The following is a 144179-nucleotide window of genomic DNA, read 5'->3' on the forward strand; positions in this document are numbered from 1 at the left end:
CCCCCAGGGCCTCCTGGGAACCAGAACCTCAACCATAGCAAAGCTCCGATGGAATTCTCTCTATGCTCTGAGCGATCCCAAAGACCAAGAGAAGCTGAAGGATGAATGTAACAACTAAACAGGTGCAGTGACCTATGGACGTCTGAGGCCATGCTGGCACTGGGAGGGAAAACGAGGAGTTCTGCAGATCCAGGCTGCAGTGGGCGGGGCTATTGAGATCTTGGAGCCGGTGTGTGAGACCTGGGAGGCAAGGCTGTGACTGGGCAAGGACAACATATGCCTCAAAGGGAGATGTTGAAAGGGGCTCAGACAGGGACAAGCTGGCATCACAGATTGGACCCCTGGGAACTGCCTTGCATTGGAGAGACGAAAAGAGAGGGGAGCAGCATGCCTTGTCCCCAATCCAATAATACTACTAGTAATGGGAGGAATAGGTGAAGATCTCAGGATTCCTGGCCCTTTGCATTGCTGCCAAATGGGAGCAGAGATGCTGTAGACTCCAGGCAGCCAAGATGCACCAAGTCACATCTGGACTTGTAATCAGAGACATGCCCAAGAGGCGAGCAGCTCAGAGGTCATTGCTCAGGTTCTTGAGGATCCTGAAGAAAAAGGTTCCAGGTGCCCCAGGGTCAGGGAGGAACAAAGGTGAAATGCAAGTTATTTCTTCCATAAGTTGAATCCTACCTTGATTTATTGTTCAGTCTCTTAAGGGAGCTTCCATTGAAATTGATCTCTTACTGCTTCTGTATGGTTGACAATAAATAGTTGTCACAAATTTTGACCATGAAAACATACATTGTTCTTTAATGTTATCTGTATAAGGACTCTTTGAGTTGTAAGAGACACATACAACTTGGATTAAGGAGGGAAAAAGTCAATTATTGGCCAATGATGTAGCTTGACCAGGTTATCATCCTACCTGCTGGCCTCAGAAATATCTCTTTTGTAATTGCCCCAAAATTTTATTTTCTTTAGTCCTGGCTTTTCTTTTTTTCCTTTTTTTCTTTTTTTTCTATGACTCAAAATGACCTCATCCAGCGCCCTGTTAGACCAACCTCCCTCTCCCTTGCTTAATCATTAAGCCCTCAGGACAGTGAGGTTCTGGCCAGCATCCAGGAGTCTTAGGAACAAGGTCCTGGGTCTATTGACTATTGAGGCAATTTTCAATCAAACTAAACATAATGTCTTGGCCTCTGTTGTGTCTTAGCTCCAGACCCAGGAAACAAACCCACAGAACAAACCTTTCGGAAGTTGGACAGAACAACTCCATGGCTGACAGCTTCAATGATCAGTTACCCACTATTCTAGCACCAACCAATCAGGAGAGACCATGACCCTAACTCTATTAGTCACATGATTACAAATATTTTTTCTATATAATCCATCCCTTGGGAGCCATCAGGGAGTCAGGTCTTTGAGCACGAGCTACCTGTGACTCTGGGCATGGTGCCATCTCCTTAATAAATCCTTAGTCTCTTGGCTGCAAACTCCTGTTCATGTCTTACTGGGCTTTGATGCATGCAGGCAAATGGACCCCTTCAGTCTGGTAACAGTTTTGGTGCCCAAATGTGGGGCCTCCTTTTTGCCTGTGGATTCAGGGAACCCTGGCCCAGAGCTTGCCACCAGGCCCCCTCCTAGCAGCTGCCCAGACCTGTTGTCTTGGAGGCAGAGGCTGGACAGCGGCCCATCACTGGGTGCCCATGACCTATGGCACTTTTATTTGCAGCATAAAGAAACAAGGGATTGAAAGGCCTAAATTTGGATTCGCTCTGGTTTGGGAAATTGAAGCCATCTTCTGTAAGTTTTCACAATGACGACCCTGGAAACCACCCTCTTCTAAGGCTCGGGGGAAACCCTGTGGGAACAGGGAGGGGACCAGTTTCTGAGACACCTTAGCTTGTCTGGCCTCCCTCTCCCGGACTCAGAGAAACGCCGGGGGAACCTAGAGGGGGAAATCTTGTTTGTCAGTCTGCTTGAGGCTGTATTTGTTACCTGTTAAAGTCTGTGCTTCATCTCATGGGAAGGGGGCCAATTCTGTCTGCATTTCAGCTGGCCGTGAAGGGGCGGGCCCTGGAAGCTCCTCGGGCCTCACTCCAGGCAGCCATTGGCCTCACCTGGACCGCACTCAGCAGTGGGAGGCACGGCGGGAGGGGTGAGCCACCCAGCACCCTCCACTGCAGCGGTTCTCAACCTGTGGGTTGCAACCCCTTTGGGGGTCGCCTAAGACCATCGGAAAACACATATATAATTACATATTGTTTTTGTGATTCATCACTATGCTTTAATTATGTTCAATTTGTAACAATGAAACTGGGGGTCACCACAACATGAGGAACTGTATTAAAGGGTCGGTGCATCAGGAAGGTTGAGTGAGAACCACTGCTCTACTGTCTTATCCGTTGCGTCTGACTCATTACTGGCCAAATGTTAGCAAGAAATAAGGGTTATTGAATTGTTAGATCTTACACGGTTTGTTCCCGGGTTATTCTTTAATGGAAACTGTCTAATCCTAGGACTTATTTAACATCACTTGAGCTAAAAATAAGTAATTACTTTGACTGATAAAGACCTTAGTAACATGAGTAATTCCGTCTCTGTTCCCTAATGCAGCTCTCTGGGCTGTAGCTTACAGAACCGGAGTACATTTAGCTAAGAACTGTGGAAGAGAAAATGGACTAAATTAAGCAGACATTAATGGGGTTAAAACAAAGGTTTTAGTATAGCACTACCAAAGGCTAAATGGGGCCAAATCAATCCCCAAATCATCCCCCCTAAGATTAAAGGGTCCCTAACAAGTCTTCTCTATTTGTAGAAAAATGTAAAAGACTGGAAGAAAAAATTACAATGAGAAACCTGACCAGCAATTGCTTGGGGCAATAGTCAGGCTTAAATCTACTTAAAGTTTAATAACAGGGCCAGGGTCCCTTGGCTTGGTCACTCCTAGGAAACTCAAAGCCTCTTTATTCAAGAGTGGGTGAAATGGCCAAGGGCTAGAGAGGAAAGCTTCCAGGACTCCTTGATGTAGTAATGTCTGAACTGTAATAACAAAACCCTTTGGTGAAACCCTGACTTAGATTACAATTAAAGACTATGGATTGATAAGATCAGGACAATGGGATCATTTAAACAGGCTTTATGTTAAAGCTATGTCAACTTCAATCGATTGCATCTCTTTTGCTTGACTGTATTGTAGAAATAAATAGAGTGCCTCATTGGGAAATAGGGACATGAAGACTGTTGGTTTTCCCTTTTACCAGTAGCTGTCAGAGGAAAGGACTAGAAGTTCTTTGCACCCTCTTGGATCCATGGAATCCTATATAATAAAGAGATAATATTCAAATTAACCCTCATGCCTCACAAGATGGCTGTTTACAACCAGGCCGGCAGGGGGGTTAGTGAGGGACGACCAAATGACTGAACAACCAGGCTGCGTGGGTGACCAGGCCGGCAGGGGGTAGGGGGGGCGGGGGGCCATGAGGGGTGACCAGGCCAGCAAGGGGAGCAGTTGGGGGTGACCAGGCCAGCAGGGGTGGGACAGTTAGGGGCAACCAGGCAGGCAGGCAGGTGAGCGATTAGGAGCCAGCGGTCCAGGATTGTGAGAGGGATGTCCGACTGCCGATTAAACAAGCAGTTGGACATCCCCCGAGTGGTCCTGGATTGGAGAGGGTGCAGGCTGGGCTGAGAGGACCCCCCACCCCCGTGCACGAATTTTTGTGTGAGCCTCTAGTTGTTTAATCCAGAAATATTTATTGTCTGTCCTAACTGAACCCTGACAAGATATTCAAAAGGATTGACTAGCTTTTTGATCAGAAATTTAGCCAAATTGAAAACTCATATCAGAGCCTGATAGAAATTTCTATTTTGAGTCCCTTCCTTAACCTAAAGTAAACCTATATGCCTAGCAGGAAAGAAACAAATCAAAGATTACTACTTAGACAGGTAGGTCAACCTATGATGTTACTTAAGTTTCAACCAAAATTTTAAGAGCAGTTTTCCATATCTTACAAATCTTTATGAACCCAGTAATGCAGCCCAGAAGAAATTTAAGCTCACCTATTTTTATCTTCCTCAAACTGCAACTGAGGAGGGGGGTGGAGGGGGAGTGGGGGGAGACTAGGGTGTTTTCTGAAAGCACAAACTGTTCCCATGGCTCCAAGACATCCTTACAAGGACAATTTTAGATGCCTTCTCCACCAATATTAGTAGCAAACAAACACACAAGACATCTGAACAGATCCATTTAAATTATTTCAGCTGTTCCTTTCTAAACAAGTGAGTTTTGCTTTATGGTACCTGTCTCGTGGCTAAAAGATTTCTATGTCCATCTGCTTATGTGTGTTGTGGTATTTTCTGCCTCCAGACAACATTGTTAATAAAAAATAAAAAAGAGCACCATTAAATTGGCTTAAATAAACAAGTGCGTATATAAGAATTCTCAAAAATATAACAGAAACTAACCCAAGTGCTCCTCAGAATCACATGCTCTGGGAAAGTATTTTATATTAAAGCCATTTTGAGTCTGGTTTGGCTAAATATGCATGCTTTTAAAATCATCAGCATTAAACAATATGTTTATTCTGCCTTGGTTTATATAACAAAAATAAATTTATGTTATCTCTTGCAAAATTGTCAGCAAGAAAAATAACAATATAGTAAAATCTTTGTAAGTAATCTAAACTTAATTATTAGGAGCAAATAAATTAAACAAATGTAAATGGGATAAAATGTTTATTTTTGATTAATTCTTTAGCAATGATTATAGGGTACTAAATGATTTTATAAATCGTTTTGGTAACTTAAAACTTTAAAGTTTTTAAAGTCATTAAATGTCTAGACCATTACTTAGCATAGGGTGATCTACTGTCTGTCTGCTTATTATAGAGAAACTAACAATATTTGGGCCCATTAGTAAACATGACTTATGCCACATTAAAAAAATTGTGCTATGAGAAAATATATTTTTAGAAATTATTAAATGCTAAATATATTAAATGTATTACTCTAAATAACACTAATTTCTTACTTTTTAGTTGTCACTAGAAATTGAGGTTCCTAAGAGTTAAGATTTCTAATTAAGATGGAAGAAAACTATATTTTTAGTGAATATATATATATATATATATATATATATATATATATGATATGGAAATACATTTTTTGGAAGGAATTCGAAGAATGAGGTTGGTCCTAGAATAAGGTTGGTTATTTCAGAATGAATAAGAAGGGACAAACTAAGAGGGACTAAGAAAGTTGTAGAAGGTCTACAAAGAGAAATCTTGAGGAGATTTTATACGTAATTAAGCTGAATAAGATTGGAATACACATAAGTAAATAAATTTAAATATCAAAAGTAAGCTAATGTGCCAGGCTGGTGTGCTCAGTGGTTGAGCTTCAACCTATGAACCAGGCGGTCAAGAACTAAAGTTTTGCTAACTGCATTTTTATTTTATACCTTTTTATCGTCACTTTGATAAATAAATAATTTAATACTGTTTCATAATAATATATGACCGTTTTGTGTATGATGAACTTCCAGGGTTCAGCTTTTAGCAGGAGACATTTTCTTAACCCAGAAATGGTTCAGGGTTGTTCCTATGGGCCCCTGGATTTTTTTTTCCTCCTTGCAAGGGAGAGGGTTTGAACTAATTAGGCCCATTTGATATATTTGAATTGCAGGGGAAGCTTTGTTAACTAAGGAAATAGTTGTGCGGTCTCTGTGTTTATATATTCTTATTATTAAATGGATAGTACACATTGGGATTTCATTAAAATCTGCAGGAGTCTACAAAGTCCTGATACAATATTCATTTGTAATTCTTGTTATCTAAAATGTTATGTTGGAGAAAACAGAGTTCTTTGTCAGTGAAGTATTATCAGATCCATGTCATTTTAAGGTGTGCTTTTTTATCATTTATAGACATTCATTGTTTTACTCCAATGCTTTTGCAAGTATGTTTCATCTTCAGAAAGACCCATTTAAAAAACTCTGACTTATTCTAAAACAGTTTTCTAAAAGACAAACTTTAAGATTACATCTTTAAACTAGATAAAGGTTTATAAAACTCTGAGGAATAACTGGATTCATTAACTGCTGGTAAAAAATCAAGATAGACAAAAATTACTTATATGGGACTGAATGAACTGAGAATTATAATTTTTATATCTTTTTGTTAAAAGTATTGCTAATTTTTAACCTTTCATTTTTCAGATATAAGGGAACTTGTCTTCTTTTAAACTACCTATGACTTAAAACAATTTGGTAAATTATACCTTTGTAAGAAATAATGAAACATTTATATTTTTCTCCCTATCTTATCCCTGTAGAAGTTTGGAGACTCTGAATGAGTATTATTATTTTCCTGGCAATATGGTTGGTTGCATAAATTAGATAGATACATGTTATTTTTATAACAGGACACAATTAGAAATGGGTTTATTATCAAGATTTGGATAGAAATATCAAGTTTGAGAGAGACATGCATAGTCTCTGGATGTCACCAGGAAGCTTTAAGAAATTAAGATTGACTTTGGAAGCTGATAAAAGCCCCTTGGAGAAATGGCCTGATAATGTACTTTCATGTCACAGCAGTCTTTCCAGGTACAGAACAAAGATTGCTTTCTTGGGAGATGGCAAAGGAAGAATCTCAGACATTCTGGGGAACCTTGAGAACTTGAGGAATACTCACGGCAAATACTGATGGCAAGTATGTGGCTTGGCTTCTTAGCCCTGAGATGCTAATTACATTTCAATCTGGAGATTCTCTATAAAACTCCAACAAAGCAGATTTAAAAGAGCCTATGTGATCAATTACTATTCTTGTCATACATACAAATAACAGGCCAATTTATGGAAACTAGGTTTTATATAATAAATGAATCTTAATTTGACCATCTTTGATAAAATGAGGGTAATTTTAGAAAAAAAAATTGTTTCCATCAAAATTGCAATGCCCAATCCTATATAAGAAAGAGCTAATATGCTAATTAGCCCAGACAGCAGAATGACCTTCCAGAACGACCTTCTGGAATGACCTTCCGGAATGACCAGCGGGCAGGGGCGGGGGCGGGGCCGTGGGGCACAAGGCAGCAGGGGCCATGAGGCAGTCAGGTCTGTGAGGGCTGAGCCTCTTGCATGAATTCTGTGCATCTGGCCTCTAGTTATAGATATCAGGTTCTAGATCGGTTGTCTTTAAAATCTTATATTTCACCTGTGGACTAAACCGGATCCTGAATTTTTCTAATGAAAGTGCTTGGCTGCAGCCCTCTAAACTAGTGTTCTCTTTTTCTCCCATCCTTTGCCTTGGAATCATTGAGAACTGAACATTTTTTTGAGCCTTACCATTGTAGACCCCAGTGAGACGGTATAATGTAAACTTCAGAGAAGTCATCACAACAGCTCATCCTTAGAAGGTTCTGGTGACTGATGCTGTGTAAGCCACACAGAGAGATGGCTTGAGCTGGTGTCAGGACATTCATCAGGGACAGCTGGACTGCAGACCAGGGGAGTCTGCCAGATTGTCACTGCCTGCCTTTATTCCAGCAAAAATGAAGCTCTGAGCCTTTCATCTGGATGTTTTCTTGACTAGCAGTCTTACAGTTGACCCTGTTATTACTTAGGGTACAGGTATCCTGGCCTACTCCTTCTTCTGCCTTTACTGCAGTTCCTGTTTGGAAATTAAACACCTAGAATGCCCCCTAAGGCTCAGGGACCATCAAGGAAGAGGTGGGTGTATGAGATTGTAAGCGCCAGATAAAAGGGGCATGACGGGCAAACAAAGCTGACTCCATTTATAAGCTAATCCTCCCTCATGATTGAACCTGGACCCAGTTGCTCTATATTTCTCCAGATTTAGGAATAATCAAAAGAAAGGGGAGAATTGTAAACACTCAGAAACCTTATTTTCTTTCATCTGGCGTCTTCTTTTCTTTTTTTCTCCTTGGACTCAAACTGGCCTCACCTAACACCCTGACAGACCAACCTCCCTCTCCCTTGCTTAATTATCAGTCCTCAGGACAATGAGGTTCTGGCCGGCATCCAGGAGTCTTAGGAACAGGGTCCTGGGTCTATTGACTATTAAGATGAAGTTTTAAATCCTACTAAACATAATAGCTTGGCCTCAGTTGTGTTTTAGCTCCAAACCCAGGAAAGCAAAATAAATCCTTAAAAAATTGGACAGAACAACTCCAGGGCTGACATCAGGATCAGATACAATGATCAATTTCCCCCCTACCCTAGCACCAACTCATCAGTAGAGACTACAACCCTAACTCTATGAGTCACATGACTAATGATTGCCCCCCTTATATAATCCACCCCCTGGAACTCACTGAGGAGCCAAGTCTTTGAGCACCAGATGCCTGTGATTCCAGTAATGGCACCATCTCCTTACTATATCTTTACTTTCTTGGTTACACATTCCTGTTTGTAACTTATTGGGCTTTGATACGTGCAGGCAAACGGACCCCGTTAGTCCAGTCTCTCTCGCCCTCTCCTTTCTCTCTCCCCTCTGCTTTCCTTTGTTTTTTCTGTATTCTCATGAAGCTGACTCTTCTCATGCAGTGACCTCATAAGTGCTGAAGGACAAGACACTCATTTGAACAACCTCACCCCACCAGCAGGAGGACATCTGCTCTTCCCTCATAGTCCAGAAAACATGATTGCCTTTCTTTAGACTGACCTTGGTCATCTGTCCATCCCAAGCCAACAACTATGGCCAGACAATGCAGTGCAGGTTGACCGGCAACTCATACCCTGAGCTAGGGGTTGAGGCCCCAGTTTCCCTGGAATGACAAGGACTGAAAACAGCAGAGAACTGAGTCCTAAATAAAATAAGGAGGTCCGTCCCAGAGGCAGGAAGGATGGGTAAGCAAGCAGAAACGACCGTTCACTCCATGGAACTAGTTTGGGAAATACTGTTGTGCATCTTGCTTTCTCCCAAGGCAGCCATTAGTTACCGCTATTAAGCAGCTAGTTAGTTCAACTCAGTGAGTTTTTTGTTGGGTCTGAAAAGGTTGAACCCAAACAAAACACCAACATCCACTCCCTTATTCCTCCTTTGTGCTCTGTGGTGGTTTAAAAAAAAAGTGACTTTCCTTGGTGCCTATCCAAGTATCTGCACCCTGGGAATATGATTCCCATGATTTTAGAAGGAGATGCAGGTCCTATACCGACTACAGAAGTCAACCGAGATCTTTAGAGCCTGCAAGTTGCTTGTAAAATACACTTCGTTCAAATTAAAAGTCTCTGCTTACCTAACTGTTTACAAAAAGCCTCACAAATGAGATTAAGATTTCCAAAAAAAAGAAAAGACAAGATAATTAAGTCTGACTGCTTGGGAGCAGGTTGGTGACAGCCTTGGAAACGTGCCAGAACTAATTGACTGGTGATATTTCCCATGCAGTTAATTGCAAATGGTCATTGAAAGCCCTTGACATGCTCTCAGGGCCCCTCAACTGAAGTGTGGAGAAGGGAGTTAGAAGTGTGAAGGAGACAGGAGCATGGAAAGGGCAGCCACCAGAGATGTCTGGTCTTTCCTGTCCCAGAGTGCTATTTGACTAATGTTGTCAAATCTTGTCACCCCTCTGGACCTGGGTCTTCTGGTCTGTAAAATGTCTGTGGGCAGCGAGGGTGGAGAGGTTTGCCCGAGTGGAGGGACCTTCTGAGATCTCCATCTTTGATTAAACTTTGCTCATGTGCAAGGCCTGTGCTGGTGATGGCAGGGGCACCATGATACCTGGGTCTTCAAGTCCCTTGAGCAGACCTGCAATGGGTAACATGAGAAGCCGAGGGCTGTCGCTAGCAGGATGCTGGCTCTGAGGGAAAGATGGATTAACCAGACAGGGAGGAAGAGCAGGAAAATCCAGGAAGACTTACTTGGGAAGATTCTGGAAGTGTTATCTTGAAGGGGAAGATTTAGGTGTGTACCAGAGAGGAGGTGAGCAGAGAAACAGACCTCGTGGTGTGCTAAGAGAAGCCTCAATATGCTGGTGAGGCTGGAGTGTTCTGTTCATTAAGAGAGTTTTACTCTTTGGTTCCAAGGAACAGATGCACTGCATCGCTGTTTGCTGGCAGGACTCACATGGAACAAGGAACGGTACAGGGCCAGGGCTCCCAGGCACAGGAGGCAGACTCCTGTCTCAGGGTGTGAAGCAGACATTAGTGATGTCTCCTGATCTCCAGCCCCAGTGCTTGGCTGTTAGTGGGACTCAGTTCCCCTCTGTCCCTGCAACCTCCTCTGTAAGGATGAGTTGCTGCTAATTAACCATCATTTCTCAATTTCGTTGATAAACCATGACCCTCAAGTTCAGCTCACCCATGGCTCCTGCTTCCTCCCCACTGCTGCTTCCTCATATCTTCTGCTCATGAAAGCTGCCCGTGGCCCCTCTCTCTGCCTTTTTTGTTTATACTTTGGCTCCCATGATGAATGATTTCCTACCTACCTATCCAGTTAAAGTCCTCACAAGATGAACCTGATTAGCCTTAATGATACCTATCCCTTGCTGACCAGATTTCGGATCACATGTCCAGTGCTGGTCAGACACACGTGGTAAAGAACATGGACCCCAGCCAGTAGCTCTCTGGAATTTGCCTCCACAAGCAGCTGTGGAACAGGACTTCTCAGAAGGCATTTCGGGGTCAGGCTGATCGGCTTGTCTAATGTAAAAAGACTAGAGGCCCAGTGCACAAAATTCGTGCACAGGTAGGGTCCCTAGCAGCTGCTGGCTGGGGCCTTCCTTCACTCCACACAACCCCCTGGTGGTCAGCGCATGTCATAGCGAACGATTGAACTCCTGGTCAGTTGAACCCCTGAGGCGACACTTTGCATATTAGGCTTTTATATATAGACTAGAGGCCCGGTGCACAAAAATTTGTGCACTCGGGGGTAGGAGGTCCCTCAGCCCAGCCTGTGCCCTTTCGCAGTCTGGGACCCCTTGGGGGTGACCACTTGCTGGCTTAGGCCTGCTCCCCAGGGGATTGGGCCAGGATGGCAATCAGACATCCCTCTGGCAGCCCGGCAGCCCTCGGGGGATGTCCACTTGCCAGCGGGGAACAGACCTAAGCTGCAGTCAGACATCCTTAGCGCTGCTGAGGAGGCAGGAGAGGCTCCCACCAGCACCGCTGTACTGGCAGCCTTCAGCTTGGCTTGTGGCTGAGCAGAGCTCCTCCATGTGAGAGCTCACTGACTACCAGAGGGCAGCTCCTGCATTGAGCGTCTGCCCCCTGGTGGTCAGTGTGTGTCATAGTGACCAGTCATTCCCAGTCCTTCTGCTGTTAGGGTCAGTTTGCATATTACCCTTTTACTATACAGGATAGAGGCCTGGTGCATGGGTGGGGGCCAGCTTGTTTGCCCTGAATGGTGTCCCGGATCAGGGTGGGGGTCCCGCTTGGGTGCCTGGCCAGCCTGGATGAGGGGATGATGGCTGTTTGCAGCTGGTCACACCCCTTCAGGGTGGGGGTCCCCACTGGGGTGCCTGGCCAGTCTAGGTGAGAGGCTGAGGGCCGTTTTCAGGCTGGCGGGCAACTGAAGCTCCCAGCCTCTCCTTTTTTTCTTTTTTTTTATTCTGGGATTTATGTACCTTCTATAGCTGTCACTGGAGCTGAGAACTGGCTCCAGCTCTGAGGCCTGGCTCCAGCTCTGAGGCTGCGGCTGGCTGAAAGCAGGTATCTGGATTTGTTTACCTTCTATAATTGAAACATTGTTGCCACCACTGCCGTTCTAAGCTCTGAAGCCGAAGCTGGCTGAAAGCAGGTATCTGGAGCTTGTTTAGCTTCTATAATTGCAACTTTGTTGCTTAGAGTGTAGCTTAGAGCAGGGAGAGGCAGGCGGGGAACGTTGGCTTCCTCTGTCACTGGAGCAAGCAAGCCTCATGCTCGCTTTAGCTGCTGGCTGCCGGTCGCCATCTTGGTTGGCAGTTAATTTGCATATCTCACTGATTAGCCAATGGGAAGGGTAGCGAAGTTACGGTTAATTACCATGTTTCTCTATTATTAGATAGGATAGACAACAATTGTCTTAGAGGAAAACTGGCGTAGAGTAAGTGCATGGAAGAACGATTCTAGACTCATGATTCTCAAACTTGAACATGTATGAGGTTCACTGGGAGGGCTCCTGTTTCTGATGCAGCAGGTCTGGGAGGCCCTGAGATATCTTCCTTTCTGACAGGTTCCCACGCAATACTGACGCTGCTTGTCCAGCGACCATGCTCTAAAAACCACTGCCTTCTGCTGACTGAGACCACCCCCTCCCTCCCCAGGGCCTGTCTGCCCTGCTGCCTCTTTGCATACGGCCCGTGAACTAAAAATGGTTTTCACATTTTTAAATGGTTGGGGGGAAAACACCCAAATACTAACATCCTGTGACATGGATATTATATAAAATATAAATTTCAGTTTCCATCAATAAAGTTGCATCGGCACAGTCATGCTCATTTGTTTCCATGTTGTCTAGGGCTGTTTTCATGATCGATGGCAGAATTAAGAAGTTACAACACAGACCGGAGGGCCCACAAAATATTTACTGTCTGGATTTTTACAGATGAGGTTTGCCAGCTCCTGTTATTATTTTAAATGTGCCGGAGATTTACCTGAAGAGAAGAGATGCACATAATTCTAGATATTCTCTGGAGGAATTCTTTCACTCACAACATGGCCTGGGGCTGGAGCCTCTGCTCCCTGAGCTGGAGAGAGTGTCCACTCTCCCAGGACCATGTCAGGGAACTACAGCACCCAGAACAGGGTCTGCCTCTTGGGAGCTGAAATGGGGACCTGGATTGCTGGACGGTCAGCAGAAATGATCCTCACAAACTACAGCTGCTCCTCAGGGTAACCGTTTAATAGATCCTCATCCATTTCCTGCTTAAAATAATGAGTGCGACTGAGGCCTGCTCTCCCCGACCCCACGGGAGGGAACAGATGAGACCCAAGGCCCTCCTGCCACCCTGGCCACGTTGCCCTGCTTCCCAGTGTGAACTTCTTGGACCTGCTGGCTTTTGCCCTCTGGCAGCCTGTCATCCATGAACTGACTTCAGAGCTGCATGCAGACAGTGGCTCTTTCTATCCTTCCCCTGCCATCCTCTCCATTTACCGCACACTGGCCTCCCACTCCTCCTCCTGCTTCTTCACGCTTATTCCCTCCTTAGCGTATTCAACTGAGCCCAATGATATTAATTATCCTTTAGTAAATGCTCATTGTGACAGGTACTGTTGTCAGCCTTGTATATGGATTGACACAATTAGTCCTCACAAGAAAACCATGAGGAAGGCAGAATTGTTGTCCCTAAGACACTGAGACACAGTGAGGTCAAGCAACAGCCCAAAGTCAAGCAGCTGGCAATTGGAAGATTCTGGCAGATTGATTCTAGATCCTTACTTCTACTGTGGGGTATTGCCCCTCAGCCATGTTTCACTTTAGATTTACTGGGCCTGGAAAAATTGTCTCTAAAGATGAAAAGATATTACTCTAATATCTATTTGAAATGTGAAAGGTAAAACTTAACAAAAGCTTTTAAAGGAAAAGATGTTTTGTGACCTCGAATAGACAAAGATTTCTTAAACAGAACACAAAAGAACTAATCATAAAGACCCCCCAAAAAAGGCCAAATTGGTCAACATTAAAGTTAAGAATTTCTATTTGTCAAAAGACATCATTAAGAGAGTGAAAAAATAACCTTTTTTTTTTTTTTAATGGACAGAAAATTTGAACAGACTCTTTGTAGCAAAGGACATCCACCTAGCTGTTAAACATACATTAAGTGCTCAACTTGATTAGCCGGCAGGAAAATATAATTTAAAACAGAGATGTGATACACTACTTCTCCACCCAATGAAAAGCAAAGGTAAGCTTGAACAAAGATGTGGAGCAAGCAGGACACTCACAAACTGCTGGAGGGGATGGCAACTGACCATCACTTTGGATAACTGGCAGCATCTACTAGAGCTTAACACAGGCACACCTTATGTCCCAGCAGTTCTATTCCTGGGTATATATATCCCAAAGAAATGTGTGAGTATGTTTAGCAAAATGTATCAGAAATGTATGTGAAATCTCATAGCAGCACTATCGGTAATAACCCCAAAATGTATACCAATAGTATAATAGATAGAACGATGTGCACCCAATGGGATACTATGCAGAAATAATACAGCACACTATACCAATACAGTTACTCACAATGGGGATGAGTTAATTTTACAAACAATGCTGAGCAAAAGAAACCAGATGCAATGTGTATACGAAGAAGGATGATCTATGCTTTAGAAGTCAAGATGGTGGTCACCCTGCTAGGGTTGAGGGAGGGGAATGAATAACTGGAAGGGGGACTTACAGGACTCTCAAAGTGCTGGTCACCTTCCTTCCTGATTTGGGGACTGGTTGTACAGGTATGTTCAGTTTGGGAAAATTAACTGTATGATTTCTCATGTGTACTTTCCTATGTGTAGATCATGTGCACATTTTCTGTATGTGCATTGATAAAACATGTATAAAATATCTCAATTGAACATACAAACACAGTAGAGTTTGTACCCGATCCAACTGTCCTATAATCATAACATGAATTTCAGGTGTATATGTGGATAAGGGAACCCATTTGTGGATTTCTTATTTAGTGAGCAGTTAAGCTTAGAAAAAATTCCCAGTCACCCATCTTGGAGTAACAAAGACATCTTGAAGGTGATTTCTAAGCATAATCTTAGCTAAAACTCTCAAACATTTTATCTTACTCTGGTTACCTGGAAAGAGCCTTCTACAGTCTGATCATGGACTATATCCTGTCAGCAAGCTTCTGTTCCTTTTTTTTTTTTTTTTTTAGTTAATCCTCACCCGAGGATAATTTTTCCATTGATTTTAGAGAGAGAAGGAGGGAGGGAGGGGGGTGGGAGGGAGGGAGGGGAAAGAGAGAAACAGCTATGTGAAATACATTGAACACATTGATTGGTTGCCTCCTGAACCTGCAACCCACATACATGCCTGTGACCAGGAATCAAACCCTTTGGTATGTGGGCTGATTCTCTAACCACTGAGCCACACAGACCAGGCTCTCTCTCTCCGCTGACAGGGGAAGTATTTTCTGAACCGTGGCTCTGCATTGTGACATCCAAACAGATTTGCGCACTAAAATCACATTCCAGTCCTGGCTTCCATAAAAACTAAAGGCCAATAAGAAGCAGGTGTATCTGCCTTGGAAACTTGTCTTGTTGGGCCACATGGTATTTATTCTATTTTAAAATCTGAAGTCATTGCCCACACTTAAAAATAAGATTCCACCTAAAACCCTAGGCTTCTGGCTTCTCTAGAAAAATCAGGTGCCATCTAGCTTCCTGGGGCCCACCAGCCCGTTCCCCTCAGCCACACCAGCTCCTTGGCCCTGTAGACATGGACTTGCAGCTCCCAGCCTAGAAAGTTGCAAAACCACAAGAAAAGTTCATCTTCTTCATCAATTAAGCCTACCAATATTAATGGGTCAGGCCCTGTGTTAGGTGCTCAGTCAGTAATATAAATATGTGGGCCTTAGTTTAATCATCTTTAAAATAAAAAAATTGAACTCAAGGTTTTATACAGTCTCCTCTAGCTTTAAATTTTGATTCATCTCTGATTTCATTGGACTCCAGAGCAGTGTGATGTGACTCTGTTTCATGAGTAGGCCAGTCAACCCAAAATAACATGCAAGAATCCATAATCACAGCCAGCCCCAGTCATGGTCCCGGTGTCCTGCATAGACTTTCTCTTTCTTTTTTTAAAATATTTTTAAAATTGATTTCAGAGAGGAAAGGAGAGAGAGAAAGAGATAGAAACATCAATGATGAGAGAGAATTATTGATAGGCTGTCTTCTGTACGCCCCCTACTGGGGATTGAGCCCACAACCCAGGCATGTGCCCTTGGCCAGAATCGAACCTGGGACCTTTCAGTCCAAAGGCCAATGCTCTATCCACTAAGCCAAACCAGCTAGGGCTAGGCTTTCTCTTTGAGGATTTGCATTTAGTAGCCTGTTAGTTGCCCCAGGAAAGGAGACCACCTGAGAAAACACGTATCCCCCAGATTTAAGGAAGGCAAGAATGGTTTTCTTCTCAAGGCCTCGCCAAATTTTCCCATTTTTTACAGCAACATCTGAAAATCCCCAGCTGCCCACTCTGCAGACCTACTGATTCAAAGTTTGCATTTTAACAAGATTCTGGGTGATTTTGATGGCATCCATGTTCCAAACGTGCCGCCTCAGGGGGCCCCTTGGTTAGATGTTCTAACCCTCGGTTCCTTCTGAAGACGCATGGCACCCAGCTTCACCTCTGCCTGTCCCAGCCGTCAGCGAGGAGAGGAGGCAGGGCAGCCAGCAGTCCTGGTCTCAGTCTTCCTTCCCCGGCAACAGGCACCCTGGGCGACATTTCCATCACACCCACCTCCCCAGGGACAAGCCCCCAGTGTGCTAGCCCCGCTCCTGATGGCTCCTTTTTCTCTCCTACTCATAAAAGCACTGGAATTCTAAGGAGCGGCAATGACTGCTTCAATTTACTATACATTCCTAAAGGCAAATCTTGCACATGCTTTCCTCCATCACCTCCATCGAACAGCAGGTTACCCAGACCCTCTTTGCCACTGCTCATGACACACCAGTGGACCCATTCGCCCCCCTGAGAACTGCGGGAGTGGGGCCTGGGAGGAGAGGAGCGTCTGGGAGGAGGAAGCGTGAGCCTGCCTGGTCCCCTTTCCAGGCAGATGCTAATGAGCCTGGCCAGCCCTTAACCTCCCTGCCAGAGGAGCAAGCTGGCGATGTGATGAGCTGTCACTGTTCATTACAGGGACAGCAGTGGATCCAGAGATGTCCAGGAGCACAGACTGGCCTGTGGGAGCAGCATAAGAGGGGGGGCTATGCTCGGGGGCAGAGGGCCTGAGGAAGGGGGTCAGGGGACAAAGAAGAGCCCATCCGGTCAGCTCCTGCCCTCCTGTCCCCTGGGCAGCTCCTCCTCACACAGGCTGTGAGGAAGGCTGAGCAGTAAGGGGCTTGCTTCCTTCGCACTGCGGCTGGCATTGCAGGGCCGGCACACTGGCCAACCAGAAAAATGGCCCTGGGGGTGTCTCCAACTGCCCAGCAGCTCCAGGGCAGGGGCTACTGGGGAGAAGAGAAAATAAAGTGAGAAAATGGACTGGGAGGGTGGGTCAAGCTTTTCTGCTGGGCCTCATTAGAATTCCACTTTTCTCCAGGTAAATCAGACCCCTGCCCACCCCATATCCCAGGTGGGTCACCGAGCCTTCGGTCGGAAAGCAGGAAGCCACCATAGATGTGGTCTGTTCCAGGTCCCCATTCAGGAATAGAATCAGTATCCCCCTGTCACAGAGGAGGCCACCAAGGCCCCAAATGGTCCAAGGACACTCCCAAGGCCATTGGGCCAAGACTAAAAAGGGAGGAACTAGAACTCTGTTTGCATTTCTGCCACCTGATGTTGGATGTTCCACAGCCCAGAAGTTGATGAGGGCGGCGGCCTTGGGGCAGGAGGCAGGAGGGTGATCTGTATGCACAGCTCCCTGAGTCTGCAGCCTCTTCCTCTCGGGCCTGCATTCCCCCTCCCTACATCCAAGCCAAGCCTCTTCCCCGATAAGCCTGCCTGGACCCCACTCACCCCATGGCACCCCTGGATGTCCTACAAGCAACCTTTCGGAAGTCAGCCCGTCAACTTGTTGCAATTAACATTCTATTCGCTGTCACGCACACTGTCTCCCGCTAGATTGAAAGTTCTCAGGGGCAAGGACTTTGCATAAATTCTCTCCCTCTAGTAGAGTCCAATGTCTATTTTAAGTTCTCAGTAAATGTCTACTGACAGCTAATCGGTCAGAGGTTACCCTAGGATTTTTAAATAAAAAGTATCCAAGCAAGGGAAGCAATTCTTGAGCTGCCAAAGAGAAAGGGGAGGTGGGGGGAGGCAGGGGAAGGGGTAATTTCTGATGGAGAAGCACCTTGGGGCAGGTTGCTATCTTTATACTCCTGATCCCCTCCCTTCAGCTCCCAGGTCAGCGTAATTCCTGGCACATGGTAGGTGCTCAGTGAGTGCTCATCGAATGAATGCTGAGGAAAGAGAGAAAAGTAAAAGAAGGGTCAAGAGAATGCGGGACTGAGGTGGGAGGAGGAGAAGGGTGTGGCCACTTTGTCCGCCTGGCTCAGCGCCATTCAGGCCTCTCACACTCCGCTCTGTCCCACAGTGGTAGAGGGGGTGGCGGTGAGAGTGGCCAATCCTGCGGGTCCAGGAGTGGCCTGGCTCCAGCCTCAGGCTGCTGTTGCCTCCCGGGCTGGCCTCCTGCTGCTCTCGCAGTGCATGAGGGATTCCTTTGAGCTGCAGGAACAGCCTCAGCAGTGACAGCCACCCCTGTGCTCCCGGTCTGGGACCTCCAGCCCCAGGGGGCAATATGAGCTTCCTGCTGTTTCTAATCTTTCCTGCGGGTTCTAAGGTTCTAATCTCGGGTGGCTCGCCTTCCCATGCAGCCCTCCCCATGCTTTTGTAACATGTTTCACCTACCAGTTCCCCATGTTTGAAATGTTTAGTGTGATTTCTGTCTTTCTAGTTGGACTTTGACTGATTCAGAAAAAGAATCCAGAAAAGAGAACAAAAGGGAGGGGAGAGGTGAAGGAAAGAGAGAACGTGTGGTGTGAGCAGAAGCAACGATCAGTTCCGACCGCGCATGTACATCAATTCAGGAGGCGCGTGTGTCCGATCGCAGGACCCCCGCACCCAGAGCGCTGTTTGCAGGAAGCAAGCCCATCCTTTGAATGACGCCTTGGGGGTGGACCTTCCATCCCGCCACCCTTCCTCGGTGATCCTGTAATCTCACAGCCGGGCAATCGGCCTTCTCAGGCGCCACCTCACAGGCTTGCACCTGGTCCGGCTGGAAGGGAGTGTTCAGCAACCACCGTGAGCTTATTCAACGCTGAAGCCTGACCTTTAATGCGGGAATCTGTGTCACTTGAGGCATCAGGAACTCCTCGGAGACTTCCTTGCCTCGTTACAGTTTTTGTCATTTTCTCCTCCATATAAAAACGAATGAAGACACAGTGTGTCTTTAATGTGCCAGTTCCAACTTCCCTGGGAAAAGTCTCCTCCATTTCCAACCAAAACCTGGAGTTATGGGAGCATGTAGGCAGTGGGTGGGGGACGAGCAGGGTGGCTGGTGAAGGCTCCCAGGGGCCAAGGCAGGCAGCTGCTGAACTGTCCTGAACAGGCCGCCTGGCACTCCCCAGGCCCCTCAGCTCCATTGGGCTCCACCTGGGGAGGGTCGTGAGGAGTTAGGTCCCAGTCCCTGGAGGGGCTCAGTGGGAGAAGGAAGCTATTTCGTGCCCTAAGATGGGGAAGATCATGCTTACCCACCTCCATCCTGCCCAACCCTAACCCTCAGCCTGACCCATTCCCTCACTGCGTTCTTTCTTGACTCTTTCCTGCTTCCCTTCTCCTTCCTTTCCCCTCCGCCCCACTCAAGATGACTTCGTTTTTGCAAAGGAGGGCGTGAGGTCATCAGCTAGAATGTGCAGGTGGGAATGAAGGCAGTGGCTTGAGGAGTGTGGAGCCAGACCCCACTGCATGGCGAAGGGGAGCCTGGATGAGTATCAGTGAAGCCTCATTGAGATTCAGTAGCAAAGACCTCCGGGGGTCTGCCAGGATGGCTGCATACCCCTCTCTAAGAGACCCTGGGGACAAGGAGTAGGGAGACAAGACAGTGCCGTTTGTCCAGGGCAGGGGCGCAGCAAAGCAAATGGTCAAGAAGGTGAAGATTTCTATGGAGTTTCACAGTCAGTGTTGTAGTCACCATGACGGTAAGGCTCTGTAAGAGAACAAATTGACCACAGCCAACAACTTCTGGGAACTCCCCTTCCCTGCCCCCACCCCACATCTTCCTGATTCAGTCCTAAGCTAAGAGTTGATTTCCTTCCCATGATTTGCCCCAGTTTGGTTGTATCCAGTAAAAAGTAAACAAAACAAACAAAAAACGTCTCTTTAGGCCTTAGGTTTGGGCCAGTTCTTAACTTGGCTTTAATATGGAACATTGCACCGATTCCTAAGTCTCAGCGGACTGTCTGTGGAAGAGGGATGGTCCCCTCCCTCCTCCCGCAGCCAGACCCTCAGTCCCAGAGGAGGAGTCTGCTGGTTTTCTGCCCTGCGTCTCGTGGGCCCGCTCACTGATCTGTCCTGAACAGGACGCCTGGCGCTCCCCGTGCCCTTCAGCTCCACTTGGCTCCACCTGGGGAGGGTCGTAAGGAGTTAGGTCCCAGTCCCTGCGGGGGCTCCGTGGGAGAAGGAAGCTTGTGTCTGGATTCAGGTGGAAGCCTGGGTCCTCGGGCCGCCTGGCCAGAGTGGGACAGGCCTTGCTGGGAGGAGCAGCACAGAGACAGGAGTCCAGAGGAGCAGAGCACTGCAAACACTGAGGCTGCCGTCTGCATACAAGAAGGTGAATTTCCAATGCACCTGGGGGCCTGGAAGACTCCAGAATGAAAGGCAGACACACCACAAGGGTCAGCTGGGATGGGACATGCCCACTGGACACCATGTGCCTGGGCAGGCAGGGCAGGCAGGGGCCCCCTGGGTGGGACCACTGAGGCAGGGGAGTCAGGGGTGTCATGGGTAGGACCACGGAGACAGGGGAGTCAGGGGTGTCATGGGTAGGACCACGGAGGCAGGGGAGTCAGGGGTGTCATGGGTAGGACCACGGAGGCAGAGGAGTCAGGGGTGTCATGGGTAGGACCACTGAGGCAGGGGAGTCAGGGGCACCATGGGTAGGACCACGGAGGCAGAGGAGTCAGGGGCACCATGGGTAGGACCACTGAGACAGAGGAGTCAGGGGTGTCATGGGTAGGACCACTGAGGCAGGGGAGTCAGGGGTGTCATGGGTAGGACCACTGAGGCAGAGAAGTCAGGGGCACCATGGGTAGGACCACTGAGACAGAGGAGTCAGAGGCACCATGGGTAGGACCACTGAGACAGAGGAGTCAGGGGCACCATGGGTAGGACCACGGAGGCAGAGGAGTCAGGGGCACCATGGGTAGGACCACTGAGGCAGAGAAGTCAGGGGCACCATGGGTAGGACCACTGAGACAGAGGAGTCAGGGGCACCATGGGTAGGACCACGGAGACAGAGGAGTCAGGGGCACCATGGGTAGGACCACGGAGGCAGAGAAGTCAGGGGCACCATGGGTAGGACCACGGAGGCAGAGGAGTCAGGGGCACCATGGGTAGGACCACGGAGGCAGAGGAGTCAGGGGCGCCATGGGTAGGACCATGGAGGCAGGGGAGTCAGGGGCACCATGGGTGGGACCACGGAGGCAGAGGAGTCAGGGGCACCATGGGTAGGACCACAGAGGCAGAGTCAAAGCCATGGCTCTTTTCTCCTTGGGCTTGAGGAAGGCAGGAAGGCAGGAACCATCTCTGGCTGAGTAACGCAGTCCAGGTTCCTCAGCATCTGCAGCCCTGAGACCGGGGGTGGCGGTGGGGGGAACTGCATCTGAGAAAGTGAGATGAGGAAGCCAGGAAAACAGTGAGATGGACTGACCAGAGAAAGCAGCATTTCTAGTTTAAAAGTCAGGGCACACAGTTTGGGCCGATGGGGTGGTAGTGAAGAACAAAGTAGGGTGTAAAAGGGAAGAGTCTAATGTTTTGTTTGCGATGAAACAAAATACAGGGTGGGGCAAAAGTGGGTTTACAGTTGTTCATATGGGAAAGAATACAATAATCCTATATAATAAAAGCCCAGCGACCGAAACGGCAGAAAGACCAGAACGACCAGGGACCAGAAGGACCACGGTCCCTCACCCGGCTGGCCCTGCCCCCCAGCAGGGACCCCCACCCTGATCTGGTGCTCCCATCAGGGCAGGCGGGCTGGCCCCCACCAGTGCACCTAGCTTCTATCCTATAAAAATAAAAGGACAATATGCAAATTGACCCTAATGGCAGAATGACCACTTGACCAGTCACTATGAGGTGCACTGACCACCTCTCAGTCCCTTTCCCCAGCCTGCAGGCTCCAATTGCCCAATGGCAAATGGGGAACGGGGGGTGGTGGGTGGTGGGGGACATGGGTGGTGCCAGGCCAAGGCCCCTAACCCGCCGGTTGCCGCCCCCCCCCCCGCCCCCACAGAGGGTGACCCATGGCGGGGGCAGGGCCAGCGAGCGGGTGGGAATGGCCGACCTCGCGGTCCCTTCCTCTGGCCATCAGGCTCCAATCTCCTGATGGCAAATGGGGAGCCAGGGGTGGGTGGCGGTGGGGGGCAGGGCCAGCTGCAGGCAGCAGGGGAAGATGGCCCTGATCACAGGCCAGCCCTAGGGACCGTACCTGCGCAAGAATTTTGTGCACCGGGCCTCTAGTTAATAAATAATAATACAAGAATAAACTCTGTGTTTCAGGTACTCACAACTATAAACCTACTTTTGCCACCCTGCATAAAGTTCAGTGTGTGAAGTACTCAACCAGCCTGGCGTTAAAGAGCCTTATTGGGATGAAGTCAGAAATTAAGTCAGAAAAGGGCCTAGAATATACTGGCCCTGATTTCTATTATTTTTTAAAAGAAATATATATTTTTATTGATTTCAGAGAGAAAGGGGGAGGGAGAGAGGGATAGTAAAAACAATGATGAGAGAGAATATCCTTGATTGGCTGCCTCCTGCACAACCCCCTCTCCCCTTCCTCTGCACCCCCCAGCACCCCCTCCCTGCCCCTCAGAGATCAAGCCTGCAACCCAGGCATGTGCCCTGACCAGGAATCAAACTGTGACTTCCTGGTTCATAGGTCGATGCTCAACCACTGCACCACACCAGCTGGGCCCTGATTTCTTCATGGAGCTTTGAAATTGACCTACGTGGACAGCGCACACAGCAAGGCAGTCTGAAGACTGTTCTCGAAGCACTCTGGTTGACAGGGTAGGAGGAAGGAGTTTGGCTAGAGTAGCACAAAGATAAATGAGTATAAATTACATGTTGGGTAGTTTATCAGTTTGAATGGGAGAATTAATCTGTGATGTGTGTGTCTCTGGATGTGTGTGGATATATAATTCAGAAATGGCAGTGAGGCCACATTAAGGTTGAGAAATGGTGCAATTAAAAGAGTCAAGAAGCACCTCTGTGAAGCCTCCGGCATCATCATTAATTCAGCCACATTACCTTCCACAAACACTGCACAAGGTCCCCTGGCCGCCTCCACACTCCCAGAGCAGCTCCAGAAGCCAGCACATCCCTGGGGCTCCCTGGGGAAATGAGGGGTTTTCCTACTTGACCAGCCTCGAAGTTAACCAACTCCTGCCCAACTCTGTAACTGTCTATATACGATACGCCTGGATGAGTGGGGGCGGGGGGGCGGGGGGCGGGGACAGTGAGAAGGCGATTAGCCTTCTGTGTGGCCATGGCTTCTGTTCCATGGGTCTGGAGCGGGGCCTGGGATTCAACTGTTATAAAGGCTCCCAGGCAATGCTGGCCCTGCTGGTCCCAAGACCACCTTTGAGCAGCAGGATCCAGAGGCTACTCATCAGCAACATTGGCATCACCTGGAAGCATGCAGCTCTCCAGGCGCCTCCAGGCGGCCCGGACATGTCTGCGTTTGAACAGGATCCCCTGGACGAGTTCCAGGCTTGGGCATGTTTGAGAAGGGCTGTTTTAGAGACTCTCCTTGGTTTCCTTACAAAGACCCTGACACCCCCCCGCCCCCCAAATAATATGCAAATAGCATGTGTGCATTTATGAGTGCTTAGGGCACAGAGGGCATTTCTGCCTTTGAAGCCTGCCTCTCATTTCTCCTTTCTTCTAGGTTCTCAGCCGAAGGAGAGACCATCAAGGGAAAATCTCCAAACAGGAAACTCAGCACAGAATAACAAGCTGTGAACCAGAACCTCAGAGCCAGCTCTGATGCCTCCAAGCGCACAAGCCCAGGGCCCAGGCCGTCTTCCTCTTACAGCAACGCCTGGTTCTGTGGGCAAGCAAAGCCCTCTTGTCCCACTGGCAGGTGAGTAAGGATGGCGGGCGCCTCATCCTCCCCGGGGCAGCTGGAGATGCAGGGACAAAGGTGCAAGGCCTGGCCAGCCAGGGGAAGCCGGTGGGGCTCACACATGCTCAACTCACAGGGACAGGGTTGGGAGTGAGGGTGGGAGAGGAACTTTACCTTGACCTTGTTCCCTGTCCTTACAGACATCGAACACAGCCAGAGAATGAGGGCTGTCAGATGAGCAGCCCCTCTGGCCTTGGGGAGAAGCCTGTAAGTGGGATTGGCAGAGACGAAGCTCCATAGCCCAGGCCTCCCTAAGACAGATAGAGGAAAGAGAAGTCTACAATCCCCATGGGCTAAAAAAAATACTGGGAGAAGCGTCCACTGTACAAATGGGGAAAGAGTCTAAGTTCCCAAGTCCCCGATGGGATCCCTCAGTGTGTGACCAGCTCTGGGCGGCAGCCTCCACCACAGCTCCCTCCCCACAGCCCACTGGCATTCCACCCCACTGCTGCTCTCCCCACTCCCCCAGCAGATCCCCTTGAAGCTTAAGTTTCAGAGCCTTGGGGACCCAGCAGTGCTGGGATCAGTGGGAACTTGGGGTTGTTCCAGGAATGGTGGGGACACCGGCTGATGATCAGAAAGTGTTCTATTCATTCAGGCTGCATTTGTGTTGGTTTTGGAAATTGTCTTAAGAGATTTTAAAAGAAAGATAGCTGAGTTCCCAAGGCTAAATTTGTTTTGACTGTCTTTTCCTTCTAAGTAAACATTTGTTCTCCTACCAGTTAAATATTTTTTTCTTTTTGAGAAACCAAAGCCCAGTTTCTTCGTTCATGCCTCGCGTTTGAAGTACTCCTCCATGACACCCTTGGCCTGAGACTCTGCCATAGTCCGTAACCACCACACACTGCAGCCAACCGCCTTCCCCTCCATCGGTTTTACAGAAGCCCACGTTCCCCAGGCTCTTGTCTTCAACCTTAGTAGGTGGACATGGTGTTGGGCAAAAAGGGCCTCCGCCAACCTGACACACAGGCTAGGCACAGTTGGATGCCAGCTCAGAGGTGGGCTGGCGTTTGCCTAAGGGCTTGGCAGCTGCGCAAATTCTGTGTTAGACCATCATGGACAAGGGTCTCCCGCACGTCTTGTAAAGCAGTAGGAATGTCCACTGCACCTCCCACAGCAGGGCCTCCTCTGCATCCGCAGCGCAGTGGGTCAGGGGTGGGCTATGGATGTGGCCGAGCCTGACCGCACCTGAGCCTCACCTGCGGGGACTCAGGAACAAGGTGGGAGCCCGGCGAGCCCTGCAGATCACCCGTCTCCACTCGTGTGAGCCCTGGGGGAACTCCATCGCTGCTCCCCACTGTGATGCCCAGCAGGGGCCCACGATTATCTGATGACCATCCTGCAGAAGGGACACCTGCAAGGCCTGATACATAGTGTTTGGCAGCCCCAACTTACTCCCCATGGAAAGCCCTTCTGTGAACATCACAAGACATTTCAGACACACTGACTCAGAGGATGGGGCACGGACATGCCAAAGAGATTGGTAGGACACGGAAAGGCATGCGCGGCACCTGTGCCTCAGTCAGACCTCACAGAACAGTTTGAGCGCTTCCTTGGGGCAAATGAAATGGTACAAGAACCACCATCTCACTGCATTGGGAAGAGGAATCAGAGACCCCTACCCCAAAGAATGGAGTCCTGGAGAAATATAAAACCCTAGGGCAGGAATGCAGGAATTGTCCTTATAACCGTAACGGAAGTGAGTATGACTGATGCCTGCTCACTGTATCTTTATGAAGGATGGAGGAGAAGTTTTTCATCCTTTTCCCCCAGACATATAGCATATGGCATATGCTGCAACCACTTCTGATCCCATCCATTCTCAACACCTCTATTCTACCACTAACAACTCTTTTCAAAATAGATCTATCTTGGAGGTAGAGTTGACAGAACTTGCTGATGGATTGCAGAGAGAAGGGGAGGGAAAGGCAGGAGCCAAGAATGACTTCAAGCATTTTGGCCTCAGCGACTAGCAAATGGTGATGACAAAGGTCTCTTTGGAGATAAGAGGGGAGGGACCTGAAGTCCACTAACATTTAGAGATCTAGGGAAGAATGAGGAGTCAGCAAAGGAGTTCGCGGTCATGTGGGAAGTAAATGGAGAGGCAGTACTGTCTCAGGAACCAGGAGAGTCAAGGAGGAGGGCTTCAAGGAGGAGGAATCACACAACTGGGTCAAATTCTACTGAAAAGATGCCCGAGGTAGGTATTGTTCCGCTGCCTCCCACGGAATCACCAGCTCGCTGAGGGCCAGGCTTTGACTGTGGTATCATACTATGTCCCAGACAGTGCCACCCCTGCCCTGCTGGGATCAGGAGCCCCAGGGAGGCAGATGTACAAAGTACGGAGTGCCCCACCAGGGAAACGTGAGGGACCAGCAGGGCCTCTTCCCTGCTGGTGACACTGGCCACCTTTGACTGAGAGTCATGCCATCTTGGCACTGTGCTAGGCAAATAACAAGTTATATCCTATTTAGTAGTCACAAAACTCTATATGCTACTTGTATTATGTCCATTTTACACATTTCCCACTAATGCTAGAGACCAGTGTGCTAGAGACCAGTCTGCCCGGTATGCCCAGTGCGCTGGTTAAGAAGGTAAACTGGGGGTTTAGATAGGCCTGGATTGCCTGGTGCTGCTACTGACTGACAACATGCCCTCATTTTCCTGGGTGCCAGTTTCCTTACCTATAAAAGGCTCCAATGGGGTTAGAAAAATCATCATCATTCCTTTCAATACCACATCCTGTGATCGTGGGTTTCATCCTTTCAGGGTGCAGAAGGAGAGGTGACTGTCTGGGGAGTTCACCCCGTGCATGACAATCAGTCCATACCCAAAGGTGTATCCTGTCAGTCACCAAATTGCCTGTCACAAATCGTCTTCCCAAAGGCGGCTGGAAGACAGGTGGCCTGTTGTTGCTGCTGCCACGCCTGGCTCAGGGGACCATGCAGCCCGAAGGTTACTCCTCACCCAGGGGTGCCAGGCAGTGCACAAGCAGCTGCAGGGAGGAGAGAGCATTTCATATCCACCGGCCTAATGCAGGGTCATGGAAGGGGAGGCCCAAGGAGCAACAATCAAGGGTTGTCTGCCTTTTTCTGGAAAGAATCCGAGGTACATGCACTTGCTTGTTAAGAATAATGACCAGGAACTCTTCTTATACCATTTAAGGGACACAGCGGCGTTCAGTCTCGAGTGCAGTGCAGCCAAGGGGGGGGGGGGGGGGCAAGTGCTGCTTTCCGAGTATACCCGTGCTTCTAATCACTCCCAGGTCGCAGAAAAACATCCTGCTCCACGTTCTCGCCAAGCTGCAGAGCTGTGACATGGCAGGGGGGTTGTCCTCTCTTTCTCTCTCTCTCTCTCTCTCTCTCTCTCTCTCTCTCTCTCTCTCTCTCTCTCTTTAATTTCAGAGAGAAAGGAGGAGGGAGAGATAGAAACATCAATGATGAGAATCATTGATCGGCTGCCTCCTGCACGCCCCCTACTGGGGATCGAGCCTGCAACCCCGGGAATGTGCCCCTGACTGAAACTGAACCTGGGGACCCTTTAGTCCACAGGCCCACGCTCTATCCACTGAGTCAAACGGGCTGGGGCAAGGTTGTCCTCTCTTTCTTCAGAGAATGAACGAGGACCAATGAGCAGAAGTTACAGGGAAGGTTAGTTTCAGCTTAGCATAATGGACAATAGCAGAGTAGCTGCGTGTGTGAGCTTAGGAGTCAACCAGCCGTGTGATCATTGGCATGTAATTTGACTGTCTGTACCTCAATTTTCTCATTTATAAAATGGGATGATAAAGTGTTGGTGTTCAGCATTGTGTCTAAGCCATATTATCTTTGGCTTCGTTAGGGTTAGAAAGCGCATTTTAACTGAGTGCTCTGACTGCGGGCAAGGCAGCCAGGTCAGGGGTCAGCCTCTGGGACCGGGACAGGGAAGGTTTGGTACATGATCATCTGACAAGGAAGAAAGGTCTCAGGACAGAGATGGGGCCTGTCTGACCCCAGCCGGGGCAATGCTGCTCTGCACAGCTCAGCAACTGCAGGTCCCCTCTGGCGTTTGTTTCTCAAACAGAGGTCTGGTTTGGTTTTGCTTTGCTCTGCTCTGTTTCCCAGAAAAGGGCAAAAGAGCAAGAACATGTACTAGAAATTCTTCTACATGGATCCTCAGAGCAGCCGTTTCTCTACGCAGAGGCCTCTACGCAGGAAAAGAAAAGAGCAGAACGCACTGTGTCCAGCAGCATAGCTGCTTTAGGCTGAGCACAGAGGGGCCTCTGGTGCAGTCGCCTATGCTATTGAACAGCTCCTGACTGTCTCTATGGCAACCATGGCTGAGAAGCCCTGGCGGCGGCCAGATCACAGATGGACATAATTAACCTCTCCCTCACGGAGGCCAGAAGACCCAGGTGCTCTCATGGATGCAAAACTTTGGTCTCCACTCCTTCTGAGCTGAAATATCTGAGGAGAAACCGCAGCCTGCCCAGATAATTTTTGTTATAGCAGCAGAACTTGTGCTTCGTATGCTGAAGCACATAAAATAGAGTAAATTATCTTAGCTGCTTTGGCAAGGACAGGGTGGGGAGACTGCAGATTTTGCCTTCTCTGATGAGTCACAAGGTATTTCTAGGGGCAGAAGGGCTCCAGGATGCCACAATGAATCATGTTGGAAATCCCACTGGTCTAGACTAAATGCTACAGAAGATGGAAGGCGCAAAAAAATCTCTGAAGACTGGAGAAGTCAAGGAAGGCTTCAGGGAAGAAGTGGGGTCTGATTTAACCCTTGAAGGATAGATAGAAGGTGGTTGGCCAAAAGGTTTCCAAGGCATGGAGGGCTACTTACTCTGGACTTCTGCACCTGCTTTCTGTGTCCAGATCATTCACATTTCCCCTTGGCTGCCCTCTCTATCCTGTCCAGGCTGACACTGTTCCGAGCTTCTGTGACCACAAAGGAGAAGAAAGTCTCCATCTAAATAATTCATTCAGTTAATACATGGAGGACCGTCTGTGCGTGAGAAAGGCCGAAAGCAAACCCCGGGCCTTCAAGAACTGTCAGCCAATCAAACAGCCCACTTAGGCCAGCAGGTGTAAGAGAAACAGCAAGTGCAACTCTGTTAAAAATAACACTTCTGTCTCTATAAGGAAAACATATATTTATTGTGAACAAATGGTGCCCAACTGGAGTGACTCAGTTGGTTGAATCACTATGTTGACTCATATGTTGTCCTATGCACCAAAAGGCTGCTGCTTTGATTCTAGTCAGGGCACATGCCTGGGTTTTGGGTTTGATCCCCAGTTGGGTCATGTATGGGAGGCAAGTAATCGATGTTTCTCTCTCATGTGAATATTTCTTTCTCTCTCTCTCTCTCTCTCTCTCTCTCTCTCTCTCTCTCTTTCTCTCTCTCTCTCTCCCTTCCTCTCTCTAAGCATGTCCTCGGGTGAGGATTTTTTTTAAATGGTAAAATGATGAATAAAGTACTCTTACTATTTAAAAATTATATACATTATTTATAAATAAAATATATTTTATCTGTATATATTTCTAATTTATATATAAATGTATATTAAAAACATCAACATCTTGGTGACTTAACCCAACGAAAACATCTATTTATTGTTCATGCTGCAAGCCCCACTGGCTTGGCAAGGGCCCTGCTCCCGTGACCACTCCATGCCATCTTATTACACCTCTATCTTAACATAATGCTTCAGGTGTTCTGACAGGGGAAGAAAGGAATGGAAAGTTGACCACTGACAATTAAATGCTTTGTGCAAGTCACATCAACTTGCATTTCCTAGGCCAAAGTAGTCACATGGCCAGACATAACACCAAGATTGGAAGGGTGACATAGTGTTTTTATATGCCTAAAAGGGAATGAGGACCCATTATTGGTGAACAGCCTGCCATGCAGTATTCCAGTATGTGAATGCATCATATTTGTCCTAACAATTCCTTGCTGTCGAAAGAGGTGACATGGAGCTGACAATATGGGCCAACCCTTCAGACAGAGATTGTGCTAGAGGCCAACAAAAGTCTGAAATGCCAGAGTTGACACCCATGTCCATCACTGAGAATGGGAACGCTGAAGACTGTGACTAGAGAACCAGAGCTCTCAGCTGCATCAGTGTCCTGGTAGCTCTGTGGGTAAGTGCATTGCAGCAAGGAAGTCACTTCGCCATCAGATGACCATGAGCTCACACAGAGATGGTTCAAACATACTTACCTATTGTGTCTCACATCAGTCCCTAGAGTCTTCACTGAGAGGCTGTCCCTTTCCTCTCTGATCTCCCTAGCCATATCTTCTTTCCTCCCCCCATGATGCCCTATTTTTCCATTTATACATGTGAATGGGGTCACCTGATGGAAAAGGATAGGCAATAATCAAACAATCACTCAATCATGCAATCCTCCCTTTTCCTCTCACACCTCCTGTGGAAGGATTGTTGAGTGAACGCAGAGCCCACATCCTCAGACCAGGACTGACAGTTTCTCCTCACTCCCACACACCTGAATGCACTCATCCTTGCTATGTGAGAAGGGCTAAGACCCCAGGACTTAGATTCTGGCTTTTTTAGGAGATAGAGCACATTTGGGGGCTCAAGGTAAGTTTTATAACCCCATTCTACCCTTTCAGAGAGTTCTGCATGGGGGTGTTGGGTACAAAGGGGTTCTTTGCTTCCCATAAAGATTCTTGTTGTGTACGCCTCTTTTGGGGAAGTACTGATGGATCACAAGATCACAATTTGGGCGGTGCAGAGACCCTTTGCCATAACCACATCAAAACCTACTCTTGACTTAAAAATGTGCTATTCAGAGATGGGTAAAAACATCACAGAGCAGGTGGCATTGGAGCTGCATCTTGAAGAATGAATAGGAATCTTACAGGCAGCTGTGGGTACTGATTCCTCAGGCTCCCTGAGAGGTGGGGAGAGGAGCACTTGGGACAAGGTTGCCCAGAAGCAGGGAGCTTTTCTATGGCTACAAGGGTGGACTCTGCTTCTTTGATGTTCTCACCATCTAATTTGAGTTGTCTAAGTGATAGATGGGCTGGGAGGGCAGTTCTCCGTGGGTAAGAGATTCTGAGTCTGCTGGGTTGGCACGTTTTTGGCAGGCTGTCTGTCTTGATTTGTTGCTTTGAAGGGCCATTGCTCAGAAAGTCTTTGTTATTAGCAGAGCCTGGGGCTACTGGATCACCTCTGTTTCTAGGTTCTAGCAGGCATGCTACATGCAGTTCAAAGCTTTCTTATCTTTATTATCCAGCCTTTAGTAACTCCAACCTTAGAAGAGGGATGAGTCTAGCTGATGGCTGAGAAATGGCTGGGGATTCTGAGATGGGTTGGAATCTTTAGGTTCATTTCTGGGGACTTGATGAGCAGTCTGTGGACTAAGGTGGAGAATGAGATATCTGATACAGACAAGATTGCCATCTATTGTATTACATCCACGCATGCAATTACTAATGCAGCAAATGCTTACTGAGCTTCTATGTAGTTTCGGGTGCTGGGCACAGATAAGAATGGCACCTACTTTCCCCAGGAATAAACCAATGAACACAGTAGTGTGTGGACATGCCATGCCCCAGGGAAGCCCAGGGGACCTTTGGAACATGGAGCTCAGGATATGGTTTAGTATGAGGGAAACAGAGAAGACTCAGCCCCTCAGCAATTAACACACCAGATAGGATTGGTGTGTTAGGACCCAAGGACTCGGTCAAGGATGCATAAACACTATGCAAACAGGAAAGCAAAAGAAAAGAGCAGAATTCTTTCTATTGTTACTCTCCGGCTACTCAACACAAGAGTCCTTCAAGCAACTGTGGTGCCTAAAGATTTGATTCCATTACCTGTGCCTCCTAACCTCAGTACTTGGCATTTCCCCTCATCGTTTCACCTTTCTATAATGCCTTTCCCGCAAACCTTCTTCCTTACCAATCCGCAAATCACATTTTCCTCAATAGCAGCCTTGATCTAGTTTTATATAGGAACTTTTTGGCTACACTGAGTATAAAGACCCCTCCTCATTCCCACACTGGATTCCAAGTGAGTCCACCTTTCAACCACACTCCCAGGACTGGCGCGCTGGGAGGGAGCGGATCTGCTTTCATTTCTTCTGGTCTCAAGCCCCGGACAGTTCAACTAACATGACTTTCAAGTGTTCCTAGTGTTGTCCTTAGTTTGTTTCATGAATGGAAATCTCATCTTTCCCACTCTATTGTAAGCCATTCGAGGGCAGGCCCAACGCCCCTGGAGGCCTTCCTTTGCTCTCTATTGGCTGGCAATGTGAGAAACACTTGACTGTTTTTCATCACTTTATCAGCGAAGCTGATGGAAATGAGACTGTTAATTTCATCTTTGGGACTTCATTTGCAATTAAATGGATGGCGATGCCTTGGTTATGGCTTAATTAATAAATTCAGTAAACATGAATTAAGAATCTATGATGAGTCAGACACTGTGCTGAGCACTGACTCCACAGAGATGAATGGCAGGTCTCGGCTCTCAAAAAGTTTCACAGTCCAGTAAGAGATGAGCATGTGCAAATAGATATTTATAACACCGGGGATAATTGCTGGAGAATAGGTTTGTTTAAGGGACTGTGAAAACCCAAAGAACAGCGCAAGAACTGTGCATGCTGACATGATGGATCATCTAGGTTTTGAAGGGTGCAAACATATCTTCAAAAAGGCAAGGAAAAGCATTCCAGGTGGAAGTAGAAGGGAGTGCGAAGACAGGGGTGTGATGAGGCAGGACGCCATATCTGAGGAATCTGAGCATCTCAATGTGTCTAGGTCCTAGACTCTAGGACAGGGGTCCTCAAACTACAGCCCATGGTCCACATGCAAATACCAATATTGTATTTGTTCCCGTTTTGTTTTTTTACTTCAAAATAAGATATGTGCAGTGTGCATAGGAATTTGTTCATAGTGTTTTTTTAAACTATAGTCCGGCCCTCCAACGGTCTGAGGAACAGTAAACTGGCCCCCTGATTAAAAAGTTTGAGGACCCCTGCTCTTGGACATGGCTACGTGATGGGGATGGTGTCAGAGTGCAAAGACCCTTCTGCACCAGATCAAGAGTGTGAATATGTAGAACCCACAGAGAGTCAAAGGAGATTTTTAACACTTGGGGGTGGCATGATCCTATCTGCTCTCTAAGAAAATACCCTTTGGAGTATTTCTGCCTGAGTGCCAGGAAGGGGCAAGCAGAGGCCAAGAGAGGCTTGAGGATCCAGTGGCCTGAGGAGGAGCCGCTGGTGACAGAGAGCAGCTTGGAAAGCAGCTCGGGACATGAACCTCCTCTGCAGCGAAGGGTGACTACCAGAGCAGGGATGGAGGAAACAGGGAGCCCTTAACAAAGAAAGGGGGATGCTTCTACTGACTTTTCAAAAAGACCTTTTCTATAAAAACAAAAAATGCATTTTAAATATCTAGATATGAATAATAATTAGATTGCTTACGGAAACAAACAAAAAACAGCTTAGAGAATAAATGGATAGGTACGACTTAATGCCTTTTCCACTATTGTGCAACTGGAATAATAGGACAGTGCCCAATTTAACCTGCTCTTCTCCTAGGCCTGTGCAGGATTAATCCAGATCAAAACGTTCTTGTACCGAACCTGAGGTTTGCTCCAAGTTCTTCAATTGCGAACCAAGTCCTACTGGGAAACTTCCCTTCCCCGATGGACGCCTCTCCATGGCAGCGGCCATGTGCCCGCTGGTCCTCCGCTGTGGCCGGAGGTGGGGTACATGGAGTCGGAGGTATCAGGCATGCTGAGAGCCTTCTCGGGTGGCGGTACCCCATTTACGTCACCAGGATCCAAAATCTCACCCTCAGCTTTGCAGATCCCCAAATCCAATTTCCTAGGTGTTCCGAAGTTAATTGAGTTCAGAAACGCTGAGCTAACAAAGTGCTGCCAATTCATTAATTTACCCGAAGAACCAGAACTGCTGTAGGGAACAGTTGCTCATGTCCTCCAGCGCAGCTAGCGCTTCTCCTTATCTTGACATTCCCCCGAGCGAGCAGCCAAATTACACTCGGAAGCTGTATGGCGAGCAAGGAGTCCCCGCGATGGGAGATAGATGCGCGCTCAAGTAATTGACGCCACCGGGCACAGTGGTCGGTGCCTCCTACCCCTCGAAGGAATGTTCTGCCCAGGTACTCGGGCAGCACCAATCCCTTGGTGGCAGTCCACCCACTTGTTGACAAAACGTTTAGGAGACAATATTACCATATTACCATAGAAACTGAAAAGTAATAGGCAGTATCAAGCCTCAGAATTAAATCTGATGAAATTGGTCTATGGTTTCAAAGGAAATTGTTTCACCGACAGGTTCATTAAACAATTAGCCGACATATGCCTGGCGTGTTCGCAGTGCCAGACATGATGCTGCATCAATGAACAAGATCGGACTGCGGGCCGCAGGCTGGGCTCTCAGGCCCGGCGCCCTGGAGGAGCAGCCACACTGGCTCCCAGTGACAGTGCAGGGCGTCGGCGGGAATGGAGGTCCGTTAGAGGCACGAGCAGGCAAAGGGCCCCAGTCCCGTCTTGCGGGGCGGGGAGGGGGCGGTGGTTTGAGAAGAGCAGCACACAGGCCAAGGAGCTTAAGCTGATCCTACTTCACAATTTAAAAAATGCACTTTTCTGACTATATATCACCAGTCACACAATACATACAGAACTGCTATGACCTGGGCAATGTTTCTTTTAAGTTTTACGTGAAGATTGGTGTGTATAAATTTGGACTCGTACAGTGTCATGCTACTCTCACTGAGTGTGATAACGTGACTCATTCCCATGCAATGTAATAAAAGTACACTTTTTAAAAAGTGACTGCTTGGTGCCCTGGCCAGTGTGGCTCAGGTGGTTGGAGCATCACCCATGCACTGGAAGGTCTTGGGTTCTATGCCTGGTCAGGGCACATACCCAGATTTCGGGTTTGATCCCAGGTCAAGGTGCATGTGGGAGGCAACCAATCCATGTTTCTCTCTCACATTGATGTTTCTCTCTCTCTCTCTCTCTCTCTCTCTCTCTCTCTCTCTCTCTCTCCAATTACTGCTTGGTTAGTCCATCATCTGAATATATGATAATTTATTTAACCAAACCCTGCTGTTAAATTATTAGATTATTTTTAATTATTCAGTATATTAAATAAAGCCATAACTGACAAGATCTTATAAGGTATGTGGTAATATTCTCTTGCTTTGCAAATGAGGGACTTGGTTTCCAGTGAATCTATGTGATTTTCCCCATCATGTAGACAGTTTCTTTCAGAGCTCTCCTGATGTAGTGCATTTTAGAAAGAAGGAAGAAGTGGGTTATCTGAGATTTGATAAAAACAAAAGATGCTGGTAAAATGCTGAGGGCTCCGACATGGAGAGAAAAGTAGAGTGACAGGTTTGCTGGTGCCTGTGCTCCCGGGTGAAACCCTGCCATTCCAGGAGGCCCATGATAGCCTCTCAGCAGGCAGGGGTGTGACCTGGGGCCCTCCCAGACAGCGTGACATCAGCAGGCAGGGGTGTGACCAGGCAGCCCTCCCAGACAGCGTGACATCAGCAGGCACCCCTGCCTGCTGATGTCACACCCCTGTGACCAGGAAGGCCTCCCAGACAGTGTGACATCAGCAGGCAGGGGTGTGACCAGGCGGTCCTCCCAGACAGTGTGACATCAGCAGGCAGGGGTGTGACCAGAAGGCCCTCCCAGACAGCGTGACATCAGCAGGCAGGGGTGTGACCAGGGGGCCCTCCCAGACAATGTGACATCAGCAGGCAGGGGTGTGACCAGAAGGCCCTCCTAGACAGTGTGACATCAGCAGGCAGGGGTGTGACCAGAAAGCCCTCCCAGACAGTGTGACATCAGCAGGCAGGGGTGTGACCAGGGGGCCCTCCCAGACAGTGTAACATCAGCAGGCAGGGGTGTGACCAGGGGGCCCTCCCAGACAGTGTGACATCAGCAGGCAGGGGTGTGACCAGGAGGCCCTCCCAGACAGTGTAACATCAGCAGGCAGGGGTGTGACCAGGGGGCCCTCCCAGACAGTGTGACATCAGCAGGCAGGGGTGTGACCAGAAAGCCCTCCCAGACAGTGTGACATCAGCAGGCAGGGGTGTGACCAGGGGGCCCTCCCAGACAATGTGACATCAGCAGGCAGGGGTGTGACCAGGGGGCCCTCCCAGACAATGTGACATCAGCAGGCAGGGGTGTGACAGAAGGACCCGAACCTGGGAGAGCCTTGACCATCGTGACCCAGTGGTCCGCTCAAGGGTCTGTCCTAGGGAGTGGCATGCACTCGGTGGTCACCAAAACACTGTCGTATCAAAAAAGAGGAGCAATCAGTAGGACAGCTGTTTAGATACATGGGTAGAGGATAGATACATATAGAGAGATTTTCTTTGTATTACATATCAAATTTCTTTCTACACATGATACATTCCTTATAATGTATAAAGAGGTTTATTACCAGGAATTAGCTCACGTGATTACAGTGGCCAAGTCCCGCAATCCGCTGTCTGCAAGTTCTGAGGTCCAGAGGGACGAGTCTGAGTCCTTATCCTCAGGGGAGACCGGTGTCCCAGCTCAGCTCCCAGGCAGGGAGCTGCTCCCCTCCTCCCCTTTTGTCTGTTCTGGCCCTCGACAAATGTGATGATGCTCCCCAACCAGGAACGGCAAACTGCTTCACTCAGTGAGTGAGAAGAGCTGCCTCGTCCTCCTCTGGGGTTTGAGCAACATCTGTCTCCCTGAGTCTCTTTTCTAAGCCTCGTACAGAACACCCACAACACTTCTGGTCACCAAGCCCGGGGTTCCCCCACAAGCCATTCTCCACAGCACCAGCTGGTGCCTACAAGCTCAGCTCTGACACTCTCTGCCTGGAGGCAGCTCAGGTCCCACGTTGAGGGCTCAGTCCTACAGGACTGTCCCACCCACATCAGGTGACACCTGCAATCTGTCCCCTGTGCTTCTGACCGATCAGCTACACATCAAAGGTTCCCACAACCCCCTCCTTGGGGTCAATAATATGCTGGAGCAGCTCACAGAACTCACTACTTATGTTTACCAGTTTATTCAAGGACATGACAGATGATACAGATGAACACTGGCATGAAGGGACGCATAAGGAGGCTCTCAGGTGCAGGAGCCTCTGCTCCCTTGGAGTTGGGGTACACCACCCTCCCCGTGTTTACCAACCTGAAGGCCCCCAAACCCCTCCAAATGGGATTTTATGGAGGCTTTCTCATGTAGGCATGATCAATTATTAACCCCGCTCCAGGCCTTCTCCCCCCCTCCCCCCTCCCCTCCCCCCTCTCCCCTCTCTCGAGGATGGGGGATGGGGCTGAAAATTCCAGGCTTCTAGTCATGGCCTGTCCTTCTGGTGATGAACCCCCATCCAGGGGCCATCCAGGAGCCCACCCAGAGGGATTCATTAGACTAGGAGATGTTCCTAGCGCTCTTTTCTCTTACGAAGTTGTAAGGTTTCAGGAGCTCTGGGCCAGGAGTCAGGAACAGAGGCCAATATGTATTTATATTTTCTATTATTTTCTATGATTTCACACCCAGTCTACTGACTCGGGTACTAATCTCTTCCAGAATCACCCTCACCGACATGCCCAGAATAATTAGCCAATATCTGGGCGCCCATGATCTAGTCAAGTTGACAGGTAAGATTAACCGTCACAACCTTTGGTGTCAGGGAAGGTTAAGTAGAATGTGGTACATTCACAGGGGCTGAGTCATGTTCTATGGCCACCCCTTTTTTGCTTTCCAGCGTCTACGTTTGCTGGCTCAGCTGGCTCCCCCTCTCCTGCTGCGTGCTCAGAGCCTCGGGCCTCACCACACATTTCATTCCTTGGGCTGCAGCCCACCCCACCAGTTCCCAGCATGCACTGTGCTCCTCTCCCTCCTCCAGGGGAGTGGGCTCTCCGGAGAAAGGAGAGGGAAACACACGTGATCCAGCGATCTGCAGTGTGGAGTTGGAAGAGCATGGCTTTTTCTGTGAGTGAGAAAGCAGATAGCTGCCCTGGCCCATTTGGCTCAGTGGATAGAGCATTGGACCACAGATTGAAGGGTCATGGGTTCGATTCTAGTCGAGGGCACATACATCAGTTGCAGGCTTCATCCCTGGCCCCCATTGGGGCATGTTCAGGAGGCAACCAATCGATGTGTTTTTCTCACATCAATGTTTCTCTCTCTCTCCCCCTCTCTTCCACTCTCTCTTTTAAAAACAAAACAACAACAACAACAAAAACTCCCACCTGGTGTGGCTCAATGGTTGAGCTTTGACCCATAAACCAAGAGGTCCCTGGTACGATTCCCAGTCATGACACATGCCAGGGTTTCTGGCTTGCTCCCAGGAGACAGCTGATTGATGATGTGTCTCTCTCATTGGTGTTTCTATTTCTCTACCCCTCTCTTTTCATCTTTATCTAAAATCAATAATATATATATATATATATATATATATATATATATATATATTTAAATACTCATCAAACTTATTTTTTAAAAATCAATGGGAAAAAAATATCCTTGGGTGAGGATTAACAAAACAGCAACAACAGTAACAAAAATCCAGATAGAAGTAATAAAAATATTCATAGTCCTTAAACTAGGAATCCCAATTAATGTAAGTAGATGATGTAAAAAACAAAAACAAAACAAAACAAAAAAACAGGAAGGCTAAAACTATAAATATTACACAGTCCAAAACTGTGCCAACTCCAAGCCCAATAGTGTGTGGTTAGTGATTTAAATTACAGCAAATGTGTATAGAGAGTACTGGGTAGCTTTTGTTTAAATGTAGGTGATAAGACTAAGGTCAAACTTGGGGAACTTCTTGTCATAATTTTAAGTAAAAAGGCTGGTTACAACCCTGAAAAAAGAAAAAATAAGAATAAAGACAAACTATAGAAATGTAAAAGAACAGTGATATTTCACGTGATGTGTTTTCTTTTGTTCTAAAACTCTCTAATATTGAGACCTCCCTTGGTTTTGCATTAAAAATAAAAAATACCACTACCAGCACTGAGTACCAGCACATGGTTACTTTAGTGTATTGAGACATTAAATGAATGCATTTGAATAGGGCCACTGCGTGGCTCCATGGCTTTGGTTGGGGCCAGTGAGCCCAGCGCCCACAGCTGGCCCGTGGCTGGGCCGTGAGGTGCTGGGTGTGACAGCATCTCCCATATACAGGCAGTGGGAGCACAGAGGGAGTGGCAGACAGTGTGGGCTTGTGCCTGTGAGTCGGTTGTGTCAAAATACATTGCACTTGGTGCCTTTATGCCTCCTGGCACCAAGAGACACACAGTTCCTTCCTGTGAAGCTTGCTCAAAGCTTTTGTTTCTTGTTGTGTTTACCTAAATATGGACTTTATCTCAAAATGTGGAGTTTCTCATTACCCAGAGGACACGGGTAAACTCTGCATTGAGTGCGAACTGAAGGAAAAATGCCATTCTTGTTTTCCACTCTGTGTCTGCATCCCATGGTGTGGTGGAACAGAGCACACAGGGTCTGGATCCCAGCGAGGCCATGCGAGTGAGAAATAGCTCAGGTGACACTGTGATGGTGGCTCTGAGCATAGCACAGTCTGAAGCCAGCGCTCCAAGCCCAGCTAACCAGCTTAGGACCGTGTGGCTCAGACTTGAGCACCTCAATGCCAATGGAAAGGACTATAGGAGTTCTCTAATTCTACTTCCTGCACTTTGCACAAATCCTACTATCCCCCGTCCCCATGATGCTGTCAGCCGGCATCTGACTGTCCCCGGCAATGAGGGCAAGCTTTTCAAAGAGCAGAAATGTCAGAATCACCTCCCATTATACGAGAATGCCTGCTACATGCCCAGCACTGTTCTACACGTTTTGTGTGTGTTAACTGACTTCATCTTTAGAATAAATTTGTGAGGTGGCTGCTAATATAACCCCTATAGATAGATGAGGACACCGGAGTCCAGATAGTTTAAGTAACTTGTCCAAGGTCAAAGTGACATGGCTAGTAAGGAACAACAGATGCTGGGGTTCAACCCTGGGCTGTCTGACTCCAGAGACCATGCTCTGAGGTACACTAGTCTCCCCACTGAGTGTAGGTCCCCCTGTAAGACCCATTTCTGTCTTCCAGAGCCAGACTGGAAGGGAAAGCTTGATTCACCCTCTACATGCTAAATATTCCAATTCTTGAACATGGTCAGGTCTTTCTACCATTTCTCTACCATCTCGCCCTTCCTCTGCACAGCTCTGCACCTGCCTTCCTTCTACAATCTCTTAGCCACTTCACCAGGCACTAGGCCCTCAACACCCTAAACCCCACATCTTCTCAGTTTCACCACTTCACAGTTCTGCTGAGCTTGGCCAAGCAGAATCTCATTGGTTTTCATATGTGGAATTATTGCACATGGGGTCACTGATGGCCTAGTCTCCCAAAGATGAACCAGATGTCCAGCTCTCTGTTGCCTCTCTCTCAAACCCTCAACAGAGGACTAGAAGACTGAATCATTCAGAAAATGAGGCAAGATCTGTTAGTATATTAGCACAAAATTTCTCAAAGTGATTTTAAAAAAAGACTGGCTTTTCATTTCCCTGGAGACTTAATATATCTACCAAGTGAAGGGGGAGAGGAGTAATAATTTATAAAAGTTTCCAGACAGGAAAAAAGCCACTGCTGCCTCTATTTCCACTCAACGCAGGAGCTGCCCCCTGTGCTCCCTGGTGGTCAGTGCATCACCATTGCAAACCCTGGCACTTGGCAAAGTGGGAAGGGGTATCATTTTGACTATATAAATGGGCAGATGGTACTGATAGAGTCTGACCTATTTGTGGGAGCCCCTCAGATAGAACTAACTTTATGTTAGCAGACACCTGGCATCAAGCATCAGAAAGGATGCTGGCCAATAGGATCCTAGCAGGGTTTCTATTGATTAAATGCCAGTCAGCATAGTATGGTCAACATTTGGACTAACACTGCTTAGTAAAATTTAAAAATTACCACAATGTTTTCACACAATTAAAGAGAAAATATATTTTACCTTGGTAATATTATTTCATATCTTATGACTAGAGGCCTGGTGCACAAAATTTGCGCACTGGAGGGGGTTATCCCTCAGCCCACCCTGAGCCTTCTCACAGTCCAGAACCCCTCGGGGGATGTCTGCCTGCCAACTTAGGCCCAATCCTCCCGGGGCAGTCACACATCCCTCTCGCAGTCCGGGGCTCTTGCAGTCCGGGACCCCTTGCTCCTTACTGCCCACATGCAGTGGAGGCAGGATAGGCTTCTGCAACTACCACTGAGATTGTCAGCCATGAGCCCGGCTTCTAGCTGAGCCACGCTCCCCCTGTGGGAGCGCACCGACCACCAGGGGGCACAGGGGGCAGCTCCTGCATTGAGTGTCTGCCCCCTGGTGGTCACTACACATCATAGCAACCTGTCATTCCACTAGTTCTGCTCTTAGGTCAATTTGCATATTAGGGTTTTATTATATAGGATGAGATAACATTGTTTACAATCTCATGCTTTGCCAGGATTACAAACCCGGCTCAGGCGAGTTCTTTATCCCATCAGGCTTTGTGCACTTGATTTCTCCCATGTAGCAAAGCTATCATTCTCATGGCAGGTCATCAGAAATGGCAGCAGCCAGTGTTCACTTATTTTTAAGAGAATTGGTGATAATTGGATGAAAGGTAGACTGAGAAGTTATGGAAAGATTTCTCATTGGAAACTACTTCCCATATTTTGTAGACATCAGGACAACAAAGCCCATACGAAAAGGTTGAGTGTCTCAACCCAGAGGTGATGGCAAACGAGTTCCTAAAGGACTCGTTTAGGACTCGTTTAGTGCCCCCTATTTGTTTATGTTTGTTGCAACCTTTGTATATAATTGTAAACAATGCATCACTGAGTCACTTCTTGACAACTGAAAAGAAAATCAGCCAGTGATGGAAAAGAGACAGCTTTCCATGACTGAGTCATTTATACTAAATTAAGTCTGATTTTTCAACCCTGAAATTATGATATTTTACCCCTAAGGTGATATTTCAAGCTACTCGAAATACTGAACAGGTCACTGAGACACAAACACCACTTAAGTCAAATCTCTTGAAGTTGCCAATATATACCAATTTTTTTCCATTAGTCAAATTCCCTCTATTTTATCTATTTGTTTATTGACTCGCTGAGAAAAAGTCAAATAGCTCTATATGGTTTAAAACAAAACAAAATTAAAAAAGAGAACCCTTCTCTACCTACTCCTCACTATCCCTAATTCTCACTCCCTAGCAGCAACAACTTCCAATTCATTTCACAGCCTTTTTCCACCCCCTCGTAGTTACCTCTGATTTTGTAAGGAATGTGCTTATAAACTTTTTTTTCATTTTTAATATTGTCTCTTGAACTGCCATGGCAGATGGTGAGCACCATCACAATGCCCACACGCTCCCTTCATGGCTCCCTGCCCCTAAAGACACAGAGACTACCTACCCCACCTCATTCTTCCAAATGTAGATTTACTATGCTTTGGTTAGATGCATATTTATTGCTTACCATTTTTTTACTATTTGACTATTATTCATAGTTGAGCTAGATCAGTGTTTCTCAACCTTCCTAATGCCGCACTCTTTAATAGAGTTCCTCATGTTGTGGTGACCCCCAACCATAAAATTATTTTCGTTACTACTTCATAACTGTAATTTTGCTACTGTTATGAATTGTAATGTAAATATCTGATATGCAGGATGTATTTTCATTGTTACAAATTGAACATAATTAAAGCATAGTGATTAATCACAAAAACAATATGTAATTATGTATGTGTTTTCTGATGGTCTTAGGCCACCCCTGTGAAAGGGTCGTTCGACCCCCAAAGGAGTCGCGACCCACAGGTTGAGAACCGCTGAGCTAGATGGTCTTTTCTTAATACTGTTTTATTTTTACTGATTCTCTTGTTTGCTTTGTTTTCCAAACATCCACCACTAATTTTTTCCCAAGTTCTCTACCAGGTATGTACATCCTCTCATGGTACCTTCCAACCTGTTAGTAACACCCCTCCCTGCTCCTGAGCCCTCTCCCCCTGCTCCAACCTGAACTCCCTGCTCTTTACCCTGATGCCCCAGGAGCTCTATTCACCATCACCCTACAGCAGTGGTTCTCAACCTTGGCTGCACATTAGAATCACCTGGGAATCTTTTAAAAATCCTGATTTCTGGGCCTCATCCTCCGGAAATTCTGTTTCTTTGTTACTAATGTTGTGGCCCCACCCCATAACAAAGAAACAGAATTTCCAGAGGATGAGGCCCAGAAATCAGGATTTTAAAAAAGGGTCCCAGGTGATTCTAATGTGCAGCCAAGGTTGAGAACCACTACGCTGTAGGGTTTCCCTCCTCCTTTGCCTGTAGAAGACCACCTGCTTTTTTGGATCATGTTTTTGCCCTTTTGTTTACTTCTTTGTTTCTATACGGCTCATTTTCCAGTGACTACATAAGCAAATACACAAGTGGGCATAAGGCCCAAATATGTAAGACTTTTCATATCTAAGTTATGTTGAGTCCACATTAACATCTGATTAATAGTTTGGTTAGCGATAGAAACTGTTAATAGCAACTTTGTGTCAGAATTTTGAAGTCACTGATTCTGTTGTCATCTAGTTTCCAGGTTGTTGTTGAATAAGACATTAGTTGAGTATTCAGAATTCCTGATATTTTGTTTATGACTTCCTCTCCCCCTCCCCCACCTCCTCCTCCTCCTCCTCCTCTTCCTTCTTCTTTTCTCTCTCTCTCTCTCTCTCTCTCTCTCTCTCTCTCTCTCTCTCCACCCCATTATAGTATCCTCTCCCTGTTCTATAATTATATGATGGTGGATCTCTGATTTTTTATTTTTTAAGATCCATTGAGATAGATATTTGGTTTGCCGTTTCAATCTGGAAACTTCTACACCTCCGATGTGGGGAATTTCATTTAAATATTTATCTAAAACATCCTCCCCATCCATTTCCTCTGTCCTTTCCTATTCTTCAGCTGTCAAACCTTACCAAACGAAGTCCCTATATTTCTTGTTTCTTTTTATCTTTTTACTCTGTGAGGAAGTCTCTCAACATCACCTTCCAAAATTTATATTGAATTCTTCATCTTCTGTCATATTTTTAACTCCCCAAAGCTTTTTATTTCTTATCTAATATTCCTTTTAAACAGTATCCTGTTTCTGTTTCATAGTACAGTATTTTCTCTATGTCTCCATGGATATAAATAAAAGATTTTCAAGCTTTACTTCTCCTGCAAATGTTGTTTCTGCTTTCTCTGAGATTCCTTTTCCTGCTCTATCATACCTTTCATGCTAGAGGTTTTTCTCAGGGCTTGGTGACCCTCAGTAGGGAGGTACTACTGAGCTAAAAGAAAATTGTGTGTGCCTGAGGAGAGCTTTTGACTTACACACTCTGGTTAGCCGAGAGGCTGTCTTGTTGAGAGATGTCCTCCCATCAACGTCAGTGTATCTTTTCTCTTGGTCAATTGTGCTTCTGAGAGATGATCTTGCTTTTGCCTCCCTGGAGGTGGAGGCTGACTGGCAGCCACCCAGAGGCCCAGGGGAAGAAGACATCTGAGCGGCCTCATCATTCAATATATGTGTCTATTTTTTCCTCTAACCACATCTGTGCCTGGACTTCTGGAGTCCAGGGTCCTCTAGTTCAGCTCTCCCAGAAGTAAACCCCTAATCTTCTTCCAGGCTATTAGACGATGCCACCTGGCCTCAGAGATTTGGGAGGGAGTCTGATCTAACAGCATCTTAGATAAACTTTCAGCTGCACCTCCCACGTCCAGCTTCCCCGCTCTCCCACTTTCAGGTGGACCTGGAACCTCTATTTCGGAGTTCCCGAAGGCCTGCAGAGCTAGCAGTCTGATTTCTAGGCTTCCTCCATCGTCAGCTCAGGACACATTTGCTATCTATCTGCTCTCCCATTCGCAAAAATTGTTATTGCTATTTCCTCTCTCAGTCGCTTTGTCCTTCGAGTCCATGCTTTTCTAATTCCTGTATTTTTAATTCTGAGGGACTTCAGGAGGAAACAGACAAAAGCATGTGTCCCACCTGACATGCCTAACAAGAAGTCACAACGTGAAGTCTTTATCGGATCTTTCATGTCAACAATGTGCAGGAAGGAACTGGCAGCTGTAGTAGTTCCCAGAAGAGGAATCTATACTTTTCTCTCGATGCCCTTTTGGACCTTTAAATTTTTCACCACATTCGAAGATTACCTTTTCAAAACAAATGAATCCATGTCACAAAAACAGAAGCAACAAAGCTCCCCTGAGCACCTTTCTCTCTGCCACCAGCATATGTTAGGAATAGGTAATATGGTCACTGCCCACTCCATCACACTGCTTGCTGTGAAGACATGAACTCGAGGTGGCCATGGGTTTACTCCGTGCATAATTTATACAATTTCTTTCAACTTTGAAACAAGATTAGAGGAAATGCTATTGATCACAAAGGCTGTCAGTGGCTAGAGCTCTGGGTTGACATCTAAGTGTGGCCTCTATGGATTGACAACCAATGTCCTACCTGCTGCGGGCACTCCCTGGGGCTCACTTCCAACACACTCTGCAGTCGCCAGAGGGGCTCACAAAGCCGTGGTGAAGTTTTTAAAAATGATGTCTTCCATGACATGAATCCTCAGTAATCAATAGGAAAAAATGTTGAGCCTGTCTCCTTCATATATAACACACATAGGCCAAGAATTCCTTTTACTCAGCATAGCAGGGCTTTTGTGCTGCTCTAATGCAAATGACAGGTGGCTCACACGTGGAAGGATAGAGGTGGTTCCACGTGAGATCCACTGAGAACCTGCGGCAGCGAGGAGTGTCTTCTCTGGTAAGAAACCTGCCAGGAGTGTGTTCTGCTCTCTCTGTGAGCATAAGAGTTGTCATGATTCTCGCACCTGGCTTTACATGATTCTCAGCAATGGTGTGACTTGAGCCTGTCAGCCTGGAATGATCTGCTGTCATTTTAACCTTTTTTTTTTCTTCCTTAAAAATAAGATCCATACACCACCAGACTGAAAGTTATTAATTTGTTTTTGTTCTTTAAAAATTCAATTAATTTGCCGAAACTGGTTTGGCTCAGTGGATAGACCGTCAGCCTGCGGACTGAAAGGTCCCAGGTTCGATTCCAGTCAAGGGCATGTGCCTGGGTTGCGGGCACATCCCCAGTAGGAGATGTGCAGAGGCGGCTGATCAATGTTTCTCTCCCATCGATGTTTCTAACTCTCTATCTCTCTCCCTTCCTCTCTGTAAAAAATCAATAAAATATATTTTTAAAAAATTTCAATTAATTTAATGTAAAGGCCATGGCTTTGTTTGCAAATGATGCAAAAGCTGTGATGGTGCACACCACAAGTCCTGACACCAGCAGACAGAGCCCAGGGGGGTGGGAGCCAATGGAGTGCCTGTCGGATGAAAGCCTGCTGTCACCATCCACCCTTCCACATGAGCATGCTTCCTGCTGGCCCTTTCCTGTTTCCGGTTCTTGTCCGAAATCACTAGCTTCATAGAATATTGGTCACTCTTTATTTTTATGACATTATGCTGAGTTAGTATTTTTATTACTATTTTAATAATCTTTTCTAAAAATAATTTTACATTTATAGAAAAGTGAAGGTCGTACAGAGTTCCCATGTACCACGTGCCCTAGTTCCCCTATTGTTCACATCTTCCATTACTACAGTACACGTGTCACAACTAATGAACCAACATTGATTCGTTATTGTTAGCCAAAGTCCATATTTCATTCATTAGTTAATAATAACGAATCAATATTAGCTTTTGCCACATTACATGTAGTTGTCATGTCTCATTAGTCTCTTCTTGTCTTTGACAGTTTCTCAGACTTTTCTTATTTCTGGTGACCTTAACAATTTTAGGGAATAACAGTCAGTATTTTGTAGGATGTCCCTCAATTGGGGTTTTGTCTGATGTGTTTCTTATGATTAGAGCAAGGTGGTGGGTTTTGGGGAGGACATGCACAGAGGTAAAGTGTTATTCTCATCACACCATATCAAGAATTCATGCTATTAACATGGCTTATCACTACTGATGTTAACCTCGACCATCGGGCTGAGGTAGTGTTTCCACTGTGAAGTTACTTTCTGTCCTCCCCTTCCCCCTCTGTGCTCTTTAGAAGGAAGTCACTGTGCACAGCCCATACTTAAGATGTGGGGACTTACGCTCCATCTCCTGGGGGTGGACTATTTGCATAAATTATTTGGAATTCTTCTGCACAGGAAATTGTTTGTTCTCTCCTATTTACTTCCCATGATTTATTTATATCAGAATGGGCTCATGAATATTTATTTCATGCTCTGATAACCCAATACTATATTTTTGTTGTTGCTTAACTTGTTCCAATTTTGGCCAGTGGGAGATCTTTCCATTGGCTCCTGGATCCCTTTAACATGCCCCTTTTATTGTGGTTTCTTTAAATAATTTCTTATTTTCTGGCCATTGCAAGATGCTGCAGAATCATCTTGCATATTTCTTGCTCCAGCCCAGAAGCAGCCACTCTCTAAGAAGCCATAGTTCCTTTTATTGGAGAATGTTATTTGAAACCAATATCTGGACACTGAGAGTGCTCATTGCTACTGAGCTGCCATTGCTTCCAGGCCTTCTTACCTAACAGAGGAAATACATGTGTGTGCACTATACTACTTCTGTATGTATCCATCTGTAATTATATTACGCTAAACATGAGTTCATTCAGATGTCTCCAGCTCTAATGGGTCATTCTAGCATCCTTCTCTTGCTTACCTGTAACCTCCCATTTCAACAGTGGAACACCCTGGCTCCCACCATTCACCATCCATTTACCTCATTGTTCAACACCATTGTGCACGTAAAGCAGTTTCAGAATTTTTCATCTGCATCATTGTGGGGAAAAACTTTACCAACTGGAATACATTGCTTATATACATGTTTCCCTTTAATTTTACAGATGCCACTAATTTCCAGTTACTGAGGTCAGCACGTATTCCCTGGGCCCCATTCACTGAGGTTGTTTCATACACTTGCAAAATAGAGTCTTTTGTTATACCCTGCATTCCACCCTGAGATCTCCTAAGCTCTAAGTGAATTTTTAAATTTGCATATGTTAAGGTTTACGCTTTGTATGTAATGTGAAGCTTTATGCGTTTTTAGACAAATGTTCAGTGTCATGTAGCCATCATTATAATGTCATACAGAATATTTTCTCCACCCTAAAATATGCTTGTGCTTCACCTATTCAATGCTACTCCCCCCAAATCTCTCACAACCATGATCTGTTTACTGTCTCACAGTTTCTACTTTTCCAGAATGTCATCTATAACAATGCAGTGTATAACCTTTGCAGACTAGCTCTTTCACTTAGCAACATGCATTTAAAATTCAGCTATTCTTTTGCCAGCCTTGATAGCTCATTTTATTTTTTCCAGCTTTATTAAGATATAATTGACAAATAAAAATTGTATATACTTAAGCTATAGAACCTGGTGGTTTGATATATGTATACATTGTGAAATAATCATCACAATCAAGCTAATTAACATATCCATCGCTTCACATGGTTACCGCTTGTGTGCTTGTGTCTGTGTCTGATTTAAAAAGTTCAGATCTACCATTTTAGCAAATTCCAAGTATACAATTCAGTATTATTAGCTATAGTCATATTGCTGTACATCAGATCTCCAGAACTTATTCATCTTGCATAATAGAAGTTTGTACCCCTTCATCAAAATCTCATTTCCCCCTCCCTGGGCCCCTGGCAGCCAAGGACAGACAAGTTTCCATTTGCCAGCTTTTTCTTTTTTGAGGATGACAGTGACAACTTCCTGGCTCTTCACATATTAGAGCTGAAATGGGAAAGGCTCTTCATGCTATTTTCACACCCAATAAATCATTATGAGTCACTAATCTACTGTTATGCATTTAGGATAAACACAATTTAACATGACCATGGAAGGCAAATGCAAGGAACAGAAATAGTCACCGTACCATGAAGCCCCGTGGCCAGATAGCTTTATCCATGAACGGTTGTTGGCCAAGACGGACCAGGGAGGACAGGCCTGTGACACTCACACAGCCTTCAAGGTTTTCATGAATTATAAAGCGACAGGATATCTAAGAAAAACCACAAACATCACACTTTGCTTTTGTAAGATACATGTTTTTCACAAATAAAAAATGAATTTTTCCTGCATTAATTTTTTTCTCTCAAATGCCAAAATGTCTGTGGATTACTTGATAAAGTAATCCCAGAGACTACACGTGAGAAAGTCCTCAATAGAATTTCCCTGAGTGGGATATTGTAAGAGAAGACAATACTAAGAGGTGCGTCCTAGGAGGCAAGCAGATGGAGAATCAGGTGTTCATTTATGTATTCGTTCATTGACTACTGCTTATTAAATAAACTATATTCTAGATACCCCAGGGCCCGGATATACACCCGTTTCAGAGAGACCCTGGTCCTTAGCATCTCTGTGACACCCTCCATATGCACAGGACTGGCTGTAAAGGAAATTCATTTGTTCAAGGGTCAGTGGGCGTTCCCTTTGCCTTCCAACTGGATTACTCACCACCTCACTGGCTACACATGAACCAGACACAATAACATGCCAATTACAGCAAACTAACTGATCATTATTGGCCCAGAGGCCACTCATCACCAGTTCTTTTTTAAAAAATATATATATATATTTTATTGATTTTTTACAGAGAGGAAGGGAGAGGGATAGAGAGTTAGAAACATCGATGAGAGAGAAACATCGATCAGCTGCCTCCTGCACATTCCCTACTGGGGATGTGCCCGCAACCAAGGTACATGCCCTTGACCGGAATCGAACCTGAGACCTTTGAGTCCACAGGCCGACGCTCTATCCACTGAGCCAAACCAGTTAGTGCACCAGCTCTTTTCTTAACACCAATTGTAGGAATCACCTGGAATATGAGAAAATCAGCACTTGGTCACACCTCTACTTCCTGCATGACTTCACAAGAATGAGGATTATTTACCTGGCTAATACTGGACTCAAGTGTCTAGATTCAGATCATTGCAAACTGATTTTTCACGGGAAGATAAGGCAGGACACTCCAAAGTCACGTGAGATGTCAGGACAAGTCTTTGTTTATAAGAGTTTATCATGCATTGCAATACATCTAGCTTTTCTTGACCTTGTCCACTAAAGGCCAGAAGTACACTGAAACAAACAAACACCTTACGCAGAATTTTCCAAAATATCTCACTAAGAATCACTGCATTAGAGAAACTCTTAAACACGAACACCAGTAGACATGTACAAGAGTGTTCAGAGTGGCATTGTTGTAATAACAAAATACGGAAAATGACCCAAGTTGCCATCAAAAGAAAAATAAATGCATGTCTTACAGTGCAATGTTATCCGGCAGTGACAATGAATAAGCATGAACTGTTTCTGTCAAGATGAATAAATCTAAAGTACATATAGTTAAACAAAAAAGGAAGTTGAGGAAACATACAGACAATATAATATAAACTATTTGATACTTTGCTATATGCAAGACAATGTTATGTATTATTTAAGGCTATACATATTGATAAGTACAGTGGGGCCTTGACTTACGAGTGTCCCGACTAACAAGTTTTTCGAGATACAAGCCGTCTCTAGGCCAATTTTTTGCTTTGAGTTGCGAGCTAAAATTCGGGTTACGGGCCAGCTTCAGATACCCCACAGCTAGTTGGCGCAGCGAGCGTCACAGTGAACGCCACAACATCAGCCCAGCATCACGTGTCTCACTCGTTCACTTTTTGATTTGACATACGAGTAATTTGAGTTACGAGCTCCATCACGGAACGAATTAAACTTGTAAGTCAAGGCCCCCCTGTAATTACAAAGGCATGTCATGGAATGATCCTGATTTCAAGAATGTGGCCATCTCCTGGGGACAAGAGAGAATGAGATTAGGGAAGAGTGTGCAGTAGTGTAAGTTTTATATCTACTATTTTATAACATAAACTGGGCAATGGAACATGGTGTTCAGTATAGTATACCTTATATTTTTTTGTCTCTGAAATGTTTTTAAATGAACAAAGACAAAAGCAAAGACTTGTGCAGTTTCGGATTCTAAAGAAACCTGGTTTTGAATCCTGGTTGTGTGTTGATGAATGAATTCTCCTAAATGGTAGTTTCTTTTTCTATAAAATGGGGATGAAAATAGAAGCTACCACATGGGAATGCTGTAGGATATTACATGACAAGATACACTTAGGGCTCTTAGGGTAAATTTTACCCTCAGATAAAATCACACTGTCTGGGGGCTACATCCGTGGGTGTAGTTGTCAAATTTACTTGACAGAATTGAACTTTGCTGCTTTGATATTGGCTCACAGTGAGGGATGCTGTAGGAAGCACCTGAGCAAACTTTACTCTTGTATTATCTACTGCTGCGATGGAGCCCAGGATGTTATTTTCTGAATCCAAAAGCATTTTCGTTATGAAGACCCAAGGGAGAAATTTTTCTCAGGTCAGCAAAATGAAAACCTTAAACAACTGGCTTGTCTTTATCTTGTGGACAATGTGGGTCTTTTCACTGAGCACATTTCCCTGCTTACCCTGGCCTGCAGAAAACGCGCAGCCCCGTCTGTGGCCCATCTCTAGTGTCTCTCTAAAGCCATTTGCTACACTCCTGAGAGGTAGGTGAATGTACCCCTGGATTATTTTCTGACCCATATTATCTCTTTGTCCCAACATTTTCCATGATTTGTATTCCATGTAGTTTTGAAAGCTGTCTCTTGTTTATGAAACAAGATAGGATGAGAGAATATGAAAAAATGAGGACAGAATAAAGGAAAGTGGGGTGCACATACGTATTAAATTAAGTAGCTAAGACTGTCTTATTTACTATTGTATATCCCAGGGCACCTTGCATTGAATCTTACAACTAGTAGATAGTTAAAAATGTTTGTTAGAGAGAGTGAAAAAAAGGTAAAATCTCTCAGCATACAGACCATTTTTTTCCTGCTTATGCATAGCCATAAGGTTGGGTTAGACATAATAAAGACTTGATGAACCTCTGAGAAACAAAAGAATATATTGATTCCTTCTGATTGATGTCTGACATTTCTTAAAGGAATATCTTAGCTACTCCTCAAGATTCACACCAATGCCATCTACTTTCTCTCCCCACTGAACTCCTTCAGAACCTACTGTCCCTAAGCATTCTTCTCAAATTTGTTTTATGAGAACTTACCTTAAGATACAGATATAGAGATGATAGATAGATAGATAGATAGATAGATAGATAGATAGATAGATGATAGATAGATAGATAGATAGATAGATAGATAGATAGATATTTGGAAGGGGAAAAGACCTTACTTATGAATGCTTCTTTGTATTCATAAGCATATTAATGATCACATATTTGTTCAATAAATATTAACAAATGGTTGACACTCAAATGCATTATGCTGAGTGGAAGAAGCTAGACTCAAAAGGCTACATACTTTAAATTCCATTTATCAACATTCCTACAAAAGCAAAACTGTGAGACCAGAAAACGGATCAATGGTTACCTAGGTCTTGGAGTGAGGGGAGCAGCTGACTGCAAGAGGACGCAGGTGAATCAAGGGGTAATGGAACGCCTGTGTATCATGATTGTATGGTGATGGTTACATGACTGTATGTATTTGTCAAAACACTGGTAATTCTACCCTAAAAAGTGTGGATTTTACTGTTTGTAAATTATGCATGAATTTAAAATAATGAGAAAAAACTCTGTTCAGCATCTGCTGAAAATACAGAGTAGATTTTTCCATTTTCTAGGAAGTTAACCCAGTTCCTGGGCCATCTGTTCATGTACTGCCTTCCCTCTCTATGCCCACAGTAGACACTACTAATCAAATATGGCATTTTCTTCCCACTCTGAGGCAAGGCTGAGCCTCATGCAGAAACATCAACAGAACAAGCCAACAATCTTTGGGAGTTGGCGTGAGACAAAAAGTATTTGCTACCTGGAATTCATGTGATCCCAAACCGAAGCTACCATTTGCTCAGTTACATGTACTCAAAGTGCAGGCATATTGTTCACAAAGGGTTAATTGACCTTCGGGTGACCAACCCTGTCTGCTTTATCTTAACTTAGTGTATATGAAAAGGGTCAAATGTCAGCACAGGATCACGTTTTGTAAGCTACAGTCAGACTTACAATTTTTAAAAGTGTGTTTCCGACCATAAAGTAGATGATCCAATGATCTTAAGATGTGATTAGGACACAAGGAAGGAGATTTGAGCCAGAGGACTGGAGTGTGACTGCCAGCTGGGACCCTTGATAGCTGTGTAGACAGATAATATGAAGATGGACATGAAAAATTAAAGGCACAGCCCCGGCCAGATGACTCGGTTGGTTAGAGCATCGCCCTGTGCACCAAAAATGTTGAAGGTTCACTTCCTGGTCAGGGCACATATATAGGTTGTGGGTTTGATCCTCAGTCAGGGCGTGTATGGGAGGCAACTGATAGATGTTTCTCTCTCACATGGATTCTCTCTCTCTCTCTCTCTCTCTCTCTCTCTCTCTCTCTCTCTCTCTCTCTCTTTCTCCCTCTCCTCCTCCCTTCCACTCTCTCTATAAATCAATGGAAAAAAATATCCTCAGGTGAGGACTAACAAAATAATCTAAATCTAACCAATAATAGCTACTTCAGGGTCTATATCTTTACAATTTAAAATATAAATTAGGTGACTTTGATTTTAGCTTCAACATTTAAGGGGCTTAAATAATCAGCACTCCCATCCTTGCAAAGAGAAAAGGCTCAACAGAATTCAAAACATTTCTTGGAGGCTGCAGGGCAAACAACCCCCCACCCAAATTGGAAGAAAGCTGTGAATCCAGAGAGTTACAGCTAAGACAGGCCCACCTGGAGCAGAAGCCCCCCGAGCCATAAACTGAGAGGGACACTTAAAGGATAATTTGCAAGAACTGCTGGAAGTTGAGTGTGAACTTTGAGAGTTGCTCAGCCTTAAGTTCACACTCAGCCTCCAGCAATTCTCCTTTGTTATGGGGGCCTGCAGTCTTGGGTGAGGGTAGGAATCACAACTTCATGGTCTTATCTCCATGAACTTCACCAGGTTCTTACAGTGAAGAAGTAAGAAAGATCCCCTCCAGGTTCTGGCAGGTTAAAGAGAAGAATCACCTTGTGAAGCACACCAAGCGCCTTCTCCACTGCAAGGTCTATTCTCCAGGGAAAAGACACTGTCAGAGCCTCATCCCACTCAAGGGAAGGGCATATGCTCAACTCCAGCCCCTCAAGTCATCCATCTTACCTAAGAGGGAGGAAAAAAATAAAGCGAAAAAATCCTTATAAAAGTCATGACCCAGGGATGCAGAACCATGAAAAACTGATATTTAATCATAAGATTATAGAATGCTTCCACTCTCAACAATTTTCCAGAATAATAATGGCATATTATAGCTAAAGGAAATGCAAGACACAGATTCTATTTAAGGAAGCATTCTTAGAGAAGCCCAAAGATAAAAGAGGTAACAAAAATAAGGGCACTAGCCAGGTGACTCTGTGGATAGAGAGTCGGCTTGAGCACCAAAGCGTTGAGGGTTCAATTCCCGGTCAAGGGCACATACCTGGGTTGCAAGTCCAATCCCAGAAAGGCACCCAGCCAGGGTTCATGCAGGAGGCAACCAATTGATGTGTCTCTCTCACATTGATGTTTCTCTCTCTCTCTCTCTCTCTCTCTCTCTCTCTCTCTCTCTCTCTCTCTCACACACACACACACACACACACACACACACACACACACCTTCCTCTCTCCACTCTTTAAAAATCAGTGGAAACCATATCCTCAGGCAAGGATTAACAAAACACACACACACACACACACACACACACACACACACACACACACCTAAGAGCACTAGACCAGTGGTTCTCAACCTTCCTCATGCCACGACCCTTTAATACAGTTCCTCATGTTGTGGTGACCCCCAATTTCATTGTTACAAATTGAACATAACTAAAGCATAGTGATTCATCACAAAAACAATATGTAATTATATATGTGTTTTCCGATGGTCTTAGGTGACCCCTGTGAAAGGGTCGTTCGACCCCCAAAGGGGTTGCCATCCACAGGTTGAGAACCGCTGCAGTAGAGGAACGTGAAGCTTCTGGTATGTACTTATAACTACAAGCCAGTTTCTTGCCCAAGTCCTACCCAGATAAACATCCAACTCATACTAGGGCCTATTGACCTCAGTCCCTATGACTTGATGTATCATTTCTGCCTTTCAACAACAAAAAATGAAGGCATGCTAAAAGATGAGAAAAAAATACAAGTTGACAGTATGAAACAAGCATGAGAACCACACACAGATATGACACAGACTTTGTAATTAACACACAGGGAATTTAAATTAACTATGATTAATATGTTAAGAGCCTTAATAGAAAAAAATGATAGAACAGGTAGGTAATGTAGGCAAAGAGGTGGAACTCTTAGAAAGAATCAAAAGTAAATTCTAGAAACCAAAAACCCGGTAACGAATTGAAAAAGGCCTTTGATGGTCTCCTCAGTAAAATGTTTGACTCCAGCATGGCTGAAGAAAGAATTAAGGAGCCCGAAGATAGGTCAAGAGAAACTTCCCAATAGAAATGGAAAGATAAAAAGAGATTTAAAAAAAAAAGAACAGAATAACCAACAACAGTGGGACAGTTTCAAAAGTACAACATGCTCAGAGAATGCTAAGCAAGATAAACACCAAAAAATGTACACTTAAGCATATGGTATTCAAACTTCAGAAAACAAAAAGCAAAGAGAAAATCTTGGATGCATTTAGATGCACATTAAGAAGGGAAGAGCACTGAGGAAGGGATCATTGAAGGTAAAAATAAATGTTATGCTTTTGTTATTCTTAATTTATCATAAAGATGCTGTTTAAAGTGACAACAGTAACTGTATTGGGTGATTAGTGTATATGAATAAGTGGACTGAAGGACAAGAATACCACAAGGGATGGGAGGAAGACGGTGGAAATACTATGTTATAAGGTAGCTGTACATGTTAAGTGGTATAATGGTCTTTGAGGGTGGATTTAGATTACTGAAAATGTACATTGCAAACTCTAGGGTGACCACTAAATTAAAAATATAAGTATCATTGATATGCTATAAGATATAATTGAATCAGATAAAATGTTAAAATTAACTGAAAACCAGCGAAGTTAAAAATAAATAAAAAGAAGAGGGAGAAAAAGAGAAACAAAAAAAAACGAAAGGAATAGAAAACAGTTGGAAACATGCTAGACATTAATTCAACTACATCAATAAGTGTTTTAAATGTTAATGATCTAAATACATCATTAAAAGACAGACACTGCTGAGTGGGTAAAAGCACACACGAAGAAACAAACTTTAAATATAAAGACTCAGGTAGGTTAAAAGTATAAAAATAATTATACGCCACAACCAGTGGGACTTGTTGTAGAAATACAATGCATTGAAAATCAATCACTATCACTCAGCATGTCAACAAACTAAAGAAGAAAACGTCACATAATATATTCATTGGTTCAGAAACGCTTTTGATAAAATCTAATACCCATTAATGATAAAAAAAAAAAACTGTCAGCAAACTAGAATACAGGCAAACTTCCTTGATATGACAGGTAATATCTGCAAAAGCTCACAGCAAACATCATGATGCTGAGAAACTGGGCGCTTCTTCCCAAGACAGAAAACAAAGCCAAGATGCCCCCCTCTCGCCACGTCCACTCAGCAGCACCCTGGAAGGGCTAGCTAGTGAAGAAACGATAAGAAAAGAGAAGAAACAATACACAAATTGGGTGGAAAAGAAGAATAAAAACTACTTTTTTCACAGATTATATGAATTAAAAAAACAACTCGAACTAATAAGCAAGTATATAGCAGGGTCATGGGATAAAATGCTATTATATATAAGTCAGTTGCTTTCCTAAATAATATCAATGAAAAATTAAAATCTCAATACTTTTTACAATAGTATACAAAAAGGAAATAATTATGTATGAATCTAAGAAAATGTGTACAAGGTTTACTGTGAAAACTACAAAAGTCTAATGATGATATAAATCAATGAGGACAGTGGGGGTGGGGGCGTAAGGGCAGAGCGTGGGGTGGGAACCGGGTGGAGGGGAGCTATGGGGGGGAAAAAGAGGAACAACTGTAATAATCTGAACAATAAAGATTTAATTTAAAAAACAGAAATCGAAGATCTAACTACATGGAGATATTTCGTGTGCCTGGGTTGGAGGATTCAATATTGTTAAGATGTCAGATTCTTCCCAACTTACTCTATATATTCAAAATAATCGAAATCAAAATTCTTGGATTTATGTTCAGTATTGTAGTCTTGGGTAATGCTCTTAGTTGGGAATGAAGACATGATCAAAAAAGAGATTTTAGATTTATTCCTAAATACCAACCATGATAGTAATTAATTTACACAACATTAAAACTTTTATGTAGTCCTCACAACAATCCTACAATGGAAACTCACACTCTGCAGCAAACGTTTGACTCTCCCAATCCTCCAGAGCTTCTTTGATCAAAGCCAACAATTTTCTCCACTCCAGTGGTCGATTCTCGGCCCTTATCTTACTTGAACTGCACCATTGGCAGTATGTGATGGGGTTTGTCATTCCCTCCTCCTTAGAAACACTCCTTTACTTGGCTTCTGGAACATGTCTCTTTTACTGGTTCTTCCTCTTCCCTCTGACCTTTTCTTGTTGGAGCTTTTCCAGGATTCAGTTCTTGGTTATTCCCTCTTCTCTATTTGCACCCACTTCCTTGTCAGGCTTTTAGAATTCCAAGGCTTTCAAAACTCATATATGTTGAATCCCAGATTTATATCTCCAGCTGAGACCTCTCTTCTGAACTCTAAACCCAGATAGTCAACTGCATCCTCAACATCTCCACTTGCAGATCTAATAGACATCTCAATTAAACATGTCCTAAACTGAATGTCTGACCACCCCCCTCAAACCCTCCCCCCCCCCCCCCGCCAATCTTCTTCATCCACAAACCAACTCCCCATCTCAATACAGCATCCTTCCAGTTTCTCCGGCCAAAAAGTTGGAATTATCCCAGTAGCTAACCCCTCTGCCTTTTAACGCTCTAGCCCAAGACAAGGACTCTTAGCTAGTCCTCTCTTTTCCCTGAAGTCCTTGCTCAAATCTCCTTCTCAGTGCACCTAGCCCTGTATAATATTCCATCTGATCAATCTACCTCCTCTAGCACTCTTGATCTCCCGCGTGCTTCTGTCCTTTTCCTTTTTCCATGGCATTTATTTACTTCCACCATACATGTAACATATTCATTTATTATTTTCACAGTCTGTCCCTGCTGGGCAGAGATAATCTGTTTTGTTCGCTGTTATATCCCAAGCACATAATACCGTACAGTGACTGGTGCCTAGGAAACATCCCACAAATAATTATGGATGTTAAATGAAAGCAATTATTTCTCTTTTACAAATGAGGTAATAAACTTCAATGCAGCTTATAAATGATGAACTGGAGTTCCAGATATCTCAATTTCCAAATCCTGGTGCTTTCTCTCATGACATATTTTTTTCTCCTCCCTTCAGGTTCAGTGTACCCCAAAACTGGCTTCACATCAAAATCAGCTGAGACACTTTAATAAAACATTAGACCCCACTCTGAGTTTCATTTGGTCAGAAGTGTGGCGTTCATGCACCTATATTTTCACTCTCCTAAGAGATTCTGAAACACCCAGGTCTGTGAACCATTGCTGTTGATTCTAGCCTTTTATATGGGCATGTTTCCCTTCCAGAATTCTCAAAGAATTGGAAGGGTGTGTCTGAGACTATTTAGCTCACCAATGCAGCCGGCAGTCACATGGCATCAGAAAGAATGAGCTGCCCCATAGTCATCAATTCATAAAATTGAAGTTTTCCCTTTTGAACACCAAAGTTTTTTCCATTATTTCAGATCTAAATCTTTCTGAAATGTAATACTCTTGAAAAAAAAAATAGTATGTTCAATGAATTTTAGTGTGTTAGGTGTTCCTTCTTCCTGCAATGTGTACCTAGACAATCCCCACTCACTCACTATGACTAAAGACAAGTAGTCCCTTTTCTTGACATCTTTTCCTCAAGACCCTCAGGCTGGGTGAGGCTTCCCTCTACTCCCATGACATTTCTGTGTGTTTTCTTATTGTCACGATGTTATTATAAGTGATTAATTCATCCCGCTCCCCTACTTTATTGTATTATCAATAAGGATGCTTTTTATTTCAAAAGACAGAAACCCATCTCTAACTGGTTTAAGGGAAAAGGAGAATTGATTAGCTGTGTGACTGAAAAATTCATGAGTAGATCGGGAGTCATTGGGCCTAGGTGCTCAAATGACACATTGAGAACTCTGACCTGTCCCTACTCTCAGTTGTAGTTTCCTTTGGTCTGTCTTCATTCGCAAGCAGGCTCTCCCCAGATGGTAGCGGGGATGATGCACAGAACCAGGTTCCCCTCCTGGCCCTGAGCAACACTGGCAGAAGGAGAACTCCTCAGGCCCAACAGTTCTGGCAAAAGTTCCAGGACCGATTCTCTGGGACTGACTTGGGTCATGTTCCCTTCCTAAGCCAATCATGTAGTTTGGAAAAAGTGAAAAAGTGCTTTATTGGAAAATATGTTCCTTGCTCAGCACTGGAGCCAAAGAATGCAATCAGTCCCTTCCCCAAGGAAAGGACTAGACAATGAGAGGGGGTCTCTCAAGAGGAAATTAAGGTGAAATTATCAAAGGAAAGAGAAACATGCTAAGAAAGCCACAGACAACAGACGTCTAGTACAACTGAATCCCTGGAGAGCAGGTACCTCATCCTCTTGCTGGTCCCCCCATCTTCCTCTCCTAACATAGTAGCAAGCATATACAATGCAGCTCATGTTTAATTAATTAGTTGAACAAATGAATGCGGTGAGGGTTATGAAAACCACCCACAATCACCCTGTGCCATAGGCATGGTATCCAGGCTGCAGATGTGGTGGCCCTCACACCAAAAGCCCACAGTCCGATGGATGTGGGCTACACTATTTACAGATCCCTGGGATACATACAAAGATGCTTTTCTTTGGTTATAGACATGGGATACTCAGGTCCAGACATGACTATTGGTGGAAGCACTGCCAGCCCTTTAATGAGGTATCCCAGGAGACCAGGCCCAGGATGCTGCGGGAAGACAAAGCCCACAGGAGGGGAAGTGGAAATGTCACCCTCATTAGCGGGGCTATTCACAGGAGGAAGTGCCCACCAGGGCCCTGGTGAGCGTCAGAGGGCAGGTGCCTGCCAAGAAACTGAAGTGAGTGTCAGGCACAGCAGTCACAGGGCCATGGGGCAGGGGCTTGAGTTAAACCAAGACACGAGGCAGAGGGAGGGAGATATCTCCAGGGCAGGCCCCAGCCTGCTTCCCTCCACAGCCCCCGGGGAATCCTAAGGACTTTCTTCCAAGGTGATCCTGAAATGTGCATGTTGTGGTTATTGCTTATTTATTTCCCATTTATATTAATGCGCTGTCATTATGTGCCACTTCCGCCTATTACAGACTTGAGCCCTCTGACCAAGCAGAAGGGCAGATGAAGGTGCTTTCCGAAGTGCAGTTCCCTTCTCTCCCCGAAAGTCCTGCCCGTGCCCTCGCTCCTCTGCACACACACGCCCCAGGCAGCCCATCCTGCAGAGGGTGGCACTTAATGAACGCTGTGCCCATGGCTCCTCTCACCGCTCCCTGTCACAAACCAATGGACCTGACTGGCCACAAAGCTACCAGAAAGTTCAAGCCAAGGAATCTGTCTGGGGCTTGTAGTAGGAAGAGCAGCAGACTCAACCTAAGTCCTGAGTTCAAGTCCCTGCCCTGTCACTAACAAGCCAGGGGTCCTTGGGCAAGTCAGCTTTCTCACTTTTCCCATCTGTTAGAAAATAAAGACAACAAAAACATGGTGGGTTCTTTGATCTGCAAACTCCCTGCCGACAGGACCAGATCCTGATCTTTGACTGTTAGGGGTTCTTACTTGTAGGAAACAACCCGGTCTGGCTAAGATGAGCACAAGGGATATTGAAGTCGTATAGGATAGAAGAGACTTTGAAGAGCCAGGCTTGGGAATGGCAGAAACCAAAGCAGACCCAGAGGCAGGTGCTCGGGCACCATGCTTGTCCCAGAGCAAGAGAGTCTGGCAGGACCCTGCCTCCGGGTGGAGTGGAGCACACACCGTCCGCAGGAGTCCTTTCTCAGGGGCCATGGATGGCTGGACCCAGATTCAAGGAAGAAACAGTGCCTCAGAGGAAATCAGAGGAATCTTTCAAATAGAAATAGACGCAAACATCCAGAAAACAGTAAGAGGGAGAGACAAACGCTGCCATTACAGGAGGAATCCTTTTTGATTCATGAGACCAGAATCCCAGCAGACCTGCACCCCATGGCACCCAGGGAGAGATTCCGAGACCACAGCACGCTGTCTTGGCCCCCAAACAATAGCTCTCCTCTACCCGGTTCTGCACTGCCATTTACAGTTTTTCCCTGAAGACCGAGAATCCTTGTTTCATTACCGCCCCCCCCCCCCAAGTAACTTGAGGAGAAATCTCCTGCATATTTAATGAGTTTAGCTAAGCAGACAGCAGAGGTGATACTGTGATGGAAAATGATCTACCAAAGTGCATTACAAATACTAAGATCTACAATGGTGGCCTCTGCTGACTGGGGACAGCCGCTCTGGGTATAAAATCAGAGATTAAAAGCTGAGTCCTCACTGGGTGTCTTCTGCTTCTTAGCACCCAAGCTGGGTAGCAGCTCTGTCTGTCCGGTCATCCCAAGGTCGCTCCACATTCTCCATGCCCCTCCCTGCCACTCCCAAGCCACAACACACACCCCAGTCGGCCTCCACAATCCTTTTCAGCCTCTCTGTCTGCACACGCCATCAGTCCCTGAGGCTGAGCCAAGGACCTGCCTCTCCAGGTGGGGGAGAACAGGCTCTCTCCACCTCCCTCTCTCCACTCCCTGGTCTGAAGCTGCCTATATCCCCTGCAGGTTAAGCAGAGAGGGGATTAGACATTATCTAAATCATCACAATTCCCTGGCTGCTTTTGTATGATTGCAGGCTCTGGTGAACCAAACTGTCCAGCTGGGTAATTGAAGAAAACATGTTTATTGAAATTCACATGCTTACAGGTATACTTAGCCCCTGGATACCAGCAAAGCTGACCGGAAAGAGAATAAAAAGACCCTTGCAGCGTTCCAAGTAATCATTCTGTGCAGGCCCTTTGGGGCTTAACTCGCTGGTAGCAGGAGAGAGCTTTGATTTTCTACACTCCTGGTACCTCTGGCTGCTGCCAGCTGCCAGCTGGGCTGCCGGGGCTCAGGCAGGGATATGAAAATGGGACTCACCCACACCGACATCTCCCCCTCATGAAAGGCTTAGCCCAAAAGGCGTCGGCAACATGGCCTTACTTTTCAGATTTCATTTTATGTTCAGAAAGAGCAGGGCTTCGATCAGCTGGTGATTTCGCTCTGAGTGACAGCTGCAGTTAGCAGATGGGTCTCAGTGTAAGACTCCAACCCAGGCAAGGTCACCCTGGGCTCTACACGGGTTCACTGAGATGAGCTGGAACAGTAAGCGGCTCAGGCAGAGCAGGGGATGCATTCCACACACACGGATATGTTTTCCTTTCATGTAAAGGAGGGCTCACATTGACATGCCAACCACCAAGTTACACGCACGGGGAAATATCCAATGTCATCAGAACCTACCTTCTGCCAGATGTTGGAATCCTTTGCCTAAGCCCTCACTATCTAAACAAGGGTTTTACTTAGGTTTCAATTCAGAGACCCACCCATAGTCAGTGGGGTTTCCTATACTAAGGTCTGGGAAGCCACATTTGGACTCACTGAGGAAGAATGTAACAGGGTGTCTGTCAAGAAGCAAAATCTCTGGTGGGTGCAGTCGCAGCATTTATGCCAGGTCGTGTCCATCGCTGAGTCCAGCCATCAGCAGTGCTGCTGGTGATTAGACCTCCTTCTGCCACGTGGGTCTGGGCCCTACACCACAGGGATGACACGCGAGGCAGAAACCAGACCAAGCAGAGGATTGCTGGGGCTCTGTTTGCCCCTTGGTCAACAACTAGGAAGTGAGTAATGGGACACCTCAAGTCCAGCTCCCAGAGGTATATTTTGACAAAGGTTTATGTAGGGCCTATGCCCCAAATGTAGAGATATTTGTTCCTTTGTTTCATCAAATAATCTCACCTGCTTATTGTAGATTTTTTAAGCACCTTGAGAAGTATTATAGCACCCAACTGTGAACACCCGAGAAACCTGGATGGATCTAGATGCTGAGGCTATTTTCTGGATGCATCCATAGTCTCCAAACAGATGCTAAAGTGTCACAAATCCTTATTAGGGGAATGGTGAAAGTAAATATTGCGACATCAAAAGGAAGGCAGACTAGAATCACCTGGTAGCCCATCTGGACATAAGAAAATCCAGAATTTTCTTGAGTAGATCTTTGGGACTAACCCAAAGAAGAAAGAGAAGCAAAATACTAGCCAAGGGGAACTTGGCTTCAGAGCCCTACCCCTGTGGGATCCCATGGCGGCTCCCCCAGCAGGAAAAGCACAGGCCCTGTGACTGGAGAGTAAGAGCGTTCATGGATTGCTATTTGAAATTACACATAAGCCTTGTTCATTGGGCCTCTGAATTGGGAGCAAAGTTCATGCTTGCATTCCCTACAAGGAAAGGTTTGCAAAGTGAAATAGATTGCATAAATCCTATTTAAGGGAATTACAAGAACAAACTGTTTTTAAGGACCTTAGCATATTAACCGTTGGAATAAAGATGGATATAACCAATTACCAATGGGTTTTAGAGAGTTTCCAAAGTGGTCCTCCAGGGAGGGCCTCCACTCAGGAACACTTTGTCAGCAATTAGGGCTGTGGTGTGTTATCTGAAATTCCCTATAAGAAGTTAAGAGCTTTTTTTAAAAAAGTAACTCAGATAAGCCTACCTCACAATGTGGGGTTCATTCTGCTTTAAAGAAATCCGATCTATGAAGAAAACCTGTATTTATAAAATAAATAATGTGATATAAAATGTTGCTGTAATATTTTTATAAACAATAAATTCTCCTACAGAATCTAGAATTTGACTTTCCTCCCCACACCTCCCCAAAAAATGGGTTTAAGGACAATTTCCTAAGAAGATGTCCATTATATAAAGTGACCCATATCTATGGGGCAGACTTATGTTAGCAAGTTTGGGACATGTTATATTCTCCTTTGGGAGACGAGCCAGGTGAAGAGAATTTGTGGCTTTGCATGGGCAATGGCTGCCCCTCGTTTGGATGGGAATAACAGCTCATCCTGCCTGCTACTAAGTAGAGTGTGTGTGCCTCTGTAGGAGCATTCATCCATTTATACATCCAACAAGATTGTCTGAACACCTACTATGCACATAATATATTCATGTTCATTTGCATAAATATATACATGTGGCACATGGAGTGTCCAGGAAATGAGCGCCAATCATTAGGGGTGATAGGAGAACATTGTTCATATTTTTGACTGACTGGTATCAATTGTCCCTTCCTGACACACCCTAATGGAGGAGTGACTCTGTCTTCTAGGATTCACCGTGGGGGGTTGTAATCAGAAGGTCTACTCTCTCTTTGTCAGGTGTCTACTATTGTTTTGACCTTGACGCAGCCACACTTCTGCTCCTTGCCAGCCAGTGTTGATGAGCCAGCCCCTCAACCACGTCCCCTTCTGTGAAGCTCTGAGTCTTTCAATGCATTCCCTCTTGCTGAAGTGTGATAGAGCCATATTCAGTTGCTTTCAACCAATCAGCACATAGTGCTAGACTCTGAATGGCTACCCTGTGCTTCAACATTTCTTCCAGCCAAGAAGCTGAGTCTGTCCATTTCCTAGCCCAAGTCACCCAATTTGGGCCTCCTTCCATACAGTTTTAGAGGAAACAGTGTCCCTCCTCTTTGAAACTGATCCCTCCACTCAATAGAGTGACAAATTCATCCAGGTTCGCCTTGGACTTACCCAGTTTTAGCACTGAAACTGCCACGTCCTGGGAACCCCCTCAGCCTGAGCAAAGCCAGATGGCCGGGCACCCTCACTTAGAGCTTTCTCACGTCTCTTTCTGCATAATTTTCTCCTCTGCCAGCAAATCACTCCATTTTTGCTCTGCTCACTTCCCACTCGCTCAGACACCTCATGGAGTCACTGCTAAAACTCAACACCCCATCTTCTCTCTAAACACCTGCAAGGTATTCATTCAAGTAGAGATGCTCTTCCCTGACCCTTCAGACTCAACATATTCCACAGTAATCCCTCTGCTCTCAAGCACTGCCTCCCCGTGTAGGTGGGCACTGCCACTTTAAAGGCAGCATGTCCAATGGCAATGAGACAGTAAATACTGAAATAAGCATGCCCTTTACCCTCGAGAAACACTCACATGTGTGTACAAGAAGTAGGCACAAGGATGTTTATTAGAGCATTCTTTATAATGACAGAAAATAAAGCTACCCATTAAAAAGAAAAGCATCGTTAACACCTATAGAGCTTACCATGTTGGAGCACTGTTCTAAGTTCTCATGTGAAAGAGGAAGGTCTAGAAAAATACATGTCAAAATAATATGTTTATTGCTCAGAAGGACATTGGGTTTTTTACATCTTTTATTTTTTATTCTTTTTTAAATGTGTGTGTGTGTGTGTGTGTGTGTATTTTATTTCATAGAGGAAGGGAGAGGGAGAGAGAGTCAGAAACATCAATGACGAGAGAGAACCATCCATCGGCTGCCTCCTGCACATCCCACACTAGGGTCGAGCCCACAACCCAGTCATATGCCCTGACCAGTAATCAAACCGTGACCTCCTGGGTCACAGGTCAATGCTCAACCACTGAGCCAGGCAGGCTGGGCATGAATGGGGGTTTCAGGAAGTAATGAATACTGACTGCAATGGTTTCATATTTTACTTAGAATAATATTTGCATATATTATTTGACTTACAAGAATTTATTTTTAAAATAACGTGATTCTCCCACTCAGTTCTCTATTTTGGCTGATACTGCCATTCTTCTTTAACCACCCAGACTCAAACCCATAGTATTCATCTCCACTCTCCCCTCCCTTTAGTTCTTGTCTGTAATCAATGCGTTTTCAAGCTTCACCGAATCCTTTTTGAGATCGATGTCAGGATCAATGTGTTGGAAATAGCTGTTAATAGGCACATGTTACCTGGAAGGAGTAGCAGAGTAAATGTGTAAACATGCAAATCGATAGCAAAGGCCTTGGTTTGAATTAGTTTGCTCCATCAGTGCCCACAGATTCAGCAAAGGCATGAAGGCAGGCAGGTAGGTGGGAGGTGGGGAGAAGGCAATCTGGCCCTGGGAATCTGATGGGGGTGGGTGGGGGTGAGGCTTCAGAAGGATAAAGAAGGAAGCAGGAGGACTAAGAGCAACTTTTGCTAAGCACCTGGAGAAAGAGGAGATTTATGTAGAAGAGATCTATAGAACATTCTCCGAAGGGTTATTTTTTTGTAATGTTTTTATTGATTTCAGAGAGAGAGGAAGGGAGAGGGAGAGAGAGAGAAACATTGATGTGAGAGAGAAACATTGATCCATTGCCTCCTGTAAGCACCCCTACCTGGAATCAAACCTGAAGCCTGAGTATGTGCCCTGACCAGGAATAGAACCGGTGACTTTTGGTGCACAGGATGATGCTCCAATTGACTGAGTCACACTAGCCAGGGCATCAGGAGGATTTTTAAATATCAGAACAGAGAGGTCTTAGAGCAGCGGTTCTCAACCTGTGGGTCGCGACCCCTTTGGGGGTGGAACGACCCTTTCACAGGGGTCACCTAAGACCATTGGAAACCACATATATAATTACATGTTGTTTTTGTGATTAATCACTATACTTTAATTATGTTCAATTTGTAACAATGAAATTGGGGGTCACCACAACATGAGGAACTGTATTAAAGGGTCGCGGCATTAGGAAGGTTGAGAACCACTGTCTTAGAGGCTGTCTCCTCTGAGCCACGAGAAGTAACTTTTTTCTGTGTCCATAGTACGTGCCAAGGTCTGGCACAAAGAAGGGGCCCAATAAATATTGGTTAAATGTGTGAAATTTACAGACAAGGACACACATACAACAAGTGTAGTCACTGGTCTCAGCTCAGAGAGGAAAGGACAGATCCAGATATGAACTAGGTCTCCCCACTCCCCGATCTAAGCCCCCACACCACACGGGTGCGCTCAGCCTGCCTTCTACATACACGCCCTTGGCAGGCATCGGGCACCCATGCAGTTTTCCCATTCGACTGTCTTAAGACTCATTTGTGAAGCACACTTGTTCTTCACCCCTCAGTAGCCAAATGCCAGGCGATCAGCTGTTCCACCCGCTCCTGGCTGAGGACAGGGGTGCCTGCCTGTGTGAGGCTTTATCAGCACAGCATCCTCCACTTCCAGACTCCATGCTGGCGGGATTCCCCAAGGGCCCCTGGTGACAAGAAATTCGAAAGCATATTTACTCCATGAAAGCCAGTCATGGCTCTGCTCTCGGGCAGTGAGCGCATGGCGGCTGCTTCTGTGCTGCAGACTCCCAAGCAGAACAGCCGGTTCGGTGGCTCTCGCCGTGTCTGAACCCACAGTCTTTCTTTCTGGGCCCACTGCGATCCCCACCAGCCCCGGGACTTCCCTCCTCGGAAGCCCGCCCTGCTGCCCCGCAGAGCCCAGGGCAACCACCCTGTCCAGGCGCCGCCAAAGGAAGCCTGGCTCCACTGGAGGCAGGACCCACGTCTTCAGCACTGCCAGTTCTCCCTCCTGGCAAGGGAGCAGCATTTGTAAAACGTCCCCATGAAAGCTGAGCGGGAATGCTGTGATGCTGAACTGAAGAACATAAATCACTGTGTGAAGCCTTTCTTGCTAGCTTGGAAGTGGTGGCTCTGGCCCACATGGTCTGTCTTGGCTCAAGGAAGGCAGCTCCCCTCCCAGGGCAGAGCAAGAGACCCCAGGCCCCTGGCCCTTGGCCATGGACAGGAGGCTTCCAGGGTGCCCACCTTCCCCTCCGCTGCGGAGCAGGGCTGCGCGGGGCCAGGTGAGGGGGGAGGCAGAACTCGGCATTGGGTGGAGACTCACACCCGCGTCTGCACCCAATCCTGGTTCCAGGCCTCCACATTCAGCGCCTGCACAGCCCCCTGACACGCCTGCCGCTTTGCCAGCCTAGAACTCCAACGTCACCCCTGCCTCCTCCACTCCCTGTCTCCCTGGAGAAGCGCAGGCCGGGGAGACAGCAGTCTGGAGGCACTAATTAAGAAATACCCGTGCTGCCTTGGCAGCTTGGGTACCGATTTAACAGGTATAATGAATATTTCAAGAATCCCGGGCTTCAATATGCCAAAAAAAAAAAAAAAAATCTGAAAAATTTGTAGCTTTCTTAATTTCTAGGGCTGACTTTAATTTCTGGCTCTGAGCCCTCAATCTACCCTAGAGCAGGTAAAATCACTTTACATTTAGTTTTTAAATTCCAATGTGATTTTTAACATTAAATCTAGGATGATTAACTCTTGCCCAGTATGATTTTAAAATTATAACCACACCATTCTTTTCTGTACTTTCCTTCCATTCCCTGCTCCCCTCCCAACAGCTGGGCACCTCAGGAGGCATTGCAGGACCATGCCAGCTCGCCCCAGGCAACAGCGAAGAGGACAGCTCTGTGACTGGCTCAACCTTGCTGGGATGAGAGGGAGGGTCCTTCCCAGTCACGGGTCTGTGCTCTCAGCACTGGCCAGAGGCTGGCTCTGGCCCCTGGATGCCAGAGAAGGTGAATTTCCCTGGGCCTCATCAGGCTGGACCCTCCTATGACCCCTTGATGGGAAACACTGTTTCCTTTCTCTACTCACAACACTTCTGACACTAACCCAGCATCAGAGCAAACCCCACGGGTTAAGGGCTGACTCACACAAGACGGCCCCCACATCTCATGCCCCAATTGCAAGTCCCAGCCACCCATCTGACTGACCAACTATAAATCAGGGGTTGTCGTAACCTCCTCCTCTGGTTCAATAATTTGCTAGAACAGCTCACAGAACTCAGGAAAGCGCTCCATCCTATATAATAAAAGGGTAGTATGCAAATTGACCCTAACAGCAGAACCACTGGGAATGACTGGTCACTGTGACACACACTGACCACCAGGGGGCAGACTCTCAGTACAGGAGCTGCCCCCTGGTGGTCAGTTCGCTCCCACAGGGGGAGCTCTGCTCAGCCACAAGTCAGGCTGATGGCTGCCAGTACCGCAGTGGTGGTGGGAGCCTCTCCCACCTCCTCAGCAACACTAAGGATGTCCAACTGCAGCTTAGGCCTGCTCCCCACTGGCAAGTGGACATCCCCCAAGGGCTCCCAGGCTACCAGAGAGATGTCTGACTGCCAGCTTAGGCCCAATCCCCTGGAGAGCGGACCTAAGCCAGCAGGTGGTCATCCCCCAAAGGGTCCCAGACTGTGAGAGGGCACAGGCCAGGCTGAGGGACCCTCCTAAGTGCACAAATTTTTGTGCACCAGGCCTCTAGTTTATTATAAAAGATAGGACTCAGGAATAGCTCAGTGGAAGAGAGGCACAGGGCAAGGTGGGAGGCAGGTGTGCACCGAGCTCTGTGCCCTCTGTACACACAGCACCCCCAGTACCTCCAAGTGCATGTGCTCAGCAACCCAGAGCCCTTCATGCCCTCTCTCCTCTGGCTTTTAAGGTGTTCCCATGAAGGGGGTATGTTGATTAGATCTTTGGCCAGTGGTGTTTAACTGAGTCTCCAGCCCCTCAGCTCCCAGGAGGTGGAGAGGTGGGGTTGAAAGTTCCCCTCCACTAATTATGTGGTTGTTTCCTCTGGTAACCTCCCCCTGCCCCCAATCCTTCATTAGCATAAACTCTGCTGTGGTTTAGAGGGGCTTATTATGAATAACAAAGGATGCCCTTCTCACCCTATTACTGAGGAAATTCCAAGGGTTTAAGGAGCTCCCTGTCTGGAAACTGGGACAAAGACCAAACATATCTTCTTATTATATCTCAATAACACACACACACACACGCGCGCACGTGCGAGCCAGGAGATTCTGGGGCACTTCCCATCCTTCCTATGTGACTTTGGCTGCATCTGTCTAGAATGCCCCTGCTGTGAGGCTCTGGGACCCACCACCCTCAACTGACCACTCTCAGTTGCCCTGCAGATCCCTCCACTCAGGACCAAGGGGAATTTGGGGAACCTTCTTCTATCAGGCTTGGTAAATGTGCACATCTAAGATGGGGTCCAGGTCTTACAGTATATACCTACATGCTGCAGAGTATCAGACCTCCAGTTTCTGGGTCCAGAAATAACCTGCCACCCTCCCTAAGTCACCAATACTCTCCTATCACATAGGATCTTGCTGGACAGTGGACGGGGCGGGCAAAGTCTGCCTACTAATATAACTGAGAAAATGCTAGGTCTGTCTGGCTCCATCTTGTTGGTGCCTGCATTGGTTCCATGGCATTCAGGCTAACAGCTCCTGCTTTAGACATGCTAATTATAAAGGAACTAGAGGCCCGATGCACAAAATTTTTGCAAGGGGCTTGGCCTTTGCAGCCCTGGCTGCCTTGGCCCTCACAGTCCTGGCTTCGTCCGAAGGTCGTCCGGATGGTCGTTCTGCTGTTCGGTCTAATTAGCATATCAGCTCTTTATTATATGGGATTCCATAGGGGCTTGAAATTTTATAGAAACTGACCCTCCCATTTTCCTTCCTCAACATAAAAGATTCCTGAGCTTCATACTTTCTTAAGATGGATTTGAGAAATTGCAGCATGCCCATCTTCAAGGCTGGCACCTTCTCAACCAATAACCCTCTCCTTACTCTAAACTCTGACATTTGAGCTTTGGCATTTTGAAGCATTGGCACATGGACTATGAAGTGGTGACACCAAGGTGTTTCCTTTGATGCTATAAATTGTGAGCTTCAATGTCCCTCACCTGCATCAGCCCCCTTCTAGGTTCCTGGGAGGAACCCAGCACTATTTTTACACAGTCACTTATTATTGTAAAATTTGCAGAAGTCAAATATTTTCATCTCAATTGATTAAGACCACTGGTTCTTTCTCCTCTGACTTGCCCTCCACCATATTGATATGGTTGTAATTAGCTAGTTATTAATAGCTAGAGGCCCAGTGCATGACATTCATGCACTGGAGGGTGTGGGGGTCCCTCAGCCCGACTTGCACCCTCTCCAATCTGGGATCCCTCAGGGGAGCCCTCTACAATCTGGGAGTTTCTGTCTGTCTTTGCAATCATTGAGCAAATTGTCTGAGACGCCAACTCAGTTTGGTTTTTTGCTCACAGAATAATAGAAGCATTCATTTTTCTTTGCTTCATTGGTGGAGATTTCCTGGAAGTTTTGGGATATCTTCTCTTTAATTTTTTCCTAGACACTCTGATTTTACTTATGTCTCTCACCTTTGCTTTCCCTCCATACCCCACCGCAACAGTAACTTGCTTCAGGCTCACTTTGCTCTAGTGTCGAGGAGATCCGTCTGCCACCAGAACTATGATTCCTAGCATTCCTGGTGCTCCCCGCACTCTGGGCTTCCGCTTCTGGTCCTGGGGCTGCCACCAAAACTACTATTCCCAGAATTCCTGGTGCTCCCCGCAATCTTGGTTTTCCCTTCCTGCCTTGTCTCTGTCCCATGGCCTCCCACTCTGCCAAGTCCTCCAAGCTGCCAGCTCTCCCTCTCTGCTCTCTGTCTGGTGGCTTGGGGAGGCAATTTTCCCAAACCGTTCCACTCTCCACCAGCTCTCCCATTCTGTTCTCCACCCGGCGCCTGTGTATGCAAATTAACCTGCCATCTTTGCCGGGTTAATTTGCATACTCACTCCTGATTGGCTGGTGAGCATAGCAGAGGGACGGTAAATTTACATGTTTCTCTTTTATTATATAGGATAGGAAAAGAGCAAATGGAAGGCCAGACATTATAGGTATGTTCCCTGCAAAACACTGGGAGAGATATCCAACAGAGGGAAGATGGATGCATGCCCAGAAAGTGGGGATGACATAGGAAAGGTACCTGTTTGTCAATCACACCTGGGGACAGAGATGGGCGTGGCCACTGCAAGCACACAGAAATTTGGGATATATAATTTGGTTCATCTTGGCATGCTTGGCTCGTGGCTCACTCTTGGCTTTCTGGCATTCTCCCATGTGGCCCACAGCCATGTAGAGCCCCACACACAATGGACTGATGGACTGCAGTAAGCCTGATGCTGCATTGGACCTGATGCTACATTGGACCTGGCTACAACATGGAGCGGAAACTCTGGACACTGACTCCGATTGTAGCCCTGCTGGAACCCCAGCAGCACTTCGCCTATGACTGGACTAAGGGAAATCGGACTTTGGAAACCCAGGGATATAATTTCATGGAAATAAATCTTTATACTATATCACATCCTCCCATGCAAGTCTCAGAAAATTTATTTTCTCAGGATATCACTAGGACCCTACTCACACTAGCAACGGGTGAAGACGAGGCACATTTTCCTCTGGTAACAATACCTCCTCCCATAACTGATGACACTGGGAAGACCAGGAGCATTTTTGGAATATACAGGGTGGGGCAAAAGTAGATTTACAGTTGTGAGTATGCAAAACACAGAGTTTATCCTTCTATTATTATTTATCACTGTTTTTTCATATGAACAATAAGGGTGAGTTGAGTTTGGATACATTTCAGATGTAGTGGGATTTCACAATCACTTCCAAGTAGTTGCTAGCCATCCTGACACTGGAATGGTTTCTTGGAAGACCCCGATGGTTCACTGTGCCAGTCACTCAAGTCTTGACTTTGTACAACAAGGTGCAGGGCCAGTATTATGTCACCATCTGAGCATGTCCTGCATCTAATGGCAGGCAAAGTGGGAAGTACAAGGACAGTGGAACAGAAAACAAGACTTGAAGTGTTCAGAGCCATAAGCCAGTCTGAGGGACAGTCTTCCCATCCCATCGCATAAAATAAAACTTTGTGAGTGGAAGATTTGTTTTCTATCTATCCTTAGTCAAGACAGAAGTTCTCTCTTATCACAAGCATAACCTGCATGAAGGAAAGTACATTTCCTAGCAGTAGAATATGCCCTTTCTCTTAAAGTCCCCCACTCCCACCCCCACCCCCACATCAGTCTCTGGGATGTCCCTGCTTCCCACTGTGTCTTTCTCTTCTGCCTTCCTCCATCTCTTCTACCCAAACTCTCCTCTCCCTGTCCTCCAGCTGGAACAGATTTCTTAGCCTTGCACCATGCACTCTGGGGCCTAGGCCATGCTTTGTCATGGCTGCTCTGTGTGTTGTAGGATGATTAGCAGCAGCCCAGGGCTCTACCCACTGGATGCCATTCACTTCCCTCACCAGTTATGACAACCAAAAATGTCCCTAGACATTGCCAAATGCCTCAAAGTGCTCCTAGTTTGGAATCATTGGTGTAGACCATGTAGTTTTAGGGTTGTTCTATATAAACACATCCAGGTAAAGTGTCAAATTTTCTTTGAGCTGGCAATGTAGAGTCTGGTGCCTTTTCCTCCAGCGCTGTGCTGGCCCCACCCGGAGTGGTGAAAACCCCCACTGTTTATGTGTGAATGGGAGGGGTCAGCAGCTGTACCACGTCAGGTAGGAAATAGAATTTTTACAAACACTTTGAAATGTCACCCCGCCACAATAGTAACAAGGAAGGACCAAGTCCCTTCCCATCTCTGGATCTTAGGTTCCTCGTGACCAAAGCAGAAAGGTTAGAATAAATGAAGGCTAAGGTTTCTCAAAGCATTCACTGTCCCGTTCCCACTTCAAGCCCGGCCACAGGGTGGTGGGGAACCCAATCCCGGGGAAAGAGAACTGATTCACAAAGCTATCTGTTGGGTCTAACCACCTAGTAGGGTTTCCTCCACTGCGTGCCCACTCTGCTGCTGAGTTTCTGCTTCCATTGTTTTGTCTTCCTGTCTATTCAAGCACTAATACCACGCTACTGTCATTATTAAGGCTTTATAGTATACTAGAGGCCCGGTGCACAAAATTCATGCACTCAGGTTTGGGGGTGGTCCCTCTGCCCAGATTGTGAGACATTGCAGGAGAGGCCAAGGGACCCCACTGGTGCATGATCTGCGCCAGGAAGGGATGGGGAGGTTGGCCAGCCAGGCAGGGACCACGGAAGGGCTCCAGGGCATGTCTGGCCCTCTTGCTCAGTCCCAATTGGCTGGACCCCAGCAGCAAGCTAACCTACCAGTCAGAGCGTCTGCCCCCTGGTGGTCAGTGCACATCATAGCAACTGATTGACAGGTCAACTGTCTCCCCCCTGGTGGTCAGTGCATGTCATAACCAATGGTTGAGCAGCCTTAGCATATCTTTAGCACATTATGCTTTGATTGGTTGACCAGACTCTTAGCATATTAGGCTTTTATTATATAATATTTTAATGCCTGGTCATGCTTCTTTTTCAGCCCTGTCCTGCCTATTCTTATTTGTTTATTTTTCAATGTAAACTTTTCAAATAAATAAGTTAATAAAGGATTGATTTATTAACTAGGTTTTAATTCTGACCTTGAGTAAGAAATTTAACCTCTCTTACACTGACTTATCCCCTGTAAACTGAGATCATCATGTTTATCTTGCAAGGTTATTGTGAGAATTGCATGAACCAATGTAGTGAAGCACCATGCACAGAGCTTGGTACATATTAGATGCTCACTAAACAAAAGCTATTATAGTTATTTCTTTGATGTCCAAATGAACAAAGCCAAAACATGCAGGTTTCTTTTACCCCAAAGAAGTCACTTCTAAGACACAGTTTCCATATCTGCTCTGTATCTGAAAGTGAGACTTCGCAGACGATTAAATGTGGGTAAATACTGCACTATGGGGGAGAAACCCTGAAAAACCTCCCAGGGATGTGGTTGAACTTCCAGGCACAGGAGGAAGGGGCAGAAAATTGCTCATACATTTCCTCTTATTCAGAAAAATATGAGCTAAAGCAGGAAGCTCAGCTGCTATTGTTGGGAGCAGCAGGGAATATTAGGGGTTGTGTGTGCCGAATATATTTCTTGTGTGTTATCTTGTAAAGAGTGGCAAATTTGGCTTCATTACAGTGAGATCAAGCATAGAAAATTTACTTAAATTCCTGGAGCGCATTACTGAATCGCAAGTCTTTCTATGTCTTTCACCCGAGGAAAGGATTTAATAACCTCTCTGCTGCGTTCTTTGTCTGGGTAAAAAGCAAGCGGAAAGAGTATGAGTGGATTTGATGAATTACAAACTGCCTTGGGCATAGGACAAAGCTCGTTTGGTTGTTGCAGAAGAAGGAAGTGGGCAACTCCTATGAGTCCAAATAGCTGGTGTCGCTTGGAAAAAGAAGGTGGGCTTGCCCTATGGAGCCTTAAAAACCCTGCCCGTGGGCCCCGGAACTCACCTGCACAGGTGCCAGGAGGACTGGAGAGTGAGGAATGTCCTGTTTGAGCAGAAGGAATCCAGAAAGGTGTCTGATCAAAGACTGAGCGGCTGCGGGGCTCGGGTGGGGGACATTGGCAAAGCTTAATAATTCTTTGATTCACTGGGGCTTAAAATTGGTTAAGTTTGTGGAAATTAATAAAGGAGACCTCAACCAAGATTGGAGTTGGGAGGGCAGGGGGATCTCACACCTTAGCCCTCATGGTGGGTTGCCCCAGCAGGAAAAGATGTACCTTTCATCTCCAACAGAAAGATGTTTTCTACTTGACTCTCCCTGGAGGAGGAAGGGAGATTTTCTGTGCCCCCAGCAACAGCCCAGCCAATGAGACTATCACAACTTGGCTGATGAAAAGCCATTACACTTCAAAGTCCCAGTTTTCTCCAAAGGACTCTTTGTTTATAACAGTTCCTCCCAACTTCCCCTCTCCTCTATATATTTCCTTTTTTCCCTGGTTTATAAAGGCTGAAGTTTTTGTGCCTTGATATCCCTTCTGATTGGCCACTATTCCCCTTTGATTTGGTCACTATAACAACTCCTGAGCTCAAAGGTCAAACCTCACAGGGGACATGTGAGGCCCTCCTTTATTTTGTAAATATAGACCTTTGGCTACTCCCAGTTCCCTTATCTTATGGAAATGTAACTTCTGCCTCTCCCTTGTCTTATGGAAATATAAATGCTGCCTCTTTTACTTGTTTATGATTTTGCATAGCTAGCATGTCCCAGGTTGCAATTCTCTGCTATTCCTGAATCAACCCACTTTGGCTCTGTAAAATGACTTTTATTTTTAAAGGCAACAAATGGTATAGGACAGTGCTAAGCCCTGAAATTAGCTAATGAAACCTGGAGCAGATTCCCAATGCCCTGCATGCTACTTCAACTTCTCTCCTGATGAAGACGATGCCCAGGTATGTGGGAGTCAGAATGCAGGCAGACAGGGAACATTTGCCCAGAGGAATCTACAGGTGTGCACGGGCAGGACCCAATCTCCTCAGACTTCACTGCCACAGGTTTGCTGGTGTCTTAGGGAAGCAGTGCTGCCCAGGCAGCCAGCAGCCAAGGGGGCCCAGCAGACAAGCCCTGGCATCGCTGCCCCAGTCCTCCCTGGGTTCACTAAATCTAATAAAGGACCCCTCAGCTTCTCCTATAGCCGGGAGGCTCTGGAATGAAAAAGAACTCACTCTAACGCTGTTGCCAGGGTCTCCAGGTTCGCAGGAGGATCTGCCTGTGGAGGATGCGCTGTTTAACTTGGTTAAGGTTAATGGCTCCCGTGGCTTGAGTCTGCCTCCATCAGTAGTTCATTGTCCTGACTACCCATTAGGAACTTCTGGGGAGCTTTTAAAAAATGTCAGTGCCTGTGGGGCTCCAGGACCGGAGATTCTAATTTAGATGGTGGGCAGGGCCCAGGGAATCCATAGCTGCTGAAAGCTCTCTGCGGGAGTCTCCAGTCTGCAATCACTGGCGAGAGAAAGGGTAATAGCGTGCCTTCAGAGGGAGAGGGCAGGAGCACACCTGTAAACACAGCCCAGCAGCCCCTGAACTGCAGGGTCCTGTAAATCAATTGATTTTGCAGCTAATAAAGGCAAGAAACATTTTCCTGAAATTTTTACTTAGAAGCCCTGTGTGTCCCCATCTACTCAGAACTACCTGGTGCTCTTGAGAAGTATGACCTAACGTTAAGGGTGAGCATGGAGGAAGGAATGCCATGAAGGAATGCTCTAGAGCAGTGGTTCTCAACCTTCTGGCCCTTTAAATACAGTTCCTCATGTTGTGACCCAACCATAAAATTATTTTCGTTGCTACTTCATAACTGTAATGTTGCTACTGTTATGAATCGTAATGTAACTATTTGATATGCAGGGTGGTCTTAGGCAACCCCTATGAAAGGGTCGTTCAACTGCCAAAGGGGTCGCAACCCACAGGTTGAGAACCGCTGCTCTGGAGTCTATAACTCTAGGTTGGAGTTGACGTCCATGCCCAACCCAGCCACATTAATGGACTCAAAATACAAATGGTGCCTCAATACTTACCGAGAAGCCCTCCATGTTCCCTTGGGCAGCATGCTCTCCTATCATCCACGTAGAATTGTTTCAAACAGCTTCTCCTGGTTTCCCTTCTGCTCCCTTAACCATCCTTCCTCTGATTCTGTTGCTTCTCTTTTTGCTCCCTGGACCTCCAACGTGCATTCCTTGGGGTTCTCGCCTCTGTCCACTTCTCTTTTCATTCTATACATTCTGCCTGGGAGAGCTCACCTGTCGGGTCACATCCATTACCTCCTAGATCTCTCCCTGAGATACACATTCTTTTAGCTTCACTACCAGGCAAGCATCCTCCTTGGATATCCCACTGGCATCTACATCCAATGTGCGAGGGAGAACTCGACATCTTCCTCTAGAACTTTTCTTCCTCCCCAGTTCCCTGTTTTGGTGAAAGGTGCACCATCCACCCAAAACCCTCACCAGACACCTGGGAGTCATCAAAGACCTCTTTTTTAAGCTCCCCCACCTAGTTCATCACTCACCCAGCTCTCTTGATTTTACCACTCAAATGTCTCTCAAACCCAATCACTTTGATCTATGCTGATACCCTCCTGCAGGCCACCATCGTCTCACCTGGAATAAGTCAGCAATCTCCAAAACACTTAATGCATATTTGCCTTCCTCTAAACCAGGGATGGGGAAACTTTTTTCTGCCAAGGGCCATTTGGATACTATAACATCATTTGTGGGCCATATAAAATTATCAACGTAATAATTAGCCTGCTATATTTGGTCAAACATTTAATTAACTCACCCCTACTTGGCCTTGGCAGGGCCAGACCCAATGACTTCATGGGCCTTATACAGCTGGCAGTCTGATGTCCCCCACCCTGGAACACGCCACACCATAAGTCAGAGCAATTTTTCTAAATATGATCAATTCACTCACTTATTCATTCTTTGCTTAAAACCCTATGTAGCTTCCATTGTTCTCAAGATAAAATCCAAACTGTACAAAGACCTACATGCCCTTCATTACCCGGTTTCTGCTTGTCTCCTCCTGCTCCCGCCTCCCACCACATGTTCCAGCCACACTGACTGCTGTACTTTACTTCATCTGCTAATTCCTAGGCATCCCTCAAGTCTTCCTGGTTAGACGTGGCTCATGTGGGCTTCCATAGCACTTCTTATGTGTCCTCCTTATCACTGCTTTATTGGATGTACTCTCTGCTTCCCAAGGAGACTGTGAGCGCCTTGAAGATGGAGTGTATGGTGCTAACAATCAACCCCCTCTCTCCTTCAAAGTCTGAATCAACTGAGGCAAAAATCAGATGAGAGCCACAACAGTAACTTTATTATTAGCAACACACATGGGGGGGCGGGGGAGCAACAAGTACTCCATAGTAATTGACCCTCCTCCAAAGAAATTACCTTCTGGTTCAACTTTAGATCTTCCATCTCTCTCACTCACACCACCGCACCCCCCAGGGCCGGAGGCAGCCAGCCATTTACCACGCGGAGAAGTAAGAACGCAGAGAAGCCAGCATCTAAGACAGAAGCAAGGAGGGGACTGGACCACCAAGGCAAGACTCCTCTCTGCAGGGCTGGCGTTTGGAGAAGTCACTCCTCCTTCCCGGAGAGGACACTGTAATAGGATTGGGAAGAGGATGGACGTTTTCCTCCGATGAGAAAGGGGAGAAGCAGTTCCCTTCTAAAGCATTGTGTTCACTGTGGTGTGCCTGGAGGGCTGCTCTGGGGGCTCATGGAGATCCCCCACAAAGCTCACTGGAGGACCTGGAGGAGCAAACTACCGAGGGATTTGCATGAGAAGAAAAAAACTGAATCCTCTCCTTCCCGGGACAAAATGGCAGTCCCTCCTCTAGATGGAGAGAGAGGCATGGGACTTGCTGATGAGTCATGCAATTAATGAGTCATGCAGTTCATGCTCATAGAGACGGTGGCCGTGTTAGTGGGACGAAGTGAGGGGCCCGGTCTGCACTGTGCTCCGAGTTCAGTAGCCAAGGAAACGCGTGTCCTCTATCCATTCAGCTCCAGAAACATCCGATCTGGGGGCTGCGGCAGCTCTGAGAGCCAAGGGCACCGCAAGGAGAGAAGGTGCTTCACAGCACCCGCTGGGTGGCTGTTGAGGGGACTGCCGGCCAGCGTGCCAGCGTTCTGCCTCTCTCCCTGCTTCCAAGCAGGCATAATAGTAACTAAGCCCTTAATACGATCATTTGGGCTTTAAATTATATGGTCATTCTCAAAGAAATGCTTCATTTTTCTGTGCATAAATCTATCTCCGGCTCAAAATTGAAATGGTCACATTACTAAAACTATTTCTTTTCAGATGGGAGGGAAAGCTTTGGGTTTTAACAGAAAGATACTGCCTAATTGTCCAGTGGTAAAATAATAATAATACAGGCCTCCCCCTTTCTCTGTGCTGTTTGTATAAGAGAAAGGCCTGACCTGTATTACACCCTCTTTCCCAAAATGAAAGTCTTTATCAGCCATTTCCCAAGGTTCACCTACTGGATCTACTCCCACAGGCAACCCTCCCCCATCCTTCCCTCCTTCTCTTCTTCCCTTTCTTCTTCCTTTCTTCCTTCTGTCCACTCAACAATATTCTTAAACCCCTACTATGTGCCAGACTCTGTGCTGAACCCAGTGATTTCCCAGAGAGGGTTCCCTGGCCTCAGGGGGGTTCAGTTTAGAGGCCAGAGATTCCATGTCTCAGAAAATTCATTCTCACCTTACTGAGAAGTGCAGTCTGGAGACTGTGGGCCCCCTGCCCGCAACTAAACACAAACAAGTAGTCTCCTCCCACAGGTTAAAGCAAAGTGGAGTGTCCACTGAGTCAGGAGCCCCCATCCCCCCAGTGTGTGTGGTGGGAGGGTGGTGAAGAAGGGGAGGTGGGGTAAGCACCTTCTCCGAAGCTCCCTAATCCTATCCCCTGTCCCCAGGTGAAGTGGAGTTGGCCTTGCGGATGTGTCTTGAGACCCTGGCTGAAGCTGACAGGTGGACTCCTCACTCCCTAGGCAATCCCCTCTCCCTCAGTCCCTTCCTCCCTCTTTCCCACCTGATGGCCAACTGGCTCTCCGCAGCATCAAGCCCAAGGCACCTGGAAAGGCTGTCGTGCTAACACAGCCACTAGCAGCCCGCGCCCTGATGATAAGACACCCCACCGCCCGCAGGGTTAGCTGAGCCAGCTTCTCACAGCTTCCGTCTCAGTGCTCTGCAAAGGCCACTCTGACTCACCTGCCACCTTGCTCACTGGGCAAGTGACCCATTGGGTGTTAGTTATGAAAACATCAATTTCGCTCTCCCCTCATCTCTCTCCACCTCCTGACAATGCAGGAGCCCCCCTCTCCAAGCACCTCTGACCGCAAAGGGGAACCGGGTTCATGGGCGTGGTGTGACACACTGACCTGGAAGGGGAGCTGAGTGAGGTATCGCAGAGGCACAGCTGGAAAGCCAGGAGGAGGCCATCCTGGGAACGCGCAGACCCACGGGGGTGAGAGCAGGTTGCAGGGTATCTCCCCGTGGACGAGACTCAGTGTGCAGTTTTGTTTTGTGTCATGCAGGGTTTTTTAAGGGTTTGATTTTTAGTATTTTTAAATCAGAAGTTTTCCTTTAAATTTTGAATTTTCAGCGTCTTTTGAAAACTCAGAAGATGAGTCATGTCCAGAGACCACAGTGACAATGGAGTGGAGGAGAGTGGTCTTCTGCCCCCTGCAGCTGGACCCATGCTCTCGAGTTCCCCACAGTCCCCACCCAGCCCTCTCACTCTCTCTGCTGATCTGGCCAGTCCTTGTTTGCACGCTAATGTGCACGTGTTAATTATGGTTTTCAAATGCATGGCCCTGACCCCTTGTGAGGCAGGATGCTAGTAATAAGTTGTCAATGGTGGTTAGAAGATCAATATTTGCAAGTGATGTACTTTTAAAACTAGAGCAGTACCGAAGTTATCCTTGTGTTGCTTTGTATTATCCTTGGTCACTTCTAGCCCAATATGCGTTTGGAGGGAAAGGGGAAGAGGGAGACTGAAGCCAGGATGTAGGCTGGTTAAAGCCATATGGGACCTGTCTGCACTGAGGCAGGAGCAGGGCTGAGACCTAAGGGTGTGTAGAGCTGTTCCCATTCCTTGGACAGAGAAGAATCGTTTATGAACCTAAGAGAGAGCTTTGAAGGGCAGGCAGAGCTGGCTGGCTGGTCTTCCCTGAGACAGCAACAGAAGATGAGCAAGGCCGAGCCCAACGTGAGAATCCAAGTTCGCAGTCCTGAGAGCTGGACGAGAGAGACTGCCCCGGCTCGCACAGGGCACGTGGTCTCCCCGAGGAGATGGCGTCCAGCTCCGATGAAGGTAAGAGGAGACAGGAACCTATACATCTTAAAACTTAATATTCATAATAAGCCCATAAAGCAGTTACTGCTATTATTCGTACTTTACTAATGAGGAAACTGTGACAGAGAGTTTGAGTAACATTTACCAAGGTCAGAGCTAGGATATGATGTAGCTGGGATTTAAACCCAGATAGTCTTCAGAAATGGTCTATTAACAATTTCCTATATAATAAAAGCCTAATATGCTAAGTGTCCGGTCAACAGGTCAGCCGTTCAACCAATCAAAATATAATATGCTAATAATATGCTAAGGCCACTCAACCACTCGCTATGACGTGCACTGACAACCAGGGGTTAAACAGTCAACAGGTTGACCAGTCGCAATGACGTGCACTGAACACCAGGGGGCAGACACTCTGACTGGTAGGTTAGCTTGCTGGTTGGGTCCAGCCAATCGGGACTGCGCAAGACAGGCTGGACATGCCCTGGAGCCTTCCCACGGCCCCTCCCTGGCTGGCCAACCTCCCATGTCCCTCACAGGCCCTGATCATGCACGGGCCTCTAGTATATTAATAATTTTTTTGTGTCATGCAGTGTTTTTGAAGGATTTTATTAAAAGAAAATAGAAAAATCAAAGTTGATAAACGATTAATTTTAGTAAAATAACATTATTAGATTTTCATATAATAAAATTTAATTTTATATATACATATATGTACATATATATGTATGTATGATATATTATGTTCATATAATAAAATATCACTTTACATATACAGATATATGTATGTATATATATTATTTTCATATAATAAAATGTTATTTTTTTTATCTATAATAATAAAAGCATAATATACTAATTAGACCGGACAGCCAAACGACCTTCCGGACCTCCTTCCAGTTGACCTTCCGGACAAAGCCGGGGCTGTGAGGGCCCAGCCCCTTGCATGAATTTCATGCATTGGGCCTCTAGTGTATATATAAAATTACATTTTATTATATGAAAATCTATCCACACAAGGTGGGGACTTGAAAGAGACAAAGTTGCCTCTGCAAGTTGTGGTCCTAGAACAGAAAAAAGTAGAGCAAAGGCCCCTCTATTACCAGCACGCAGCCACATCCCCATTCTGACCGACCCACTCTGCTCACCTGTCTTTCCACAGCCACTTGCCTCCACGTTCTGTGACTAAGCCAGCCTTCTAGTGAGCCTCAGACCAATATAAACCAACCTTCCCAGATTCATTTCTTGTAACTTTGAGTCACTGCATTTAAACAACTGCACTGCTGGTGTAAGAGAGGTCTGCCACTCCCCTCTGCCGCAAACTCCTTGAAAGAATGGTAGACCCACTGCCGCCAGTTCCTTTTTCCCCTTGCCCCTCAAACCAACTCCAATTAGGCTTTTGCCCCAATTGTTCTATCAAATGTGTTCTGGTTGACCTTGTTGTTAAATCCAAAAGGGAGCAGAGACATTGCATGGTGGCTGGTGGGGAAAATGGGGTCACCGGGAAGTTTTCTTCTTAAGGTGGACAGCAGGATTGTGCACTAATGGAAACGATCCAGTGAAGAGGGCAGACTTGCTGCTGTGACGTCACAGGTGTGCAAGGGCATGGCTGCTTGTTATGGGAGCACAGGCAGTTCCTCTATAACAGCGGTTCTCAACCTGTGGGTCGCGACCCCTTTGGGGGTTGAACGACCCTTTCACAGGGGTTGCCTAAGACCATTGGAAAACACATATATAATTACATATTGTTTTTTTGATTAATCACTATGCTTTAATGATGTTCAATTTGTAACAATGAAAATACATCCTGCATATCAAATATTTACATTACGATTCATAACAGTAGCAAAATTACAGTTATGAAGTAGCAACGAAAATAATTTTTTGGTTGGGGGTCACCACAACATGAGGAACTATATTAAAGGGTCACAGCATTAGGAAGGTTGAGAATCACTGCTCTATAAGAAGAAGCAGGAAGTAGGGCACCTGGTGCAGGTCCTGGTGATCAGGTGGATGTGCGGGGGAGCCCAAGGAAGTCTCTTCATTTCCCAGTGAGCTAGGGAACCAGGTCATCTGAGAGTGTGGGTGGGAGAGGAAGTTTGGGAGGTTTCGAGGCAAAAGGGGAAGATGAAACATGGAAATTTTGGAGAAGAGTGAACTAGAGAAATATGGCATGGCTGCTGGCAGCTTGTAGTTATGAGTAAAAATAAGAGTCAGCTTAGCTGTGCATGTGGGTTTCTTTAATAGCCATATTCAGCTGCATGGGAGCAGCAAGACTGAATGAAGTGGGAGGGTAAGGCTGTGGGGTCACATGCAAGGGAGTAAAAATAATGTTTAATCACAGAGTTTAAAGTGAATAAAGAGGGAGGCAGTAGCATCAGATGGATGGACAGGAAAGGGTGGTTGGATCAATGGGTTGAGTGTCCCAGTGCAACTGGAGGATTGCTGGATGGGCATTAGATAGAGTGAGTTGGAAGACAGAGGGAATTCATGAAAGTTGCAATTGTTGGTAACAGCAAGGCTTGGGATAAAGCCAGGAGAGTGAAAGGCCAGGTAGAGTGGAATGTAACCTCCCAGGAAGAGAGGCATTCAGGAATCAGAACATTACACAAGGGTGGGTGAAATCGCCCAGAATTAAGGAGGGAGTAGCGTTAGAGAGAGTCACGAGGCCTGAGCCCTTGGCAGAGGATCGCAGCCCTGAGGGCAGTGCCTGGGAACTGGGGCCCTGTCTTGCTGAACGGGAACCAAGATGGAGAAAGAAATGAGATTAGTTGTGAAGGACTCTAGGCAACTGGTAGGTAGTGAGGCCAAAAGTGTTGAAGCTCAGGGAAGGTTGGGTGTCTGGGGCTCCCTTTGGGTTCTGGCACTGGAGGTGAGGAGGTTTGGGGAGGCTCAGTCCACAGCTCACTGCCCATCATGGCTCGTAGGTTCCTGGGTAGGTGAGGGCGCACAGGCAGTGCATGGGGCTCACTCACTCTTGCCTCCCATTGAGGGGCAGGGTGGCCTTGCTGCACTTGCTTTGTATAAAAAATGAGGCATACTTATGCTATAATGACCTCGTAAATGTGTTGTAAGAATAAATGCAAGAACAATTATGTAAAAAGCTTGCCACATTTTAAAGATCCCAATTGTTCTCTTTCCTCTGAATCACAACTTTATTTTTTTTTAAAAGTGCTACTAATTGATGGGAGAATTATGTGCGGTGAGGAAAATGTGGAGGTGAGTGGGTGCTGTGCGGACGCCGATTTCCTGGGCGCATGGGCAGGCCTAACAGCTGCCCCGGTCCGCAGGCTGCTGGTCTCCAACCGGAAGCCAATCAAAGTGCCCAGGAGGAGTCAATTAGCCTCCCCAGGACTGGCCTAGGAGCCCATCCTTTTTAAGTGACATAAATTCCAATCGGGGGCCTGCTAAAGCTTGCTGATTGATTGGGAAAGCAGCGAGGGGCTGGAGCCCGGCCGGCGGCTCTATTGATTGTGGCTCTTAGCCAGGTTATTAAGTGGCTGGAGATAGGGGTTGTATGGCAGAGCCCCACATTTCCTCCCCACCCACCCGTTCCCCGACATTTCAGCTTAAATCACAGCATTTCCCAGAAGGGTCTTAGCTCTGTTGGACAAAGGGGCTGGCTGCAGGAAGCAAGACAGGCTTTACTGCACACATCAAATGTTCATGAGCTGCGTGGGGGGCCTGGGCCCGCGCCCTCAGAGCAGCTCACCCTCACTGAGAAACCCGAGAGGAGAACAGGAGCCTCACCGCGCACGGCTGGTGCGTTTCAAGAAAGAGAGAGAAATCACCTTCAGAAAGGACTCAGTGGATCTCTGGCCGCCGGCAGCAGCAGGAAATAGCGATGTGCAAAATGCTGCACCCAGCTCCAGAAAGCCCCTCTTTCTGGGTCAGGAGGAAATAAATGAACCCATGGGATTTCCCCCTGAGCAGAGCCAGCTCCGTCTGCTTAGCATTGACACAATCAATTAGTTTATTGAGAAATAAATCCATGAAGAGGCCAATGGAATTGAGTGTGAACGAAAGGCTGGGACTGGCTTGGACACCCGAACACAGTCTGGCAGGTTGGGTCTCTGCATTAGTCCTCAAAACCGGAGCCTCCTTACACTCCTCCGGGCCACCTCTGTCAGCTCATGGTCTTGTCTGTCACATGGTGTCCCTCTGGTTTATCTGGGAGGAGGAGGACATAGCCAGGTCCTCTCCATCATTAGAGTTCTAAGTGCATCTTCCAGTTGGGGCTCCTCTCAGAGAGATGACTGTGATGAGGAGGACCCTTTCACTGGGTGCGAGCAGGTGGGGAAAGGTGAGTGCTCAGCACGGAGAACTGCAGATGGGACCCTCCCACCTGAGAGAGCCAAGAGCCGAGCACAAAGGGGCACCTTCTCCAAGCCCCTGCCTCTGTCCCTGTCGAAAGACTCCTTGACCTTCACCGGTAGAATGGTCACTTGTTGGTAAGTCCCAGCTTCTCCCCTTCTCAGGCTGAGCGCAGCCCTTGGGGACAACATCACAAGGTCAGAGGACGGGGTGGGAGGAAGCTGATACAGACCCAGGAAACTTCAGACTCCAGTAGAGGGAAGTGAATAAGGACTGAACTGAGAGTGGGACTTGATAAAACCTTCGATTTTTCAGCTGCACAACCTGCCCTGTTGCTTCCTTTCGGCAGGGAAGGAGTCCCAGTTATCTACAGCTCTGCAAGACCCCAGGAGGTGAGGGTGTTGAGGAGAAAAATCCCCGAGCCTTAAGTAACTGGGCCCGAAAGATTTGTGGGGGAGACAGTGGGCAACAAAAGCTATTAGGGCAGACAGCTTTGAGTAGTGGATGCCCACTGTTGAACGAGTGCCCACCCACCCTTCTGTCATAGCAGGTGGTCTAATTTAAGAGGGGATCTTTCAGCTCTTACAAGAGAGTAAGGATTGGAAGAACAAAGCCTCCAGAGTGACAGGAGAGAGCCATCCGGCCGGCTGAGGAGGGATGTTGGGATGAAGGTGATTTCTCTGCTCTTTCTCAAAACACAGAACAGTGTCCTACCGGGAAGGGCTGAGGCCAAATCTCTGTGTGCCCGGTGCCCACCGAGCCAGGATCATCTAACTTGTGGTCGACCAGCCTGATGACTTTGTCCTCCAGGAACGTGGGCACCATGGTGGGGCTCATCTGCCCTGCTGACCCAGCCCAGGCAGAGGGGAAATCCAGCAGGCACAGGAAGGACACAGACTGTGTCCTTCACCTCTCTTTTTTCTGTGTCCTCTGCATACTGGCCGAATCAAACAGGTCTAGTTGACCCCTAGCTCTGGTGCTATTTCTCTGTGTGAACTTGGGCAAGTCTTCACATATCTGAGACTCATAAAATGCGGTTAATATTTTTGTATGTGTAATAAAATACACATAACATAAAACTTACCATTTTGAAGTATAATGGCATTTACAATATTGACCTATTATGATTTAGTTCCATATCAGTTCATGGGGACCCTGTGCCCATGAACGGTTGCTCCCTACTCTCCCCTTTCCCAAGTCCCTGCTTTCTGTCTTTATGGTCTTGTCTATTTAGAATATTTCATATAGATTAAATCATACACTATGAGGTCATTGGAGTCTGGCTTCTTTCTCTTAACATAATGTTTTCAAAATGTATCCATGATGTGTCCTGTATCAGTATTTCATTCATTTTTATGGCTGAATAATAGTCCATTGTATGAATGTATCACATTGGTTTATCCATTAATCTGTTGATGGGCATTTAGACTGTTTCTACCTTTTGGCTATTGTGAATAGTGCTCCTATAAACATCTGTGTACAGATTTTATTTGAATACATTTTTGATTTTTGGGGGGTATATACCTAGGAATGGAATTGCTGGATAATGATGTTTAACTCGGATGATGTATTTAACAATATCTCTCTACCTATTTTGGTTATGGAATGAGATAATGCATTTAAACTCAGTGTAAGTACCACAGAAATCTATATGACCAAAAATAATTATTTTAATGTTTGCATCACTGCTTCCCAAATATGCCCAGATATTAACATTGCAGGGACTAAAAGCAGAGCCACTTTTCTCAGGGACATTTTTCTATTGAAAAATAGGGTTCATTCAAATGGTAAGAATGGGCATTTTTCCATAGTATTGAATAAAAGTTTTCAGTTTTCATTACTTATTAAAAATTTTGCCCCTGGGTTGGGCTCTTCACTGTAGAAACTGATGGAAAAAAACCCTGAGGTTTGGATTCAGACTTGTCTGGACCCAAACTGCACACATTTTCTTGTCAGCTCCCTAAAGGAGCGTACGCACTTAGCATTCGCACACAAGTAGGAAAGTTTTTAAGCAATAAGAGAGTTTTTCCATTTGCATAAATCTTTTCAGATTACAAAGCACTTTCACATGATTCCTGTGAGCACAAGTGTCTCCTAAGTCAGCATTATTTCCAGATTCCTTGATTCTTTCAAATGCTTGTGTAATTCATTCGAAAAGTATTTATCCAAGGCTCCCAATGTTTCAGGCATTATGCCTGGAATAAAGAAAGAGGAAATGCCCTCTACCTTCAAGCAGATCTCAGTCTAGAGAAGGAAGCCAGTGAGTATATGAGAAGACAGTATGGTGACTGTTTTGCCCAGTTTTCTATAGAAACACACTACAGAGAGGTCAATTCAGGCTTGAGGTGAGTCTCAAAGTGTGAGAATTAATAAATGAATGCATGAATGAATGAATGGCTCAAAAATGTTTCACTTTTACCATAATGCTCCATCTCCTAAATGGAAGGACCAAAGATAGGCCCCTTCATGACCTGAACTCCAGTGACTGCTTCATTCAGTGTAAATTACTGTACTGAGCACCCATCATGTGCCAGGCATTACACTGGAATCTACCTGAAGGGACATGGCAGTGACTTACATCAGGAGTCAGCAAACTTTTTCTAGAAGGGCAGGTTAGTAAACATTTTTGGCTTTGCTTGCCATACAGATTCTGCAGCAGCCACTCACCTCTGCCTTTGTAGTACAAAAGTAGCCACAGATCATTTGTCATCAAAGGGGCATGGCGGTGTCCCAATAAAACTTTATTCACAAAGGCAATTGGCTCTTGGGCCATAGTTTGCTGACTCCTTGAGTTAGGTAACCCAAATTCCCAATATAATGGAGTTTACAATCTCACCCCATCCTGCTTCTAATTGCCTTGTAGCTGTCTTTCTACTTGTGTTATGTTCTCTCCTACCTCCAGGCCTTTACCTCTGCTGCCCCAGGTGCTTGGAGTGATGCCATCCCCCAAAGAATTCCCCCAACCCAGCCTCTCTATACATAACATGCCAACACACTTCCTTACCTGGCCAATTCCCGCTGAGTCTTTAGAAATGGCTGCAATTGTCTGTTGATGTTTTTGCTGAGTTGTTCAGTCTTCCAAAAAACAATCACATTTTGCAATTTGTATTTCTCAACATCAGACATTTTATAAAGTCATTTTTATATAAAATCATTTTTTATAACCCACGTGGACATTGGTAAAGCAGATACAGCCTTCACAGTAAATTGTTCACAGCTATGCGACATGGCTTAGAACCTTGGAACCTTAGTCACTCATTCATTCATGTGTTGAAATCAACCCAGATTTCTTTTTGAGGAATGCACTGAGAGAAAGGAAGAGACCAGGAAAGTCATTCTAAACAAAGCCAGGGGTCTGATGTGTGGCGGTGGGATGGACTGATAGTCAGGTATATTTAGTTTTAACCTACTCGGATCCCATAAAATAATTTGATAATTCACATTGTGCTGTCCTTATTTGGCAAAATACAATAGGCACTTGTAAGAGAGTACACGGTAAAAGGCATTGTTGCTCAACATCCAATAAAAAGTCAGTTGAGATTTCAAAATGACGCCAGCTGGCAGCCTCTAGTTCCAGGTTGTCACTCAGATTCCCATGACGATTGAGAAGAGGTGAAACCCTACAATCCTGAAAACTAACACTGATCCATAATCACCGGAACAGAGAACGGGCCTGGTCACCTTGCCGATGGGACTGGCCGTGGAACGCCCAATTGGCTTCAGTTCAGGACCTCCATCTTCATGTTATGAAATGTCTGTAAATAGTTAAGAAGATGTTTTGACTTTCTGTATCCACCCCATCACTGGTTGTAACTCAGGGCCTCTGCCAGACAGCTCCTTCTTGTCCTTCAGATTTTAGCTCAAGTGTCACTTCCCGAAAGAGAGCTTCCCTAGACACTCAACAGAAAGAAGTCATTCTCCAGGATAAGAGCCTATTTTCTACTGAACATTTAATTCAATAAAAATATATCTTGTTTAAACGTTTACTTGTTTACAGCCTGTTGCCTCCATTAGAATGTAAGCCACATAAGAACAGGAGCTGTCTTCATTATTCACTGCTGTTTCCATAGCAACCAGCACGGTTCCCAACAAATGGCACTCCTCAGTAAATATATCTTGTGTAAGTGATGAGGGCTCTACCTGTCTCACCACTCATAAAAATAAATCCCAGGAAAACATTAGCTAAATAGAAGATAATATGAACAAAATATTTATTTTTATAAGTTTGAATTCAGAAAGACCCTCTGAGTAAGACCCCCAAAAAAATATTGAGTGTAGCAAAGAAATCACTAATTTAACTATTAAAATGTACTTAAAAATTTTGTTCACACGGTAAAATACTAAGCAACAGACTGGGGAAGATATTTGCAATAGTAGACTCAAGATTAATATCCAGATATATAAAGAGTCCCCACAAATCAATAAGAAAAAAAGCAAACAATCCAGAATGAAAATAAGTGGAAAATATGAGAGGGACAGTCATGGGCGGGGGGGGGGGGGAAATAGTAACGGCTAATAAACATATGAAAACTTGTTGATCATTCTTCAGTGAGTAAATAAGTAAAATGTGAATTAAAACAATAATGCAGTATCATTGTTCAACCAAATATTAAAGAGATAATGTTCTACAAAATTGATATAAATAGGTACTTTCATATATTGGTAGTGAAAGTGTATTTTGCTAAAGCTTGCCAGAGACATAAATGGTAGAACCTAAATAATTTTAAGTGTGCATATCTTTAAATTCAACAACTCTTCTTTCAGGATGAATTGTTCAAAATGATGTCAGCTGGCAGCCCCTAGTGCTCCCTAAATAAATATTTACATATGTATACAAACAATCATGTTTAAAAATCTTTAAGATAATAAAATAATAATAAAAATTTAAACTCGATCTAATGTTCAAATTAGATTTTAATACACAGATATTATGAAATATATGCAGTAATTAAGAAAAGTGAGCTAAATCTATATATGTATTAAAATGCAAACATATTTAAGGTATATTGATAACTAAAAAAAAGGGAAATCACTAGGCAACAACTATTGTATGATTCCACTTACATTTAAAAAGATCTATGTGGCCCGACCGGCATGGCTCAGTGGTGGAGCGGTGACCTATGAACCAGGAGATCACGATTCGATTCCCGGTCAGGGCACATGCCCAGGTTGCAGGCTCAATCCCCAGTGGGGATCTGCAGGAGGCAGCCAATCAATGATTCTCTCTCATCATTGATGTTTCTATCTCTTTCTCCCTCTCCCTTCCTCTCCGAAATCAATAAAAATATATTTAAAAATAAATAAGTAAATAAATAAATAAACAAACATTTTTAAAAGATCTATGTGTATGTTTTTGTAAAAAATTATATAGCCATATACGTATATTATATATATTCAAAGTAAGACCCATGTGAGACCTTTGTGCAAATTACAGAAAGTTCCCCTTCCTCAAGATGGTTGATTTCCAGCTGTCAGGAATTCTAATATGTCCTCATTTTGTTAGTACAGAACATTTTATTGCCTTCTGCTAAAAAGCCAACCAGCATAACTACACAAATCTATAAGATCTAGATGTGATCTGTGTGCAGTGTGGTTTATAACCTATGAAGCCATGCATTTAAATGGTTAGGGGAAAAGTCTGAAAGCAGCCTACTGGGTGCCAGCATTGGTATCTCTGGAGGAGAAGTGAGAGGTGGGTGAAGAGGAGGGGTGGTGTTCACATTGTATTTCCTGGATATAGTTTTAATGTTTGAATCTTTTATGATGAGACTATTCATGTATTGCTTGGGAAAAGACAACAAGAACCAGCGAGAATGATAAACAAGACCCCAACTACCCAATAAATATTTTTTAAAAGCATTCTCTTTCTTATAAACCAGGAATAAACATTTAGAAAATGGAATGGCAAAAAATCCTAAATGCAGTGGCAACAACAATGACACAATTGGAAATAAATGTGACGGAAACTGTGATCGTTTTCCTACCCTATGACACAGGCACTTAGTGTGTGCTTATCCCAGAAAGTGAAAACATGTGGCCACAAAAGGACGTATAAATATGTTTATAGCAGCTTTGTTCATAACAATCCAAACCTGGAAACAACCCAAATCAAATGTCCATCATCAGGAGAATGTATAAAAAAAATGTGTGGAGTAGTCATAATGCGACAATAAGAAATACATGTATTTGGTCTCTGCCCCAAGTTCCTGCCCCAGGGCGCCCACACCCTGTAACTTCCTCGGGGATAGGGATGCAGGGAGCACCTTTTGTTCTAATAGCTGCTCTGTGACCCTGGTTCCCAACACAGAGCTCCCAAATCCCTTGGGACTTCCTGGGTGGTAGGATCACCGGGAGAAGAGACAGCTCTTGTAGGGCTTCTGAACACCTTCAGGACGGGGCTGGTTACCACGAAGACCACGCCATGATTATGAAACGGAACTTTTGGACTGGAACACGCGGTATTCCCCTGGGCAGGGAGGTTCCCCGGATTCTTTGTTTGTAGGAGTTGAAAAATGAATCCACAGACAGAAGATGGTATAGCAAAGGTGGAGATTTATTGAAGAACAAGTACAGATTCCCACATGGGGAGGGAGAAAGAATTTCACAGTACAGACTCCCACGTGGGGAGGGGGAAAGGGTCCCACTGAGTTCCTTTTTCCAACGGTTTATAAAGGCTGCAGATCTTTGTGCCTTGATATCTCCTCTGATTGGTCACTATTCCCTTGGACTGGTTACTATAGTAACTCCTGAGCTCAAAGATCAAACCTGGGCAGGGGGTGGGGGGGGGGGGGAGGCATGTGAGGTTCTACCCCCTCCTTCCTTATTGTTTTCCTATTCCCTTTATTTTGTAAATATAGACCTGCTGTTCCCAGCTCCCTCATTCTATGGAAATGTACCTGTTGCAGCTTTTCAGCTCCCCTATTCTATGGAAATATACCTTCGCTGCTCTGCAGCCCTGTGCTTCCTCCATGGTCCCCTTAATTTCTAAAATTTCTAAAATTTCCTAAAACTGTCTTTTTCACCCCCTAAAAATTCCTATTTCAATTACAAGCTTGGGACTTTCAGCTCCAGTGTCCATCGCTGGGGAGGAAAGAGGGGCTGAGACTGAGTTAGCCATCAATTGTGCCTACAGGATGCGGCCTCCATACAAAACTCTAAACTGCGGCGTTCATAGAGCCTCTGGGTTGGTGCCACAGCCAAATCCAGGAGGATGATGCTCCCCATCTCCCAGGGGACTGGTCTAAGACCCTTCCAGAACTTGCCAATAAAGCTGTTCATCTGCATCCTTTTTCATATACTTAAGAATAAACCAGTACACATCAGTGTTTCCCTGAGTTCTGGGAGCCATTCTTGCAAATTATCAAACTTACAGAGCGGGTCGTGGGAACCCCTGATTTCTAGCTGGTTGGTCAGAAGTTTGGGAGACAACCTGGGACTTGCAATTGGGGTGTGAAGTGGGGGGCAATCTTGTGAATGGAGCCTTGCAGGGTTGTTATATTGTAAATCAGCAAACTAAACAGAGGACGCCTTAATCAATCAATCAGCCAAATTAATTTGGAGTCTCATGTTACACTAGCAGTCCCAGAGTAGTTGTCTCTCAAAGTCTGAGCAAAGCAACATGGAGGAAGCTTTTCCTTTATACCTCATTGGTCTCTTTGTCCCCCAAATATGGGTTTTCCAGACCTTTTGCAGGCTTTACAAAGAGCCCTATGTAGATATTTTGCAGGAAGCTTGTAACCTTGAACACAGCATAACTCAGTAGCCTTGAGCATAGTACATTTCAGATAACATGCTTAGTGGAAAATTCAAACAACAGTTTTTACAAAATAGAGGTTACTATGCTTCAGGGTCTGCACTAACTCTGGGCAGTTGGTATCAGAATTACTCACTGTGAGAAAAAACCCACACATCTGGTGTCAGATGTATTCTGTGGGTGGACAAAGAGGCTGTTTTGTTTTAATATATATTTTTATTGATTTCAGAGAGGGAGGGAGGGAGTGAAACATCAATGATGAGAGGAAATCATTGATTGGTTGCCTACTGCACACCCCCTACTGGAGATCAAGCCTGAAACCTGAGCATGTGCCCTTGAACAGAATTGAACCCAGGACCCTTCAGTCTGCAGACCGACAGTCTATCCACTGAGCCAAACCAGCTAGGGCGAAGAGCTTTTCTTCCAAGGAAATAAAAATATTGTGGCCTATGGACTGAAGGGTTTTGGGTTCAATTCCAGGAAAAGACACATGCCTGGATTGTGGGCTTGATCCACAATAGGGGGGATGCAGGAGGCAGGTGATCAATGATTCTTATCATTGATGTTTCTATCTCTCTCTTTTCCTCTCTGAAATAAATCCTATATAATAAAAGCCTAATATGCTAAGTGTCCGGTTGTCAGGTAGGCCATTCAACCAATCAAAGCATAATATGCTAATGATATGCTAAGGCCGCTCAACTGCTCGCTATGACATGCACTGACCACCAGGGGGCAGATGCTCAACACAAGAGCTGCCCCTGGTGGTCAGCGTGCTCCCACAGGGAGAGCTCCACTCAGCCAGAAGCTGGGCTCATGGTTGGTGAGTGCAGCAGCAGTGGCAGGAGCCTCTGCCACCACCACGGCAGCACTACGGATGTCTGACTGCAAAAAGGCGCAAGCCGGGCTGAGGGACAACCCCCCACAAGTGCACGAATTTCATGCACTGGGTGGCCTGGTGCATGAATTCATGCACATTGAAAGGAAATTAATTAGAAGAAAGATTCGTGGAGAAACCAAGATGGTGGCATAGGTAAACACCGGAGATTGCTGCCTCACACAACCACTTCAAAAATACAACTAGAAGACGGAAGGGACACCATCCAGAACCCAGGAAGGCTGGCTGAGTGGAAATTCTACAACTAGAAGGAAAGAGAAAAGCATACCGAGACTCAGAGGAGGTGCGGTGTGGAAGTAAAGTACAGAGGTATGGAGGCACATGCGGAGAGGGCTGGTGGCTGAAGACATGGTTGTCTTTTTCAATCGGGAGGGAGTCTCAAGCTCTGAGCTCCAGTTCCGGGCGAGTCTCTGGGGACCCAGACTCATACGGGAGAAATGGGACTGTCTGGCATTGGTCGGAACTCGAGGGCAGCTTTCTCTTGGAGGTGCTTGAAGTGATTGCTGGGACACTGAGAAGCGGGGCCTCTGAGGGCAGGACTGAGAGCAGCCATAACTGCTCGCTCCGCCCTGTTGAGCCCCTGGGACCCCGCCTCACCCAAGCCATGCACAGAGGCTTTTGCATATGAAAGGCCTGGCCCTTTGCAATCTGAAAATTACCTAACAAACTGCAGCTGGCCCAAGGCCCCATGGAAACTTGCATTGCTTCACAACTGGCTCCTGATGGATAGCCTCAGTCAGAGGCTAGATTAGCACCTCCTTAGAGATCCAGGAGCCAGTGTGCCCGGTGGTCAGAGTGGGACCATCCAGATTGCAGCTCCTCAGATCCATAAAGGACACACTCAGGGGGCAGACTCAGTGAGCACCAAAGCCCCACTGAAGCAAGTCTTGTCCCGGAGGGGTGTCTCCAGCACAGAAGTTCTCCCACTGCAGACACAGCTGATTCTCACTGCCAATTGGCCTGGAGGTCAATCCCTCCCAGTAATACCTACAACAATCAAGGCTTAACTACAACAAGAGTGTGCACAAAGCCCACAAGGGGGTGCACCAAGATTGTCTACCTCAGGTAATTGGGGAGGCTGAGCCACTGGGCCCTAAAGGACACTTAGCACAGAAAGCCACTCTATCGACACAGCGAAGCATAAAAAATGCCGAGACAAAGAAACAGGACACAAATGACAGAAATGGAGGAAAGCAAACTACTGGATATAGAGTTCAAAACCACACGTTTAAGGTTTTTCAAGAATTTTCTAGAAACTGCCGATAAACTTAATGAGACCCTCAAGAAATCTAGTGAGACCCTAGAGGCTGTGATAAAGGACCAACTAGAAATTAAGCATACACTGACTGAAATAAAGAATATTATACAGACTCCCAACAGCAGACTAGAGGAGCGCAAGAATCAAGGCAAAGATTTGAAATACGAAGAAGAAAAAACACCCAACCGGAAAAGCAAAATGAAAAAAGAATCCAAAAATACGAAGATATTGTAAGGAGCCTCTGGGATAGCTTCAAGCGTACCAACATCCAAATTATAGGGGTACCAGAAGAAGAGAGAGAGAAAGATATTGAAAACTGACTTGAAGAAATAATGACAGAAAACTTCCCCTACCTGGTGAAAGAAATAGACTTACAAGTCCAGGAAGCGCAGAGAACCCCAAACAAAAGGAATCCAAAGAGGACCACACCAAGACACATCATAATTAAAATGCCAAGAGCAAAAGACAAAGAGAGAATCTTAAAAGCAGCAAGAGAAAGACAGTCAGTTAACTACAAGGGAGTACCCATACGACTGTCAGCTGATTTCTCAATAGAAACTTTGCAGTCCAGAAGGGAGTGGCAAGAAATATTCAAAGTGATGAATACCAAGAACCTACAACCAAGATTACTTTATCCAGCAAAGCTATCATTCAGAATTGAAGGTCAGATAAAGAACTTCACAGATAAGAAAAAGCTAAAGGAGTTCATCACCACTAAACCAGTATTATATGAAATGCTGAAAGGTATCTGAAGAAGAAGAAGAAGAAGAAGAAGAAGAAGAAGAAGAAGAAGAAGAAGAAGAAGAAGAAGAAGGAGATAAAGATACAAATTATGAACAACAAATACACATCTATCAACAAGTGAATCTAAAAATCAAGTGAATAAATAATCTGATGAACAGAATAAACTGGTGATTATAATAGAATAAGGGACATAGAAAGGGAGTGGACTGACTATTCTTGGGGGGAAAGGGGTGTGGGGGATGCAGGAAGAGACTGGACAAAAATCATGCACCTATGGATGGGGGGGGGTGAGGGCAGGGGGGGGTGGGAACTGGGTGGAGGGGAGCTATCGGGGGGAAAAAAGAACAACTGTAATAATCTGAACAATAAAGATTTAATTTAAAAAAAAGAAGAAAAAGATTTGTGTAGTAATTACATTACTGCAAAAAAATTACATGTCAAATAGTATATATAATATAGTATTATAAAATTAAAAAACACATGCGATTGGTGCCAGCAAGAGCTTTGTATGTATCGCGCATGCGTGAGTCAATGTTTATTTTTAAATTGCCAGTGTGTGCCATATGTACCGGTTGGTCAGTCGGACGGTCCGATGGATGGACGGTTGGTCACTTAGCCTTTTATATATATAGATACATAGATATGTAATAGAATAATACTCGGCAATAAAGGGAATAAGCTACTAACGTACACCATTACATGGGTGAGCCAAAACGCCCAGAGGGGAAGGGAAGCACGGAGCATAATTACAATGGACGACGGTGTTTCTGTGATGTTCTAGAACATGAGCCTGGGTGAGAGCACGCAGAGCAGGGGTGCCTGTGAGTCAGGGAGTGACTGGAACGGGTGCAGAGAAATGCCGGTGTGAAGGAAAGGCTCCATGTCTTGCTGAGGTGTTGGTTACATGTGTAATTCATTTGTCAAAATTCACCCCAGTGAAAGGTTAAGATCTGTGCACTCACTGCTTGTAAATTCCATCTCAGTTAAAGGTAAAATGAAGAAATGCATGATGAGAAATAGTTGACATTTCCTTGAAGACATGTCAGATTTCTAGTTGTTTACAAAGAATGAAGGGGGCAGACACACACACCTCAACAGTTGTCCTGCCTGTTTGTGTGTTTTGTTTTAGGTCTGCATACACAGGAGGCTGTTAGACCCGTGGGTTTGAAAACTGCTCTCCCCGATAGGGTTGTGTACACATCTTACACTCATTACAGAGGCTGCCCAGGCTCATGCACGTCGGTTCACAGGACATCAACCAATCCCCGAGAAACACTCACAGCTACACTCTAATGGTGGCAGATGGCAGTTCTGCTGATAAAAGTGCAAGAAACTGCCAAATCTTACATAATCGACCTAGGAATTTAAAGTAAATAAGGATAGCAGTAGCATCAATGGGAGCAAATGCAAGCAGACATGCACTGACTTCACATAACTTCCCCCGCAGCAGAGGAGGGAGATGGGAAAGAGCATCCTTTAAAAGCGGGTGCCCGTGCGCCTCCAGATGGGCCCATGGCAGCCCAAGCCTGGCACCAGGGCGTGCGGGGAATGGCAATGGCTCGCTGTTCATCCCCGGTGGCTCCAGGCAGCTCAGGAAGAGGCTGAGACAAACACCAGCTGCTCAGCTCCACCACCTCCTCCTTCCTCAGGGTGCTGTGCTCAAAAGCTGGATCCAGCTAGATAAGGGTACCACGACCCTGCCTGGGGGGAATTCTCTAAAGGAAGTTATCTTTACTTTCAAAGAAAAAGACCATTTAAATAAAAATACGAAAGTGACCTTTTTTCCATATGAAACCTACTGAAGTGAGTTTGTTTGCTGAACTGGCCAGAGCAGAATATCTGTAAGTACAGACCGCAGGGGTGGAGGCCCTGAGCAAGAACCCAGCCTCCCCAACATGCGCTCCCTCTCGGCTCCCAGCCCCATGCCCACCTGCCTGGCCAGTCTGCATCTCCAGGACACGCCAGGACACGCCACCATTTGGCTACTCTTGAGGAGCATCTACACAGTTATAGAAGCAGCAGGCACTTATACAATAAGGCCTCTGCTCCCAGAGCCCACCAAGGAATGTATATTAGAAGAATGTCCAAGTATCAAGGCAATTCGAAACAGATATATAACGGTATAGCTCTCCCCACCCTCACCCCATTTCTGACCTCCCAAAGCACAACAATGATCAGTGCAACATGGAAGTATGTGGACCTTGTATCCGGAAGTTGAGAAGGACTGTCACCCACATGCCATATTCTCAGTAAGTTCCAGGCACTGTACTAGACACCGTGCTGCATGTTGTAAATGTTTGGATATTACTGCTAGATGTAGGGAAGGAAGAAAGCATGAGCCTGAGGGACACGCCTTTGAAATGGACACACTCTTCCTGGGTCTCTCCTGGGTGCTCTGATGAACAGATAGCGAGACGCCTGCTCATCACTGTGAGCTAGCTCCCTGGCAAGCAGCATGCATATGCACACTCAGTCTCTAATAATTTTTTTACTGCCTCGCTTTAAAAATAAATCACAAGAATTGAAAGCAAGGACTAAAACAGCTATTTGCACACCCGTGTTCATAGCAGCACTATTCACAGTAGCTAAAACATGGAAGCAACCTGGCTGCCCATAGATGGGTGAATGGATAAACATGTGATGCGTATATACCATGAGTTATTACTCAGTTCTGAAAAGTAATGAAATTCTGGCACATGCTCCAACCTGGATGAACCTTGAAAGCTTTACGCTGAGTGAAATGAACGAAACACGAAAAGGACAAATACTGTATGATTGCACTTATATGAGGTTCTGAGAGTAACCAAATTTCAAAGAAAGAAAGTAGAACAGTGGTGATCAGGAGCTAAGTACAAGGGAAATGGGGGAGTATGGTTTAATAGGTACAGAATTTCACTTTGGGACGCTGAAAAGGTTCTGCCCATAGATGGTGGCAATGGTACAACAATGTGAATGTGCTTAATACCACCGCAATGTATGCTCACAAACGTGGTAAAATGGCACACTTTATATATTGTATATTTTACCACAATAAGAGCAGATGTTGAGAAAAGAATAACCAGATGCTTGAGAAAGGCCTCTAACACAAAGACAGAGAGCAAGACAAATATAAATAAGAAAACTGGGTGAAACAGAGATGACTGGAGGCACAGAAGAAAATATATAAGTAATATCTCTGGTGGGGAGAAAGAAGATATTATCCTATAAACTGCATATTACAAAATAAAACCCAGCATACTAGAAAAATGATTATCTCAAAGACAAAGAAATAATTTTCAGAAATCAAAACTGTTAATAAATAGCCGAAACCGGTTTGGCTCAGTGGATGGAGCGTCGGCCTGCGGACTGAGAGGTCCCGGGTTCGATTCCGGTCAAGGGCATGTACCTGGGTTGCGGGCATATCCCCAGTAGGAGATGTGCAGGAGGCAGCTGATCGATGTTTCTCTCTCATCGATGTTTCTAACTCTCTATCTCTCTCCCTTCCTCTCTGTAAAAAATCAATAAAAAAAATATATATAAAAAAAAACAAAAAAACTTTTAATAAATAAAATTCAATACTAGAATATAAAGTTGAGAAAATATCCCTGAAACAAACCAAAAAATCAAGAGGTAGAAAATAGTAGATGAAAAAATATAGCATTTTTTCAGAAATTACAATATTTAATGAATTGGACCTCTAAACAACAGAGAAAATAAAGAAAAGGAAACTCACCAAAGGAAATAATAGGCCAAGACCGGTTTGGCTCAGTGGATGGAGCGTTGGCCTGCGGACTGAAACGTCCCAGGTTTGATTCTGGTCAAGGGCATGTACCTTGGTTGCGGGTACATCCCCAGTGGGAGGTGTGCAGGAGGCAGCTGGTCGATGTTTCTCTCTCATCGATGTTTCTGACTCTCTATCTCTCTCCCTTCCTCTCTGTAAAAAATAAATAAAAATATATTTTTTTAAAAAAAAGGAAATAATAGGAAAATATTTTTCAGAACTAAAAGGCACAAGTGTCCATATTGTAAGAGTCCTTAAAATACTTGGCATAATCTATAATAATAAAAGCACAATATGCTAGTTAGACCAGACAGCTGAACCACCTTCCGGACATCATTCTGGACAATGCTGCAGCAGCAGGGGCTGAGGCAGAGGCTATTAGGGGTGATCAGGCAGGCAAGCAAGCAGTTAGGGGTGATCAGGAAGGCAGGCAAGCAGTTAGGAGCCATAGCCATCAGGCAGGCAGGTGAGCAGTTAGGGGCAATCAGGCTGGCAGGCTGAGTGGTTAGGGGCAATCAGGCAGGCAGGCGAGTGGTTAGGGGCAATCAGGCAGGCAGGCGAGTGGTTAGGGGCAATCAGGCAGGCAGGTGGGTGAGCGGTTAGGAGCCAGAGGTCCCAAATTGCGAGAGGGATGTCCAACTACCAGTTTAGGCCCGATCAATCTGACATCCCCCAAGGGGTCCCGGATTGTGAGAGGGTGCAGATCAGGCTGAGGGCCCTCCACCCCCGTGCACGAATTTTGTGCACCAGGCCTGTAGTCTATATATATAAAAGCCTAAGTGACCATTATGACCGGTTGACCAGAAAGACCGGAACGACCAGTCGACCAGTCAGTATGATGCACACTGACCACCAGGGGGCAGATGCTCACTCAGGAGCTGCCCCCTGGTCGTTATTGCGCTCCCTCAGCCAACCTCCTGTGGCCCCTCCACCAGCCGGCTGGCCCCCACTGGCCCCTGGTGCTAAACCATTCATAGAAACTTGCTTCTGGGTCGAAGTTTCATATGTAGCAGAGCAGCTCCCTCACTGCAATCTATTGAAAGTCAGCCCTTAACACAAGGGTTTGTCTCATTCCCATCCTTTCCCTTACCCAGGGTCTGCCCGCCAGCCACGGTGGTGGTGTGGCGGCGAGGGAAGAAGGAGGGGGGGAGCAGGCAAAGAACCACATGGTGGTAGGGTACCAACAGCATTGTTTGTGTCCATTCCTTCCAAGCCTGGCCCGCGATCATCGCCTTCTCTCCCAACCCTGCTAGGGCCTTCGGACCGGGCTGGGATGGGAAACCGGGGGTGGGTGGTGGCAGACGCCGCCCCCTTTTTATGGGGGCCAAGGGCCCGCTCCCTCCTCAGGGCTGGTGGCCAACCGCGTGGTCCCTCCCCACCCCCCCATCCCCGCACCTCCCCACCTCCGTGCACGAATTCATGCACTGGGCCTCTAGTAAATACTAAAAAGCCAAGCAAGGCACATCATTTTGAAATTTCCTGACCCCAGAAATAAAGAAAGGGATCTAAAATATTCAGGTAGGGAAAACTGATAGGTCACATCTTAGAATAAGAACTCAGAAACGTAACAGGCCTCTAATAAGCAATATTAGAGTTTGGAATATTAAAGAGCCAAACCTTCAGACTTCTGGTGGAAGTTTTATTGCCAACCTGAAATTTTATACCCATCTAAACTATAAATTGAGTATGAGAAAAAATACAGATGTTTTGACATATTAAAAACTCAAGCCTTTTCCTTGCTATTCAATCTTTCTTGGCAACCTACCGAGAATAAAAGGAAAACAGTTAAAAAGTTCCAGGACAAAAGCGTGTGCTTTATAGTCTAACACAGGCTTAAATTCCCTAATAAGACTTTTACATCCTTATTTTTCTTAACTTCTACATAGAAATCACTTGCATTATCTCATCTAACCTTCCCAATGAACCCCATAAAGTGGCATGATTCTTAACTCCACATGGGTTAAAGGTTAGATAGGCTGACTGTCAAGAGAAGGAACTGGTTTTAAGGGGAAAATAAAAACTTCTCTCTGATACACTGAGTTTGACAACAGTTGGATCTTTGGACCTGAAGTTTAGGACAGAGATCTGGGTTGGAAACCTAGATTTTAGGAGAAAATATTAAGTTATTGGAGGAGATGGAAGCCAATGTATTTTAGAAACAAGAGTTGAAAACCATGAAAGAAATGATAATAAATAAGAAAATAACCGATTAAAACTAATAGAATAGAAACAGTAATCAAAGCTGTATCACAAGAAAGAATCCATAACTTAAAGAAATAACAACAGCTACCAAGGAAATGCTTTTTCCCATGTAGCTGGAAAAAATTCATGAAAAGAATCCAAAATCAATAGTTGTCTTAGTTAGATTTGTTATATTAAAAAGGAGGGAGAGAGAGAGGCAAAAAGAGAGAGAATATTAAATATGAGAAGACAATAGGCAAGTTCACAAACTGCTAGTTCTTTGACAAAATATAGCCCAGGTACATGCTTTGTTTGGTGATTTTATTTGTCATATACAATGTTTTATGTGGCCATGTAATTAGGCAAGTATATCTACACTAATAAAGGGGTAATATGCTAATTAGAGTGGACAACCTTCCGGACATCCTTCCAGACAAAGCCGCAGCAGCTGCGAAGGGCCCAGGCTCAGGCAGCCATAGGTGGCTGCGAAGGGCTGAGGTGTGGCTGCAAAGGCCCCAGGTTCAGGCTGGCATTGGCAGCAGCAGCAGCTGGGTAATGGGGGCAACACCTTCCCCTAATCCATCAGGTTGCCTCCTGCAGAGGGAGGCCTGACTGTGGCTTAGGCCGGGGACCGAGGCAGAGGAGGTTAGGGGCGATCAGGCTGGCAGGGGAGCAAGTTATGGGCAATCAGGCCAGCAGGGGGCAACGTATGTGTGATCAGGCTGGCAGGGGGGCAAAGTAGGGTGATCAGTCTGGTAGAGGGCAAGTTAGGGGCGATCAGGCCGGCAGGCAGGGGGGTTAGGGGTGATCAGGCAGGCAGGCAGGCAAGCAGTTAACCAGCATCCCGGATCTCAAGAGTGATGTCCGACTGCTGGTTTAGGCCCCACAGTTGGACATCCCTTGAGGGGTCCCAGATTGGAGAGGATGCAGGCTAGGCTGAGGGACCCCCCTCCCCCGCCCCTGCACAAATTTCGTGCACCAGGCCTCTAGTCTCTCTCTATATAAACCTTATGAGGTGCTCTGACCACCAGGGGGCAGATGTTCAATGCAGAAGCTGCCTCCTGGTGGTCAGTGCACTCCCACAGCAGGACAACTGGTCAGCGGACTCAGGCGCCAGATATCAGGCTCATGGCTGGCTGGCTGGTGAGCGCAGCTGCGGCGGCAGGAGCCTCTCCCACCTCTATGGCAATGCTACCAAGTGGAGGCAGCAGGCTCAGTGGGACCCAGAGTAGCAGGAGTGGCAAGGCGCCCACCCCGGTCAGGCTCCTCCCTGGCTGCCTGTCGCTTCGTGCACTGCTACATCCCTCGGGGGATGTTGGACTGCCAGTTTCAGCCTGATGTGGCAGTCCAACATCCCCCGAGGGGTCCTGGATTGCGAGAGGGTGCAGGCCAGGCTGAGGGACCCCACTGATGCAAGAATCTGTGCACCAGGCCTCTAGTCTGATTATAACACACCTTCCTCTTGGGCTGCCACACATTTAGGTTTCCTGCATAACCTCTATAGAAACTGAGTTTGCTATCCCTGCAATAAAGCAGTGATGATAGAATCTGAAGTTAAATAGAATGTCGTAGCTCTATAAGTAGTGACTAGACCTTCAAGACAATGGTTAACTAAAAAAGCAAGATTCAGAGTAGTGCATGGATAGGGTTTCATGTATATTTAAATATAACAATTATTTTTTCTGTTCTGCATATGAAAGTTTTTTCTTCTCTCTCTAGACCTTTATATGATCTTTTCTATGTACTCATGTTCTGAATTTCATGATGATATGTGTATGAACATGAGCCAAGAAGCCCCTGACCTCACTGGGCTTATGTTCCAATGGGTGGGACAGATGGACAATAAATCAATGAATGCATATGTAACATGACAGAAATGAAACCTTATAAAGAATACATACATCAGAGCAAGGGTTTCCCCTTCTTCCCAAGCCTTCGATGGTTTTTATAAAGCAGAACTATCATATATGGGGAGGGAGGAGTACATTGCTGAGTGGAATTTTGGCAAATACTTCCAAACTGCCTTTCCAAGTGGCCATACTGATTTATAATCCCACCAACGCTAAGATTATTTCCCCAACCCCATCTGATGGATGACAAAAAATTGTATTGATTTTCATTTCCTTGAATAATTTTTGCCTTCATTTTTCTATTGGATTGTCCAGCTGACTCACATTTCTCCTTCACAGACCCAGTCTCTGATCCCACGTCTGTGAGTCTCCTGGTGGTGCTCTTGCCACAGAGCCCTCACTGGACAGGGTACCTGAAGCACGCCCCATGCTGAATCAATCATTCAACCACCCAGTTTGTGCTTAATGCTTGCTCTGGGCCTGATCTGGTGACTCACCACCAGTATCTTATTTAAGTCTCAGCACACGCAATGAAGGCAAGTGTACATATCCCCATTGCACAGATAAGCGAACAGACGCCAAGATGATACATGACTTATTCCAAGGTGCCAGCATTCAACACCGTGTCTGCTGATCTCTGAAGATGGCGCTCACCTCCCTTACATGCTCTCAGCGTCAGACTTTGGGCACACAAGCTCCTCTGCTGCAGCGCCGACCATTTCAATGTTCAGCCCAATGAAGGTCCGCGCTTGGCGTAGTTCACATAACAAAGCCTTTACAGTTGTCTCCAGATCTCACCTCGTCTTCCATCCCAGCCCAGTGCTGAAGCTGTTCGCTCTTTCCTTGTGGGTCCTCCGTCCACCCTCTGAATTCTAGGTTTTAAATTCTCTCCGCTCTGTGTGACAGCAGCCCAAAATATCCCCATAGAATATTTTTAAATTGTTGCTTCTTTCAGGGAAATGTCTAAGAGAGATTTTTCTCACTTCCAACATTTACTTCTGCGTAGACATTCACATAAACATGTCTAAGACCAAATTACATGTCAGTTCCTCAGTCCCCCCAAAAATAGTCATGACTCTTGAATTGTGTAAAATTTAGGATCACAGGATCCTAAAATGTTGAAGTTGGAAAGAATCACAGTATCCACCCAGCCCAAGGACAGCCAATAAAATCCAAAGCGGAAAGTGGTTGCCTGGCCCAGGTGGCCGGAAGCTGCAGCCCCATCTGGGCTCTGCGGGAAGGGGTGCTGGGATCCATTAGCCATGTCTGCGCTGAACAGCTGCAGGAGCTGCAGGCCTGTGGGCAGCTGCTGGGAAATGCTGATCCGAAAGGAACACTAAAATGTCACTGGGATAAACCGGTTAGATGTGATTTGTCTCACTCCCACCAGAGCGGACAGTACCCTGAAATGAAAATGTTTCAAATCCATCTCTGTGGAGGCCTTTCGCCACTTTCTCAGGCAGTCCCAGGGAGCTAAAATTCTCAATGTGAATAGCTCATGATCGGGTACTTTTTTCTCAGAAGAATAAGTTTATTTCATTATAAACAATATAAAGTACACTAAAGAAACCCGAAGAGAGAAAAAAAAACATGCAAAAGAAGGACTGTTTTAGAGAATTTTTCAGTAATTCAGCTCTGCCTTATTGAAGTAAATGAGCAACCATTTTTATCAATAATAAATAAAAAATAGTTGCTTTGAAACTCTCCCTTCTCCCCAGCCAAATAAATAATTTAACAAAATTGTAAAGACTATTGGTTTGGATGAGGGTCAATTAGGCCTGGGGAACCCACACACACATCACCATCTGGCCCAGCTGCTAGACATGTGACAAGGAATATGATGACATATAGCGCTTATCTCTAATCTTGTTCAAAGCATGCATTTTATGGACAAGGACACTGAAGCTCAGGTAGATTGAGCCATTTATCTACAAACATACCACCAGTTAATGGTAGAGCTAGGAACAGAATCCATTTCTCCCGCTTGTTGGTTCAGCACCATTAGCATATAGCTCCTGTCCCATGAGTAAATGGCCATGGGCCATTTACTTAATCAGCCTGTTACTTAATCAGATACAGGTATAGGAGGCACAGACTTAAAACAGGGCAGGCTCGGGCTGCATCAAGGTGCTCACAGCCTGCCCAGCCAGCTTGGCTCAGTGGTTGAGCATTGACCTATGAACCGGGAGGTTACGGTTCGATTCCTGGTCAGGGCACATGCCTGGGTTGCAGGCTCAATCCCCAGTGGGGGGCGTGCAGGAGGCAGCTGATCAATGATTCCCTCTCACCATTGACGTTTATATCTCTCTCTCCCTCTCCCTTCTTCTCTGAAATCAATAAAAATATATTTTTTTAAAAAATGCTCACAACCTGATGGGAGGCTGGACCTGCTACCACCCACTGCAGAGGACCCCTGGCTTCTCGGGGAGTGCATCCAGGGTCTTTGAAATCCCCAAACTCACACATATCATTGCTTTTAGACCCCTTCACTACTCCTGCCAGTGCTGACAAGCAACTTCCTTTCTGGAGCCCTTTTTAAAACAGAGAAATATATTTTTAATACTTCATGGTAGTTATTGTGCACAAAGCAATAGAAGACAAATCGTCTGAGCCCTTTCCTCCTTAAGGTCTTGGCACTTGCTGCTCTCTCCAGCAGGCTCCTTCTTGTCGCTGCAGATCTCCCTTCTCCTTTTTAAAAATTATGACAAAATATACATAGCCTAAACTTTTCCATTTTTAAGTGTATAGTTCAGTGGCATTAAGTGCATTCACAATGTTGTGCAATCCTCACCACTATCCCTTTCCCAAACTTGTTAATCACACCAAACAGAAACTTTATCCCCATTCCCCCTCCTCCAGCCCCTGGCAACCTCCGATCCACTTTTTATCTCTATGAGTTTGCCTATTCTAGATATTTCATGTAAGTGACATCATATAATATTTACCCTTTTGTGTTGGCTTATTTCACTTTGGCATGTTTCCAGATTCATCCACATTGTAACATGTGTTAGGACTGTATTCTTTTTATGGCTGAATAATATTCCATTTAATGACTACACCTCATTTGCTTATCCACTAATCTGTTGATAGACTGATAGACACTTGGGTTGTTTCCATCTCTTGGCCCCTGTGGCTAATGCTGCAATAGTGGTCCCTTCTAATACTGACCCTCTCACTTCCTATCACGTCACCCTGCTTTATTTTCTTCATAGAACACATCACCACATGAAATTAATTTTTTTCATTTATTTTTTTCTTCCCTCACCCGACCCTTCTCCTAAAAGTATCATCCATGGGAAGAGAGAACCTCTTTCCTCGCCCCTTTATCTCCAACCTGGCATCACAACATAGGGGCTGAAATGTAGTAGATACTAAAAAATATAGTCATTGAATGAATGAATGGAAAAAGCATCAATGAAAGGCAGTGATGGGCAGGGCACCAGACTCATGAACTTGCTAACTTCTGCCCCTCCTGTCGCCGAGCAAGTCCTGCAGGTCCACACCTTCCCAAGATGACAACTTACTACATGCCCCGGGTCTTTGGGATATGCTACATAGAGTAGAAATCAGACACCTTAAATCTTCAATGTCTAATATCTACTACTATATGGTTGAAAGTTGCTAAAAAGGCCATGTGGACAAGACTCCAGAGAGTAGAAAGGAGTGAGAAGGAGAAAGGGAAGAAGCTGCGTGGGTCTGTGCGATGACCTTGTGCAAGGAGAGAACCTCGCTGAGCATAATTGGCAGAGAGGCCTGTGGGAAAGTAGTCCAACTAGGAGGGCTCTGTCACCACCTCTGCCCTAGCAGTCCCAGAGCTGTCACCTGACTTGACAGGTCTCTCTTTCTCCCCAAGCTGGAGGCCCACACACCCTCTCCCCGAGAGAGACCTCTTCCTCTTGATCTTTCCCGGGAGGTTGTAGAGAATTTCAGTCAGTGCACGTTGATCCCATTACTGCTCACTAGCGGGCTGTTTCCTGGGGCAGGGAGATAATCCAATTCTGCTCCTTCCCAGCACACAAGCTTAAAACCCTAATTTATAACATACTGTGTCAGGCGCAGGCTCTCTCCAGCTCGGCATTCTGTCTGTAACACCAGGAGCAAGGAATATTTTGTGAGCAACTTCAGTACTTGCTTCATGTGATACAAATGCCAAGTCCTGCTCCTCCTCCCCAGGCCCCGTCACGTCCCTGCTTCCTGCTTTTCCTTTCTCTCTGGATCACCTGCACCCCATCCGTCCTGCTCCCACTCCGCAAACATCACTGGCCTCCTGCAGAGTTCCAGGATACATGCTGGGAACCAGAGAGAAAAAAGTGGATCAGCCACGGCCCCTGGCCTCAAGGAGTTCACCATCAAGCAGGGGAGGTCGAAAATAAATCAGTGACCATAGACACCTTGGTAAGTGCCTAGTTTGAGTTTGTTATAAAGCTCTATGAGAAAATAAATGAGTGAAGTGTTTCGGAAAGACCTGCTATTTTATTTGGACCTTGAAGTTGATTAGAAAATCACCAGGAGATGAAAAGATAGATAGGGAGTCCAAGAAAACACATGAATAGAGGCACACAAGGATAAGAATTTATTCAGCAAATAGTGTGGTGAAACTGGGGTGCAAGCTGTGGCTAGAAATGGGGCTGAAAAGCAGACTGGAGCCAAGCCGTGAAGGGTTTTCAAGTGCAGGCTGAAAGGTTTAGGCTTTTCTTGTTGCATATTGAGACCTGGCAGAGGCTTTCAAGCAGCAGTGAGATGACTTGACAGGTGTTGTCCAGGTAGATGAAGGTATGAAAAGAAGACGTCAATGATGCCTCCACAGTGTCGCACCTTGGACAAGGTAGAGGGGGCAGGAGGAATGCCGGGCACCTTGATAGAGAAGGGACAGAGATGACACGAGAAAGGAAGAAATGGAGTGGATGATATTACCAGTGAAGAATGTGTAATGTGAAATCAGATGGGTAGGGGCAGAGACATGGCAACACCAACAAGTGAGAAAAGACCAAGAGGCAATGACAGAGAACTATGGGTGGGAAGTGAGCTAGGAGAGAAGAGGGCCATGGACTTCATGGGGAGAAAGTGCATTTCAAATAGCATGCTCCGTAAATGCTGAAGAGCTTGATGCCCGAAAGGTGAATGTGCTGAGATTTGAATATGCAGTAAAGAAATAGAGGAGTCGTTGTCAGCCGTGGCTGGGTCACAGATTGGCTCAGGATGAGGAGCAAGCATGGATATTGAAAAAAGTACCCACCCCCTGTGGTTTCACTGGGCAGCCAAGTGACAGGCCAATGGACAAGAGCAAGTAGGAACCACTTAGACAGTGAGGACACTAGGGGACCAGAGGGCAAATCTTGAGAGAAAAGCAAAGTAGAGAGAAAAGGGAAAAAAAGGTAAAGGAGGGGTAATATGGACATATTTGTATATACGGGAGAAAAGCCAAGAGAGGAAGGGAGGCAGGAGAGAGAGAGATGAAAGAAGGAATTAAACTTTTCCTAGAGAAGAAAGGAAGCAAAGACATCAGCAGTTACTGATGAAAAGGTTAACTTCCGTGATGACTAATAACTCCTTCAAATAGAATCATAAAGGAAACAAATATAAGCAAAAATATAGTCATATTGAGAAAAAACAAGGAACATACATGAGACAGATCACCTCTGATGGTCTCTGTTTCCTCTGTGAGCTTCAGCTGGTGCATATGCTGGGAGTGAGGAGGGAGATGGTGGAGTGCGTGGAGGTTAGGGACAGCCACTGAAAAGAAAGTGAGAGAAAGTCAACCAGAGATAATTAAAAGATGAGTGAGCAGCACTGCAGCCCAACAGAGGCTCAGAGCTCATAAATTTGTAATGGAACCAATTCAGCATGGTTATGTGATTTTCCCCAGCATTGTCCGTCAGCCCCAGAGCACAGAGAGGAGGCACATGTTGGATTGACAGCATCGGGATGAAGGCGCAGCTGTGAAAGGAGGACAAGGCGATGAGGGCCTGGATGAGCGTGCCCTGGAAGGGATGGGTGATTAAATCTAACTCAGGAAGGAGAGAAGGGCAAAGCCAAGAGGTCTGACAGCCTGCAAAATCAGGTGTCAGATAGAAGAGCACATATTTAGGCATAAGGCTTTGTATTAGTCAACATTCTCCAGAGAAACAGAACCAATTCCTTGTAATAAGTCTCATTATAAGAAATTGGCTCATTCAATTATGGAGGCCGAGAAGTCCCATTAACTGCCAACCAGTCGGAAGGCCTGAGAACCAGGAGAGCGAATGCTAGTCTTAGTCCAAGGGCAGAAGCAGACCAATGTCTTGGTTTACACCATCATGCAGGCAAAGAAAATCCAACCTCTCTCTGGCTTTATGGTCTACCCTGGCTCTCACTGGGTTGGGTGATGCCCACCTACACTGAGGAGGGCAGACTGCTTGACTGAATCCACTGATTCAAATGCTAGCCTCTTCTGGAAACACCCTCACAGACAGAAATATTGGGGCAGCCCATGGCCCAGCTAAGCTGGAGCACAAAATTAATCACCACAAGCTTGATGATAAAAGCTCTTATTGCAATCCCTGGCATGTAGGCACCAAGCATTATACTAAGAACTTCACACGTATGGTTTCACTTTACAGAAGAATAACTACAGTTCAAAGATGTTAAATCTCTGGGTTCTTCTCTGACTCCAAGGCTCATGCTCTTGAGCATCTGGCCCAATGGGGTCATAGTGCTAGATTTCTGGGCATATGGTTTTGCAGGTTGGCCCATACCAAGTGACAAACCAGGTATAGAAGGTGGCAGTGGGCATGGATTGCTGAAATGAATGGAGGCTGTCCTTGGAGCTGAGGAAGTCTGAGCAATGAGGAACTGGAGAGTTGTATGGTCCAACAGCAAGGGTGCTGGAGTTGTGCCAGAGGGAAACAAGGAAAAGTTTACTGCCCAGAAGAGCCAGCCCTGAAACAGCTAGAAAACCAATTTGCAAGGACCACAGAAACTTTGAAACTTGGCAAGGGATGGAATCTCTCCCTCTGCAGCGTTCCTAGTTGGGCCAGGTGTCCTCAAGACTACGCTCAGGTCCAGTCATTCACCAGAATGACACAGGACTCAGAAAAGCTGTTATACTCGTGGTTATTTGTGGTTTGTGACATTGAAAGGACACAGACTCAAATTCATAAGAGAAAATGGTGCATAGGGCAGAGTCTGGGGGAAACCAGGCATAGCGTCTAGTTGTTCTCTCTCAGCAGAACAGCACAGACAAGACACAGTTCTCCCAGTAATGCTGTATGATAGCACACAGAAGGCCTTGCCAGCCACAGAAACTTACCTGAGCCTGCAGGTCCAGGGTTTTTATTGGAGGTCAGTCATGTAGGCATGGAGCTGCCACATTAATAACCTTAACTACCAGACTCCAGCCTCTTCAGAGGTCAAACTGATACAGAGTGGCCCAGGGACCCAGGCAAACAAAATTAGGCGTTCACTATAAATCACATTGTTAACACAAACTATCTGGCGAGCCTAAGGCCCTGGGCTTGTATACAAAGACACTCTTAACAAGCAGAAAATTCCCAGAGCTCAGAATGTCTCCCTGGTCAAGGACCTGTCCTTTCTTTGAAATGTGCAGGGTTTGAGCACCCCAAGCTCTGAGTTAACCCTTTATAGCACACCAGTGCCAGAGACGTGAGTGAATAAATCAGATTTGTGATGCCTGAGACCCATTTTGACCCAGAACACCACAGAGACCTCTAGGGACCAAGAATGATCCAGTCACTTGAAGGTAAACTTTCTATTTAGAGCTTGGATGTCATCCTTTGAGTGATGGTCCATGATGAGCTCAATCTCTGAAACTGATCCAAAGACCTTCATACGTTAGACCCTTCTGTGCTGTCTGCTCAAGGCTCAGCTCTCCCAGTCAGCATTAGAAGAAGCAAACAAACATGTAAATGAATGACTCTGATGCCCGACCTGGAAAAAATGAGTTCAGAAGGAGTCTCTGATACCCACCGGGCCTTTACAGACACAGTGCAATAAGGACCAGGGGATTTCCTCTCTACACTATGTGCTGGGATCATGTTCCTGGGAGTCCCATGGCTAGGACCCTCCCAGATCCAACACCAGGCTGAGAAAGCAGCCAGGACGCTGCAGGTGTACTTTGGTCTAACTTTGCAATGAGTTCACTGGACAGAACAGAGATTGCCATTTTTTTGCACCTGGAGGACACAGTAGGGAACACCTAGCATGTTCTCCTGTGTATGCAGCCTTAGAAAGAGTTGAAATAGAGATGGAGATAGAGACAGGGACAGAAAGGAGATTAGAGGGGCATTTTGTTGGCATTTCTATCACTCACTGGCATTCTGATGTGCTTTTTGAGTAGGGAATGGGCTCTTCACACCAAGTCGTCTAGACCAGGGGCAGCACTCAGCTCATTCTCTTCTAGGGGCAGCCTGACCAGTGCCTCCTGTTTTATTACTCAAAATGGAACTGGTTCCTGCTTATCCTTTATTCCTACTTCCAGTGACCAACAGTAAGACTGTTCTGCCCCAACCGCCCTTGCGGAAGCAGTAAAAAAGGGGAAGATAGATCGTGCTCAGCTCGCGTGTTTCAGCATCATTGTTGAACCCATGGCAGAGGCAAAGGTTTTGAAGAAAGGGACATTGGCATTCCGAGCAGAGCCCAGGAAGACCCGGGGCATAAAGCTTCCTTCCAAAAAAAGAATCCATGACCAGTTAGAGCCAGATTTTACTACCACTCATATTAGATTAAAATCCCCTAACGTGGAAAAAGGAGGAAGTGATGAGTGGCCCTGAGAGGGGGCCATGTGTCTTTGGGCTCAAGTCTGTAGGGATGAGGGAGAACTTAAGGCCAGAAGGAACCATTGCTCACCTGCTGAGGTCTTGGGGTTCTCCACTTCCACCCGCCAAGGAGCCACAGTGACAGAGAAGTGACTCCAGGGACTAAGGAAATGGGCCTGACCGCGCAGGCTCCATGTGGTGAGGGAAGAGGCCAATGTTTGCATTCACTCTTTAGGCCGGGCGGACGCTGGTGTCTATTGGTCGGCTGTGGAGATAACAGGGTGGTCTTTATCGACCAGCCACCAGGGGAAAGGCAAAGACCCCCACATCCCACAGGAGGCCAAGGATCGGCAATGACAAACAGGGCAAAGGAGAGTGAGGACGTGGTGACAGAAGCAGAAGAGAAGAAGTGATGGCCAAGAACCAGATGCCACTCCCAGTGCCTCCTGGAAGTTGGGTGTCACCTTGGAGGAAAGAAGAAAGGGGGGCGGGATGTGAACTGACTGAGGAAACCTTGAACTGGCTAAGTTTGTCTGAAATGACTAAGACGTTGCGCTGTCAGTGGCATGGAGCTGGAGAGAGAATTCAGGTTCAGTTACGGCAAAATAGAGAGTGTGGCCCTTTGTTTTGCAAACCTGAGTTGGAAGTCTAGGAGATGGGTAATTGCCATATTTTAAACTCCTGAAAACTCAAGTCATGAGGACAGGCAGTTACAGCAGAAGCAGCAGAAGCAGTGGGGCATTTTTGTGCCGGGTATAGAAATTCTAGTTTGTCCAAACCAACATGTGGGATGCATTGTTCTGAACATGAAAAAACACGTATAAGGGGCCACCCGAGGGTGCGCGGGGTGTGCCCAGGCAACGTTCTTTGTGCATCGGGAGCACAGCCATTCCTGACCAGGCAGCAGGTGTGCCTGCTGTGCTTTTCAAAGAGGAGCTCTGTGGGCCACTTGTGGGTGTGCAAAACTTGGAGACAGACATGAGCCCCCAGGTGCTGGGATGTCAGGAACAGTTCAGGGACCAAGTTCACACTCCTTAGCATGGCAAACAAAGCCCTTCGTGATGGGGCCTGCTTCCTGCCCAGAAGGGACTCAAGGGACTAAGGAGATGTCTTTAGAGCTCCCAGCAGCACTCGGGCCTTGATGAGCCCTGGCAGCCTCCCAACCTCCCCTACTGTCTTGCTCCTGGGGCTTTGCACAAGCCACTCCTTCTGCCAGAATTGTCCTCCCCCTTATAATGGGACTGGAAACCCCTCCTTAGCCTTCATGTTTCAACTTGAACTTACCACTTCCAGAATGCCTTCCCAAATGTCTCCAATGGCTTTGTGCCCTTCCCATGGACTCCCTTGGTATCCCGAGCTTGCCCCAGTTGTGGTGTTTATTGCTCTGTGTTTAGTTATTTGCTTATCCATCTCCTCTACTAGACTGTCAGCAACTTGAGGTCAAAGGAAGGTCTCGACCATCATTGTATCCCTGGAACCTGAAGCAGCGCCTGGAGATTAGAAGATGAATGACTAATGGGGAAGGAAGAGTTTTCATGGGGACTATTGTAGAAAACTCAAGCTGATAGGCTCATCTCCCTAGGGGAGGTGCCCCAGGCAACTAGACTCCAGAGTCAGAGAGTTGTGGCCAAAGAATTTTCTTCGCCCAGTTCCCCAGGGGAAATTATGCTTTGGTTCTTAAAGGAAGAGAAATCTCCAGGGCCAGTCACACATCAGCAGATGAACAGCCACCCTCTCAATCCTGTGCTGCTGCTGTGAGGCAGCACTTCCGCCTCCTCCCCGCTCCCCCCATGAGACCACGGCCCTTGGGGTTTCATTGTGTGGGCCTCCTCCTGGGCTTGCTCCCTCTGCTTGGGGTCTTAGGAGGCTCTGTGCCAGGCACTTCGCAGAGAGCAGCAGATTTAATCCTCACAAAAACATTGTGAGATAAAATTATTGCTCTTAGGTTTACACAGGTGAAAACAGAAGCCCGGGCCATTAAATAACTGGCACAAGATCACAGCTGGCCAGGGGCTGAGTTGTTCTTGGTGGGAAAATAATCTTGGTTACGAGACTGTTCTGTTGTTTACACTGCTGTTGCAGAAACAAAACAAACGCTAGACTCCACTCCCTGTTTCCGAAAGCTGTGGGTGACAAACACACCCACACATCAAGAGGGGCCCAGCAGGTGATAATTGGTGTTGTCACAGCATGAAAGAATAGAAGGGACTGCGAAATTCTCCGCTATCCTGGGGACAATGGGCATTTTTTTTACTTTGATAACCAGTGTTCTCCAGTAAGGATTTAAGCAATAGTTTCCCATGCTCCTGATTTAAGTTTAAAATTTCCAGGGAGAGCAGAATGTGACAATTAGTTCTGTCTCTGCTTTGCTAAGAGGTTATGTAAGTTGTTTACTCTCATGAATAGCCAGAGAGAGTCCAAGTGCCGCTTGGTGGCCTGCACATCCCTATCCCACGTGGTCAGTCATTGTCCACCGAACACTCCACACTCTGCCCTCGAACATCCCTGTACCTAGGCTGGGAGGCTCAAGCTATAAAAGCCCATGAGAAGCAGACCCATAATATAAATGCTAAGTGTCCCAAGAAGCAAACTGGAGGGGTAGGTCTCTAGTGACGCAGAGAGCACAGCTCTGCCTGCAGGGGGCGCCATGGCTGACCTCCAGGCAAAGGTTGCTGCGCAGGATTCCAGAGTCTGGCTGGATCTTCTGATTCCTCCTCCCCACCTTCTGATTCCTCCTCCCCACCTCCCACCCCCTCACACCAAAAAGCCCTAAGTCTGGAATTTTACATGAATTGTTTTCATTTGTAAAACACTATGTGAGCCAAACAGCATATGCCTATAGGTACTCTTCCATCCAGCCAGTGACCCCTGGGTTACTGTCCGCCAAGCTGCTGTCCCCTAGGACCCAGGCCTTCGGTAAGCCCATCAGAGCTGAACACACAGCTCCTACCCAAGGGCAGACAGCCGCAGCCCCTGAGGCTGGTCGCCCTGAGGCTGGCAGCGGGAGGGCTCCATGCAGGGAGAAATCTGGAGCTGTGAGCTGAGGAAAATGGGAACTCTCTGTCTGTGAGAAAGCTGCGATGCTCAACAGGTTCTTACAGGTTCTTACAGTGTCGGTGTTAACATCTTTGTGATTCTGCAGCCGGAGCATCTGCTCAGGGAATGTGAGATACCGTTTGCGGGACATTATATGACACCTTTAATCTCAAGCTGGGTGAGGGGAGCTACAAGTACAAACTATTTACCAGTGAGACAATCACAGGCACCCAGGTTTGCCAAGATGCCTGATGCAATTCAGAGGGAAGCTGACCAAGAGATGAAAGAGATTTCCAAAAGGGTAGTGGGAGGTCTTAGTAGAGGCAGGACTGGCAGGAAAACTCCACAGCGTGCTCATCTCCAGAAGCACCTGATTTTGCTTTTATTTTTTAATTTGTTTTTATTGCTGAGAGCTATACAGATGTACCCTTTAGCACCTGTTTCCTTAGCAAGGACATAGCGAGGCTCTCCTTGTGCCAAGTACCGTGCTAGACACCAGGAATGCAGCCCTGGGCCACCTCAACAATGCCCATTGGCAGCAGCGAAGTGGGAGCCCCACGTTCTGCAGTGTCCAGAAGAGAGCCCCTCCCAGCCTCGCCCTTCCAGCAGCAGCCTGAGGCAGCCCAGGGCTCCCTGCCCTCCCGCCCTTCTTACCTAAGGCACCAACAGGACTGATTCTATCTTGCTCTTTATCGCTGCTCATTTTGGCATAAGAAGCTCTAGAACTTCCTAAACTCATCTCTATCACCCTACCTCGCATCCCTTAAATCTCTCCTCCCCCTAATATGGCTACTCCTCCTCCCCAAATCCTCCCATTAGGTCCTCTGGAATTCATGGTTCGTTATCAGCAAATTCCTATATCTTCCGGTGCATTTTTAAGCATTCCCTTCTCCTTTCTGCTTTAACAGAATGAGGAGCCCATCAAGGGAAGAATGTTAATTTAAAAATAATAATATTTGGTCGGGCTGGTGTTGCTCAGTGGTTGAGTATAGATGCATGCACCAAGAGGTCGCTGGTTCGATTGCCCATCAGGGCACATTCCAGGGTTTCAGGCACAATCCCCAGTAGTGGGCGTGCAGGAGGCAGCCAGTCGATGTTTCTCTCTCTCATTGATGTTTCTATCTCTCTCTCTTCCTCTTCCTTCCTCTCTAAAAATCACTAAAAATTTTAAAAATAATAATATTTGTAGCAAAAACTAACATGCACACTTACCCTTTTCTAGGCATGGTTCCAAGTACTGTGCCTGCACTGATTCCATTCATCTTTGCAGCAACCCCACAATGAAGCCCACTACCCACCCTGTTTTCTGATGAGAAAACTGAGGCACTAAGGGTTCCTCAATCAGTTTGAGTTCACAGAGTTGATAGGTAGTGAAGTGGGAATACAGGATTTCAGTCACAGCGGTTGGACCCAAAGCCTGGGCCTGTAACCACTGTGCTATATGGCCACACAGATGGTCTGTGTTTGAAGAGAAAACAGCTCCAAGAAGGGGCACCGTGGGCCACTCGGGAAGGCAGCGTAGGAGGAGTCTTAATCTGTTTGGATCTAGAACTCACCTCAAATAAAAAACTCAGAGCCCCTCTTAGGAACACAACTTCCTCTCCCATCCTCTCAAGAAGCGGCTATTGTTTTTCATTCCCAGACTCCTAGTCCACAGGGCCTGGAGGTGGGGTAGGGTTATGCTTGCTCTTTGTTAATCTGCCTCCAACACTCTCGGTTTTGAAGGTCATGCTGCTAGACTAACAATCTGCTACCCCTCCTCGTGGTAGTCATCTGTAGACCACTTGGCCATTCCCCGCATTCCTACAAGATCTGGGCGCCTGGCTCACGGCCACACTCTCCAGTACCACTTCAGTTTTGATTCACAGTGATTTCACTTTCCGCAGAAATAAACTCCTGCAATGCTCTGGACTCTCACACAGTTCCATGACCTCCTCTACTCCATTCTAACATCCTAACTCAGTCACTGCCTCCCAGGGCCATATCCTAGACCTCCTCATTTAGGTAATTCACTCCTCCATTATCTTCTTTTTCAACCTTATTTTTATTGTTGACACCGCTAAACTCGGGGAGGCCCTTCCTCAGCCGTCAGCTTTCTTTTATTTACCTGTCTTCTTATCTAAGGACCTCCTCCAGCCTCACGGCATTAAATCCTATTTACACTGGTGGCTTCTAAATTTCTATCTCCAGCTAAACCTCTCCCCTGCATTCCAGACTCCTTGACACAACTCTACATCCCAGTCAGAATTATAATAGTCACCTCAAACTCTGCATGAAGAAAACCCAAGTCCTGATTCACAACTCCCCCCCCACCCCCACCCCCACCCCCACCCCCCCACACACACACTTATTTCTCCATAGTCTTCAGTAACTGCCACCTCATTCTTCCATTAAAAATTCTTGGGGTCATTCTTGCTTCCTCTCTTTCCCTCACTCCCAACCCTCAAACAATAAATTCTATAAACTATCTTGGGAAAGGTAGCCTCATGCACACTATCCTTCAACCCCCCACTTGGACACATAAGAATGGGCTTTGGGCCTGTTACACCTCCTTACCAAGAGAAAGAGCCCGCACAGCCTGTGCTGGGCTTCGCACCTCATGTGGGAATCTGTCCCTATCCAGGCACAGTGAGTGTTCCTTTGTTCAACTTAAGCGTGTACATCAATGGCCCTCAGACACCGCCCCCATCCTCCCCTCAGCTTTTAGTACTTCACTGCAGCACCGGAGGGTGCGCACAGGCCAATTGTCCTGGGTCAGCTGCCGAGGGGGGCCTGCTAGCCCTGAGGGACTAACGCGCACCACTGGAGCTGGTCTTACTCTGTCTCTTCTCTATGTCCGCAAAACATTATTCCATCCAGTGCTTGACTATTGTTTTCCCTGGTGACTCCAATTCCAAGAGGCAACAGGCAGAAGTGTTTGGTGACCTCCCCTGGGATTGAGAACTGATGTGTGGAACAGAGTACCACATTCTACCTCACAATATGTAGAGCGTCTCCTTCTTACCATCCTAGAATGAGCCTGGATATGCAATTACCAGCAACTCCCTGCCTCCACCTGTGCCCTATGACAGTCTGCTCACATGGCAGCCAGGGGACTCCTTGAATGTTCATCAGATTATGCCACCATTCTGCTCAAAAACAGCTTCCCATCTTGCTCAGAGTAATAGCTGGGGCCACCTGCTGCTTTTATGATTTCATCTTCCACCGTTCTAGAATTGGTTCACTCTGTACCCGCCACATTGATCTCCCTGCTGTTTGTTGAATGCACTAAGCATGGCTCAGTCTCAAGGCCTTTGCACTTTCCATCCCTCTTCCCAAAATGCTCTTCCTTCAGATATCCTCACAATGCGGTCCCTCGCTTCTCTCAGGTCTCTGCCTGCATGCTGCCTGACCACCCTATTAAGTCGTCACAACACCCTTTATTGCCATTCCTGGAGTGAGAATGAAATTCTATGAGGCAGGCTGTGTCTGGAGGACTGAGAACAGTGCCTGGAGTGCATTTGGTGAGTTGTAGCTCTTTGTGGTATGAATGATCTCTGTCCTCATGGAGCTTACATTCTAGTCAGGCAAACTAACATTGAGCAATTGACAACTATAATTCATCACACTGCTGATAAGTGTTGTGAAGTATATACCAAGTGAGTTAAGGTGGTATAACTAGCATGCTCAAGGTCCTGAGATAAGGACCATGGCTTAACTATGTTAACTCCTTACGGATCAGATTTACCTCTGGGTGGAAAAGCATACTCAAACTTATTTGTCCTAGGAAATTTCATATTCTCAAGTGTTCACTTACTCACATGGTTCTGTCTCTGCTTTTAGCTATAAGTAAGCCAGCCTCAGGGTAGATGGTTAAGGGCAAGGGAGGTCCTATGTGTCTAATTCCTTAGTGGGTCAACATTTTTAACTTGCCCCTATGCAACCATGTTCTCATGGTACACTCAGACCAGGGAGGATTGGACAAAAAGGCTTCCAGCATCTTGTACCTTGAATAAGCCGCTCTTTTGTCAGCTAGAAGATGAAGTTGACACGTGGGAAAGGAGGAATGCTCCCATCCATTTGGCAACATCAAAACCTCAAGAGTAAAAACCTCAAGGGCAGCGTTTACAGTACAGCACATAGTGAGAGCTTGATCAAGGATGGATGGATGATGGATGGATGGATGGATGGATGGATGATGGATAGATGGATGCATGCATAACAAATTGGGAAGGTGTCAGATGGTTTGCTTCTTTCTCACTCTGGTTCCTCAGATTCCTTGCCATGTCCTGTGGAACAAAAAGGAAAATTCAAGAAGGATCTATGTCACCCAAGATTCTCCAAGATTCTCAATTCCCATATCTTGGAGTTGGAACATAGAGAGAAGAATTTTCCACAAACACCATTGTCAACCAGCATCATCCTGTGTCTTCTTGGATCACACTGGTTGGGACATCATCTTAGATTGGCTTTCTGAAGATTCTGGAGCTTAAAGATTGGCTTCTTATGCCGTTGGTAATCATCACTTCGATGATGCAGCACTTAGGGGACATCTACTCTATGCCAGACAGGTGCATGTGTGTGATCCTAAAGATAGATCATTTCATTTAATCTCACCCTCCTCACACCTTGTAAGATAGTCATTTGTTATTTCCATTCACAGATTAGGAAACAAAGACCCATAAGAGATAGGCAACTTGCCCAAGGTCACGGGTAAAAAAAATGACAGAAGGGAGATTCAAACCCAAACAGACCACCACACTATCACCCCCAACAAGCACCATCTTTGTGCCTGATACTGTGTGTTAGGAATTAAACACATTATCTCAAGTGATTTAATCCTCATGTCAACTCTCAGCCACTTTTTCCAGGTGAGAAAACTGAGTCTCAGAGAGGTATTTCTAAATCACCAGCTCAAGGTCACAGGCAGTGCAAATGAGTAAGCAGAGGGCCATCTGCAGTGTCAAACTTTCTGATTTTGTAAAAGGAAAGAGGTGGGGAGTTGAAGTGAAATGCTGAAGGTCACCATCCCTAATGAGTGAGAAAGTGGGACTTGAATCAAGTGCATCGCGGCGCCCTCTAAGTGTGGACATGGAGTGCAAAGCAGTCACCGGGGACCTCTTTCTGATGCTGCCTGGACTGAGCCAGCTTCCCAGTGGGCAGCCAACCATTGGGTAGTCTCTCTCTAGGACTGGGCCCAAGCCAGGCAGACACGGAACCAGGAAAGGGTGGGCCGAGGGGATTCTGCCCAGCTCTAGGTCATGCTCCTGCCCGATAAGATTGCAGAAAGGAAGCCACCTAAAGGCAGCATCCATCTGCCCAGCACTTGACCCAGCAATCAGGTGCTGGCCCAGGGGGCGGAGTGCAGAACATCTGCTGTCTGGGCACCGCATTCATCTTGTTTCCTGTGCCCCAGAGCGTGCCGCTTGCTTTCTCACAGGCGGTGCAATTATTTAACGAGGTGCTGAAGCTTGGGGAAAATTGCACATTTTAATCAAAGCAGCAAACCAGCGAGTCTGGATGACTTTACAGAATGGATCCGAGGTGAATTTTGCACAGCAATGTCTGGGTATCAGGTAATTAAGTGAAAAGGGAAATAGCTTCCCCAGGGGTGTAAACAGGCACACTAAGTCTCATTCCAGTGTTGTGCTGAGTGGGGAAAAGGGCTTTCAGCGTGGACTGTAACCCAGGGCTCCTTCCTCCAATGTCAAGTCGGGCTTTGTGGGGCGGGCAGCCTGCAGGCTGAGCTGTGGGGCCAAGGCGCCTCCTGCAGGTCTAGAAGAAAAACAACCCTGGTCAAATGGCCTCAGTTCAGAGAGGAAGACGGCTGACTCTCAAGGTCACATGGCAGCCAAGGGCAGAGCTGAGACTTGCTTTCTGGTTCCCAGTCCTGTGTTACTTCCAGTCCACTGGGCCAGCGCTACCAGATGTCAGTTACTAAAAAACAAAAACAATAATGTAACAACGGAATCGGCGATAGCGACATGTACGAGTGCACGTGTTACTGAATGGGGGTCCAGTGTCTGACGCACACAGCAGCCTTGGCACTGGCTTTTGAGAGGAGAAAGGAGCTGCATTTGCAAGGCGACTGGCAAGGAGACAGGAGGTGAAGCTCACCCCTGTCTCTTCTGACCAGGGTTCAGAGCGGGGTTTTAAGGGGACCCAGGACTCAGAGTGAGGTTTTCAGGGGTAGCAATGCAGGGTTCACAGCGTTGCTCATGAGTGCTATTTCACAAATGTAGCTCATAAGTTGTGTATCCAAGGTTCAAAGTTGGGTTCTGGGTTTTGTTAAAACCAGGACAGGGCCTTGGCCAGGTGGCTCTGTTGGTTGGAACATCATCCCATACACCAAAAGGGTTCAATTCCTGGTCAGGGCGCATGTGGGTGCAACCGATTGATGTTTCCCTTCCTCCCCTCCTCTCTCTCTAAAAAATCAATAAAAACATATCCTCGGATGAGGATTAAAAAAAAGAAAAACAGGACAGGACCAGGTCCTGAGGTTACCTATGTGCGGAGTTGTATGCTTTGTGTTCTGTATCCATTAACTCGTTCAGTTCTCCGAGTGGTTAGTTCATGGGGACTAACCACTATTTCCTCCGCTTAGAGCTGAGAGAGCAGGAGCAGAGAAAACTTAAACAACCAGCCCAAAGGTGCCCAGTAGATGGTGTGGTGCGGCGAGTGTCACACACAGGTCACCTGACGTGCCATCAAGCTGAGCCTGGGCCTGCCCAGTCCCTGGGCATCCAAAACCCTCTCCAGGCTCCTAAGATGAGCCTGGGCATCTCCGCCTCCAGCTTCCTGCCTCCAAATCCTCTGTCTGGGTTTGGGACCACACCGATCCTGAGAAGTTACTCCGTCTTTTTCTCATTTCCTACAAGAGCATAACAAAGCAGGAGCCAACAAAGTACAGAATGCATTTGAAAGTGCCACACACTTGGGGGTCACAAAACAGAACAACAATCCACCAAAAACCATTTCTTATTTCTGCGGAGGCCCAGGGAGGTTTTATTGCTTTGCTTACAGGGTTCTTACTTCTCTCTCCCAGATGGGTCTCCGCTGTAGTTTGCCACCCCAGGTCTTACCTCCTTTCTGACCCTGCTGTCTTTGATCCCTCTTCTCTCTCCTTCCAGGTGAGGAGAGAACGAAGCATTTGTTTCTCTGGACATCCAGGCCTTTGGGGTCTCACCTTCTGTCCTTCGCGGTTTGTCAAGATATTTTCCTGGACAGAGGCAATTTCCTCCTCTGAGAGGGATTTTGGAATGAGTTGCTAAGAAAATCCATTATTCACTTGGTGACACCAATAAATATGAGGTCTCCACTTGCATTTTTTAAGCCCACGTGTATGTTTGTTTATATGATTCCTAATGCTGGTCCACGCTGGGAACCGGCGGCATCAAGCTTATCCACTTAGCGCAGTTGTCGGCAAACCGCGGCTCGCGAGCCACATATGGCTCTTTGGCCCCTTGAATGTGGCTCTTCCACAAAATACAGTGCAAAGTTGACTTAAAACTTTAAGTGAAGTTTATTAAGTTAATTTTAGGGAACATTGTGGAGTGAAAGAAGATGTAGTGTCGAGGATTGAGAAGCTATGTTGAGATGGTTTGGACATATAGAGAGGATGAACGAAAGGAGATAGACGAAACAAGTATACAAGACGAGTGTGGATGGGAGAGTTGGAAGGGGTCGACCTCAGCGAACGTACCTCAATCTGATTGAGGACGTTTTTAGCAAAGGCCAGCTTAGGAGTACCCTAATTAAGTTAATAACAATGTACCTACCTATATAGTTTAAGTTTAAAAAATTTGGCTCTCAAAAGAAATTTCAATCGTCGTACTGTTGATATTTGGCTCTGTTGACTAATGAGTTTGCCGACCACTGACTTAGTGTGTCTCCTCTAAAGCTGGTCCTCTCTTGACTTTCACTCCCAAGATCTCAGGATGATGCAGACTTTATTGTGGCCAAGGCTGGAGGCTGTCCTGACCCCGCCCTCTGAACAACAACTCTCTCAGGCTCACAGCAGAAGCTCCTTGAGGGGAAAAGCCTTGTTCGGTTCAATTCTATATCCTCAGAATCTAGCACAGAGCTGGCATACAGAAGGCATTCATTCATTCATTCATTCATTCAACAAACATTTGTTCAGGACCTACAATGCTCCAGGTCCTATTCTAGGCTTTAAAGAAACAAGAATAAAAATGATACAGTCCCTGAACTCAAGGATGAGTATATATTGGAGTTTCTTGAAATTTTGGGGACATGAATCACAATGAGAAATTGGTGAAAGATTTAGATCATCTTCCCAGAAACTACACAAGTATTTTGGCATACAGTCCTTGGTAGATGGAAGCAATGGCCCAATTCTTCACTTGTTTCTGTATCATGCCCTTGGCCATGTAGCTTGGCAGGACCTTCCCAACAAAGGGAGGTTGGACGTGCCCCACCACTCGGCTTTGAGCCCGTCCGTGTACCTTGCTATGGACAATGGGATGTCAGCAGGAGTGACACGGGAGAAGCGTGAAATGAGCTTTCCCTCTGGGGCTTTATATTTTGCATTTCCGCCACCAGCATGAGAAGGACAAGCCTGGGCTGGCCCTCTATTCCAGAAGGGAGATGAGAAACACGTGGAACAGAGCCCAGCTGCCCCAGCCAAGGCTGACCTAGATCAGTCAGCAGCCAGGTATCCCCAGAGACTTACACAAGCCCATTCAAGATGAGCAGGAGCCCTGGAAGAGCCCTAGCTGAGTCCGCACATAACTCGTCAGTAATTGTGGGAGGGCACTGGGGTGTTGTGGTTGTTTGTAGTTGTTGTGGCAGTTTAGAATAATTTAAAATGTTAAGGGCTTAAAGGATAATCTAAAGGTCTGTAGACCCCAAGTGGAGGAGGGCCCTTGGCCTTTTAGGGAACACAGCCAAGGAGACAGGAATGACAGTGTCAACTGATGGTCACTGGTTGTCAATGCAACACCAACAGGGATCCCCAATTTGGGGTACAATGAAGAAGGAAACTTTACTCAGTGCCATCAGCCCAACTGTGAGAACAGCTCAATGGTGTTACAGCTCCATTATGATGCAGCAACCGCAGTGAAAGAGCAGGGCTGAGAGGGCAAGGCTCTGGGGCAAGGCCCCCCTCTGGATGGACAGCTCAGCTCTGCTCTGCTCTGCTCTGGTGAGATGTCTCCGCTCCAGCCAGAAACACAGCCTCGGGAAAGTGCACTCCAAGCAGGAAAAGAGCTGACTTCCTTCCATAGACAGAAGTCCTGCCCCTGGTCCCTGATGGGTCCATGCTCATGCAAATGAAGGTTCAAAATCCTTACAGTTTCATTGATCCAAAAGGCACTGCTCTGATTGGTCAGAATAGAACCGTTCTGATTGGTCGGTGAAGATGCTGATGTAGAGATATAGCTGCATAGCTCCAATTGGACAGGGGAAGCCTCAGTCTTACTGGTTGAAACACAACTCCAGGAACTCCTTTAGAAGGGCTGGCTCAGGTGGCAGGAACACAGTGCAGACAGGCAGCTCAGCGTGGTAGGCAGGCAGCTTCATGCAGGCTTCTCCCTGACGTGTGGTTTACCAGAGAGGCCCTGTGTAGCAGTGGATGCTGGGCTCTGAGTCTTCATTTGAGCCCAGTTAGCCCCAGGAGCCCTCTTCTTTCTGAGGGTCCACAACAGCAGTGTATTGGCACTGCAGTGGGGTAGAAATAGGTGCTTTAGGAGCATCTGACAGAGACTTGCTTTGCACAGGAGCTGATGTCCAAACTGAGATCTGAAGGACAAGCAGCCATCAGGCAACTGGGGGCGGGGACGTGGGGGGAAGCGATCCTGGAGTGGGAATCAGCCAGCGCAAATCAGCCAGTCATGACACCATGACTTGAGAGAAATGTGACCAGTTAGCCTTTTTGGTGAGCCTGCAAGCTTTTCAGTTGAAGTTCTCCAAAAGCTCAGAGAGGAGCCCTGCAGACTCCCAATTTTTTGAAGATACTCATATAATATTAAAATAGGAAGATATGCTAAAAGAGAGGGTACAAAAATGGTGGTAGAATTTAAATATTTTTCATGGAACAAATGAACAATTTTAACATCAGGAGGAACGCAATGTCCCTATGTTTAGTCTTATTTGAATGTAACATTAAATGCCTAAGCATGTCTTTCATGAATGTGAGAATTAGTCCTAATGGCTTTCCTGCCTCGCCCAATTCCAACTTAGTCTAAAACAGGGGGTGTGGGGAGAGTCGAGACTCAATCATTTCTTGATAAACTAAGTGAATGATTTTCAAATGTCTATAGGGAGAAAATGCACCCTGGCTTAGTGAGGGTCCTTTCAAAGGCTCTGTCCTGGGTCTAAACTGGAAAATCCTTAACCCCAACTTCAGGGCTTGGGGCAAGGCCCCCGCCTTGGCCATCATAATCACCAAGAGACCCCCAGCCGTCCTGACAGCCCCTCACAATTGGTCCAAGCTGCTCGCTACCCCAGAGAAGTAGAGGTGACAATGGTGTCACAGCACCACCTTGTGGCCACACCTCAGAAACCAAAAGGGCTAATAGTGTCACAAAGCTTGAGTTCCTCTCTCCCTTTCTCTATATATGTATTTGTATATATATTCAACATAAAATATATGTCTTCAAAATAAAGTATATATGTGTGTATATATTCAATATAAAGTATATATGTATGTGTATATATATTCAACATATGTGTATGTATATATGTTCAATATAAAGTATATATGTATATACATATATTCAACATAAAGTATACATGGATGTACATATATTCAATATAAAGCATATGTATGTACACATATTCAATATAAAGTATATATGTATGTATATATATTTAATATAAAGTGTATATGCATGTATATATATTCAATATAAAGTATATATGCATGTATATTCAACATAAAGTATGTGGCACAGAGTGTGCACATTGTGCTCAGCACATGGTGAATGCAATTATTAATATTATCATTATTATCGTCATGATACTGTAAAAGCACCTGAGTTTCTTTGAAATTAAATGGGCTGTGGGAAAATGAAATTTTTGAAGATCATTAAGAATTCATTCCCCCTTTACTTTCACTCAATAAATACGTACTAAATGTTTAATATATGCCATCACTGCGCCGTGTACCTGGGGCAGAGTGAAGGAGATATGACTGAGGTGCGGTCCCTGCTGTGACACGTTTCCAGTCCTGCAGGAGAGGTAAGCATGTAAGCCGCCGGCTCCACGTGCTGATAGAGACGCACCCAGAGCGCCAGGACTGCGCAGAAGCAGCAGCAATTCCTTCAGATGCCTGTGATTTTCCCTTAATTAACGCAATAAAATCGCCGTCCTCCCAGTGATCCCATGCCCTCTGACCCCAGCTTCCTCTCCACCCGCTCTGGCCTCTGTCCAGCACCTGGGAGAGCTCCTGGGCTCCTCAGATGGTCCATGGGAAACTTCATGAAGCTGTAGAGAGCTGTCTCGAACAGACTGTCAAACTGCAGCCGGAAGGCCAGGGAGGGTGGGAGGGCAGGAGGGGGGTGAGTAAGAGATCAACCGAAGGACTTGTATGCATGCATATAAGCATAACCAATGGACATAAGACACTGGGGGGTAGGGGAGGCCAGGGGTTTGTCAAGGGTGGGGGGAAAAAAGGAGACATATGTAATACTCTTTGTAATATTTTAAGCAATAAAAAAAAAAAAGGCATAATAAAATGGGAATTCTTTCCAAAAAAAAAAAAAAAAGCTGCAGAATAGGCAGAGGGCCAGGGGGGCTGGAGTCCATGTTCAAGCTGGATGACCTTGGGCAAGTTACTTAACTTCTCTGTATCTTCGTTCCCTCATCCGCAAAGAGGAGGCTGTTACTAATAGCCCTGACCTCATGGCGTTATAGTGAGGACTGAATGAGGTTGTATAAGACACTTAGTTTATAACATATGTTAAACCCTCCACGTTTTCATTACCAGCTGTGGTCCGCAGAAATCCGCTTGGCTCTTCCTGAGATCTGGGTCCAGTTTCGTAGACTTCTAGGCACTTTCTATTATTAAACTTTGGTTCAACCCCATTTAAAACTTCGCTCTCCTATATGACTCAGCACCCCACACCCAACGTCTAGGGCACTGGGAACTGGGGTGCAGACGGGGAAACCTGGTCAACTCTCTCCTTTCTTTCCTCCTTAAATTTTCTCCTCTATCATCCTCTGTGACTCTAAATCCTAACAGGGCCTTTCACGGGCCCCTGGTTCCTCGACAAGGACGATTCCACTCCCATCACTCACATTCCACCAGGTGTGGTTTGACTGGTGCGGAGGGACTAGATCTGATCCATCCTGATGCTGGTGGTGTCAGAGAGAGGATCTTAGTACAGGCGCTATTCCTGGCTAAGAGGGGAGAGTGGCTAACTCTCACACTGCCCAATCCCAACTCCTTTGCTGGGGTCCAGCCCCAGCGGGTCCAGGGGTTCCCAAAGGTGTGGACGGAGTCGGCGAAGAATGAATGACACGGAGGCAGTGTTCAGGTGATCATCATAGCCAGGTTCTTCTTTTTATTGTCATCTAACATCTGTATATATACTATTTGGTCCCAATCCTATCCATTCTATACAAAAGGCCAGGGGGCTTCCCATCTCCATTCCAAGGTTACTCTATTGTTCTATTAAGCTACAAGGAAGTAACTGAAGGAGGTCACTCCAAGCAAAGATCACAGCGACCAACCATCCCTCTGGCACTCAGTTAAAGGGTTTACTGATAAAAATCCTCACCTGGGGAAACAACCTTTCTTCTCCTAGCCAGGTTCCTCCCCCTACTGTCCTCTTACATCTGCATTTATCCTATTTGATCTTAATCCCATCCATTCCATTCCAAAGGCTAGGGCATTTCTCATCTCCATTTCAAGGTTACTTGAAACATCCCTGCAGAGACTGCCTCAAGCAGCCAGGGTGGATCGGCTTCCAGCACTCCTTCCCAAAGGATGCCTCTAGAGGCCAGCCATACAGCCCTTTGCCCCCAGCTCATGCCTCACCTGTGTCCAGGTCGCCATCCTGTCGCCCAGCTTGCCAGGTGATCCACTCGGGCAGGGCCCCCTTGCTCCCTACTGCAGCATCAGGTCTGGGTGGTGCCTGGCACATATGCATCTTCCTGGTGCTTGTCATATTTTCCCTTCTCAGGAATGGGATGCAGATGGTATTAATATTTGCACCCGCTGTCTGGTGTTCTCAGACAAAGTAACGAAAGGGCCTGCACATCTTCCAGCAGGTGCCTGTGCATCCTCCGAGGGGAGCAGCCCCTGCCACCTGCAAGTCCCTGCTTAGGGCTTCAGTGCTCAGAGAAAATGTTTGCTGCCTTTTGATAAAAATGCCTCTAAAAATACGTTGGGGAGAAATTAATGTCTTTGTACCCTAATGAAGCAAAGTGAAGTGGAACAGGTTATTAAAATGAGACTTTTCCTGTCTCAGTGTCAGCTCTGAGACCTCAGGAAGGACACATAGTTAAAGGATACAATTGGATATGCCCATGAAGGCTGAGAACGTGGGCGCCAAGTAGACCCACCTGGAGGTGCTGGGCCAGGTGTGCAGGCCTGGTGAAAGGCACTGGCGTGGCTCCTGCTGCTCCCATTAGGCCTCCATCCAGTTTCCAGCCATGAACGAGAAAGCCGGATTCACAGGGGGAGGACAAGATGGGAAGTGATGAGGTCTTTGAGGAGAGGGATTGGTACTCTGTGTGGGTTGCTCTCCACACACAGGTGAGACGAAGGAGAAAGGTGCTTTGTAGACACCCCCTCCAGAAAGACAAAGAGGGCTCTGGCCAGTGTGCTCAGTAGTTAGAGCATCATCCCACTCACCCAAGGGTGAGGGGTTCAATGTTCCTCCTTCTCCCCTTCCATCCCCCCTTTCCACTCTCTGAAAATCAGTGGGAAAAATATTCTCTGGTGAGAATTAACTACCATCACAACAAAAAATGAACTGTTAGGGGCACTGGATGCAAGCTTCCTGAAGGCTGGGAAGCAGGGTCAAGTTTATGGAGTCGGCCTTACAAGCAACCTGCACTCCCACTGAGGGTGAGACTAAGGGCCTGTGACCAGGGTCCAGATGGAAGCCCAGAAGCAGGAGCCAGCCATGAATCTGCTAGAAGACGACGATCCGAATATTTCACATGGCAAGAATCCTATATAATAAAAGCCTAATATGCTAAGTGTCTGGTCATCAGGTCATCCATTCAAACAATCAAAGCGTAATATGCTAATGAAATGCTAAGGCCACTCAACTGCTCGCTATGGCTGCACTGACCACCAGGGGGCAGACACTCCAACCGTTAGGTTAGCTGGCAGCCAATTGGGACTGAGCCAGATGGGCTGGACACACCCTGGAGCCCTCCCGTGGTCCCTCCCTGGCTGGCCAACCTCCCGCATTCCTCCCTGGCCCCAATCGTGCACCAGTGGGGTCCCTTGGCCTGGCCTGTGCCCTCTCGCAATCCAGGCTGTGGGACCTCCACCCACCCACCCCCAGTATCACAAATTTTGTGCACCAGGCCTCTAGTTTTTAATAGTTTTATTCAGATGTAATTGACATGAATAAACTACACAGGGTTAAAGGACACAATGGGATACACCCTTGAAACCACTTCACAGTCGAGATAATGAACATCCTTCATCCACAAACATTTGCTTCTGCTCCTCTGTAACCCATCCCTCCCCACCCTCCCTGCTCCCTTATCAAAAGGCGGTCACTGCTCTGCTTCCTTTCACTTTGAATTCATGTTCACTTTTGACCATTTTATATGAATGGAACAGACAGTATGTACCTTCTGTTGTCTCCTTTCACTGGTTTTGGACTCAGCCATGCTGTTGTGGGTATCAGGTCTTCACTCCTTTTTATTGTTGAGTGTACTCAGGAACGTCTCAGTCTGTTTCTTCATCCATTGATGTATGGATATTTGGGTGGTAGGCGGCAGGAATTTGACTAATTATCTTGTGCTCCACTATTTTTAGAAATATTCTGTTGTCATGTGTATTGCCTTTATAATCGGGTACAAGTGAATCTGTTAACAAGGAAGAGGAAGACGGAGTTTGGCCATGGAGAAGTGGTCTCAGCAGTGGGCCGAGGCTGTGCCTGTGGGCACCCACGTCCCAAGAGGAAGAAATCGGATGCATGTGATGACTTCACCCACCTCACAGGGCTGCAGTCTGGGGGCTCCCTGAGGAATCCACAAAAGTGCCCTGGGGAGAGTGCCATCTGTGCACACCCGCCACAGCAAGCTACAGCTGTCAGGAGACACCTGCTCTGTGTTTCCGCTCAGCCCCACCTGTGGCCCTGACACAGGAGGGCCCTAAAATGCCTGCTGGCGAGTCAGGGAGGTTGGGTGGGAATGAGAGAGGAAGCGATCACAGTGCCTCCTCACTGCTGACTTCTGAACCTGTTATAGACTACAGTTCTGGAAGCAGAGTCTGGAGCTTATGGATTAGACTGGATTAGACTGTTGACGTCACAGATTCTCAGCATGTAAAGGAATAGAAGACCCATACCTTGTCATCTTCCCCATCGGTGAGTCCCTCTCCATGCACAGGACGGTCGTGGCTACAGTTGCTAAGCGTTGTCACTTTCATCCTTCAATAGCCCTGCGAGGAATCCTATTTTACAGATGGAGAAACCGGTGGCCAGCACTCTTAAGTTCCAAGCCCAAGGTCATGTAGATAGAAAGCAGCAGGGAGGTAATGGAACCGAAGTCTGTTTGGTTCTAAGTCCCAGGATCGTTCCACCAGGTAACATGCCTCTGGGTGGTACTGAGTGACAGGTGAAATGCCCTCTCTGTGAGATGCCAGCTGGTTGTCACGAAGATGACAGGCCAGCAGACTGTCTCACGAGATGTCCCCCGAGCTGCTGTTACTTACCTCGGGGAGTTTTCTGTGATCCCAGGTCTGGAATCTGATACTTGCACGTGACAAAATCTGAAAAGAGACCCGTCTCTCAGGAGAGGCACTTTCACCAAGCACAGGCACCGACATACACAACCCAGGTGCCGGGTCCTTCACAGTGAGAAGTTCCTGACACCAAGGCCTAAGCGCCTAGGAGCAGCCCTCTCTCCCTCCCTGGAGCAAACCCCCAGAGAAGCCGGATCGCCGTCTGGAGGCTGCGGGGGTCCCTGAATCAGAACAGGGGAGGTGATAGCCCTGTGCCCAAGGCATCGGCCGGGACAGCCCCATGCTCCATTCACAGGGGAATGGTCTTGCCCATGGGACCTGAGACGTATGAAGTGTGTGGGCCCCATGCTCTGCTGGGTTGAATGAGAAGGTCTGTCACTGGGTAGGCTCCCTCTTCCCTGGCATGTGCTGGGTGGACCCTGCTGGCATTTGTCTCTGCTGACATTCAGAGTTGACAGCCCTTCCTCACAGCCGTTCTTTACTGTGATGTATTCACCTGGAGGGCGGAAGCCTGCCCACCCGGAAACTGCCTTTCCCTGAGCCTGACTCCGCCTGCCTTCCCTGTGCCCGGGGTGCCATCCCACCGCCTGCCTCCCAGAGCGCACTCCTGCCTTCGTTGTCAAACCTGGAAAGGCAAATGCCTGCGGTGCCCCAGGAAGGACAGTGGAGAAAGGGTGGGTACCCTCTTTGAGAAGAACCTTCTGTAATTGAATATCAGGTTTTTAAACGAGGGAACTAATTTCAGCTAAGGCGCATGCAAGCATTGGGTGCAGAGAACCCAAAAAGGAAGGCATGGGATTAGTTCCCAAGTGCGTAATCAGGGTCCGGCCCTGTGCAAGGAGACTTTAAGCAGATGGCAATCCTAGGACATGGCCAGGAGTCCCAGCTCAGAGCCGAGAGGACTGACACCCGGGTGACATGGCCGCTGCTCTCTGGAGAACTGGGATTTGCACATGAGCATGTCTGACTCTGAGATTCCACCGGGAACCCAGGAGCCAAAAGCAGTGCGAGTGCCTGTGGGATGCTGTGTGAGCTGCCGCTGAGGTTACAGGGTGCTGTGGCTGACATGGAGAGGAAAGGAAGTTTGGAAGGAGCCATGCTGCCCGATTAGCAGACTGCCTTTCCAGCCACAACAGGAGTAAGTTTCCAGGACGCTTTGTCAAGAGTCTCTGACATCTGACCTGGTCCCAGAGGGGCACCATTTATAACCAGCAGAGTCTTCATTACAAGCCAGGCTAGTGGCTCCTTCGCTAACCCCCTCTGTACACCAGGGCGATGAGGCAATGGCTTTCCAGCTCCATCAGACATGAAAGAGGAAAGTGCTCCCTTCAGAAGCCCATGACCGTGGTCCAGGCGTGCACAGAGCTCACGCACTTATAGATGGTGAGGCCTTAAAGGAACAGTAAGCTGCTCGGAGGGACAGGGAGAAACTTGCTCTCAGCCACGGCCAGGATGCAGTCCACTGGGACTTCTCCTGTTCCTCCCATCACAGGGCCCTGAAAATCACCATCCAGCAGCTCCCACCTGGCTGCCCCCACACATCCCTCCCTGGGCTCCCTGGCTCTTGTCATTTCAGGCTGAGAGGAAAGAAAAACAAAGGGAAACCCTGTGGGGTTCACACTCCCAAGATATAAAGACTCCAAATATGGTGGAGAAGAAGCAAGAGAGGCAATGCTCATGGCCGTGGCGCAATGCCCGCTCCAGGTTCCTGCCCCACGTCCCCGCGGGAGCCAGTGCAAGTCCTCTCACTGAGAAGCACTATCGGAATATTCCACTCAGGCTGCCAGGCTGTCAAGATCTGATAGGAAAGAAAAAGGAAAGAAGAAAAATAAGCATTTATCAAGTTTTTTAAAAAATATATTTGATTTTCATTTAAATCCCCCAAATGATACTATTATTACCTGAATTTTCTAGTGAAGGAAACCTAAATACAATAGAGAAGTAAACTATGAACCACAAGCATGGATTCAGGTCTATGTTCCAAGCAGAGAAAGGAAATTCACAAGCCTATTCATTTAGCACCAAAGCTTCCTAAGCCAAAATGAGTATTTTCAGAGAATGCTATATGTCAACGTTTTGTTCTTTCTCCCCTTTAGTGAAGCTACATCTGGCAGGCAGAATGGTGCCCTCCCAAAGATGCCCGCAGCCTAATCCCTAGAACCTGAGAAATGTAGGTTACACGGAGAAGGGGAGTTAAGGCTGCAGATGAAATTAAGGTTGCCGATCCCTGGCCTTGAAGTGGGGAAATCAGCCGGACTTATCCAGGTGGGCCCGGTGTTACCGCCGGAGGTCTCCACAGTGGCAGGGACGCAGAAAGGAAAGTCGGAGGTAGAGGAATGCCCACAGAAGCAGCCAGAAAGCTGCTGTGCTGCTGGCTTTGACTATGGGAGAAGGGGTCACAAGATAAGGCATGGAGGCAGCCTCTGGAAGCAGGAAAAGGACAAGGAGATGGATTCCTCCCTAGAACCACCAGAAGGAATGCGGCCAGCCAGCCCCTTCCTCATAGCTCAGTGAAAGCAACGTAGAACTTCCCACCTGCAGAACCACAAGTAGGAAGTGTACAGATTTCGCCACGAAGGCTGCATTAATTTGTTTCAACAGCAAGAGAAAACTAATACAGCACATGGGGAACCAAATCCTGCAGCAGCTGCTGGCCTCATGGCGCTGGAGGGCGGTGGGAGGCCCCCCTGGGCTTGCATCCTCACCTGACTATTCTGCCTGAGCCACCCATCCCACTCACAGTGGGATGACCTGACCAAGGAAAGCTAGTCAAGGCTGATAGCTCAAACTCTACCTTAGACACGGATTAGTTACATGGAACATGTACCCACTCACTGGAGCTTAAGTGGAAAAGGAAGGCTGTGTAGAAGCAGAGCAAGACTACAGAACCAGAAAACTCAGTGGACCTTTCTCCCTCTCCCTCTCCTCCTGTCTCCCCCCTCCTGGCCCGTCTCTGCTCTCCATGCATCTTATTTATTCTTCTCTCCTTGCAGACAGGGTTTGCTTGCTCCTCTGTTTGCACGAGGCTTCAGCATAGCCATCCCCAGATGGAGGCCTCTGTCCCAGTGACCTTCCAACCTTCCAGCTTGGTGACCCTACAGACAGCTGAATCGGTCTCGGCATCCCTGACCCAGATCCCAGAACACAGAGAAACTGAGCCCAGTTCTAAGCTGGGGTTCACTCTGCCAGTCATGGTCAGCAGCGGGGGGCTGGGCCAGCAGGGAGGGGCATTTGCTAGAAAGGCCTGCCGCCTCTGGGCTGAGGTTGGGTAGGATCTGTTAATGTAAAAACATTCAAACCTGTCAAGAATGTTGTGAGTTTATTTGAGCCAAACTGTGGACAATTGCCGAGAAGCAGAATCTCAATGTATTTCGATAATGCTCCAGAGAATGGCAGTTTTTCACCTCGTTTTATACATTATGATCAAAGGAGGAGACCTAAGTGGGTTACATGAAATCCGTTGGTGATAGATGAGAGAAGCAGGAGCAAGCAAAACAGGGAACCCTCTGGGCTTGGATAAAAAGTAAAATGAGCCAAAACCGGTTTGGCTCAGTGGATAGAGCGTCGGCCTGCGGACTGAAAGGTCCCAGGTTCGATTCCGGTCAAGGGCATGTACCTGGGTTGCGGGCACATCCCCGGTGAGGGATGTGCAGGAGGCGGCTGATCGATGTTTCTCTCTCATAGATGTTTCTGACTCTCTATCTCTCTCCCTTCCTCTCTGTAAAAAATCAATAAAATATATTTTAAAAAAAAAGTAAAATGATAAACACATACTTCTTTCACTGAGGTGGGTACAGGAGAGTTAACAGTCAACAATTAACATGATAATAATAGCAATGAAGGAATTTGTGGTATCTGTCCTGGCCCCCAGAGTATTTGGTTGTGCCCTGAGGGGTCGGTAAAAAAGGGAAGTTACAAGTTACCCTGACATTTCAAGCATCTGTTATTGCAGATGCAAAAAGATAATAGGCTCAGTTAAGGTAAAGGTTGGCTTTGTCAGGGAAGATACTGGCCTAGGACGTGACTACCCACCATAACTGCTTTTGGTTAAAGTTTTCATTTCAGACCATCCTTTGTGGTTACTTTAGGTCTTAGAGTTTGCAAGACCGCCATGCAGGTCTCCTCTGAGCTGGTCAGGTTAGCATGTGACACCTTTCGTCCACAGATCTTTAAGTCACCACAGGGAGCAGGGAGGAAATGATTGGCATCTTCAGGACCCCTCCACGCCTTATCTTTGGAAACAGAAATGCATCCCTTCCGCTGGCTGAGCTGCCCTCCTCCCCGCAGAGGCCAACATGAGCCCTTGTTTTCCTCTGTGACATTTTCTGTTCCTCCATTCTGTGATTGACATACTCTTCTTTACTATGTTAATATATTCAACCAAGTTACATTCAAATGGTGCTGGTCTGGGAATCATTCTGTCTATTTCTAGTGACTTTGCATATTTCGCAGTTTAGCTTTGAAAAGAAAAGAATGACTGCCTGGTTCTTCTGGGAAAGGCACCTCACTGTGGGCCCGAGGTCTGACAATTATAACAATCAGTAATAATAATAACAACAGCAGCAACTGTATTGAGGATTATGGAGTTCAGAAGACTCAGTCCTTATAATAATCTAATGCGGTAGAGAAGCGAAGCGATGGCATTGATTATGAAAATGAGGCTCACAGAGTTGGAATGATTTATTCAAGGTCCTGTAGCATTGTGTATGCTTTGACCTAAAGGAAATAATAATCATTTTCATTTATTGAAAAGAAATGCCAGCTACTCTATACTTGCCATTTCTGATCCTCACACCAGCCCTTTCAAGCGAGATGTTGGGAGAAGTCCCACAGTTATAGGAACAACTGACCTGAAAGCCCAGGCCTGTCCCCATAGACCCCATCCATGTCCCTAAACACACACTGACCACCAGGGGGCAGGACCACCAGTGCCTCCAATGGGATCTTCCTGCCCTTCAAGGCTCAGCTCAGACACCAACTCCTGAACAAAACCTCCCCAGCTCTCGTGCACTTAGCTGCTCCTTTCCATGATTCATCAGCAATCATTCGTCCTCGGACACACCGCTGGGATAGAGCAGTCCTGGCTCTGCCCCCCGGAGCTGAAGTGCGATCGGAGAGGGGACTGTAGGGAGTGTTATAAAGAAATACACTGCGCGCCCTGGCCGCTGTGGCTCAGTGGATAGAGCGTCGGCCTGTGGACTGAAGGGTCCCGGTTCGAGTCCGGTCAGGGGCATGTACCTTGGTTGCGGGCACATCCCTAGTGAGGGGTGTGCAGGAGGCAGCTGATCGATGTTTCTCTCATCTGTGTTTCTAACTCTGTCCCTCTCCCTTCCTCTCTGTAAAAAATCAATAAAATATATTTTTAAAAAAAAGAAAGAAATACACTGCGCCCACCAATAGATGAGTGGTACATTTGCACAATGAAATATTACTCAGTCATAAAAAAGAATGAAATCTTACCACTTACCACAGCATGGATGGACCTAGAAGGTCTTATGCTAAGTGAAATACGTCAGACAGAGAAAGACAAATACCATGTGATTTCACTTAATATGTGGAATCTAAAGAACAAAATAAATGAACAAATAAAATGGAAACAGACTCATAGACACAGAAAACAGACTTACTAGTATGGTTGTCAGAGGGGAGGTGGGTTGGGAGACTAGGTGAAGGGATTACAAACTGGTAATAAATATTGGGGGAAACACTTTGTGAAGTATATGATTGTCTAATCACTATGCTGTACACCTGAAACTAAATAATATTGAATATAAAATGTAATTGAAAAATAAAATAAAATGAAAATACAGGGTGTGGAGGGAGTGCCCCTCCAGAGGCCAAGGCCTGGCCTGGATGCAAGGCAGCTGCTTCCTGAGGACCTGGCCTTGATGTGGCGCCTGAAGGCAGGGCCAGCACAGTAGGTGGTGGAGGTGGCAGGGTATTCTAGGAAGGAGCGTGGTGGTGTGGGGGGAAAACGGGGGGTGGGGGGGACACAGCAGAGAGCATGATGTACCCGGAACTGGATGTTTCAGGGCTGACTGGAGCACAGTGGCCAAAGCAGTGAGAGGCCAGAAGCCTAGAAAGTTCCTCATGGCCTTTGGCTGCTTAGGAATCTGGGGCTATGTCCTGAAGTCAATGGGAGCCTGGGGTGGGGTGGAATTAGCATGGCAATGCCACGGTGTGAGCTAAGACTACTTGGCTATAAGGAATAGAAGGCAGCTCAAGGGAGCTCAGGTAAACTGGGGGAATTTCTGTATGGCTACCCAGAAATTCAGTGAATCAGGAAGAGCCTCGACGCCTTTGGAAATCCAAGAGCAGGTCTCTCTCCACTTGTTGCTTGCGCCACTCTGTGTGTCTGCTTCTCTCTCTCTTTCTCTCTTTGCAGATTCTCTTTCTCTGTTTCCCCCAAAACAGGGGAGACAATGGTCACCCTACAGCCTCAGGTTCAGGTTCTAAATTTTAGTTCTAGCCACAAGGAGAGACACACAGTTGTCTACTAGTACAATTCCAATTCCTGGAGAAAGAACTCAATTGGGCGGGTTTGGGTCAGCGAGTTGACCCCTTGTGAAATGAGCTGCAGAGGAAGCTCAAGACCTCGTCATACAAATGTGGCCTCAGGAGACGGGCCTTGTCTCAGGGGAGGAGGGACACAGGCCCACAGGCTCAGCAGACTCAAGTAACAGCTGCCGTAGATGAATCCAATCTGAATGGACACAGGTCACCATCTCCACCCCGTGGACGTGTTACGGTGGCACTGGAGACACCGAACATTACCTCGTCCAGGTAAGAGAAGGTGAGGACTTGGGTCAGGGCGGTGGCTGTGGGGGAAATGCTCACGAAACCCTAAGGAGATAGAACTAGCAGCACTTGATGACTAGCTGGGCATGAAGCATAAGGAACAAGAATGCCAGGGGATTGTCAGGGTCACGCTCAACCAACTGGGTGGAAGGTAATGTCATTAATAAAACATGGAGGACATTGTCATAGAAATGGGTTAGGATGGACAGGGTTCAGAGAACAACAAGTTCGGTTTGGAACATGTTGAGTTAGTGGAGGCAGCCAGTGGGTTATTGGACATACGGGTGTAGAGGACAGGGCTGCCCTCGAGAGAGATGGTTGTTAGAACAACAGAAGGAAAGAAATGGATTGAAAGGAGCCTGGAGGGTGAGAAGAAAGGGGCTCAGGACAGATCCCAGGGGATTCCAACTTCTAACTGGGTAGAAAAAGATGCTGAGTGAGAGTCACGCTCAGTGGATGTTCCAGAAATAATGGAAATATCTTTGAGGCCACCAAGAGGCCAGGGGAGCCAGGGACGATGTGGCTCAGTGGTTGAGCATTGACCTTTGAACCAGGGGGTCACGGTTCGATTCCCAGTCAGGGCATATGCCTGGGTTGTGGGCTCAATCTCCAGTGGGAGGCGTGCAGGAGGCAGCCAATCCATGATTCTCTCTCATCATTGATGTTTCTATCTCTCTCTCTGTCTCCCTTCCTCTCTGAAATCAATAAAAATATATTTTTAGAAAAAGAGGCCAGGAGAAAAGGACCAAAAAGTATCCAGTAAAACCATTTGTCTGTCTGCTGTATTTATAGACACACGTTTTGTTACTGTGTTCATTTCACTATGGACTGGAAGCTCCTTTGGTAAAGATGTTCTGATGCCTTTATTCGCAGCAATGAGCTCAGATGCCTGGCGCAGAGCAAAGTCCTGATAACTGCTATTGAATGAATGAATGAATGAATGAATATGGCATAGGCAGTCAAAGATATTAAAACTTGCTTTCGGATGGGGCAGGCGATGTACTGTGAGTCTTCAGTACTTACAATAGGTGCACAGGGATGTTCCCGGGGCCTTTGAAAGGACACGCAGTCTTCCCACTGTCCTTGATGTGAAGAGTCCTGGCTGGCTTGTCCGGCCATCATCATAAGCACTTCGGTGGCCACCATCAGAAGAAGGACTTGGGTACTTGAAAACAATTTTATTTACGTGCTTTCAGTATTCAAATCATCTTTGCAGGATGAAATCTAATGACCTCCAAAGCCAAGGCCCTCTGAGTCTAATCCTTGCCTGAGCTGTCCATTAATGGGGTTTTCTTCTATTTATGAGGTACAAGGGCAGCCTTGTGTATCAGTGGACACGGCCAGAAATCAGGGCTGGCCCTCACTGGCTGAAACAGAGACGGATGGAAAACTCTAACATTGCCTTTTCTTTGTTTGTTGGAAAGGTAAACAGCTGCCAATACATAACGTGGGGAATGCTGCTCCCAGGGTACATGCCACCCGCTAGGGAGAGTAATTAAAATATTTAGCCATGGGCATGTCCAAGGCACAGGTGACTCAGAAAAGACCCTAATATGTCAGAGGCCCTGCTGGGCCACACGGACAAACCCTGGCTGATGAATGATGGGGAGGTCCAGGGGAAGGAGCCTGTAGCCAGAGCAGGAGAGAGGCACTGGGCAAGGGGTGGGGGCAGGGGGCTTTGGGTGGTGGGTATTTGCCAGTCAGTCTGAAGTATTTTCGCATTTTAATAATTGCTAACCTCTGTGCACTTGCTGACTCCCAGCTCTGGGCAGCAGCCTAGGGCAGGCCAGCAAGGCTTTCCAGGTCCTACCTGTTTCACAGATAAAGGGGCTTAGGTTTAATGAGAAAGGTTTGGACCATAAGCCAGTGACAGGAGAACTGGCAGGAGAGCCCACGTCTCTTTATTCCCCAACCCGATGCTCGATTCGATCATCACCCCTGAGTTCCCCCTAGAACTACTTTGAAACACAAATACTTGTCACTAATGAGTGTACTAAAGCTGAATTTGGGAATTTTTATTTGTTAAATGGCATTTAAATATCCTATCTAATAATAGAGAAACATGGTAATTAGCCATACCTCCGCTACCCTTCCCATGGCAATTTTACCATTATAACAACAGCCCTATGGTTAAAAGAGAAGCCCTCCTCCGTGGAAAATCCATAATTTTTATTTATTTTTATTTTTGGAATTACACATCCTAGCAGAGTCAGTTTCAAAGTTCTCTCGGCAGAAAAATCCTGAAGTTACCTCCTCGGGCAAACCCCACTCAGGAGCTCTGCCTGCCTCTTTCATGACAATTGGGACTTTCCTCGTATGAATAGCTGGGTACGAGGCACCATCATTAATTGCATGCTCCGATAAAGCCGGTGACAGTGAAAGCTGAGAATACTCGCCTTATAAGTTGTGGTTTTCATATTTGGTGACAATGCTTTGAAAACACAGCACAGCATGGCTCCTGTGGATGAGGCCCCTGCCAGGTCTGTTTTAGTTATTGGCCCAGTTAAATGGGTGAGGCCATAGGCCAGTGATGGTGAACCTATGTCACCTCTGACACGTGAACTCATTTTTTTGGTTGATTTTTATTTGTTAAATGGCATTTAAATATCATATCTAATAACAGAGAAACATGGTAATTAGCCGTACCTCCGCGACCCTTCCCATTGGCTAATCAGGGCAATATGCAAATTAACTGCCAACCAAGATGGCGGCCAGCAGCCAGGCAGCTTGAAACGAACAGGAGGCTTGCTTGCTTCAGTGATGGAGGAAGCCAACGTTCCCCACCTGCCGCTGCCGGCCTCTGAGCTTGCAGTTTAAGAAACAATGTTACAAATATAGAAGCTAAACAAACTCCAGAAACCTGCTTTCAGCCAGCCGGGCCTCAGAGCTGGAGTTGAAACAGTGTTTTGATTATAGAACCCAAACAAACCCAGTACCTGCTTTCAGCAGCTGAGGTCTCAGAGCTGCAGTTGGGCCTCAGAGCTAAAGATGGCTCTCAGCTCCAGTGACAGCCATAGAAGGTAAATAAATCCCAGAATAAAAAAAAAGAAAAAAGGGAGAGGTTTGGAGCTTCAGTAGCCCACCAGCCTGAAAACGGCCCTCAATCCCTCACCCAGACTGGCCAGGCACCCCAGTGGGGACCCCCACCCTGAAGCAACAAGATGGTGGCTAATTTGCATACTGAAGGCTGGCGGCAGCGGACAAGGCTGTCCGCGGTCCCAGGACCCGGATCTGTGACCCTGGCGGGCGGGGGGCAGCACTTGAGGCTGTCCACGGTCCCGGGACCCAGATCCGTGACCCTTCATGGTGGGGCGGCAGCTCGCACAGGGGTGGATCGGCCGGGGTTGGGCAGGGCAGGACGCCTGGCTTCCGCCCAGCCCCAGTCACTCTGGGCAGGTGAGCAGCACAGAGATCCTCTGGACAGAGGAGGCAGGCCAGTGGAGGAAGGCCTGTACTCCCCACATGGCAGTGGTGAGAGCTGTGAGCACGCCAAGCAGAGCCTGCAGGCTGAGCTGACATAGAGCCTGCAGGCCATCAGCACCCAGGAGTGGCTGCGCAAGATCCGCCTCCTGGCCCAGAAGGTGCAGGATCGCAGGGACAGCCACTGTGGCGGGCCAGACTGACATCCTCCTGGCCGCAACATGGGGGTTTGTGGATCTGCAAAGCCAGAGGCCTCGGTGTGCACATCCCCCTCTGGCGTGCGAACATCCCCCAGCACACTGTCACCCTCCCACGCCTGCAACAGTTGCAAACCAAGGTGTTCACAAGTTCCCCCCGCCTCTCCACCGCACTTCCATCAACCCAGCATGCCTAACACCCCACAGGATGTGCACACATCCCCTCTGATGCACTCACGTCCTTTGGAGAGTGTCTGGGTGTTCTGGGTGTGAGGGTGGGCGCCTGTGAGATGACAGTGAGAGGGCGGAGTGGTGATGCCCTGTTCCCACGGAGGCCAGTGCAGCTACGAGATCACCTCTGGGGGGTTAATGCACGTGCTGAGGCAGGAGCAGGTGCAGACAGACACACCTGGTGGGCGCGGGCAGCCCTCGCTGAGGTGCCTTAGGTCAGTGTTCAAGATCAAGAACCCAGAGGCGGAGAGGAATTCCGTCCTCTCAGTGAAACAGTGGGATAGTCGGGGTGACTGTAGAGGAGGAATGTGCACTTTGGGTGCCAGCACCCATGAGTGAAGGCTGCCCTGACTGAGCCTCGCTTGCTTGGGGCCTAGCGCACTCCTGCCAGGCAGCGGGTGACCGGACCTGCTTTTCTGAATTAATGAGAGAAAACATTGATTCTCCTGCTGCCCATGAAGGTGGAAAGTGAAGTGGGGAGAGGTGGGGAGTGAGCACGGTTCCCTGTCTGGGGGTTCCAAATCTGCTGTTGGTTTCTTTCACCGCTGATTAGAGATATACAGGGTGTCCCCCCAAAGTGTATACACACTTTGAATACCTACTAATTCCAATGGTTTTAAGCATAAGAAAGAAACAACAATGGAGCTGTTAACTGTTAAAAGTGTGGGCACAAACAGGAAGTTGGACATTCCCTGAGGGGTCTCAGATTGGATAGGGTGAAGGCCAGACTGAGGGGCCCCTTCCCCCTCCCCCCCCCCCAGTGCACAAATTTCGTGCACTGGGCTACCAGTCCTATCTAATAATAGAGAAACATGGTAATTAGCCATACCTCCACTACCCTTCCCATTGGCTAATCAGCAAGATATGCAAATTAACTGCCAACCAAGATGGCGGCTGGCAGCCAGGCATTGAAGCAAACAGGAGGCTTGCTTGCTCCAGTGATGGAGGAAGCCAACGTTCCCCACCTGCCGCTGCCGGCCTCTGAGCTTGCAGTTTAAGAAACATTGTTACAAATATAGAAGCTAATCAGAACCCCAGAAACCTGCTTTCAGCCAGCTGGACCTCAGAGCTGGAGTTGAAACAGTGTTTCAATTATAGAACCCAAACAAACCAGATACCTGCTTTCCGCAGCCGAGGTCTCAGAGCTGGAGCTGAGCCTCAGAGAGAAAGCCGGCTCTCAGTTCCAGTGACAGCCATAGAAGGTAAATAAATCCAAGAATAAAAAAAAAAAAGAAAAAAAGGAGAGGTTTGGAGCTTCAGTAGCCCACCAGCCTGAAAA

This window comes from Myotis nattereri (genome assembly GCF_964212035.1).
Source record: "Myotis nattereri genome assembly, chromosome: 16".
In the NCBI taxonomy this organism is placed as follows: Eukaryota; Metazoa; Chordata; class Mammalia; order Chiroptera; family Vespertilionidae; genus Myotis; species Myotis nattereri.